We start from the raw sequence: 126,042 nt of genomic DNA on the forward strand, positions 1-126,042 counted from the left end.
AGTTAATCTACCTAATTGTACCCTAGCTGATGATTTAATATAATTTAGAATAGGTTATTCACCTGCCACCAAAATAAATAAAAAATGAAGAGGACTCTGTGGCTCAAGGTGTGAGCTGAAACATGCATTTGGAGAATTGTTAATCGAGATGATTGTCGACACACAACTGGATGTAGTATGTGATTTTATCTCTCTCATTAAGCCTGTTGCAATGTATTTAACTTCATCTGGCCCCGAGGCTAATCTGTAAGTTTATGTCTTTGGTGCAATTAAGGGGTTAAGCTTCAAAGCATTGTATAAGTCATTACGAATGCAGCGCATGTCTTCTTTTTGCTGCTTGTCGTGTATCGTAAATAGGCTTTTAATCTCTGATCCAAACATGGAAGACACACAAATGTTCTTACATCACTGTATATCTAACACAGTGTATCTATGTGTCCTTTAATTTGCCTGGCTAATGCAGCACTCTAGCATAGTGATAAGAGAGTGTAATCTTCTTAGGTGTGGCGAAAGCTTAATCAATATTAACATATTCCTCAGCTCCCTCTCCATTGAATAATTGATATCCCCACACAGTCTTGCTGAGAATGAAATAAGATGTAGGAGTATTAAAATAACTTCCCCGAGATAAAAGAAAATTGATTAAAAAAAGATGGCTGAAAATTAAAGAGAAGGAAAGGGAGCCTGAGGGATTGGACTTTGCATACAAATGAAGAAAAGGGGTTGGGAGGGTGGAGAAAAAGGGAACTTTAGGGAAGTTATGAGCCCATTTATCTAACTCTAGTCATTGCACACTCGGCCGGCTGGGTTTTTACCGAACCAATCAAAGCAGTTAATCTGAGGGATCCACTGTAGCCTCACCAATCTCTGACCTCCTTGTAAAACATGTAGTTATTAATCAGTGATTACTCATCTGTAATTTCCGCATGATTACCTCTTCATTAAAACTTGCAGTGGTGACATCTCAGAGTTCACCTGACAGGCTACCTCTCCGTTCCCAACTGTAACATCCTCAGCATTCTTCAGGCCTAACAGACCGTGCCTGCAGGCTCCGGCCAACCTGGGCAATAATGTCCCAGAAAGAATAATAATTAGAATTAATTGAAGTTTTTGAAACTTATTCCAACAAGGTCTTCCAGTTCAACCGCTGTATTTAAAGTTTGAAGTTATGCCAGCTAGCCACAAACTGCCAAATTACTTAAAAAGTGAGCAAAAAAACGAGCCTTAATTCATTTAAGTCTGCGGACCGGAGACTATACGCTGATCCTCCACAGCTACAGGGACAACACAGGGAGGGATTTTCAAGTTGGATGCAGTGAGAGGATCAGGCTTAAGAGGAATCACGCATTTGGACCACCTCAGCGCTATCAGATCACTGCTGACACCTCACCTACCACCCCAAGGGTTTCAGCACAGATCACAAAGTTTAGAGGGGAAGAAGGCAGACACATGAGTTGTGTTTATGTGTCTGTGCAGTTCACTTGCATGCTTTTCTGCAAGAGTGAGAAGGAAGGACAGAAAGTTCTTCGGCTGTCAGTGGACAGGGACAAATTCAGCCCATCTCAAGGACTGCTGCGCTCACACAGGCGACACATGAAGGACGAACGTTTGTGTGAAGCGTTGAGCGGCACATCTGACAGCTGTGTTCAATCAGCGGGAGGAAAACTGATGGGTGAAAATGAGATGTCAACAAGATGAGGATGAGGCCAATATGGAACAAAGATAAAGACGGCAACCGCACACACATGCAGTGTTATATGATATGAATACACAGGAGGTAAACAGCACTGCTCTATGGGTACTCTGTAGAAAATAACTACATGTGAGAGACTTGAAATGAGACAAGTGGGTGCAAGAAGTGATTGAAGAAGTGTGTCCTTCTGGCTCTTGATCGTGTGTGTCTGTGTGTGTTAAACTGGTCTCTCATTCATCCAGCACTGTATCAGATACCCTCCATCTCCATTTGACAGGCAGCTGACGTGCAGCGAGGTGAGATAGCCGCTCCGATCAATGTCTTCGATCTACACACACTGACAGTTACTAACACACTCTCAGGCCTATCCTTCATGATTAACTGCTGGGGTTTTTTACATTAAAGGAAAAAAATACAATTAAGCTCATACTGTCTATCCTCCTCTCTATCCTAAACTGAATCAACCATCTGTCACAATTAATGGTTGGAAGAGTCACTCTAAACACATCCCTTAATTCTTCCAAAGCTATGGTAGGTAGCCATAATGATAACTTATGACAATGCAATTAAAAAGGACTCAAATCTTTTTCATAGCCATGTTTTAGTGTTATTCTTTTAATAGCAGACATTAAGATGTTGAATTCATGGGGAGAAAATGGGAAATTGCAGCCATTTGTGCCTCCATCTCATGCTTCTGACTAATCAAACTCTCGCCCGTTAACTGTCTGTTCTAATTACGCTGCATCGATACACAGACTGACTTTACTATCTGCCTGTCTGAGGGTCTGCTTGTGCTCTGTTATCAGGAAAGAGCTACGACAGAGGGTGGAATTAACAATGCACTATTTTGCTTTCATATTTTGGTCAACCTCCCTTTGCATGATTTTTTTGGACAAATATGTGAATTTTGTGTCTGTTGTGAGTGAAATCTCCCTGTCCTTTCCTCACCCCCTGTCTGTCCTCTGTCTTTTCACTTTCTGTTCTATTTCCTTTCTGCTTTTTTTTTTCATTCTGTCTCTGCTGCCCTCGGCTCCTCCTGTCAGCTGAAACAAATAGCTGTGTCTCAAACAGCCAGAGTACTGGGCAGGTGTCAGTCACGGCGCAGATATTGATCATGGTTGGGTACAAAGTCAGTGCAAACTAAAATCTCTCCTTTTACCTGCAATATACACACATGTGATACTCATGCAGTACATGGGTTTTACAGAAATCTATCTAAACTGTTTGAAAGTTACATTAGTTTCTGCAATATTAGGCATATATTGGGTTGTAGTAATTTTGGGTGGAAGGATACATCTTATAAAACATTTATTGCATTCTTCATCCCAATTCAGTGAATTCATAATTTATTGCAGTCTTTACATCTAATGTTGGCACATACTAAGCTACACAGAGTGTCCCCCTTTTTTAATATACTAATTAAAGAGCGAGAAACAGAAAACTTGCCCTTGTGAGGTTCCTATGGCTACAGTCGACAAGAATGGTGTCGGCTAATGTTGTTCCTGTCAATGTGTGAATCAGACCCCGTTCAGCCGTACAGCCAAACCACGGTCTGCCTTCTGGCCTCACTAGTGGAGCAGCATTCAGTCAGCCATCTTTGCTCACAGTTTCAGTTTCTCACTATCGAATAGATCTCTGTGGTTTCTGCTGCATGACTGATGATGGAAGACTTTTGTCTACTTGATCTACGGCTGGAACTTATGATGATTTTCATGATTTATTGATGTCTAAATTACTTTTTTAATTGATCGATGAACTGTTCTATTTATAAAAATGATCCTGATTAGGAAACATGAATTCCTAATGAAGACCAAAAACATAAATGTACACCAAACAATTTGAATAATTTACTTCAAGTTTAATCTTAATGCTGGTTTAATTCATTTCTCAAATAATATTTTCACCACTAATGTCACCATAATGTTAAGCAACTAATCTGACAGCTCAAATGAAATTAAAACTAAATGGAAAAAAAATTGAAAAATGAGCTTCATCTTCAAATTCACAAATATATAAAAGATAATAAATATATTCCCTATTCAGCATGGAAAGCTGGAACTTCCTTTTTTAATTTTTTTTTACAATTTTGCATGTTAAATGACTTCAGTATTAAAATTCTATAAATTTTTGATTAATCGATTAATATTATCACCACTAACTTGATCATAATAATTAAAGCAACTAATGTGACATTTTGTGCAAATGAAATTATAACTAAATGAAATTCCAAATACAAAGAAAAAGGACAGTTTTTAGTCTGTTAAGCTCATTATTTAGATTTAGAGTTTCTTACTGGGAATCTTTGGATAGTCTTTAACTGCAAAGTGTTACTTAATTCATATCATGATGTACAGTATATTTATATCAACTGTAATGAAAAAGTATTGTGATAATATTTTTGCCATATGTCCCAAGCCTCATGTATATATATAACCCCAGTATAGATCTCCCCTTCCTCACAGCAATTCTGTTGTCAACCAGCATTCATTAAATAAGACCAACTAGTTTCACACTAACAGCTGTTTCCACATTCACACAAGTCAAAGGTGCTTCTGAAGGTATGTGGAAGTGTAAAGAAACAGCACCGGGTGTCTTGCAGGGCCATTCTTGTCTGACAGATGTCCAGCCCACGTTGTAGCTATTTTCAACCGGCTGTTTTCTGCTCTTTCTAGTTGACATGCATTTGAGCTGACTTCTTCCATTTATATTCAGAAAAAACATGGAAAGAGAACCTCATCTACCTCATCGAGTCCATCAGAGAGAGAGAGAGGACGACAGGCAGTGAAGGAAATGTTTAAAAGCACAGGAAACACAGCTAAAAACTATTTCCATCGTTAGACACCACACTATCATCTCCAACGTCACTCACTGCCCTCCCCACGCACACACTAAAACATTTATACTGCCATGCCTGTCTGCTGATGGTTCTGCCTGTGAATTATTTACCAGTGGAAATGCAGGAACAATCTAATTGAAGAGCAGGGAACTCCATTGGAGATGAAACTCTGCCTTTTTTTCCCCTTTATAAGATAAATGCTTTTCAGTTGCTGTGGTCAGACTGTTGCTGTTGTCTGTGTGGTTTTGTATTCACAAAGCTCACCGTCTGCAGCTGTCCGCAATTACCACAACGCTAATGACTTCTCCTCTGTGAGTAACATATCGGAATGCTACTCTTAAATTTGTAGTTTCAGTAAGTGTGTGTCTGCTTCATAGGCTGTTTGTATCACTAACGCAGTCTGAAGCAGTGCGACGCAAATGTTGTCGAACTCACAGTTAACATCTGGCCAATTAACACCACTGCACATTAAAGGATAACGTGGGAGATGTATTGATTTCAATTTTCACACCTCTCTGGATGGCTTCTAAGTCTTGTTATTTGAAGTTTAGTGTGAGAGCTTTCAGAAAGATTTCAAACAAACCCTGCCCTTGTTGTTATGGAAGATAGGTATGAAGCCAAAATAGACTGTTCTTGAAGGAAAGAAGATTCATACTCGTACTCTTTCGCTAATGAGAGAACCTGAGTAGAAATTGCAGAAATATGAAAAAGAAACAAAAACAAAAAAAAACTGGACATACCCAGAGTCATCATCTAGTGAAGACTGTGGGTGGCAGTTTAAGTCTGCCATTGGCCATGTTTCTCAAGCAGCATTCTCCTCCTCTTCTGCTATCCCTGTGATCGATTTTGCACGCAAGCAAAGTCGGTGCATTTTTCCCCTATAGCCGAATGATAAAGTGTGCAACTAGACTATCAGACTATTCTCCTGCACTGACACAACGCTGTGCTGATAGGTGTGGCTATGCAAGACTTAGACTCCGTGATTGTACCCACACTACAACCCCATTCTCAGAAAAGTTGGGATGCTGTGTAAAACATAAATAAGTAAATAATACAGTAAATATACTGTAACAAACCCACTAGCACTAGATATCTTGCTTATCTTTGCACTGTATTGTTCTGTATTTTAGGTGACCACATTTTTTTAACTTACATGAACTGTAAATACTGTGAAAGGGTCAAAGATGGAAACACACTTGATAATCAGAGGGTAGCTGTGAGGACTCGGTTCGGTTTAATAACTATGGTGAAAATGATTCAGGCAGAAAATCGATTCATAGAAGATTCTCTAACTACGATAGTGAATGTGTGGTTCTGAAATCACATTCTTCCAAACATATATACATTTATATAAACTTCATTTATATAAACAATCTGGTGATACAGGTTTTCATTAATAAGAAATGTGACACTTGATTTCATAGTACTAAAGTTATTAGGTAAACTGCACTAGGTATGATCACAACTTAAGCACATCTCGTGACACAGTATGAATATTACAAACACAAACTGGAAACTACAGAAAGATATGCATGTAAATGGAAAAAATAAACGTTCTCTTCAACCGGAGAAACATCCACTTACGCACACAATCACATAGTGGAAAAGAAAAATTAATTGTCTCTACTAATTCTTGCGGGACTGTCTGACAATGTTCTGTAGAAGGTATGGGTTGAAGTTGGATGGATCTTTGGCGGATCCTCTCTCCCAAGCCACACCCATAGCGGCTCACTAGAGGGAAAAGTGCCTCATGGAAACGCGCTAAGTGACATAGTGGAAATTGGTCAACTCGTACCTTTAATTCACCTCCACCACGCTGCTGCCAGATGACATTCATCCCCTATCTAAGAGCCCAAATAATAAAAACAGCGGTAGTACAGACAATTGGTTATCTATGGTAATGTGACTGGTAATTTACATAAAATTTGCATTTGGTCAAATATTTAGATACACATACACCTGCATATACATGCTGCTAACAAACAAACATCCTTGCAGGACATCACACTTTTGAACAAAACCCAAGATGCTTACAGCACATTCCAGATTAAGAAAAAAAGGAAAACAGTTTGCACACACTGCAGGATAAATATTGGCTGGGGACATCACTGTTGTGTGCCTGATGATGAGATTCCCTGCACATAGCAAAAAAATCTCTCACTTACACTGTATTGTACACACACATGCAGCTCTCCCTCCTTTGAAGTGCTGCATCACTAGACTGTAATGGAATTCTATAGCTGACTGCTGACTGGAGGCTTTGGAGGGGGATGGATGGAGAAATGGATGGATGGAGGGAGAAATGAAAGGAGAGGTAGGTGGAAAGGTGGGAAAAATTGATTGAAGGAAAAATGGTGGACTGTTTTTGTGTTCATGCATTTGAAGAATTGCGCCCCTCTGCTTCCACATGGTTTTGCATGCCAGTGTGTGTTTGTGTGTGTGTGTGTGTGTGTGTGTGTGTGTGTGTGAGTGTGTGTGTGTGTGTGTGTGTGTGTGTCTATACTGCTAAGGTGATGCCATCGATATTAAATGTGACACGCCAAGGTACAAAGGTTCATTTTCTTCTAATGCCTGTTTTAAAAACCCCACCTTGCTCACAACTTCAAAAAGGCTCCCCGGGGTGAGGACGTAAGTGTATGCAACACCTCCCACCCTCCTTCCTTTCCTCCTTTCAGCCTACGCTTTAGCAGGGAACAAGAGGGTACTGTAAATCACCTTTTGATTCATCCCCCTTAATTATGCAAATAGACTTCATTATCTGCAGTGACTCTAAAGTGTTGTGGAATGTATTCATTAGTCTGCGTGTTGAGCTCCGAGTGTTCATTGAGGGGTACTCAAGTGTGTAAAATTTTGAATGCTCCCTTTTTTTATAGGTACAGAATATTCAACAAGGTGTGTGTGAATGTGTTTATGTACACCTGTTTGTATAATATGTACCTTTTTGTTCACAGTTAACTAATTATAGTCAAAAGTAGGATTGTTTTAGGCTTCTAAGTATTTACAATTGAAATTAATTATGTGGGTGGGGTATAATAACGAGGAGGAATTAAATTCAGTTCTTCAGATGTAGTTAGATTACACCAAAGTGGGTGTGGCTCACGGTGTCTGGGAAAAATTCACCAAAGTTGAACTCCGTGTAATATGAAGATTGACCTATGTGAAGATTCACCTATATGCTTACATACGCGTGTGATCGTGCCCCAGTTCAGAGCTGCAGAGAGATATTTAGCTGTATAGAGGTGTTGTTACCTAAACCATATTTTACAGAAATGCAACGTTTTAACTGAGATCCAAACTCAAACCTCTGACCTATGATATCACTTTGCTAGCTGCTATGACAACAGATGTTGTGCCCTCCACATGGTATCTCAGTCGCCGCTGTAACATTTTTGGGTAGTTGCATGTTAGCTCATAGCACAAAGTAAGCCAGCCATTTGTGTAGGGATGCATTCCCCTTCCTTTTCACATTTCCAACTGGACTTGAAGGTATTGTCAATAATTTCACAGCAGTTAGACAAGAAAAGACAAAGGGACTGTGACGGTGACTTGTGCTGAAGCTTGTTGCAGGAAACACAGAATTGCATCATGGGCAACCATGTAGTCAGATGTTGAACAAACTCCTGTTCAGTGGGGGGTAAGTGCTGCTTAGTTTTTGTTTTTTATCCTCAAAATCTTTTAAACGTTCCTATGTCAAAGCTGTTTTTGCCTCCAGTCTCATAGCATCGATAGAGGCAGCAATTTTTGGGCACCGCAGTATGACATCGAGTTGTGTTTCTCCTTTCTCTGCTGCCTAAACACACCCCCTCCAGTCAAATGAATGAGAGGACGTGCAATTTTGTCACAGCACCTGATGTGGTGTGAAGCAGCCGTGCAATGCCGTAACCTAATGCACATGTATAGATGTGTACATCTGTCTGTGGCCTTACTTATTTCACATCATAAAACTTGTGCATTCTCTGAGTGATAAACACAGACGTGTTCTGTGGCTGAGCCTATGTTTAGAACAGAAACTCTCCTGAGTTTTGGATTCAGCACAAGCTGTATGTGACTGTAATTATGCAAAAGAGGTCATTAACTTAATAAACAGTGTCTGTAAACAACAGCACAAAGACAGTTTCCTTGCATCCTCCCTTTCTTTTCTCTCTCTCTCTCTCTCTCTTTCTCTGTCTCTCTGTGTTTCTTTGTCTATTACCTCTCTACCTTTATCTCTCTCCAAATTTAACACAGGGGTCTTTCAGTCTCGGTGATGAGCGTCTGAATTTGAGAGAAGCGTCTGAAGTCGAGAGAAGAAAACATCCGCACTATCTCAATAGCTGAATAAACAGCTGATGGCGCAGCGAGGGGGCTGAATGGGTTTAATGAGTAGACTATGGCAGTGTGACCCAGATCTAGTTTGGAGACTGTCACTAAGCTGTCTACACAAACCAAACTGACAATAACAATCATCAACAACAATTCTCATTAATTACAGTGGCGACACTCGTGGTCTCCATTCTCAAAATCAAACTCCCCTGTGTCCTTTAGTGTGTGTGTGTGTGTGTGTGTGTGTGTGTGTATGATATCCCTCCCAATTGTTGTCTCTGTCTCCCCCTAATCTCCTCTACTTGTCCTCATCTCCCTATCTCTTCCATGTTCTGTAATGCTCTTATTTAACTTGGCATCATCCCACCCTCACATCCTCAGTGCTCCACACTAAATGTCAACAACTGAATATTCATCACAACACTGACACCCCTCCCCTCTGTCTTTCTAAATCTCAACCCAGACAGGGGATTTCTCTCTCTCTCTCTCCCCCTCTCTCCCTCTCCCTCTCTCTCTCTCTCTCTCTCTCTCTCTCTCTCTCTCTCCCTCTCTCTCCCTCCCTCTACAGACTGATTAGCAGCAGATTTGAATATTACCAATTACCAATAGTAGAATAGTAATTTCCTGCAATATTCTACTTCTCCACCCTCCTTGTGAATCAAAGAGCTCAGAGCTTTTTCTACTTGTTTACCTAATTTCAGGGCGTGCAGCATATTTTCTGTGGCAGAGTGTTTACAATTCCTTCATCTCAACTGTTTCTGAGTTTCAAAGTGTAAAACTAGAGTTTTACATTCTCACTGTACATTCAAACACATGCAAAGTGCAGAGCTCTGAATTGCAAATTTACAAAGCGGATGGGAGAAAGGGAGTTGTAGGAAATGAATAATAGCACAGATATTGCACATGTTAATACTGAAAAGGGAACAAAGAACAGAAAGCTATTTTTCCTGTCTAGGATTCACAGCATGACCAGTAGCCGTTCTTTATTAAGTCCACCACAGTGGTAACATCATAATTTATCACTTAAGCTGACACAGCAAACCAACGCCCAGCAGGGAATCCAGTGGTGTGCTGCTGAGCTATCCTAAGGCATTTAGCACAAGGGTCAGACTCAATCTGAATGTGACAGAAATATGGGGGGACGAAGAACCAGCAGGCCCTCACTGGGCTTCTCTGATGAAACTCATTTTTCTGTTCAGGAATGCAAGTAAATAACTATAATTTGACATCTTAATCAAGAAATAATAATGTGCTGTAATATTTTTTACAGTTTTTTTGTAAAACAGTACATTTGAGAATTCATGGATATGACATGGAACAATAATTAAAATAAATTTTAGCATTAAAATATCATTTTGGTTAAAGAGCTTCTACATGCTGGTCTATTAACCATTACAGAAACATAAAAAAAATATTTTGGTAATTACAAATGCTGTTTATTAACTGTGGCATAAACCAGTGGTCTAATAATGTATGGTAAGCACTGTATATTTTTCTTTGACGATTAAACTCATATATTCCAAATGCATTCAAGACTCATTTTCATGACCATTACAATTGTGCATATAACCCCTGGATGCATTAGGAAGTCAAATATTGTAATAGGCACAACAGTAATATTTAAATATGGTAGTAAAGAAATAAAGTGCAATAACATTTAATGAAAAAGGAAAAAGAAAGAAAACAAGTTAAATAAACTGATAACCCCTTTTTATTATAATTAGCCCTAAGTTGTTTTCATGTTGTTTTTTCAATTGAAACACACACAGTTAATTGGTTCACTGTGTAAGTTTCATAAGTTTGGGTCAGTGGTGGACAAAGTATTCAGGTCACTTACTTAAGTAAAAGTACTAATACCACACTGCAGAAATACTCCACTACAAGTAAAAGTACAAAAGTATCAGCATTAAAATGTTTGTATCAAAAGTAAAATAACTCATTATGCAGAATGTCCCCAATTGTTTTATATACTCCAAATATAATATTGGATTATTATTACTGATGAATTTTTGTAAGCTGTATTTAAATTTTTTCAAGATGGGGCTCATTTTAACTACTTATTATACTGTTATGAGTTATATGTAATAAGTCCAATCACTTTAAATTGCTCATGTTTTTTTTATGTTAAATCCTGATATGAAAAGAAACAAACTGGCAGCTAAATGTAGTCATATGAATAATGAGTAAAAAGTACAATATTTAGCTCTTAAATGTCGTCAAGTAGAAGTATAAAGTTACATAAAATGGAAGTATTCAAGTAAGCGACAAGAACATCACAATTGTACTTAAGAACAGTACTTGAGTAAATGTACTTAGCTATATTCCACCACTGGTTTGGGTTTTGGTACATGATATATAATGTGTGCACTGAGAATTGCATCACATTGAAGAATTACAGTGAACTTTGAGAGCAACTAGTGTGTTTTTTTAACGGTGGAGCAGCTGATTCACCAGCTGCATGGCCTACTTCTCATCAACATTATTCAAAAACGATTTTGGTGGATAATTTGGAAGAAATTTTCGGGCGACAGACACCCTGTTGACTAATGACGTCCCGGTCCGAGGTGCATTCTGCAGGTGTGGGTATGTCTCGGGGAAGCAGAGCACTTTCTCGTCATCTATTTTACAGCACAGGTGACAGTTGCCTGTCCCTCGGAAATGCCTTTTGAGCCTTTCCTGACCACAATAAACACAACACGTGGGTTGTTTGTGTCTCTGTGGACAGAATGTGTCATCAGCCTGCTAGTGAGTATACATGTCATGGAGATGAATACCACAAGAGCACACATTCAGAGAAGCACAAACACACATTATGCAGCAGGATGAGAGGTCATTTTATCTGTTCGAGTCATCAGCGCAACCTTAAACACTGTGACTCTTATTTAACGCTCATTCAGGAGCGACTCATAGGGAATAAAAGGGAAGCATATTCCTCCTTTCATGCTTCCCTTGACAAGAATGACACAGTCAGGGTTGGGGTTATCAGCCTGTGTGTGTATGTGTGTGTGGATATCAGGAAGTGTGTTTGAGGAAAGTGACAGGTTGAGACTGCCATGTAAAGAACCCTTTGGGCCTGGGCTGCTTATCAGTCCCACACACATTCCTTCTTTCTTTCCTTCTCGCATGCTATCCACCTTGCACACACAAAGACACACACACACTTGGGTGAATAATATGTCACACTGATCCGTTGAGTTCATTTGTAACCTGCTCGGATCTGCTCCGTTCTCTACGTCTCACGACAGAAGCCATATTATTTTTAGGCCATCACTTCGCACTAGCATCACAGGACTCCCCCTCCATTACATCTGTCTTTCCACTTCCACTTTCCACTTCCTCGCCATCCTCTCATGTCTTTATCTAACTGTCAGAATCAGAGAAATCACACAAGAGAAGGGTAAGCCTGCGTATCACACAAGCTGAAAAGCGCCTTGAATTAGAATAAACATTGAAAATGTTTCAGGAATTATATATTTGTTTTTAGGATATAAGGCTTGTGAAAACACCTTCACTTTCTGGTTCTGTTTATATGTGACATTGCTGTTGCTCCTCCTGCTCCATGGTAGCCATCAGTGTGTGATTTTTAAAGGCGCCATATAACACCTTGACCGTAGAGCATTGTATGGATGCTTTTTGTCCAAACAGAATCCATTAAATATGCATTTCTACCCTCATGTAAAAAAAAAAAAGAAAAAAAAGAACATGCACCCATCAGCCGTGGGCTCGATATCAGACTGGAGACACAAGAAAACACACATTTTATATTGTGATATTCACTAAATGATAATATAGCCAAGAGCAAGTAGATTGTTACTAGTGATTGCGATTTACCTTGATTATAATAATAACTTAAATATAAATAGCACCTGTCAAGAAACCCAAGGATGCTTGATAAGGCTCCCTGGTGGTCACCACCCGGCCAGTTGCCACCTTATTAAGGTTTTTGTAGTGAATGAGGAGGTATTTTGCACATAACTGCTATTTTTAACCTCATGATGAACTTCATCCATTGTGGTGGTTTCAAATCGAGTGACAGGAATAAATAGAAACGGGGCATCGGACAAAAAGTTAAGCTGTAAACGACACACAGTTAAGACATTCTTAAAGAAAACAATGCAGTCACAGGGTCGTCAGGGACTTGGTGTTAATTCCAATTGCATTGCCAGCTGTAGGTGCAGTACAATGTGGTCAAACTGTAAATAGAATACAGTAATACCAACATTGGTATAAGCCTCAATCTATCAATCAAAAACTTTTAAGACTTTAATTACAGGTTTTTGGATAACCAAAGTTTCATTCTGTCCCAGTTGTGCTGTTTGTTTGGATTGTCTGATTGCCTGTTTTAAATCTAGAAAATGAGTAAACTAACCACCGTCACCAAATTTGTTTTTATTTTATTTGGAGAGTAGCTTTTGATACCTCTAGGTCTCCTTGCCAACAACGTGTTGCCAAGTTCAAGTATGATAACAAGCACTGAGCTAAGCAAGCAACGGCTAAATATCAACTGCAGTCCTGGAGATAACAAGAAAAAAAAAGCAGAGGGGAGCATCATTATAGCTTGATTCATGTTGGACAAGGTAACCGTTACAGCTGTTCATTTTCTCATCTGTGTCAACTGGCACTGTGCTGTAAACTGTGAATGGCAACACTGTTGGCACATGATGCATCACACTTGAAATAAATCATTGGGCTTAGTATTCATGCCTGTCAAGTTATCGGCATATTTTTATGTACTAAATGACATGCCTGTCTTTCTAATTTTCTCATAATTATGCAGATCTAAGTAATTAACCTATAATTAGTTTAACTATAATTAACTTTATATTAAATAACAGAAATATTGTTCATTTTGACATAAATTGAAAGTGTAGTGCACCTAATTGAAATGTGGCCCCTGTTAATGAATCAGAGTCATTTCACCCGTTTTTTTAAATGTCTTCAGTGAGAAAGATCTATGAATAGATATACAGGATATCAACAATAGGATTATAGGATTATATTTTGGGATTAGTGTGTCCAATATAATAAAGTACATTATATAAGTCCAGTGAATAGAAGTCAAAGAAAAAAAGAGACTTCTAATAGTGGGAAGACCTACTACTAGTACTTGATGCTGTGTCCAGTTAGTAAATACATTTAACCAACAGCCAGACAGGCATAAAGAAAGTGAAATAATTTGTGTATCTGCCCGCCCGGTGATTCAGATCTACTCCGACATTTAATGGGTCATTCCCTGACCCATGACACCCACCAGGTTCATGTAAATAAACTTCTGTAATCCTTGTCACAAACAGACAAATAATCAAACTGAGCCATAAATATAGCTTTCATGGCAAAGGTAACGACTCTGAACTGAGAAAAAGTGTGGTCATATCCTAATTTATAACATTAGAGATTAGTTTAAACAAGGTTAAGAACATTTATTGTTCCTCCTTTGGTGATTCATTTCTTGCAGCTGTCTTGGTAATCACTGGTTTTGTTGTTTCCTGCATGGCTCATTTATAAGTGTACCCACTGTGTGGAAATACTATCACTTTAATGTTGGTAAAGTGTCTTATAGTCTACTGATGTCTTAACTGGTTGTTTTGGCAGTTATTAAGAGCCAAAGTCATGATGTCACTTCTGGAACTCAGTTAAATCTCTCATCAGCAATTATTCCATTTGTCTTTATGAGAAAATGAAGCATGTTCCATGGGGTTTACTTTCCATATTCTAAGACAAATCAGCATCCATTACAGTACTTTGTATTAGAAATGGAAACTTATGATTTTTAAAAGTTTGACAAAGATTACTTCATGAGCATGGATAGAAAAACACAGCTCCCATTAAAAATGAAAGCATGGCAGCACAAGGTCGGTTTTGTCCATATCCTTAAATGAAATTTCTAAATTTTATATTTATAAAACATTGAAGCTTAATCAGCATTTCCTCCCTTTATCCTTCTGTTATGATAGACATGTCACCCCTAAAGCTGTAGGGCATATGGGAAATGGTGTTAAAGACTGCTATGAAACAGAATTATTAAATAAACAACAATATTGGATGTCATTATTAGACATATGGAGCTAGCAATGTAACATATTGTTAAGAACCCGATAGCTACGGTTTCACTTCCACTCCCTGCAAACACACAGACACGGTTAAGCATGTTTGTGCATGACATTAAACCCTCGATGCGTCACCTTCGTTATAATCATCGTCCTAGTAGTCATTTGTCAGCATAGATGGATAGCCTATCTCCTCGTTTGGCCGGATGTGGCATCTGCTACGGCATCTGTTGTTAGCACTGCTAACCAGAGTGCATACTGACTAATCTCTGCATCGTCTGGATATTCAGAGTAAAGCCACAAATAACTAAATTAATTCTCAGCAGCACTGTTGATGATCCGAACTGCCAGACAGATACGGGTGAGACTGTTGGAGCTACACCTGATACCTCGTCTCGGCACCTGTGTTAAGTATTTTGTGTAAGCACGTGAGAGTGGGTTGGTATTAAGGCTGCTGAGGAAGAATTTCAACAAGCCTCACATGGTTGACTCATGATTGGATTCACGCGCAGCTTGAGAAACACCTTGCAGGCAGTTAACAAGAATACTCAAAATTTGAGGCTGTCATATTCCGATGTCAAAACCCTTTCACACATTTTTCTCTGTGTAATTATAGCCGTCTGTTCCATGCTCAGTTCCTGTTTCTCGCCTCTTGTGCGTGTATGTGTGAGAATCTGTATGTGGGTTTATTCTCTGTAATCTTTTAATGACATGCACTAACGATGCGTTGAAGCTCAGAAAGAGCCCAGGCCATGAAACACACACACACGCACACGCACACACACACACACACACACACACACACACACAAGCAGAATGACTGAGGCTCAGTGGAAGGCCGCAGCCCCTGAGAGGATCCACTGGGAGATTAGCCAAATCAGAAAAGCGTTTTAGAGAAAGGCAGCTTTAATGCAACACAACACAGATAGAGGATGTGTGTCATGGAGAAAGGAGATAGATGTCCACAGCTTCAAACCCAACATTTTGTTTGCAACTTTCTCATCCTCAGCCCATCTCCTTCATCATCAGGTTTACAACAAAGGCATCCTGCCACTCAGCATCTCTCACTGGAAGCTACATGTGTACAGTACAGTACATCCTGCTGTTTCCATTCGATGTTTCCACATCATACTGTTCTGTCTTTGAATGGTTCTATATTTAGACCCACCATCAACCGTATCTTACTGTAATACTTACTGACAGTACTTGTCTCTCCTGGGTTGTGACTGAGTAAAATTTCTCATCTTCTTGTCAAATTTGATGACTTGCACAGAGAGAAGGAATGGGAAATTGAGAAATAAGGGCAGAATATATATACAGTACACATAACCTGACTGGAAGTTCAGTGCACAGTGTTTCTGACTTCACACAAGGCACTCAAGCCATGTTCCAGCGATCATTCAATGTCGACCCATCATACTGTTTGCAGTGACTGAGAGCTGTGGTAGAGTCTTAGCATTTGCATCAGGTTTTAGTGCATCACTGCTTCGTCCACTTGAACTGTATGCGAGGAAATTTGTACTGGCAAGGAAATATATTTATACCATCTTCATCTGATCTTCTTTTCCCGATTTTATACCTCAGTATTATATACCTGGCTCATGATGGCTGATACACAACTACGCAAAACATAGTATAACCATTAAAAAAATTGTAAGACATAATCTTATTTTTTGGAACCAGAAGTCACTGTATTTGGACGAGAGGGTAAAGCTGGGGAGGAGTGAGGTAGCTTGGTTAGCAAGGTGCATTGTTAATTCGCTTTCACTGTTAATTGGGATGCTAATTTTGACTCATAAAAAACTGGCTTCAAATAATATGCATGCACCAGAAAATATACACAGCCAACTCTTTAGAGTATGATGAAGTACAATCGAATGCTGAACAAGAAATGTTTGGCTCTTAAATGCATTTGCTCTGTTGCGTTGGCTGTGCAGGGTAATTAAACGTTTAACCAAGCGGGCACAGTCGCGATAGTGTTATCATTGTTTTCATTTTATTTTCACGGTATAGGTGCTAATGTAATGTAGGCCAAGGAAAAATAGTTTTACTTATGTACCATCTTCAGCCATGGCTTTACTGCAAAATCGAAAGTTAAGCAGAATCCAAATCATAGCGCCATTAATGCATATAACAACACTGCCACCTACTGGTTGAGGAGGGCGGGCCATTTGTGAATCACGAGCTGTTTGTGGATTCTCTCGACAAGAACGTCTCAAAAATGCATCTTTGAGGAAAGAGATGCGTGTGTGTGAGTGATGATTCACAAATGCAGAGTCACACTTCACAAACAGAATTTTCAGTTTTACAAATGGCTTTTTTGTTTTTACAAATAAAAATTGAGTATTTACAAATACATAATATATTTACAAATACACACTTATTTGTAAAAAACAAAATATAAGTTACAAATTAAAATTTTGTATTTGTGGATAGCAAAACACATGTGCAAATCAAGGACTATCCGTAGATCACCCTCTGTGCTTTTACAGGTATTAATGAGACAAATTTAAGCCAATATGGTTGCATCGTATCTAAAAAACAAAGTCAGGCCACCACAGAACAACAAACACAGGTGGCATCTGTTTAATATTAACTCATTAGCCCAAAGCTTCGGCTGTACATTGTGTGTTGGTAATAATATTATCACTGCCAAAAAACTCACCTGTTGATCGAGCTACTTAAGATGCCAAAAATAGAATCTCAGCATCCTGCACTAAATGTTGTTTACCAGCTGAGTCTGTTTTCTGAGTCTTGGCTGCATACATCCTTTTTACTTTCTCACCTGCTTGGGATTTCGGCTGAGAAAACTCCTGCCAAATGTCCAGGTTTTTCCCGTAATAGTCCTTCCATCATTGACTTCACATATTTCAGCAAACGGCCAAGTAAGAACTGGTCTCTTTGGAGCTTTGGAGCTTAGGAGCGGTGCTCAGAGCTGTTTTTTTGAAGCAGGAAATAAAGATGATTAAATTGGATTTAAAAAATAACAGGAAAGCAATTACCAGTTATTGATGACATTTCTTGGAGCCAACATAATAACACCAGTAGTTACAAATTCATGATTCTGAGTTTCCTGTCACTTCAACGTTTCTTGGAAATTAATTCACGCTGATGTTGTCAATAATGCTTACAGCTCCAAGCATCCACTGTGAAACAATGCAGCTCTATGGACCTTTAAAATTCAGCTGAATCTTCATAAAGGGTTGAAAACAAAATGCAGAAATGTATCTTTTCTTTTGAAAGGTTTTATTCATTTCATATAATACTGACACATGTACTCAATAGCGGTTAACAGGCGTTTAAAAACACAGATATTAAAACCATTAGAGCGTCAATTTATTTTTAGCCCCGTTGATTCCATGGACCATTTTTTACACGTTTACATGTTTCAATATACCATAACATCTACTTGGTATTAGTCTAACCTCAGTCACCCCGAAAGGATTTTGTCCTTTGTCAAAAAACAAAAGAAAAAAGAAGACTGACAAACTGTCTCCCCATTTTAAAAAATGGCATGTGGTAAGCCACAAACTATTCAAGGTAAAATATTCTTAGGAGGTGAAATCTGAAAAAAAAAAAAGGTTCCGTTTAATTTCTGAGAAACATTTTGACAGCATCAAGTGTGTCATACAGTATGTGGCACAGTTAAATTTAAATGTGTCAACCCGACTACATGAGACAGCCATTCTGTATCCCCACCCCTCTTTTTGTTGTGACATTTGTAATGCAGGTAGCTGTCTAAAATCCAGATCCCCGTTAATCCCAGTATGGAACACAACTAAGCCATAAAGAGAGATGAAGAATACAGATTGTTGTAAAGAAAGTTGTTTTTTTGTCATCTAATTAAGTGCTGTTTAGATCATAGTTCACTTTTTGAAGTTGTTGTTTGTAGTAGCAGTAAAGGATTGTGGGAGATGCAGTCCTCTGCGGTTGAGGACCAAGGACACTCAGTTGTGTTTAAGGTGATGGAAGACGGTGTTAGAGTCCTGTCTCTTCAGCCTTCACATCTTTGATATCCTCAGAAAAATGAAACAATTACTGGTCCCTCATAGAAGTCCGTCCAAGCGCATTTCCTCACCACTGATAGGTCCATTGTGCTGTGTAAGTAACTCCACCGTGATTTCTGCTCTTCTTGAGATGGGCAGGACTATCGGGTCACCTGAAACAGGGAGAAAAGAAAGTGGGTCACTGAAAGCAGTCTCTAAAAAAAGTTATGAGGAAGTCTGAAACAGAAAAGGTCACAGAATACAGTACAAAGCCAATTCTGGAAGAACATGTCAGCTGAAGGTTTGAAATGATGCAGTGCTGTGCTGCACGGCCCGCTAGTTGGAAATAATGGGAAGTGATTCTTGTTGGTGGAGCACGGACAACGTGGCGAGCATGGTCTCCGTCTCTCCTGGCAAGAGACTAAACAAGACACGGCTTGAATTATGGCAGTTGGCCCACAATGCCTCACTCTCAGCGCCTGGCCCACTGCCATGTCATTTCGTCTGTTTGTCGAGACGGCTGCTCTAATCACATGGTCTCTTTATCTCGACTATCCATCTTTCCATTTTCTTTGCTCATGCACTCACTTTTGGTTTATTTCAAGCTATTAGGAGACATTTTCAACCAGCCAACAACCAAACAGACACAAATTGCTGTATAACTGCCAGTGCTCGGGCATGTAATAGACCAGAAGTCTATTCTTCTGTTTTCCTGCGTGCCTTTCTTTCTCATTGTGTTTCCCAGTGGCATCCCCTCTTTGCTCCAACACAGACCATCCCCTCTGTATTTTCTCTCGAGGTACTATGTCTTTTGTCAGACGCAGGTGCCAGCTAACAAAGTGTGAAGGCCAGCCATCACTGAGAGAGCTCAGAGGAGCGTTTCCTCCAGGCTGGCAGCTGAAACTGTTCTACTGTATCTGCTCTCAATGGCTCCAGGCCACCCTTCCTGGGCCTGATCCCATTGCCTTTAGGCATCTACTCCTGTGCCTGATCAAAGAGTCTGCAGGCGTTTGTTGTCACGCCAGTTCACTATACACACACGCCGCTGCATCTCTGTGGCTGCTCTGCTTTAAGGTGCTTCAAAGTCCCTTTAGGTGTTCATCCCCTTGCCTGTTTAAATATGCCTGTAGGTAGCAGTTTCTGTGCCCAATTAGAAAGTGGATTTAGGTAGTTAAGATCTCAATTTACAAAGAACAAAAACAGTGCTTAAGGGTCATCTCTCTGGGCCATTTTAGGCCCATGAGGGCCATATTTTCTATTGCTTATTCCACAAGCTTTAACTGCCCTCACCAGTGGCTGCTCAGATGGCCACAAAGCAAATTTCTCCCTCACTCCTACAGTATACACATTCTTTACCAATCACTTAGTCACAGATTATGAAAAGCCATTATTTAAATTGTTTGATCTGATTTATTTTTCTTTGATAATGAAGAAACTGCTTGAAATTACAGCAACACACCACGGTTATAATATTACTTTTCCCAGAAAATCATGTAACTAAATACAAATAAGGCAGCATTAGTATTAAATGGTAAATGGACTGCACTTATATAGCTCTTTTATCCAAAGTGCTTTACACTACAGACTGCGCTCATTCACACATTCATACTGGTGGCCGAGGCTATCCTACAATGGTGCCACCTGCCACTATTGGGAATTCATTCACACACCGAACGCAGCATCGGGAGCCATTTGGGGTTCAGCATCTTGCCCAAGGATGCTTCGACATGTAGGCTGCCATGGTCAGGGATCGAACCAATGACCTTCCGATCAATCTACCAACTGAGCCACAGCCGCCCCATTAAGTATTAAAGTTGTCCCCCAAAAAAGAAAGAAAAAATCATTACAACCATACTTTTGATGTCAACCCTCTACTGATTTGAAATCCAAGAATTCAACTACATCCCCAGATTCAACACTTTCATTCAGACTCTTTCCACTGTGTCAAACATGACCTAAAATATTCTGAAACACCTACTACGACAGCACAAGGACATGAAGCTCATGGAAATAAAGTTACAACCCACCTGTGAATGTAGCTCTAAAATGACTAAACAACCAAAACTGGATTTTAATCATAGGCAGAAAACTAAGAAACGAGGAATTAATGAAGCGTGTGGCTGAAATGAATTTCGAGGAAAAAGGGTGCCATTTACCACATGTGGAGTATAATGGCGAAGTAATAGAACAAGATATGTAGCGAAATACTGGTGGCAGGGAGTAATAAGTAAGGCTATATTGCCTTTGAGAATAATAATGAGAAATTAGTAATAAATAAAAAAATTTGGTCTTGCAGTTTTCTGATATGCAGTGATTTGAAAACCTTTTTTTTTCAGGTGATTTAGAAATGGTGTAATACATTTCTATTTTATTTTATCTATTCTTTTTTTAAATGGTCAGTAATTGATTGATGCTGAACATTCAGATCTGATGTTTATTTCATTATTTATTCTATTTTTGATTTATGTATTCTTTATTTAGTGGTCGGCAATTGATTGATGCTGTCCATTCAGTTCTGATGTTTATTAAACTATTTATTTTATTTTGTATTTATTCTCTTTTTAAATGGTCAGCAATTTATTGATGCTGAACATTCAGTTCAGATGTTTATTTAGCTATTTATTCTATTTTTTTCTTTATTCCTTATTTCCTCACTGTTCATTTTAACAATTGGTTGACAATGCAATACATTACAGTGCACAGTCCACATAGAAAAAGTCTGTTTTCATTGCAGCTCAAAAATTCACAATTACTGGCTGCCATATCGGTGGATTTTTCCCTTCTAAAATAGGTGTTGGTATCGGCCTCAAGAATCCCATTTCAGCCTGGCTCGAGTTTGTTTCTATCAAAGAGAAAGTTGTTCCAGAATATTTTGTCTAAAGAGGTTGATGGTGCATGTAGCCTGCCACATCGGTTTAGTGTTGATGTAAGCTTTCTGTATAGGAAGTGAAATATAGACCTTGTCATTTGTTTGTTAATGTGTGTATATGACTGTGTGTGCATTTACGCAACGCAACTTGCCTTGCCTCGCCGTATATGACAGCTGAGTGGTTTGGCAACCCAGCCGTGTCTGTCTGCTCATCCATATGATATTATTTGGCATTGATCGAGCTGTCTTCCATCCCCTCCCTCTCTCCTCCCTCTGCCCTCCTCCTCTCCTCCTCTCCTCTGCTCCTAGCCAGGGATGGATGGAGAGTGCCAAACCCTCTTTTGTGTTCTTGCCTGCTCTGTGTACCCAGACACAAGCATTAGCTCCCCGTCAGCTGACCACTTCCAACAGTCATGTGTTTTCTTTATTCTTTAATCTACCTATCACCTCTGCCTTCAGCTTGTACTTTTCACGTTCCGCATGTTATTTTTTCTTCCTCACCCATCTCACCCCGCCTCTTTCTTCCCTTTTGCTTCTCTCTCGCTCTCTTTCTCATCCTCTCTCACTCCATCGTCAATTTCAATTTACGAGCTGGTGTTAATGGGACTATAAGAGAACGTTCGATGCCATTGATCTGGAAGCCTGCGCGTCTTGACCCCATCGCACCACACCAGAGGAGGGGGGGAAAATCACTCTTTTCATCATCAGGCAAACACATCAGCTCACACAGTGTACACACACACACACACACACTCAAACTCACACAGATCATTGATCAAAGACCTGAATGCAAGAGACAGCAAATATTTGTGCTCCTTTAAACTACGACAGAGTCAAGGATAAAGCGATGCGTGGCAGAAACTAGTTTGCTTTGATCTTGTTCAGGAAATTATAAATGCGCTCTTTCGGGTTGATAAAACTAAATGCATGAGATCAGATATATGAATCAACTTTTGAACAGCACTCACATATTCAGAAATTACATCATCTTATCTGATCAACCCTTGTGTGTCTCTCTTTTCAATTATGCCATTTACATACTCCAAGACCTCTCTATCATTTTCTGTCCCCATCTCCTTGTCTCTATCTTGCTGTGATGTGAGCAGGGAATTTGGAAAGTTCAGTAACACTTATGAGCAGCCGAACACAAATTTAAGCCTAAGCCAGCGCAGCAGAAAACTATTTCAGGGTGAAAATAAGAGGAGAGGCTGTTGAGAAGGGAAGAGTGTAACTTGAGGGTGTGAGATCCACTTTGCTAGGTGAGAGGTGAGAGCCGAAAAAAAAGTAGCGAAGGAATTCTTAATCAGCCAGGTGTATAGGAGACTGTCTCCGAGTGTTTTAAAGAAAGAGAGAGTGGGAAGGAGAGAGGAGCACACATGTGTCTTAAGCTTTACTTATCCATCTCTTTTTCCCAAGGAGATGCACTCTCCCTCTTCTGGCCACGCCTTCAATCAATTATTTAGGCAGAAAACAAAGGTCTGCACCCAGCCATGAATAATGGAAGATGAGAAGGCAGAGAGAAGGATGGAGGTTAGAAACAGAAGCGTATAGTGACAAGAGGTGAGTCTCGCACAAATTCCCTCCTATGACAGACAGCTAAGAGTCTGCTCAGGTCGAGGCACGGAAGAGAAGCCAACAGGTGCCGGGGCTGCGGGCTCAGCAGAAAAAGATATAGAATGTGCATCAACGCACACACATAGACAGCACGTGAAAACTGAGGAAATACAAGAAGGGCAAACACATTCACAAACTGCACATACTGTATTATGGGCGAACCGGAGCGTAAAAACTATCCGAGGACAATTACCACTCTAGTGTATCCGCTGTGGTGAGTTGTTTTTGTATCGAGTCAGATGGCATGCCAGTCAGACGCAGGGAAGCAGGGCAAGTGGGAGTGAAGGGAATTGTGATGTTCTCTCTCCCTGAGTGTGTGTATGTGTTTGTGTGTGTTATTTGCCTTGTTCCTGTTGGCCTTGTTTTTCTTCAGAGAGTGTTTGATGTTAGGTCCAAGATGGGCGGGATGAGAAAGTAAAGAGAGAGAAATTGGGTGAGAAAAAAGAACGATATGGAGGGAAAAGAGAAAAAAAGGAATAGGGGATGGAGATAAGACAGAGAGAAGACAGAGATGTAACACAACGGAGGTAGAAGTGGGTCACTCGGTGGTGGGTCTGAGCGTGTGTGTGCATGCATGTATGTGGAAGAGGGATGAGAGGAGTGTTTGTGTGTGACAGAGAGGGGAATAGAGATATTACAGAGAGATTGTGTGAACACCAACCTTTGTGGTCTTGACTTTGTTGCCTGTGCTGCAGCTCCATCCTGTGAGGTCTGGGAGAACCTTACACTCCTCACCATCCATACACGGCTGCATCTGACACCACCACTTCTGGGCTACAATGGAGGCTGAGGGGGGGGAGAAAGCGTCAAATATTTAGTTTGGTAAAGACGTGACTCAGCGACTGAGGGTGTGTTTTTATTCAGTGCTTTCATGTGTTTCCAGACCGGGTATTTGAGAGTTTAATTCTAAGCTTTCCTTGGCCAAGTTTACATCCAAATGTCTCAGTGTTTTCCATCCACTGCCTGTGTTGGGTGCATCAAAACAGTTGGTAGCACTAATTCTCAAGCTGAATGCCATAAAACCATTGCAGGAGAAGAAGGTGCAATGATGAAGTCAGAGCTAATAAGTAGAGGCCAAGCGATATGGGATTTTTGAGACAGTACTGATTATAGAGGGGGGAAATTGATCAATAATTAATATCTGACCGGCATATTAATTTTTTGATCTTGACCTTTTTTATGTGGATTGTGCACTGATTTTTCACCACTCTGCAAATGTACCCAGAGAGCTACTTTCTCAAACATAAAACCCTATTAAATAATATATAACATTGGTATACATTATTACATTTAGAAAAAGAAATAGAATAAATAGCTAAATAAATATCATTGTCGTCAGTCGCTGACTGTTTAAATGTAAAAAAAAAAAGGAATTTTACTATTTCTAAATCATGCCAAGTAAGATTTTCTGCATTATATATTGTGTAAAAACGTTTTCATAATCGCACATATCGGACAACAAATACAGCGATACCAAAAGGCCAATATCGGCCGATAATATCCGTCAGCCGATATATCTGTCAGGCTCTAGAAATAAGTTGATTCTGTTTACATCGTTACACTTTGCATTTCTTCCGTGAAGAAGAAGCTTTAGTTGTTTAAGTCACAAGCCTCATATATGTTGCGATTTATCACACAGGTCTGGTGCTGACTCACATTTTTACCTCAGCCAAGTAAATATGAATATTTATTTTTCCATGTTTCAGGTTTTTGAAATGTGCATATTGAAATGTATTTTATAACCATCTTTTTGAAATATTTTATAATATTTTATAAAAAAATTTTAAATATATGACAGTTTATCATATTTTTTCTTAATGAATAATTCATCTTGTTTCATATCAAAACTCTAATTAACTATGAGAGGAATATAAAATAGAATTTATTTCTTTAGGTAATAAAAAGATGTTCTCCTTGGAGAAAAAAATGCAGATTATTACTGAATGCATGGGCACTAGAGTCATGTGAATTTAATCAGCACATAAGGGATCATTTATATATTTCCAATTCATGTAGGGGAAAACAAAAAGGACAAGACAGGAGACAAGAAATGCATGATACAGCTGGGATATGTTGTGATCTTTAAGGGTTTAGAGTAGATTTGTTCACAACACGTCAAATCAGATAAAAATGAATTGATAAAGTGCCTTCAGCAAACACAAAAGATAAAAAGGCTTAGAAAGACCAGACACGCCAAGAACAAGAAGATGATTAAATATCATCACAAAGAAGAAAGCAACAAAAGAACACTCCCCACAGTAACAGCTGAAAAAATGAAGAGTGCTCTTATGAATAACCTTTCTTCATCTGTCACTCTGAATGTGTGTCACAGTCAACAATAATCACATGTTTAACATTAAGTAATTGTCACTCTAACTCAGTTACTAATTATTTCCATACTATCCAGTGACACAACTCAGAGGTGATAAGTGACACTTCTGAGAGAGATTTTTTTTAACAGCCCAGCTTTGCAATAGCTCCAGAAAACCAGAGAATTTTTTTTCATAATCACATATTTCAGATGGTAGTCACTTTGAGTAGAGAAATCCCAGTACACAAAGCTCAGACGGACTTTCATCACGTTGTCATTAAGTGGTCTGTCAGAATATGTGTCAGCTTAATATTGATGTTATACCCACAAGCAATTTAAAAGTTTTATGGTTAATAAACCCTTTTTAAGTGGAGAGAGCCTTGAGCACCTACAGTACACTCTATTAGAATTCAATTGTATAAAAAAATGAATACCTAATACTAATAATCAGTGGTAGGATGTCGCTTATTTCCTCTAAGTTCTGTACTTAATGTAAGTAACTTTTCAAGGTGCATTTTGAGGTTCTTGTCATTATTTTATGCTATTATACTATATAACATTTATCTGATAGGTAGCTACTATATTAAATATTAATCAGTCAATAAGTATGTGACCAATGCATATAAATATGATGCTTTGTTACCTAAACCAGCTATAACATTTAAGTAGTGTTTACTCATTGATGCATCAGACTGAAATAACACAAACTTTTCCTTTTGATACTTGTAGTATATTTTTGTACTTAAAGGAGCAGTGTGTAGGATTTTGTGGCATCTAGAAGTGCAACAACATCTGCAACGTAAACGACATAATAGACCGTTTGTCAATACCACTAACAACGACACATTTGAGTGTTTGTCAAAAGCGGCTCGCAGTACAGCTGAGCGTTCTAACAAATAGCACACACATTATTATACATACACCTATGGTTTGTAAAACAAAAAAAAAAATGTAGGCCATAAAACCACTGTCCCAGGTTTAGGGTAAAAAACTTCCTGGTTAGGCGTTATAAAAGACAGTTTAAACAGTAGATAAATGTACGTAAATGCTGGAAGTGAAGTAGTTACGAGGGTGGCGTGACTACCGCAAGAGGCGTAAAAAACGTAAGTTACATTAAAAATCGTGTACTTTTTTTTTCATATGGGACACAAACCCTGTTCTCCTGGGTGATAGGCCTCTGTTTGTGAGATCTGCAAATATGTTTAATGGTAAAGTTATGTTGAGTACCTAACCCCAACTGCTCCCCAGGTGCAGTAATGTGCTGCCCACTGGTGTAAAGTGTAAAGTATGGGTTAAATGCAGAGGTTGAAAATGTCCCTGTTGTGGGACTCACAAGGAAATATCTTCATCGTAATCTTAATATCTTGATCGGAAAACATTTATAGTATCTTTTGAAGGTTATGGTCACACATGCGTTAGTGCAGGTGAGTTACTATTACATCATTGCTGGTCAGAGTTCATCAAACTTGAACTGCATTTAATGCAAATATGCCTTGCAGCCCGAAGTGAATGTCTTATTTCCCTCTTAGCTTTCATAGAATGGAAGTGAACGGGGGGCGAATATTCATTAATTTAGGACTAAAGAAGTGTAAAAAAAAAAATAGGCTACGCAAATTTTCTACAAGGGCCATACATGAGCGGTTCCCTGTAATATACAGTATCTTGTATTGGGTCCTCTGGCTGAAAAAAGATTAAGAAGTTCTGCTGTAGGGGCGTAGCGGTGGCTCACCGCCGAATCCGGCCTGAGGTCCCTTTGCTGCATGTCTTCCCCTTTGTCTCCCCCTTTCTATCTGTCTCTATCAAATAAAGCAGTAAAATGCCCAAAAAATAATATTTTAAAAAAAGAAGTTCTGCTGTAGAAACATAGTGGGGGACATGGAGAACTCTGGGGAGAGGGCCTGCTCTGTATGTAGATTTGAAGTAAACATAACCATTATTCTTTCAGGTGTTTGTACATTGGAAAACAACTTTAAATATTAACGTTCTGCCAATTGATCCCCCTAAATCCCACACACTGCTCCTTTAAGTGGATGCAGGACATTTACTTTTATGACACTATTTCCATACTTTTACTTAAGACAATGCTTTATAATACAGCACTGATAATAAAATATGCTAATTAAAGACATGAAAAAAACTAAATATAAGATATTTGTTGTTAATTTTTGACAACCAATGCTGCCTAAACAAACTCTGACCTGGTGAGTTACCTGTGTCGTGGTTTAAGTCAGTGGTTCCCAACCTTTTTCTTGAGGGACCCACATTTTTACCATTGTAAACTTTGGCGACCCCCCCATTGTCCACTCAATGTAACTTTCATGGTTTTCTTTTTGAGATTATTCAGCATTTTCGTCTCCCTGACGCTTCGCCATTTTTCCATTAGTTGTTGCTGTTGCTAGGTGAGGTTACCGCTAGGTGAGGTTACTGATAGGTGAGGTTACCTGTGTATACTGCAGGAGGGATGTTACACATGTCCTTATTCTTGCGATATAGCCTTTATTTTTAAACTTTTCTATAGTGATCTTTCTATTTAAATAAATGAAACATTTAATGTAGCCCTTATTTAGTTGTTTTTGTCCCACTAATGAATTAAATGCTGACTCATCTATATTTAACACATTAGATTTATAACATCCCATAAAATCAAGAGGGCTTCGCAACCCCCCATGGATCTTTGGCGCCCCCCTTGGGGGGTCGGGCCCCCCCTGTTGGGAATCACTGGTTTAAGTAATTCAACCGTGAATTTTTAAGATCTATGTAATTAAAGGTGTGCTTTCGCGTTTTTTCATTTTATATAGTCTGCAGTCTATGGTTCCATCAAGTGCCACTCATCATAGCTGCAGGAGGTGTATGCTCTGATATTGTAGACACAGGAACAGTAGCCAGGGGGATTTTCCAGGTATATGGGTACATCTTCCAGGCTAGAAATGTCTGCACTACTGCAAAACAAAGCCCATTTATGTGTAAAAGTCGAGATAAACATGTGGGTCTGCAGAATCAACCTTTCATTCACTGTTAACAAAGCAGCTCTAGAAAGATAACACTTTCTGCAGATTATAATATTTGCTATAAGGATTCATGATGGGAGTCCTTTTATGTTCACATAACATTGACTGAAGTGCTCAATATAATAGCAGAATCACCTGAATTCCTCCTCATGGAGCATTATTTCTCTTCTGCCTCTCAGTTAAGAAGCCATATGTTATATATATTCATTTTTTTATGTATTATTGGAGTTGTTTGCCGGTTGTGAAGCACAGAATACTTTAACTGTTCAGAATAGTTCACATTTTTGCTCCTTTTACCTTTTACCGTTTATCTGTAAAAGCTGAAGTAGGCATTTCATTATTTTTGAATTGCTTGTGTGCACAATGTAACCTTATGCCATCCATCATCTTTGTTATTCCTCTGAATTCATCACAAAAGCATAATTGACAAAGCAGGAAACAATGTTGGACAGGAAAGAGGGGACAGTGGGAGTAAGGTTTCAATTTGTCTGAGTCTGTTCAGAGGCTACTGTACAAGAACACCTCCAGTATTTTGGCTACCAGTACACACAAATACTGCCAAGAGAGTATTGACATCAGTGTCTTCACTGTCAAATCAAGGTCTACTTCAGTCATATATCAGTTTTTTTAATATTGGTTTTCAGGAGGGAATAGCACACACCAGAACAAATGTTTAAAATGGACAGATATATGCAGCATATTATAATGAAATATTAACACTTGGCTATACTTTTGAGTGCCACTATTGTGACAATTACTGCATCAGGACCGGCCAGAAAGGAGAAATGATGTTTCGGTCTGAGATACTTGTGTGAGGGAATTGGCCATTAATAGCAAATGGTTGTAATGTTAGATTTGGCAGAAAATGTCCTGCTCTGTGAGTGAGCTCTAATAGAACTAAGGCTGCAACAAGGCTTGTGCAAGGAAAACTGATCCCTCTGTTTTCTAACAGAGATATATATTGTCATGGAAAAAAATGATTAGAACACCCTTGTTTTCTTCATTGCATTTGTCCATGCAATGTCTGCTACAACTAAAAGTACATTTGTTTGGACAAATAAAATGATAAAATGAATAATGATTTTGGTTATTATCAAGAAAACAATGGAAAAATGGCTAGATATCAGCTCTTAAATTTAACACTTATGAGCTTTTTTTGTTGTTATTATTTTTGTCCCTAAAAATGTACCTTTAGTTGTACTAGGCATTACAATGAACAAGAAATTGAAGAAAACAATGGTCTAATATTTTTTTCCATGACTGTATGTACATTAGGTCTTAGTTAAATCTGGAATACCCACAAATAAAGAGATTGGGGTGGTGGAGAAGGTAATACAATAGTCTTCTATGAAAATAGGAAATCATGTTAAGTTGCATATTAATACATCTGCACTGAACATCATGGTACAATTTATGCTTACCTCGTATACTCTTTTATAATCATGTAACTCTTTTTATAATCATGTCTTGTACTACTTAATATATATTATAATCATGTTAGGATGAATGACGTTATGTTATTATCTGTGTAAATGCTGTCATTGTGTAATAATTGTTTGATTTAATGTGGACCCCAGGAAGAATAGTCTTCATCTCTATGAAGACTAATGGGGATCCAAAGGATACAATAATATTGATAATAATGGGGTTTAAGACTGAATCATGAATGAAGCTGTGGATATAAGGTTGTGTATCTCTTCCTTATCAAACAATCTGATGCTCGGCGGGGTCGGGGGCCAGTGTCAGACTATTCCTTCAATGGTAAAGAACAGATCTGACAATCTGGCATTCACACCCACGCTCTGCACCGTGATCTGCCTGTTGTGTGGACATGAGAGAAAGGGACAGGGTTTGAGCTTCTCTTTCTTATTGTCCATCCGTCTGTCCAATTCTTGTGAATGCGATATTTCAGGAGGGTCACTGTGACATCACCTCCATCCCATTCTCATGAACGTGATATAAAAGGAACATCTGGAGAAAATGTCATTACAGTGCATCTGGCACGACTGTTCACTTGGACTCACTGTGACCTCACAAAACAGCCTTTACTCAAGAATTGATGCGCTATGGTGAAGTAATGACATTTTACACCCAAAAGGTTAAAGGTCAGCTTCACTGTGACATCATAATGGTCTGCAAAAACACTTTTCCATAACTCAGAAACAGAAGGATGATTCCTAATCCTGGGCCTTTAGAATTTCTAGCTTCTTTGCATCAACATCCATATCTGAAGCATTGCCTTCTGTTATGGCAACATTTGAATCTGGAAAAACACAGATGTAAATTGCAACTTGACTGGTTGGCAAAAGAATACAACTTTGAGATGGTGATTCTTGCTAATTTTTGACGTAACTATTGAAGTTACTAAGATGAACACAATTAAAGTCATTTAGGAGACACTGTCTGAAAATCTATGCTGGCCGCTGTCACCATATGATACACACTAAAACAGTCACACTCAGAGTAACCCATTATGTATCCAAGCCTCTGACTTTTGAACTGGTTTGACCACATATAAGAGTTTATCTTTACACCTATCGGTAATGAAAGCAAAACTTTAGTTATTTTCCTAAACTAATGCTTTACTCCATTGTCATACACATAAAATATACTCAACAATAAACATAAAGACATAAAAACATAACTGTTTGAACGTTAAAACGTATGTTTTCTTTGAAAGATCGCCAAGTACAAATACACAGTTTATCATAGACAGAAACTGTCAAAACAGGCATTACTGTAGGAACTTTCAGACCGTCCTTAAATGGAGCATGGGTTACCCAAAAAGAAGCTTAAAATTGTGATATTTCTGTCAAAATCATAAGTGTGGTGATGATCATTTCTGCTAAGAAGAACGGTGACATGACACATATTCACAAAAAATCATACATAACGGCAGGCTGTTACACAGAGCAGAGAGGAGAGGACAGGAGAGGAGAGGTTGTATTAATGCAAGTATTCCATCTTTTAAAAAATAACTAAGAGAAATTCAACTTGCATTTTTTCTTTTTTTATTATTTATGTCATTATAACTGCGTTATTCTGCACAAAATACATTTTGGAGTTGCTCGTTCTTCCATTATTGTGCTGATTCCATAGAGGTTCAACATTTATATACTGCCGTGAAATACAAGGCCATCAGTAGTACATACCATCAACACAGGAGGGCATAGCATGGGTGGTGCCAGCGACCTGTCCAGGAAAGCAGGAACATTTGACTGTCTGAGATCTCTCCTCGATCTTGTTCTTGTTGCAGCAGCGATGGGCAGCGATCACCTCACACGTCCCTGCCTTCACATGCACTGAGAAAAACAAAGAGACACACTGGGTTCAGTATACCAGGCTTATTTACACTGGCGTTTAATCCAAAATGTGATATAACGTTGAACATGTTGAACACGTAGAGAGAAAGACTACCAGTCTTACATTTACGTCTGCACTTTCAAAAGGCCTGGTGATGTGCTTAGTGAATGCTGTTTACTTTTTTTTTAAATAACCAAGACAATCTGTACTTTGTCGGTGTGATTAGGAATGAGGATGTTGCCTGATCCAGAAACAGCAACGGCAACAATGCCGAAAAAAATGCCACAAAAATGGCAACAAGCCTAGATCAGGTCACTTAAATGAACCTTGACAGAAGAGATGTGCCAGTCACTGCCGGAGGGCTCGGACAAAATAAGCACCTTTGCCAAGCGAGAAATGGCAACATGAACATGATGTCAGCCTGAATAATGAAGTGAAATGAAAGGGCAATTCAATGTAATTATGAGGCTATTATCAGATAGCCATGAGCCACAAAAGACCAGTTTATAATCAGAATTATCAAATTAACATTCTTTATTTATACACGGATGTGTGCACAAACAAAACCATGCACCAATGTCATAAAAAAACTAGCTTACAGACACTCACACACAGCAATGCCATACTGCATGGAGCCACAGCTGCTGCTTCACTAAAAGGGATCCGTATAGAAAATGCATGTTAAGTCTCTTGTAACCCTTTTGCACAACAAGGGAAAGAAAATGGTAACTCAGTAATTGGAAGAGAGAACTATATACAGTATATACTGATTTGATTGTATGGTCTGGCAAATCCAAGTGAGAATTAGCTTTAATACTAATGAAGGGTAGATGTAGGAAGCTCCTTCACTTCTTCTATAGCTACCACTTTGTGTGCACATTTATATACTGGCACTTTAATCAGACAGCTGTGTGGTTAATTAACAAGTCCACCCCGAGCACAGAAGTCCCTTGAGTCAGCTAAGACAGAGGGAACAAAGAAATCCCTCTACATTTGAAGATTTGTGATGTCAACACATGGTCCTTTCATACCAGCCTTTCATCAAACACATGAAAATGTCAAGGACAAACAATAAGCCTTGTCAAGAGCACTGTGTGCATGAATACAGAGTGTATACGTGTGTGTGTGTGTGTGTGTGTGCGCGCACGCTCGTTTGTGACTATGTACCTACAACGTATACTTTGCATGTCTTCTATGCTTGACTTTCCTTGCGTTTTTGTGGGCGAGCATGTTTGTATAGTGTTATGGATGCAAAAGTCAAAGCCTGGTGTGTGCGTTTCGACTTTTCACACAGTTGTTGGAAGTTACTGCGATTTCCATTACAAAAGAGTCCGCCCACAATACAACAAAGGGTGCACTCTGCGTGGCAATGAAAACTAAAGCAGCAAACAATGACTCTGCTCTGTCCAAAGAGTATTTAAAAGTGAGGCAAGCTCAACTGAAAGTATGAATATGTTAAACAGGCTAACAGAGATTTGAAAAGTTCTTAATTTGCTCCGTTAATGAGAAAAAGACAAAGCAGCAATCCTGCAAAGCCCAGTCCAATTAATATCTCAGTGAAAGCAAAGTCTAATATCTCACCCACTGAGTGCCTGTCTCTCATTGTTCTTTCATGTCCTCTGATTTCCCTTTTTGATTCACTAGCAGTGGAAAGTGATGTTGGTTGATTGAACTAGCCATCTGTCAGTCCACCGATCCAACACTTCAGTCCACTGATATTTGCCACAAAATTTAGTGTCAGTATTAACGGCTGCTAGAGAATGATTCACAGTGTTTTTAGTGATCGTCTCACTTTTGCTTTATCATCCTCACCATCAGGAGTAATATCCACATGTGACCGCAGCTATGAACTAGCCATACTGTATTTCCTGACCCTCTAACCTTTTCTCCATTCTCACACATTAGGGCCAAACTTTTATGATTCCCACAAGATCTCGGTCCATTTTCGGTATTACATGACCTTTACTTTCACCGACTTCAGGGCAATTTGTCAAGTTTGTACTAACGACAAATTAATAGCCAGTTTGCCATGAAATGTCTTGTCTCCAAGTGGAGAAGAATCATATTGACTTTGCTGATTCTGTGGTTTCCTTTGTACCTCTCGCAGAACATGTGAGAGTAGAGGTGGGGTAAGAATTCCCACGTGTCGCACACCGAGCTATTTGTTCCCTCTGCTCAAAGCTGCTCTACGCTGCTCCGCTCAATATTGCCTGCTCCCCGGTAAAATGGTTGTCCACTGATAGGAAGGTCAGTGGTTCGATTCCTGGCCCCGGCAGTCTATATGTTGATGTGTCCTTGGATGAAATTGCTTCAGATGGCTTTGCCAGTCTGTTTACCTCACTGATGAGCAGGTGGCACCTTGCATTCAGCCTCCAGTGAATGAATGAATGTGTGTGTGCACGAATGATTGCCAGCTTGCAGTTAAAGACACTCAATCTTTTTTCTTTTTTTTTTTTAAATCTGCTCTGTGTTCAATCCAAAATCCTCATGTCCTCACATCCACACATGCTCTGGTCACTCTTAAACCAAAATTATGTTTAGCACTATTAACCTATAATAACTGCTTGTACACTAGATATTGATTATTATAGTAAGGTGGGTACATTTTTTGCTTCCCCAGATGAAAAACCTTTTTGAATTTGGTGATTTCTCGAGGTCACTTTTCATCTCTTCTCGTTTCAAGACTGGAAGAATATCCAAGTCGGCAGTAAGTCATTTATTCCGTCCAACACTTTCATGCCCTGGGCTGAAATGAGCATTGCAGCCTCTGGAGATTGCTGGTGGGCTTTAGAGATCTATTTTTGTTTGATACTAATACCTCTCATTTTGCCTCTTGCTCTCTCTCCCCCTATGCACCACACTAATTGACTTGCCTTTGTTTTGTTTTTTCTTATGGGCTTGACAGCTTTGTTGGCTGATACTCAGCTCAGGAAAATCAACACACGCAGAGTAAACACCTTAACCCAACCCCCACCAGCACACACACCCCCTGGCCCATTTTTGGACTCAGCACCTGCAGTAGTAATTGTCACAGCGTCAGTAACAGCGGCCACGCACTAGTTCTGAGCGCAGGGGAGTAATGAGGAGGTGGGGGTGTGAGGATTTTACTGGAGGAATGTAAAAGTTCATTGAGGCTTGATTACACAAAGTAATATTAATAGATGGCAGTACATTTCTACAATATGGGCCACATGGTGAAATAAATATGGGCTGCTTGAGCCGTATGACAGAGAGTGATTATACTGGCACTGCTTGATATGTATATGTTTGCTACAGACTGTATTTTATTTACTTGGCAGCTAAATCGTTGCCTGTTTAAGGTACTGTGTAAAGTTAATTTGACAGCTTTTAAACCATTACTGCTGCTCATGGCAGTAATGGTTTTAAAATCACAGTATGTGCTGAAAACTAAAGACAGGAAACGGAGGGCTGGAGCCCCCACTGACCAAAGCTGCTTGATTATTATAAACTGTTTTGATTGCTGCTATTCATGTTTTTTTAAGAGTTTTTTTTGTTTGTTTGGTTGTTGTTGTTTTTTTTTTTTACAAATTGCAGACATAGTAGTCATTCTTGCTGAGGTCTAGTTGTGATTTTATGCTTCAAATCAACCGCTGAAAGTATGAAAATTCTGGGAGTGAAAAATTATTGTCAGATAGCTTTTCACAAAGAATTTGCTTCGGTGTTTGCACAAGAAATATAGATATAGAATAGACAATAAAAAATATATCATTAATTGTATTTCAATTATGTACAAAGGAAATGTTTCAAATGAAAGAGTTCAGCAGTAATAAAAATAAAAATAAAAATAAAAATGTATTCTAGAAGATGCACAAAACTTGCAACATACCGAAATAATAGTCCAGGAAGATGTGGGTTAATGGTTAATGATTGATGTGACCAGCTGCAGATGGGAAAAATGTTTTTGTGGTGAAACTATTTTTGTGCAATATATCAAAACAGTAAACATTTCAAATTTCCCAACTAAAACAACACTGTTTACGGTGGATTTGTGCTGAATTTGTTGATTATTTTAAGTATTTTGGAGGTTTTTGTTTCAGACTTTTCTGATTTGCAGTAAAACAAATTTTATGGAGCGCATAATGGAGACACACGATTTGACATGTTCCCACAACAGGAGTTAGGAGAGGCACTTACTTTAACATCAGGTATGAAATAGTTAGCAGTACAATGGCAGAAAACATTCAGCCTGATGTTTTCTTTTGACTCTTTTGTTGATGATCGCTCACCACCTTGGTCATTCTCACTAACAGAGAAAGTGGGAGAATAGGAAGGTCATGTTTTTACAGGAGTCACACCATAGTCAGGGTGTGATAACCTGTATGTGAGTTCTTGCAGCACAGAGAGTTGCTGCTGCTTTTAGCAATGTTGGAGTGAATTTACACCTACGTAAATATCAATCTGCTACACACATTACTGATGCTACGGATTGATTTTTATTGAGTGTATAAACATAAAAAGAGCATCCACTGGTAAAAATATAAATCTATGCCTATGATCCTTTATATGTGGACTTTGTTGCTCTTTATACTACATTGGGATACTATGAAAAAGTTAGTAAAAACCGAATTTAAAGATTTGCAAAGCCGAGACAAGATATCGAATATATACACTGATTCTGAATTTTATGCATTCTGTTAACACAGCATCCCAACTTATTTTGGGAATCTGGCTTGTAATGTTGCCACTTTTAAAGAGTAAATATGGGACAAAATAAGATGCTTGCACAGATGACCTGTACGTAAGTTTTTGTGGTGAGGATGGTCTGGGGAAATAGGGATTTTGGTGTAAATAAAAAATACATAAAAGATATATTGATGGGTCTGTAATACAGGTAATACAGGCGAAGATGGCAACAGTTTGAGGCTTTGTTGTGCTTTTTTTTTTTAATTACCAAAATTCAGGGGTCACTGATTTCTAAAATAAATACTAAGCTAGATTAGTTATTACTCACCAAATGATACACACACACACACAGAACACTCATTAAAAACTTATTTTTTAACAGCAGATGTAAACACAGAGGTGGTACAGTTTCTGGCTTTCCGGACAGCCTCAGTGTGTGTGTGAGTGTGTGTGTGCGTTTTTACCAGACTGATGATGTTAAACTACACTAAAAAAGCATTCAGTTCAGTCTTACTACTGTAGGTGAGGCTGCCACCGTTTTTCTATTTCACAAATTGCGCCTATCTTCTTTTGAAATCTCTCTTTCACACTTCATCTATCCATTTCTGCTCTCCTCCCTTCTCCTCCTCCTTCTCATCCTCTTCATCTGTCTCACCTCATCCTGCTGCTATTTCATAAATGACCCCTCCTTTTCTCAATCTCTCTGAGCCACTCCAGCACCCCATTTTTCCTCCACTCTCTCCTGCTCTTAGCTGTGCACAGCCAACTCAGCAGGGTGGCAAACCATTATCCTCAATCGCAGGCCCTAAATCAGAGAGTTTTTACACTTTCTATAATTTGTCCTCCCTCTCTCACCATGTCCTTTTCTCATCCTGTCAATGTCTCTCTCCCTGTCTTAGCCCCCTCCCATTTCTCTCCATGGCACAAGGACTTGTTATCCCTGCCTCTCTTAACACAGCAGTGGCTGTTAACCCCATTTACTAAGGATGACGTGCTACTGACAGACTAACAGATGGACAGATTGGCCTAACTCTGAACAACCAGGAGCTCTGTGTGTGTGTGTGTGTGGGTGTGAGTGTGTGTGTGTGTGTGTGTGTGTGCGTGTGTGTGTGTGCGTGTGTGTGTGTGTGTGTGTGTGTGTGTGCGCAAAGCACTGCAATAGCTCTCTTGGTCCCAGCGGGATACTTCTTTCAAATGTCATTCCCACCATTGGGGGCCTCTCTCTATGTCTCTCTCTCTCTCTCTCTCTCTCTCTCTCTCTCTCTCTCTCTCTGTCTTTCTCACACACACACACACACACGCGCGCGCACACACGCACATGTTGCGCTATCCTCCACCTTTACAGTATCTAACCCTCCTCTGCCAAATGAGCATCACCAGTAAAGCTTTACCCTCCATTTTTATAAGAAGCCACATAGTATGGACAATGTGGCTCCACTTCCTCCCACTGTACTAAACTGAAGCCAAAATATCCCAGATACGGGACCTGCTGTATCAAGGTCCCGTCCACACACCCGAGCGATCAAACAGGAGTGAATTACAGCGATCAAACATGACGTTGCACCCCAGTTTTATGGCATCAAATTACTATATTAAACCAAACTAATCAGAAAATGAACACTTGGACGTACATCAGACAGAAACCATCTTTGGAGGGGGAAAAAAAGCAATCTTCTCTGTATGTCAAGCCCTCAGGAAGTGTTCGCAGCTAAAATGTCAGCTAATATGCACCCAGAAAGAGTTTTTGCCACACACAACATCTTTAAAACTAGAAAGAAACTTTCCTGAGCATCACGCACACTTTTACAAATTACTTTGAATTATCTCTTTTCATCGATCTATTTGATCCAGTACATATTTAATAAGGTCACATTAAGATATCTTAATGTTTTTGTGTGATTCATGTCTATGGGCAGTTAGCCAGGTGGAGCCAGAGACAGATGTGAATGTTTTGTGGGTGCACGCTGCAGGATCTTTTCATTGTATGTTCTGTGTGAGCAGCTTTCATGTGAATAAATGAGCCACCATGTTTGGATCCCTTCCTTTATTTTTTATGTGGAGTGCATCAAACAGCAGGTACCTTAAAATTAGTGCCATGGAAACAAAAGCAGCTATGGTGGAGGTGACAGTTTCATCGTTTTGTCGACAATAAATGAATTCTGTGCTGATTATATGCACGGTTTAAATTGGCTCCTTTTTAAAACACATGCAGTCTCTGTAGGTGCACGTTGAATGCCAAGAGAGCATGTTGGCAAAGCAGCTACAGGAGCTGACAATCCCTCATCAGGTCTGATTAAAGCACTGGCATGATGTATAAATGGACCAAGCAGTGATATAAACATGCCCTCCGGTCTCTGTTAATTTGTGTAGGTGCTGGTTTTACAATGCTCTGATTACAGGAAAAGCCCCTTTCATACATTGGAAATTGAGAAATGTTCAGGCATTTCTTGATTGTGTATATATATATATATATATATATATATATATATGTATATATGTATACCATCCATACCGACACATATGAGCATTTTGCTGCTCACGGTACCGCAGAGTGTTCTAAAAATAGCACACACTTCATTATACATACACATACAGTTCACGGTTGTATAAAAGGCTGAAGTTTCTGTGAATTTAGGCTACAAAACCACTGACCTGGGTTAAGGGCAAAAAACTTCCTGGTTAGGCACTATAAAAGACAGATTAAACAATAAAAAAACGTACGTAAATGCCAGCCAGGAAGTAGTTACGAGGGTGACGTTAGCCACGGAAGTTACGTAAATAACTGAAGTTATGTTAAAGGTCATTTACTTTTGTTTTCACATGGGACACAAACCCGTTCTCCTGGGTGAAATATCCCGCTTCACCGCCAATCATTAATGCTACGTCAGCAAAAACGTAGAAAACGTAAATATCTTTTTTGCTGCCTGTACAAATGCCTTAGGGGGGACCAGTCTCTAAAAATGACCTGACCCTGTGGCCCAACACTAAATAACTGACACAGTGAAAATGATGCTTTAATTGACTAAATTTATCCATGATGCATATAGATGCACTATATTAATCACATATTTAGTATGTATAAATATTTAAGTAATTCCCCAAGGCCCATCATGTTCTTTTCACAAAGAGCATATTTTGAAATGGAAATTCAGTTCAGACTGCTTGCCAAGTTAATTAGATTACAATGTAAGTTTCTCAGTGCATGTGTGTGTGCCCATCAGTGCATGTACGTCCATGCATTTGTGTTAATAATTAGATTACATTGGCCTCTGAGATGGCACCATTCGTTATGAATCGTAAACACAGAGCAAATTAAAATTCTGTTTAAGAGCCTGCCAAGAAAATTAGCATTGAGAGAAAGGAAGGCACGCACACTCGACCACTTCTGTCTTCTCTTTCTTCAACACTGTTTTCTATCCTCTCTGAAAGCTTTCTGCATGTCTACAGCTCCATCGCATCTCACTTCTCATCCAGCACTCGTCCAGGTCCACATGTGCATATTTAAGGCCATGATTAATTCTGAGTTTGATATAGCGAAGAAAGTTCTGAGCAATGTGCCAAAAAAGTATTTACTCTTGGCTTTAGAAAATGAGCTTTAATTGGAACAATGTGTTTTAACTATTATGCGTTTTGTAAATATGTTGCAGGCAAAACAGAGACAAAATGACCAAGGGTTGAAATCATCAAAGCAAGTTGTCAGTAAAACAGAGAGCAGGAGTTTATCTATTTCTCTCAGACGTGTAGAGTTGTTCTAATGTGCCCCTGGTCCCAAAGCACAACAAAACACAATGACATTAACTACCACGGCTGGTGTGTCAGACAACAGCACAATAAACTGAACACAGCTTGTCCCCCACAGCAAAGCAGCTAAGTTGCATCACGTGGCTGATTTTTCCATATTTAGTCCAGTGAAATAAACATGAAAACACAACATTAGCCTGAAACTTAAAAATAGTATCGTCAGTTAGTGGGTCTCATTTGTTCTAACGTCATACTCGAACTAAGGTCTTGGTGGTCAGCAGTTCTATACTGGCTTCATTTCACAAATGGCATAAATACCAAGTCATCTGGAAAAAAAAACGTACAGCTGAAGAATGAGCTGAAAGTCACTCCAGAGCAACCAGAGGAGCTGCAGTTTCATGTGATAATTCTCTGTAGATTATTTAACACAAGCAACCCCATTCACATTGTCATCTGATACAAAAGTATCATAGAAATATTGATGATGGATAAATTAATAGCTACTTGGTCGAGGTTTGGAATGATTATGAGACAATGTCCCTTTTTTGTTGTTTTGTATCTCTTTGTTGTTGTTTTGAGTCTCTTCCTGGTAGGTGTATGTCTCTTGAGTGATATTTATTTTGTGGATGAAGGTCAGGCAGCCCCTGCTACTTCATTCTACAATCTACACATGGCAGTGCTTAAAAAGGGGAAACTGGAACTTAATAAGTAAATAAATTACCACAAAAAGAATTAAAACAATTATTATTGACCTATATGATTGTTTTGCGTATCAGAAAATGATCTGATGATGACAACTGAAGTAGCTGAAAAATATAATATTGAGTGTTTGCGAGATGAAAAAATTGAGGAAGTCAATCAGAACGATAACACAGAACATCCCATATTTCAGCTCAGTGACCCTGAATGAGTGAATGACCGCAATTGGAAACTGTTGCTCACAGAGTGGATGCGCCCTGTCAGAGAAAAAGCCTTTGCCAAAACTCACCCAACCCCTTTAGATACACTCACTAGCCTGCACAGAAAACACAGCCTCAGATACTCATAACATCTCTTTCTAATTGCACTTACTCCTCTGTCACTGTTACTTTCTCCCTTTCACCTTAACAAAGTGACAGTTGTTTCATGAAGGATGTGACGAGCCGCCTGCTGAACCACTCCATCTGTAACACGCTCCATCCACCACCGCCCACCCATCCCTGCACTAATCATCCTCACTGATATGAGACCAGCTTGTGCCAGATTGTCTCCTACTCCCCAAAACCACGCCTCTGGTTCTCCGTCACTGATCTCCATGCAGTTTTAATGCAGCACTGGCAAGAGAATTATCTCCCCCACACCACCACCACCTCCACCACCGTCCTGCTACATCATACAAGATATTAGCTCATGCGACAGAGCGGGCCTGCTGACACATGGCGTGTCCTGACACACCAGTAAACCCGCCGCCACCATAACAGCCACCCCACAGCAGACGATTTGTACTAATTTGTGCTTCAGGCGAGATATTAGGGCGGTGAATTGGGTATAAATTGTTAATATGCTCAGATGTATTAACACAGCATTACCACTCAGCCATTAACCTGTGGCGGCATGTGTGTGTGTGTGTGTGTGTGTGTGTGTGTGTGTGTGTGTTTGAGGCCCTAACGTTTGAGCCGTGTGTTAATTGTTAACTGCTGACTGGAGGTGACTTTTCACAAGCCCTTGGGGGATGTCCAGGTCTCTTTACTCATCCGTATTTCTGTCTTCCTTCTTCCCCTCCCACTCTCTCTCTGAATTTAGAAACCCATCCAGCGCACGAGAGTATTTGCATCTTCTTTGCCCTCCTACAGTTTCTAATGTGCATAGTTGTGGGGGAGCTCAGAGCCGTGCCAGCCTCTTTTTATTTATCTGACTAAAGCTGGTGTCTCTCTCTTTCTTTCTCTGCCTCTCTGTCTCTCTTTTCTCCTTCTCTGTGTCATTCTGGCAAACCAGTATAGACACAGAAGCACAATGATTGAGTTCAGTCCAAACACCCCCGTCCTCCGGTTTTCTCTTTGTCAGTCAGTGAACAGAGAGAGGAGGAGAGATCTATAGCACAGCAGCCATGTTGATGATGATTTCATTCTGTCTGAATTCTCTGCCCCGTCAGAGGAATAAGGACGGACACTCGTAAACGTCAAGCTGTGCGTATTTCACTTTGTCACCGTGTGGTTGTGTGTGTGAGTGCACGTGTGTGTGAGTTATGGTTGTTGTTTATGTCACTCTGTTGTAGAGGTGTCGTTTCGCAGATCTAGATAAATAGCTTCGTACCACCCTGTTTACTCTGTGTGAAAGACCGGACAGTCCCATATGTTACACCAAACAACACCAGTCAACTCAGAGCACACAATGCTGAAAACCTTTAAAGTTAATTTTAACCTCTTTGTACATTTTCTGAATGTTTTATACCCTATTTAATATGTGAAACAATGTATAAAGTGTGCAGCTAAAAAAATAGATACATTAATGTCTTAAATATTAGTGTGGGCATTCAGAACGAACGGAGATAATACAGTGATGCACTGATGAGGATTTTAAAAGTTTGAAGAAAAGTCACGTTTTGTGTCAATCCAACAACATGCAGGCACATTTTGTTCAACTTATGTTGGTACAGTAGGCCTTCATATGAATAATAATAAACGATGAATAATGAAATGTGCTGCCTCAGTCTCTGGACAGATTAAATTCTTACTGGTTACAGCTTCTCATATGAACAGAGAGATGAGTGCTCCAGCTTTTATAACTGTGACATTTCAGACCAAAAATAAACTCATTTCAATTCTATCACTGCGATCAATGGATCTGCTTGTTGAGGTGAAATAAATTTGTGAGCTGCAATTCAACTATGGTGAACTTTTGTCTCATTTCCACTGCATGTTTCAGTTCCACTCAACACACTTTTGGTACCAATTGAACCCTCTCACTGCAGATAGGATTCTGAGCTGACCACCACCGCCATGCAGCATGAAAGTGCTGTGACATCATCTTCAACACAACACAGCACGTTTCTCCATCCCGCTGTCGCTGTATCCTTTCATCCACTACCAAGCAGAGGAGCGTCTGCACTTCCGCTAACTGATCAAGGCCTGATTTGCATGATGTGGGTCAAGCAAAAAGAAACTATTGAGGCAATTAAAAAGTGGTACGGATCTGTAAGGGTGGTCGCACTGGTGCCTGTTCTCTTTGACTAATCAATGATATACAGGGTTTTAACTCCACCTTTTAGTATCTGCTCAGCTCACTTTAAACTTTGACTGAGGTGGTACTAAGTACTATCCCAAACTTTTGCAAATGGAAGACCAAGAAAAAGAGAACCAAGAGAGCTAAGTTAAGCCGTGCCAGTATCATTAAACAAGATCTCTAACCTAAACGACAGAATAGAGCATTTGTCAATACCGGCCATAATGACACATATGAGTATTTGTCAAAATCAGCTCCTGGTACAGAGCAAAGTGGTCTAAAAATAGCACACACATCATTAGCATAAACATACGATTTGTGGTTGTTAAAAAAAAGGCTGCTATTGAGTCATTTACTTTTGATTTCACACGGGACACGAACCCCGTTCTCCTGGGGGAAAGTCCACCATTTGTTGACCCAATTTTATACTACCCTGCACTGTCAAATGAAAATAGAGCTTTCCTCTTTGTATACATTGTATTCAGAACAAAACACGACCAATGGTAGCTCCTGCATGCCCCATAGTCACCTGATCACAAAGCTTGCAACATTTCATGAAGTTGCATTACTTTCTGTGACTGAGCGCTTACTGTGTGTTACAGTTAATATACTTTCATCCTCTTATGTTATTGACTCTGTTAAACTCATCATCGATTACTGACTAATACATTGTTTTGTTTTTATTTTGTTTGGAACTTATTTTAGCAAAACTTGTATAACAACTTCAATAAGTATGTGACTCAAAAGAACACATCTGTCTCCACTGGCTGCTTACAGGAGAAACACTAGTGTCCCTAAAGTAAAGATATATTGTTCCTGATTAGAGTTAAAATTGCAGTATTAAATAAATTGTGGAGGATATCGACTCTGCACTTTAATAATCAATAAAGAGTAGTATTGTATAATGAGGGAGAGACAATGTATTTCCCTAATGACATAAACATTTAGCACATCTGTAGTTCTTTGTAGATACACAGGCAGTGTATTATCTTCTTCAGTTTAATACCTGACAGGAGCAACAAACAACCGAATGCTCATCTTTAATTATGTTGGATTATAATTACTCAATGAATTGCTTTGATAAAGATGCATAGTTCATATTTCAAACACTTTCACTGGCCATTGAACATTGACAGGTGATCTGATGAGCTCTGTGATTGGTGCATTAAGCCCATCTCTCCTTAAGGCCTCTCTTCCATTGCGTCAGCACTTTCTCTCTAACTGCATTCATCAGGACAGATCATTACATCCTTCCACTCCTCTCCTCTCTCGCCTCTCATCGCATCCCTCACTACCAAATGAAAGGGAAGCCCCGGTGTGTCTGAGGCTGGCTGGCAGCAGAGCCAGAGGTGGAAAGATGAGAAGAGAGAGGGAGTGGAGATGAAGGCAAAGAAAAGGAATGAGAAAAGAGACATAGAAGAGAAAAAGCACAGCCTGCTCTGACTGTAAATGGTGTGAGAGAAGAGGAGAGCTTGTGTTGGGGGGTGGTTAGTCTCTGTTAGGAAACTGAAGAACCACCATAGTTGGTCTATTAGTACACAGCAGGATAAAACTTAGTCTGTCTGCTGCAACTTTCAAAATCACACCAAAAAATCAGTCTAGAGTACTGAGCATCTGTGCCAATTTGTACAATTCAGTTGGGCATCAGTGTTCTGAATATTGCATGTTAAGCTTTTGATTGAAAAATAAAGTATTTCTGTGAAACCCGTTTTTTGACATTCACATTTTTTCATTCATCTGGCCTGGTTACAATGACAATATGTTGTATTGACTTTATTCAGGGGTCATTATCAATTACACAAAATGTGGAAATAATTTCCCACATTCACTTTTTTTTTATGTTGACATTGTCATCAGCAGTTTTGTTGTAATTAGTTTCCAAAAGCAAGTGCCTTGCATTACACCCACACAGTTTTTTCAATAATTTTAATGACAAAGATTTTTTTTGCAGCACATTCAATTTGAGTTCAAGCTGCCAGTTTGAGAGAATGGGACTGACCGATCATTCGAGAAGTATTTTTTTGTCTATATTCTTGTTAATATAATAGCACATTAAAACATTTCAAGCAGCAGATGGGATGCTGGTGGGTGCAGTGAGTGCAAGGACCATAGTAGAGGCTAAAGACACACAAAAATGTGAACACAATGCGAAGATGCAAGTTTACTTTGCCACCAGAAGCAAATACTTTCTCCACCTCTTCACTCTTATAAAAGGGAAGCGAACAGGAGACGAATATTTACCAATGTTACTTTAGCTGATGTGTGACCGCCACCTAAACTGGACATAAAAAAGTTTTTTCTACATCAGTGGTCATATTATAAACACTTTCAGACCTCTTCCTCACACTCCCAGCCCAACAACACTGGTGTTTTCATTTATGTTCCCTAATTTGCTGTGCAGATGTGTACACATTGGGCTTGACTGACATCTCCCTCATTCTGCAGTTGTTTCTGATGCCTTTTTCACAGCAGACATTTCTGACAGCCATAGCAGGAAAAAGACAGGAGATGACATTAAAATAACTGTCTTTAGGTGAGCTGGTGTTGTGTATCCTAGCTCACTGGCAGGACTTACTAGGACACTAATTGGAATGGAGCCATTGTTAACAAAACTAGTTTCACCCGCTTTTCCTGTTATAACAAGTCAAAATGTCTTCCTTGCAAGATGGTTGACTTGGGATGGACACCTCACACCTTTATCATTATCACTATGTAGTTTTCAGTGACATACTTGTCCAATTAGAGATCTAATTAGCCGATGTAATTGAAAAAAAATCTGTGTAGGTGTGCAGCTCCTTTAAAGGCCCCACATTCCCATTTTACACCCACACTTTTTCACTCACCTGTGCCTGATTAGATCTCTGCTCAGGACTGTGTGGGCAGTGGTTGACTGACATCTCCCTGTCTCTTCTGCTGCACAACTTTTTAATTTGTGCATCGCTCCTCCCAACATCAACCTGAGCACAAGGTTAATCAGCCATCTAACTGAAAACACCTGTGTGGCTGTGCAGGGCATTGCCCTAATGACGTGCCTTTTTGCATATCCCTTTGGCTCTCACAGCCTCACAACATCGGAGGATGGAAACATTTTGTTTTTTGTTAAAGGAAATCACACCAAAGCAAATATCCTGTATTTGCTCCAGGCAGCTTGTATAATTCACTTCAGACCCACAAGGGGAGATATTAAAGAACTCAGTGGCAGGAGTTTCATTTTGTAGGGGAAAAATACAAAAGCACTTATTTATTTATTTAATAAACATTTCACTGTTTCTTCACTTTTCCTAACAACAGCATTTGTATTATTTTTCTGTAAGGTGCAATATTGCTTCAGGGGATCCAAGAAAGCTGTGTGCTGCCTTGCGTACATATTTTTTTTTCTGTATGCTAGCACCTGCATGTTTATCCTTACCTCTCCTTTTGCCATGTCTTAGTCACACATACAAGAAGGTCAGTGTGTAGTGGGACTCGAGATTTTGTTTATTTGTGAGGACACAATTAAAAGCAAAAACACCAAATCACTGGCTTTTTCTAATCATTTGAAGTTGCGTTTGTAATTTAAATTCCAGAAGAGCAATTAGTTGATTAAAATACTCAAAAGACAACTTTTTTCTTAATTATCAAGGAGGCCTTCCCAGATATAGGTTACCTTGCACCTCACATGTCCTTGTAATTACATTTTTGTACACAGCTGGCATACAACCCAACTTATCGCTGACTCAAGGAGGAAATCATCCTGTTTTTTTCCTGCATGTCAGGACAGTATTTGCTTGGCTACTAGGATAATGTGGAGAACACGGTACATCTGGCAGAAGAGAAATTATAGGCGTTAATTGAGGCTCATTAGACACAAACTAGGCAGAATAAAATGTGTGAATGATAGGTATTTGTAAAATCAAATGAGGATCTGAAGAGCAGAACACGACTGCTTCGAGAGACGTGCGAAACATGAGTCATGATCATATTCCTTTGTGATACCTTGTACAGTTTAAAGCAGCCCACACAATCCTCTGATGAATGTCTTCTATGTACCCTGACCCCAGTGTCAAGAGGTAACTGTGCAGGTCATCTCAAATCCATTTCTGTCGCTGTCGGTCTATCTCAAGCATGCAGTCTTGTATTTGTTCTCACTCCACACGCTGGATAAAGCACACTCGAAAGATACTTGAAAAATACACAAACATGATGCATAGAAAATATCAGTCCAAGAGGAAGTCCAGTTATTTCCGGTTACATCTCTGTCGTAGATGAAAAATAGAAGAATTTCTATTAATCTGAACCAAAATAAGCATAAAACGCTCAGTGAGGGATTGAGTGATTTGTGCTTTAATGCAGCCCACAGAGTATTTACAGTGGTGTTCTGCTAGGATTAGTTGTGTGAGAGGATTAGTGAAGCTGCATTACTGCTGTTTTATTTAACTCACAACAGCAAAAGACAAAAAATAAAAGCCTCTTAACCACATTTAGGCAACATGAGAGGCCAGGCCGGACAGTTAGACAAACATGTTTGTGTACCCTTTTAAAAACCTGTGCTGGGCATGCATAACACACACACACACACACAACTTTCTGTGCTTAATCTTTAATCTAGTAATCTGCTGAAAGTTGCCCTGTGCAGCATATGCTTCGCAAGGAAACACTGTGTCATATCAGTTAAGGCGATGATGCTGGTGAGAGTGCAGCATATGCAGATACTGGCAGGATCAACAGAGTGGGAAACTCACCGAGAGAGAGGATTAATGCAAAAAGACTGGCAGAGAGAGGGAGACGGTGAGAGAGGGAGATGTGCAGAGGCAGCACATTACCTCTCTCTTCCTCCCTTTCTCTGCCTCTCTCGCTCTCCCACACTCTCTTCCCTTGCATCAGCATTGATCACAGTACATCAGTAAAGTAAAGAGCAGCCCATCCATCAGTGCATGGCTCTGGAGCTGCTGTAAAGAATACTAAGCTGCTCTCCACAGTGCACGCACACAGAATCATATGCATACTGTTTACTATATCAACATTAGCATTAAACCCGACAAAAGAGCGACAGCTAATCCACTAAAATTCGACTACATTTGAGACCACACTCCGGGACTGTTCACAATGCTTAACCAAATAGCAACATTTCCCCCAATCATATTTTTATTGATGCAATAACGACTGGTGCCAATTTTACACTGAGCTGTTTATTCAGCCCTCTTCTGGTCCACATTTGGCAACTTTATTGTGTTTTCAGCATATGTTCAAACACCTTTTCTATTCTACAAATGTTTCCTGCATTGTTTGCTAACAGTGATGGTCCATTATCTCCTCATAAGCCTAATGGAAGCACTCCTGAAGGTTTGCTTTTTATGGCTTGTTTTTTTAAAAGGAAGTATGAAGTTATATGACTACATTTCTCCTGCCGACATACTGTATATATGAAGCTCCTATATGGGATAAGTATGTTCCATTCATTATTCACATAGCTTCAAGCATGCCAGCTCTACTGGGAAAACTGGGAAAGAGGCTATTCTTCTTTAGATCCATCCAGCAGAAGACAGGAACACTTGGGAACCACAAACATGTAACACAAGAGGCTAAAGGTAAAGAGCGCTGCTGCTGTTGGGTTATGATACACAATGTATCGTCCAATTTATTCTTCAGTACAAATACACACGGCTGTGAAAACAAAAGCTTTGGATGGATTCCTGCTTCTCCTCAAAGCCTCAAATATCTTAAAGGGTTCAAAAGGTAACATCCAGTCATTTGTTTTCTCGCCAAACATCTGGTCATTTGCAGAATCTCCTGAGACGGTGAATTAGAAACTGTGTACATGGGGAATGAAAGAGGAGAGAAACGGGGTCAAATGGCCCCCAAGGAGGCAGAGCAAAAGGCTTTGATGTGCTTGTAGCTTTACTGTGTGCAAATTATACAATAACGTGCAGGGAGTCGTGTTTTTCAGTGGTAATTTGAACTATGCAAATAATAAACAATAACTCTCTCAATTATAAATATATACCTCTACAAATTGCCTTTGTACTGTTCTCTTTGGTGCTCTGTTTTCTTCTCACGGTCCTAATTCATAGGTGGGTTTGAATATAAAATTAAATGTGAGCATAACACTGCATATGTGTGAGTTTTATAATGTTATGTATTCTGCCTGTACAGGTTCTAAAGCCCCTCAAGGCAAACATGAAATGATTTTCAGTTCATTTAGATAACACTGATAACTTTCATATCCGGCTGTATGAGACTGTGAATAGGAAACAAAATATCAGTCACTAATCTTTACATTACAGTGAGCTGGCCTACTGTAGAGAACATTTACAATTAAGCAACACGTTTTCAAGTCACAATAGTGGGAAAAGCGTAAATAATCTCAATAGTAAGGAGATGCTACTGTATATATAGCTCAAAGAAACACATTCTATACACATTTAATGTTAAAATGACTTATTTTTAAAAATATATGTAGTATGATCCTTTTAATTTGCATTTTTTCTTTTCACATTTTTCTTGTAGTTTTAGCCAAAGATGGTATAAATATGTATAAATATAAATATGAAAATATGTCTTCAGGAATTAGATTCAATTGGGCAACTTATAATTGTTCTTTTGGGTTTTCGCTACGTCACAACTTATTTAAAAAAATCCTTTTCCATCTCCTGTTTAGCGCATTAGCTATATTTCAAAAAAGACAAAAAACACCTCAAACAAGCTTAGAATATTTTTGCGCATTAAAAAAAAAAAAATGAAATTATTTTAATGTTTCCATCAAGCTTTTCTCATGCAAATCTTCATCATGAGCATATAAATTTGTTGATGGAAATACGACTATAAAGAACCACTGCTGCTTGTACTATCACTTTAATATTCCTATAATATTTCTGTGATTATTCTTTAGAATGATTCTCATGGTGTCCTGCAACAATGTCCTTGGGCGGTGTACATGTGTGTTCGATTGTTCCATCCAACCTGTTAAAATTAACAAATCACCAACCGGTTGAAACCGACTGTCATTTATAACATGCAGGTATGAAGATACTTGTAATCCCTGGTAGATTGAGGACAACACGATAGTTTTCTTTCTGAGGGGTGCGATGAACCAACAACCTTCAAGTCCCAAAGTAAGCTCCTCTGGTCCTCCTTGACTCTAATGAAAGGAAATGGTATGTATTGGATATACATATTTCAGAGCATCTCCCCTTTTTTGCCAAGAGCTTACTTGAAAGTGTGATTCCCATCTCAGTGTGACTTTCATGTAAAATAAAGTCAAAAGAATTGCAGACACAGAATTGAAAATTCAAATGCATGTATCCGTAAGACTGTGTTCCTATGAATACCAAAGGCGAGTATTGTACAAACACATAAGAACAAAACTGCTGCGCCACCCACCAGGCAAATACCTCTGGAGGACAAATTGGAAATTGAATCATAAACTATAAAGAGCCAAGGTTGAGTTCAGCTGCAGAAGAAAAGAAAGTCGAGATGGAGGTGGAGAGGAGAAAAGAAAGAACGGCTGCATTAAATAAAAGTTCACTCTTTCTCTCCTGCCCCTGCAGAAATTCACGCTGTGCTACCTGATTGAAATTTCCTGGTTTAATAGCTGTGAAATAAAGTAAGAGTTGGGAAGAGGAGGAAAGAGAGAATATGAAACAGAGGGCAAAAGAGAGGAATGGAGTGGTAGCGGAACGAGGACGGAGAAACACTTTGAATCTTAAAGACCAAAAGATACATGGATTCAATGGAAAGGGAATTACTATGGCATGTAAAAACTGCATTTAGGTCTAATTACTCATTACTGTTTTAAATATCTCCCTGTAGTTCTATTGCCAAAATGTTAATCCACACTACAGTTGTAACCATCCTAGTTCCACTTAGTGGCTTAACCAAAGGCAGAGATTCAATACAGGCTTAAGTTTTGCTAAAGAAACTACACAGATGTACCAGACTGGGTCTATGCCGGGTTGGCTGGTGAGCTAACAGGTAACGATTAGCACTAATGAATGCAATGAGAGAGCCCCAATGAGGTAATCTCACTGTGCAGCCAGAGGAAACTCTCTATTTACACCAATTAATGCAAACACATAATCAGACAGTAGCCATAGCACCTAGACACATACTGTAAATGCTTTTACCGTTAACTCTTGACTCTTCAGCTGTTTGTGTAACGCAAATCCCTTCCTCTGCACTTTGCTCAGGATGTTTTTCAGATTGTTTGTTGTTGTGTTTGTCTGTTCTTATGGTAGCTTTACCATAATGCCTGTTCCTCAGGGCTTCTTTTAGTTAACCTTGATCGATGAGTTGCAGTGCAGTTCGGTACAGACATTCACATTCCCCACAGGATGAACTGTAGTAACTTGATCCCTTTACTTTTCGTCTAACACCACCAGAAAGCCAAACTTTTTTCCCTTTTCCTGTGAAATATCTCAATGTCTAGTCGATGGATCAGCATGGAAGCCAGACAATGACTGCTATCTTTGGTGCTCCACTGACTTGATTTTGAGTGAAATGTCTCGACAACTATTGAATGCATCTGAATATGTAATTATGGTTATTTTGACTGATCACTGCAATGACAATATGGCTCAGAATATGATTTCACTGAGAAATATACTGAAATGATAATGGTGTGATTTTTTTCCAAAGAAAGAATTTTAAAAGATTGTAGAACACACTTTGTAGCGCCATTAATCCTTAACTCAGAATGATATTTTGACACTTATTTTGCCTTTTACAAATATTTCACCTTCTGCGACTGCCATTGCGTTAGATTTTCAATTAACTGCCCTGCCTCTTAGGATGAATTGTAATAACTTTGGTGATCCCCTGACTTTTTTCTAAGCTCAAAATTTTAATTTGGAACATGGACTGCAAAACTTATGACATTCCCAACAGCCTTAGTTGTTTGTGTGTGTTAAGTAGTAAAAGTTATATCTGCTGAACTTCTGATATGGTTGATTTTTATATTTTATGTGATAACCGAGAAGAAATTGCACATTTCCATGACATTATACACTCTTAGATTCTTTGACTTTGAGGTATTGGAGATCTAAATCAACACTTTTCTACCTTTTTTTTCTCTCACGAACCTTTAGAATTTCTGCTCTAAAAACAGAGAAGCATACACACACAGAGGACACATACAAATATTCACAGGACATGGCCAGTCCTTAGTAACCCAATCACACCCTCGCGTCCGCTTTTGTTTATCTGTCGACCTGGTTCTTCAGGCACAGGCCATGAATCATACTGACTCCTAGCAGAGTGCATCTCGCTGTCTGGCATCACCTTTCTCCTTTCATAGATATTCATTTTCTGCACTTGGTGGAAAATAACGGCTATAAACACACTCCCCCCTGGTAGAAAAGACATTTTTGCTGCTTTGTGATCCTCGGGTTCAATATTTCAGCAAACAGGCAATCTGTTTGACAGACATTAGAGCATATATTTCTCACCTCCACATCCCTTGAATATGCGATGGAAACATGTCTGAGTAGCAGTAAACACAGAAGATTATACTGTGATAGACTACAAGAGGCCAGAGTTCTTGTAACCAGTTATCAAATACACTCCTGGCACCTTAATAACTGAATACATCATGGTTAAAACAACACATGCATTACCAAGGACACACTGATTGGCGAAGGTGAGTTTATGCAAATATAGTTCCTTGGAATTTGTCAACACCAACTGAAGTGGAGCGAGGGAGAAAAAAGAGAGAGAGCCAGAGGCTGTATAACACCCATAATGATGAACAAATGGGCGGATCATAATTAACAGATATCTTGGTTGCTGTAAGGGAGTGGGCCAAAGATCATGACGACTTCTGTGGAAATCAGTGTGACAAAATGTAATTTCATTGTAATTTGATGATGTGCGACGTTTTGCTCTGAGCAAAATGGTCATTTTTAAACATGCCATGACCTGTGGCCTACAAGAGGTGTTGAAACTACCTTCAGCCTCCATCAAGTCAGGTCAAGTCAGTTTCATTTAAATAGCCCGTATCACAGGATGGCCTCAAGGAGCTGTATAATCTCAACAATTTACAGCACCTTCTGTTCTTAGACACTCCCATCTTCCTGTCTGTTACATTTTTCCTCTCCTGAACCATGTTCAGAATTACTTTGAAAATGTCCCTTTAAGGCTACAGCATATCATAGCTTCCAAACAAACATAGTTGCTTTAATTACTTGCAAAAAAAGGTCACAGTTGAAAGGACATCAGACATCCTTTTATTCATAATGGTGGATGTTGCTCCTGTAGTGTTTTTATTTTCTTTATTTTTTACATTATTTTTTGATAAGTTTGGATAACTGACACAGGCAATATCATTGTCCATTGTGATGTGAACATCATATGAAGAACCGGTAGACATCACCCAGTCCTAGGACCTCAAAAATTGTAGTTAACTATCTGAACCCCTCCCGCCAGCAGGATTGAAACTGAAGTGTTTTCTTTAAGATATCACCAAAAAGACACCATTTATCGGACAAAGAAACTTTAAAAACATATATTATCATCGAAATGTAAACTTTCCCACAGTCCTTGAATGGATCATAGGTTACGAAAGCTTCCGTTAAAAAGAGTAACCAAAACTGAGCTTAAAATTGTGATATTTCTGTCAAAATCACTTTGTTTTACATATCACATTTAAAACGTTGCTAAAAAATAAACCGATTGGAATAACTGGATCCTGTTAAAAAACAATAATTTCTGCTCCTCAGCAACACTATGAAGCCATGATTGATTCTGCTGAGACGAACAGTCACCTGACAAATATTTACTGAAAATCTGTTTACACAGAGCAGAGAGGAGAGGACCGGAGAGGCTGTGAGTAGAGGTTACTAAGAATTCAAATAGTTCAATATCTATCAGAGAAATTCAACTAAAAAATGTTTTGTCCATTCTTTATGATTTATGCCATTATGACTGTGTTAGTGTAACATTTTTGAGTTGTTCACCTTTCTAGCCATGGTTATACAACAGTGAGTAAAATGTAAAAAGCGCAAAAAGAGAAATGGCCTGAAACAGCTGAGTAAATGGACTACATGGCAGAAGAGGTGCCGTGTTTTGTGTATTGGGCAAGTTTTTAAAATGGCAAGTTTGTTATTTCTGCCATTTGTTCTTGTTCTTTAATGTTACATGAACTGTAGTTAATATTAATGTTTTCTAATATGATAAGAGCACACAATAATTGATAATTAAAATAAACAAATCTTGCCCTGGGGTGCCTCGAGGACCAGCCAAGGGTGCCACAGTAAGAACATGGAATCAGCAGCAATACATTTTAAATACACAGTGAAATTAAGCATTTTTCCAAATTTTTAATCCTCTATCACTGGATAATTTCTGCATCTAGTATATGTGAAGTACTGTATAGGTCTTTTTTTTTAATTTCGGGTACAAGATTAACAGCAGTGTGGTTATTTTTAAATTGCTCTCTTGTTCCCTGTCATCTGATCTAGCAGCGCAGGTGAGGGAGGTGTTGATGGAGGCCTCTGTGGTGATACAGCAGGTGGTGTCCCATGACAAATTCAATTCCCACGAGACTCCGTGCTGTTAAAGTCACACTCACGTTTGAGTGATCAAATCCAATCCCCTTCTACATTGTACCGCACTCATATGCTCTAACTGCCATTTTACTGGGACTTTAACAGCCTGGCTGTAATTCTCCTCTCCTGTCATGCTCTTCATATTGTATGGAGGTTTGTCACACTCAGTGAAGGCAATTCCTATTCTGTTTGTTTATATGGACTGCTTTATTGTGTGAATAGCAAATCTTCATATTACCACAAGCTAAAAAAAGTTTATATTTTAAATAAGCAGGAATCAATGATTTACCATTTGCATTCACTGCTTTATGAAGAGCTTCTTTATGCACACACAAACACACAGCGATGAGGAGATGTGTGTCATCACTTAAATATCACAGCCATGAAGTGGCAAAAAGCTGAATTGCAAAAAAGTCGAACAATAAAAATGTCTACAGTAAAAGAAGGAAACCTGTTCTTTGCAGTATTTTCCACAGCTTAATGGAATATTTTGCCCTTAAAATGTAAAATTTGTATATTCATTACTAAACCAGAAGAAAACTGTTTTCTCACAAGTCTCAAAGGAGAATCTGAAAGTGTTTTAAATAGTAAGACTTCAGCGAAAAATACATGTGTTTGGGAAGCACTTAGCATAGGACTGGATAAATAAGAGTTGGACTGTACTACATGAGTTTGTGAGAAACAGATGTTTTGTAATAGTGTTGCTGTTGTTAAACCTGGGCTCTATTTACTCCAGTAAGAAAAATAAAGTTTTATTCAAGAATTCAAGGTAATATGCAGTGAGTAATTGATATACAGATGAGCACTGAGTCAACATAAATCATGAGGTGCAATATAAACAGAACTCCTCAGGATACTGAGTTGGTATTGCAGAACACTGTATGGCAATAATTTGCTATTTGATTATCCACCCCACTCCTTATAATCAATGGGTTTCAAATATTTGACCTCTCTGTCTCTCTCCCTCATACATAAACATAAAAACAAGCTCTCCATCTCTTGACCAGTGAATTAAAAGTGGTAGGGAATGCTGGGATGTTTGTCAGCATGAAAAATTTCACATTTGCAATTTTCAGCTTGAATTTTTCACAAGCCATATGGAGCCATGTTGTAGACCAGGCATGGAGTGCAGCTTAACTGCGGAGAAACCTTTAAGGAGGGCAGACAGCCTGTCTCCGCACATCACATTAGAGAGCTTCTTTGAGTGTGCATGCATGTAAGTGTGTGTCTATGTGTTAGTGTGTGTGTGTGTCTTTCCATGTGCATTTACCGCAGGCCCGTGTGGGTGCTGGACTGAATGCACACGACAATCTGAGCTTGTGTGAGAGCTGTTTACCACATTCATCTTATCATACCTATACATCATTGTCCTTACATCTCTATTTCCACCTCTTGGCAGACAGAATGCCTTTCAGATTTAGTTAAATTCTTAGTAGCCTCTAATCAGTGGCGATGTATGGAGATTGCAGCCTATAGACTGAGAATCAATGAGTCGACAGTGTGTGGTGAAGTGATCAGCATAAATGCCGTTCTGCTTTACTTCAAAATCCAAGCCAAGCTGTTTCTCCAAGACTATTGGCAAAGCCACTGAGACGTTTAACCAAGGCCTTGACTTTATCTACAAATAAGATCTCTTCATTGCAGAAGATCTGGAGTCCACTAAGAGCGTTAGAGCTCTGTGGTCTGGCTATAAAGCCTGTAATTTTCACACAGTTCTGTAGCGGTCTGTATGATAAAGCATGCGAATAAGAGGAAAAGACAGGAGGATGGATGGTTTAACAGATGGAGAGGCACCGATGGCAAAGGAGAGGCATCTTTTTCTGTTCTGGCCTGAGAGATAAAAATCTGGAGAATAAAAGGTGAGCAGAAGCTAGGCAGGCACGCACACACATTCACACACACACATGCTGACCTACATACACACGTGCTGAGACCTTTTTGCTACTTCTCAGCCTCCTCGACTTTCCTCCTGAGGTCGCCACAGCTGTCTTGTCAGCACATGTCTCTTGAGCTGGTGGTTAGAATACACATACACAAAAAAAAAAAACGTAGGAGAACTAAAACGTGATTGAAACATCATATTTTTTTAGTACAGTCTAGCAAGAATGATAAAAGACCGGTATGCATATTGTAATACACACACACACACACACATATTCATATATATATATATATATATATATATATATATATATATATTATCAGCGAGGCACTGTCAGTTTGACAAGCATGTACATTCACTTTAATTATGCGTTTCAGCACAGACAGAGCACACTAATTAATTTGCTCTTGCTGTTGTGTTTTTGACAAGACGTCATGCTGATATCTGCAGACAGCTGTTCAGCTACCGTTAGCTAAAGCAGAACTAGACTGCCATGGCTTCACGTAACACCTGGTCACCAAACACTTTTTTCAGTCTATTCCTTCCATGTAGACACCTGGACCTTTTACGCCGACTCATGACAGCTATTGTTGCCAGATGTCCTCTACCTTACTTTTTGACTTAAGGTAACATCTTTGTGCACGTTGTAATAACTTTTTTTTAAGATGTAGAAATTTTACACATTGTGCAAAAGCTAATGTTACATTTGATCAAATTAATTCAATATATATTGCCGAGCCCTAATGCACATATTCGCGATTTTAAGCAAATGTCATTTGAGTGCCTGTTCCTTTAAGCCACCCTTCCAAAAAAAGCCCAGTTTGCTTTGATTGGTCAGTGTTTCCAGGTCTTCAGATCTGGGTTGCTACAGTCTCTTCGCTTCTAAACCAAAGACTACACAATCGAAAATGTGGAATGTGATCTGAAATACGGGAGGAATTAGTGGTACAACACCTGCTTTCACTGATGTTAGCATGTAGCTACATGTAGCATCTGCACTTTCTGTCATGAAAAATCATCCATAAAACCTTCTAAACCAAAAACTACACAATTCAACATCTTTCAGTGGAGAGTTATCAGAAAGTGGGGTAAATCACTATTACAACATTACAGCTCTCCCTGACATTAACATGTAGCTACATGTTACAGTGTATTTAATGTAAACACTGCAGTAGCTTGCCTGTAGCCAATAACTATATATAGAAACCAACATGGAGGGGCGTCAGTTTGAGAGTTGAGGAAAACTGTTGGAAACAGACCAGTCAGAAACCTGAGGGTTTTGCTCACAGGGTTTATCTTTGTATATGTTTACTGCACTTTTTCACACTTTGGCTACATTAAATGTGAACATCTGACACTGTCACATTATTTATATGGCAGCAAATAGGTCCCTTTTAAGTTATATGAAGAAAAGAGCAGGATGTAATCGCAGAAACCATCATGTAATAAGCTGCCTTTTCATTAGAGCTGAATTGAATGACTTAAGTCAGTCCTTTTGTGCAACTATATTACAATCAGATTTTAATAACATGTCTTAATTTATGTTTGTGTGTGTAAGAGACGGATACACTGTGTGTGTACTGTATTTGTGAGAGCGTCAACCTTGGAGTGACCTAAGGGATTGTATTTAGTAATTATCTGATTACTCGTCTGTTTTTCCCCACTCAGACAACCTGCAACTGGATAACGCTGTAACTCCCTGATTACAACTTACTCTACAATCAATCACCCATTAACAGGAGCACACAGGCGGTACACATGCCCAATAACCACACACACACACACACACACACACACACACACACACAGACATACAACTGTGTCAGACTAAACTACTGATACCAGCATTTCTGCCAGTATTTCAGAGGATAGTATGATAAAATAAGCATCTTCAATGACATGAACGGCTTCAACGGCTCAACTTTTTCTTATCTTGTGACTTTGCCATTCATCCCTCTCACCCGGTGTTTTCGTTGCTTTGTGCAGACCTCAGCACTTCACTGAAAGCCCAGTGATGCACCACAATAAGAGAGCATCTCCGTCCGCTCTCTATGTCTTTTCAACATCCTTCCATTTATGAAAATGTTTGCCCTTGCCTTGTCAAAAATCTTTCTTTGAGAGGAGGAGATAATGCCTGGCAGCCAGAGAACAGCAGAGTCAATCTTACACACAAACGTAAACAACACACACACACAAAGCCAATGGTTATAGGTACTCACATTCCAAAACAGGAATGTTAAGGACACACACACCTACTGTACACACACATAAACTCACACAAAAAACCTTGTAGTCTTTGAGATGTGATAACATTATGAGAAATTTTCAATTTCCACACAGAAGGCCAAAGGACTCACTCACGATCTGTCTGAAAGGCTGCATTCTTTTTCAAGAATTATAGAAGAGACTCAGACTCATCAATCATTTCCCCTTTCAGTCATCCACTAATGGAACATCCGTACAAGTCAGACGTTGAGACACACAATACACTGACTGCTTTATAAATATCTTTAACATCAGGGACAGTAGACACAGCAACAATGACAAAGACAACCGGTTCAGATGAAGGGCAGCTGGTGCACGCAACTGTATCACGACACGAAAGCCTAAAGGCAGAGCTTAACATTTTCAAGCCATCACTGCCTTTCATATATGGTCAAACCAAAGACAAGAACCACTATTATCACATCTTGGTTCTATCCGTGGGTCATTGTCCATTCTTAATTTTGGCCAGATATGTTTTTTAACATGTTAGTCATGTAACTGGGCCTTTCTTCTCTTCACTCCAAGTCCGGAGGAGCAGGGTTGAAATAAAATGTGTCTGTCACAAAGGCATCAACCTTTCAAACTTGCAGACATGTTGCAACCTCTGGTTCACCAAAGATCTGCATCTTTGTTGACATCACCACAGTGTAGAGCAGATGGCTCCAGGTGAGGGCAAAATACAGCAAGCAGACAGACAGAGTGATTTTATCCTCCACTATTGACATACTATGGCTGGAAGAAATATCAGAAACATCTTTCAGCTTAATATAATCACACTGTACAGATGCAATTCTCTCTATTTACAACTACAGTAAATGAAAGGTGGTCCATGTTACACGCTTCCACCAAGTGTAGTTAAAATCAGGTCTGTTGTTTTTCCCATTATCCTGCTGAGCGATAGACAAACAAACAAACCGTATCTCTGTACGCCTAGCTACATCCAATACTATCTAGTACAGCAAACGCTGTATGTTTGAGTGTCCTTCAGCATATTGAGCCAAGCCGGTGTGAGTTTTAAAGACACTGGACAACAATGGTGTGGGTATATGGAAAATCTCCATACAAATTTTCCACATGACAACTATACACATGGGGTCTGGTGCGTATAATCCGCATTGTTGCGTTGCATTTTTTCCACTCCACATGACAGAAACCTACCCAGCCAGCCAACAGCTAGCATTAGCATGAAATTTGAGGTCTGGTGGTTTCTGTTTTGTTAAATAAATGTCCACTCACCACTGTCATTATTATCTTCATTGTTTCCCAGCTGCTGGGCGATCTCATGCCATATATTGTCCTTTATTTGTTTCTTCAGGTAGTTGCAGTGTTTTATTGTCACTGCAACACTTATACAGGCAGAAAATCAATTAAATCAAGTCCATTTGGATATTTTTTTCCCCACATAATGTTCCTCCGTGTTAAAACATTCATAAGAAGCCACAAAATAAACTTTTGTACATTTCCTTGTAAATCCATGCCAAAAATTTGTATTAAATTTTAGAATAAATGCTGTCTTTATGTAACTTACAGTTCATATTTATATACAGTATACAAACAGCATCGGGACAATATTCTTCATAACACCTCATATCATAATGAAATTCAGGACATAACTACAGCCAATAAAATGAGCACTGAGTTTCATTTCTCTGACACATTCTCAACAAATTCTAAACTTTAGAGAAACACACAAAGGAGTTCATATTCATATTTCTACCCCTCCATTATTCGTAAGTGAACAGCACGACCTCAGGCACATAAAAAGCTCTTATTCATATCCAGGTAGCAGGTACGTTGTGCTCTCTATTAAAGCTTTTCTCCTGGAGGAAGGTAATTTTCAGTGTCACACACAGGTGATCACTGTAAAGCGGAGAGGCGAAGACACCAAGCCTTCACATGAGAAATGAACTGGAAAGCAGTAAGAGGCCTCTGGGCTCAATCATGCTAGTGACTCAGCCACTTGGCTCACATGGGAGGGGTTTCACGCAGCCAGGGATTTCTAATCCATAAGGTTCACTGCTCGCTATGTGTGCTGTAGCCTACGGGCATTTTGGAAAGACGCTCTGATGGGGACCGCGAAGACGTGAAAGCCCCTGAACTGAGAAGACCTTTCTTGTTGGATTACTTGTATTCCCCTTCCTTTTATTAAAGAACTTTTTGTGTGTTCTTCCTGGCAACCGGCCTCTGTGGTCTCGTATTTCATTGTGAATCCGACCTCTGCATTCCCTCGGGTGGCACGTGGCCTATTCACTCCAACTTTACAACACGTGAAAAGAAATTGGCTGCAGAGGCTGCCTGCAGTGATAATCTATGAAAGGTCCAATACCATGAACTCTGTACACAAAAGAAATATGTACCGTACACACGCACACACACAATTGGACATACATTTACCTACCTGTGTGGCTCCTGTGTGCCTGTGTGAGGGAGGCCAGACAGAGGGACAGCAGTAGACTCCACACACCTACTCCACAAATGCAAGGACCCCGTTCCCGCATTCTGCCAGAGAGAAGCAAAAACACACATAATACGTTAGAAAACACACATATACTGACATTGCATGGCTTTTTTCCAGCTATTGGTGCTGTATAGATACAGATATATTCCAGATATATGCCTTTATTTAGCCTTGCTGTTAAGTAAATCTACTTCATGGATTTAGAAAGAACTTCAGTCATGATTCCTGGACGATGAATTCTAATAATTTAAGTGATTATCTGACTTTTTCTCTGGCAGCACAATGACCTTGACATGTGTGGCTTTGAGGTAAATATCTCTGCAACTATTGGATGAATTCATTAATGTTATTCAGTTTGAATGGCCATCATTTTGGTGATCCCGAAAATTTTAATATAGCACCCACATGAAGTCAAAATTTAAATTTTTTCACTTCTTTGGTTCGTAACTAAATACCTAAAAAAAATACTGACATCCTCACCATCTTCAGTATTTTGTGTTTAGTGTTAATTAGCCAATGTTAGCTTGGTGACATGCTAAACTAAGACCGTCAACATGATAGACCTCCGGGCTGAAAAGTGAAGCCAACGCAAAGTGCCAAAAACTGCAGTTCCTGAGTCAAACACCATAGAGTCCCTTGTTAAAATGCCCAACTTTTCATCAGAAATAAAAATGTTTACAGCCTGGTACAAAAAACTGTTTTGGTCTCTAGCTGTCTTCCCACTTCTTGACAACTACAGGAGGGTGTACATTTTTATATAACTCATCTGTTTTCTATCTGTCTATCTATCTATCTATCTATCTATCTATCTATCTATCTATCTATCTATCTATCTCTCTCTCTCTCTCTCTCTCTGACTCTCTATGGGTGACATATTGTATACTACACCCAGGTTTTAAACAATCTATGGGTGAACATTATATTTGCATTCTCATTGTACATAGCTAACACTGCCTCACAGAGTTGCTAGCATGGCTGAAGACTCCTAGTCTTGTTGAAGTGCAAATGCTTCGATAACTTTAAATGTAGCAGTAAATTGTAAAATTAAATGTAACTTTAAAATATATAGAGATAACCAACATTCACACACACACCCTACAGTAGAGGGGAAAAAACTACAAAGTGATTATTTACTGCAAATGCATTCAAACATAAGGAGATATGGATATGGAGAGAGAGAGAGAGAGAGAGAGACAAAGGGATGAAAGGATGAAAGTCATTAGTTAGGAGACTATCATTTCTTGTAGGCTTGGAAAGTCTGTTTATTCTCTATCTTGTCAGCCAACAGGAAAACAGAGATGAGCCAAGTTATGTTAATACAGTTTACATCTTCGCTGTCCAGTGATTAACTACTTTGTATGTGTTTGTATATTTGCAAATAGATGGCATCTGTTAAGTGAGGAGTACTGTAATCCAAACCAAAGCAGTACAAGCTTTTACAGCCTCCTCAGGTCTGACAAATGCCTATCTGATGTATAAAAAAACGTGAAAACTAGGTGATAAACCTGGTCATAAAAGCAATAATGAAAGCTGTCTTATAAAAAACTAAACTAATAAAAAAAAGTCTAATAAAATCAACAAAACCACCTAAGAATTATGTTTTATTATAAGTCCGCAATAAACTTTTAATAATGCACTTTATTTTTTCTATTACAATACTCTCGTGGGATGCAAATAGTGATGACAAAACACTCAAAAACACACACGAAAAAAATCTCGTTTTGTATTTCTCTGTGCAAATGCTGGCAGGTGTTTGCATCGAAGTGGTGAGCAAGGATGCATATGATTAAAGCACTTTGTATTCTGAGCACTGAGTAGGACGGAAACTTTCACAACAGACAAACAAACTCTCTTTCTCCACCAGGGAAACTGTGTTTTGTAAGTATAAGCTTGTATATGTGTTTGTAAATGTGTGAATAAATAACTGCAGGAGGCTAGCGAAGCAAAAGCAAATGCATGAGACCAAAATTCAACATGAAGAGACACATAACAACCCATTTTAGCTTGAACAGGCCGAGTTGACATAAAAAAATAAACAGGAAGTTGGTGTGTATGAGTGGCTTGGAGGGTGTGGATTTTCCCAGAACACTTCGTTCAACTCTGTAAACTAGGTACGGCTCCTTCCTGTCTCTTTGCATCTCCAAGAGTTGATCTTTTTGTCTTGATGAGGAGTGTTTGCCCAGATTGGAGTGAATGTGATGTTGCATTGTGATTTTGGTTTTGGTCTGAAGTACAGCATTACTTTTTTTTTTCATTACAATGCACACTATAGACTTAATACCATAATATGACAGTATAATAAAATAACTTACAGGAGGCAATCTCGTGCAGTCATGTCACTGCTTATACAACATCATGTCCTACTTCGCTTTTGTATTAATAACAACACCCATTAGAGGTCGAGTCTAACTATAAACATTAATATTAATATAATATTCAATGGGCTGAGAACGACCTTCCCAACCTTTGAGTTGGAGCAGGCCCTTACTTTCCCATACCGATGGGGATGATAACCACTGATAAACGCCAATTCAGTTGTGTGATGATGTCCAAAATGGGTGTTGTCGGCCTGATAGTATGCATTTTTGTAGAGGTTTGATGAATGAGGAGAACAAGCGACAGGTGGTTGTTCAATGCACATTTAATACAGACGACATTGGATTCAGTTCTGTCATGCTTCAGAATGAATGAAAAGGTATAGGAGACTTAAATATTTTACATTGCAGGTTGCTTAACTTTGTGCTTATAAAGTCAAGTTGTCAACACAAATATATTTATAATATATTTGATATATAATATATATCAAATCTGATATATAATATATATCAAATCAAATATATTATACAAAATATATTTACAATGTGGTCAGTTTATATGGTCAGCCTGTCAACATAGCTGACATCAAGTGGTCAGAGCCGATACAAGTCTAGTTCCTCAAATACATGAATACCTAAGTATGCGTTTATTTTGAATCAATGGATACATGCTGGGCACAATTGCAAAGAATGCATCCTAACTTTGCGTATCTGCAAGTTTTCATGAATGGACATTTTATTCAGTTGTAAGCCACATTTTTACCTTACACTTTTTTATCTTGGTTTTTATTTTTTGGGTCTTAAGTTATTGGAGAAACAAGCTAAGCAAAAGTTAGCATCCTCTCTGCCAGTAGCATCGGAAAAAAAAAAAGTTTTAAAAAAGATTTTTAAAGTGTAACTGTTATACATAGTTTTATACATATTTACCTGTTTCAATAAGATGGTCCGTTTGCATGAAGAGGAGGAGAAATCAGTGGATAATTTGGCTCCCATTAAAACAACTTCTGACTGATGAACACTGAAGGAGTTCTAGCCGGAACAAGCTGACTATGATGATGGCAATGCTCCATCTTTTGTTCGTTTGATTAAGAGCCCCATAGTGGCAGAAAATTACACACTGAATGTTAAAGTCACTCTTAAAAAGAGTTGGTTCATGGTGGTTGATTTTCTTTTCTCGTAAGCCAGCAAGAAAAAGATTCTCATGAAATAGTTTGTGATGATGTAAGTAAAACAAACCAAACTGAAACAAACCAAACTTTCCAGGTTTGTGAGAGTCTGTGCAGATTAGCTCAGTGCAGATGAGATTATACACATGCCTGGTTGGGCCTCAGTATGTGCTGATGTGTTGACTTGTGCACATGTATTTGGGCATACATGCATGTGTGCATGTGTCTGTAAGCCACTTTGCCATGAGTTAATGTGTGTGTGTGTGTGTGTGTGTGTGTGTGTGTGTGTTAAGCCCTGGCTTGAGTTCTGAGCTGGGTGTGTGAGTCATCTGACTATGCAGCCATGCATTTCTAGAGCTGGAGAAGCTGCAAAGCCAGACAGGCTGAGAGGCTGAGCCAAGGCTTTCTCTGGTTAGAGGGCATCACACGCACGCACACACACACACACATACACACACACACACACAGAATCACACACATATAGGATTTATTGTCACTTTTTGTCTATTTGTCACCAGTTTTGTTCCTATACCCCCAGACCCCTACCCCTCCTGTGTCCACACCTAGTGCATAATTAGGAGCCAAAGCAGAGACACTGCCTGCTTCCTCTCCAGCTCATTTAGACACACAGCAGTGTTTGTGATGATGCAGTGCCACTTCATTTTGGCTGGTTGTTTGGTCTGTCTGCCGCAGAAATGAGTGGGTGTGCGATATAGAAATGGATTCAGAAAGGAGCAGGAAAAGAGAGAGAGAACGAGAGAAAGGGGGAGGGGGGAGGAAGTCCACCAGTATGTGTGCCTGATTGCTCAGGAACATTGGGTTCTGATCAATAGCATCTAAACAGCTTGACTCTCCATCAGTATCAAACTCAGCAGCCGATGGTGACTCATGTGCACTCACACGCACATGCACACACATCTGCACAAACTCACACATATAAACTCACAAACACCAGCCACTTTTATGCACTGATAAACCAAAAGACAATAAAACAAATAAGATGTTGTTCCCATGCGTATATCTTGCAAAAAAAAGTCTCCAGCAGCGCCTCCAGGTATTGTAGACGTCAGGTAGAACTCCTCTGATCATTTCTGCAGGTATGAATAGCAGCTAGAAAGCAGCATCGGATCATATAACCCTGGATGATGTAGCTTTCATTAACCGTACACATAGAGAGAAAAGGAAGAGCGAGAGGAGAAAGATACAGAGTTGGAGAACGAGTGGTGGTCTCCGATGAGTTCTCCAGTCTGTTCCATCCCTTTAATTAGTCCCATTGGAATGCCCTCCCGCTCCATGTGGCTGATCAGCTTCCCCTCTATATCTCCAGTCTGTATTTGTGTGCGTGTGCATGTGGGCGTGTGTGTGTGTGTGTTTGTATGCATCTTACTGTAGCTAAAGCCGGACAGACATCTCACGGGCATATGAGCGCTGGTTGATCTCCCAAAGGTAGATGAGAAAAATGTAGTGGAAATACATTAATATTCAAGGAGTTTCCATTCCCTGAGATATGCACCATTTGGAAAATGGGATGCCTGTATTCTCTACATCACTTAGTATGCCAATTAACATGAAGTGATTTGCTGTCAGAAGATTTAGTGTTTCACCATATTATTTGTTGTCCAGAAAAAACAAATTTGTCCTTTTTAATTTTAAGAAATTGTTTAAATTTGTTTCAGTGAAATTCTTTGTGAGCAAGAGTGAATTGTTTTGAGGTAGCAGGTTGTGCCACCAGAGTATGAACTGCTTTTTTGTGTGCCTTCACATTAGCATAGTAACAGCTAACGCTAACCACTGTGAAAGCATAAAAGTTTTGAGACAAAATCACAGACCACTCTAAAAAAACAAGTCCATGGCTATCTAGATGCACACAGTGCAGACCAAAAAAACTGCACCGTAGTGGTGACTTGTCATTCACAAAGCAGCCAAAAAGTAAAAACCATAATAAACATCATGTTGAATGGAAGAAGACCTGAAACTAAGGAAAAGAACTATGAACTCATTAAGAAAATGGTTAATGAAGTAATAAATCAAGTGAGAAGTAGGGTCATTTTCTCATTGACTTTCATATAATCTGATAGCCTGGCTAACACCAGACTATTCTCAAATGAGGTCTAGTCTGGCAACGAGCAATAGATTTCTCCGTAGAGGAGGTGTGGTTTACGATCCTCCAGAGCCGTTTATTGGGCGCTTAGAATGTCTATCAAAAGCGTCTGTAGGTAGCTCTTAGCCAATCAGATCAGTTATACCAGATGACGTAGTAGAGCAACAGAGATGGATGTTTGTTGTGTATGTGTCTGTGAGAGAGTGTTGTTTGCTGCTTTGCTTCTCCAGTTCTCGCTTTCTGCAAGATTATTTATTTTCACGCTTTATTCCCCCTCATGTCATTCTGCCACACACATCCACTGATTTTATGGGCAACAAACAAGCTGCTGCGCGCTCTCTCGGCGGCTCCGCTGTCCCCCAATTCGGAGCGAGATCACCGCCGAGACCGCCGGTGCGGCGCTAATAGCCCCGCTACCAGTGATCTCGCTACCAGCCGGGGGACAGCGGAGCCGCCGAGAGACCTTTCGCCTTTCAACTTTCGCTCTAAACTATTTAAAACACCGTCTACAGCAAAAGAGAGTTTCGCGTCTGCAGCAGCCATGTTGGATCCGGAAAGCTTCCAAGTGCCGAGTAGTACGCGTCATCGTCTCACCGTCCCTCCCCGCTCTGTGATTGGATCCCTAAAACAGGGCTAAGAAACTCCCGTGGTTGCCAGACTGCCTGGAGGTTCGAAATTAAATTCGAGCACGCAAGGCAGCCTGGGTATACCCAGGCTAATAATCTGACTTATTTTCACAACCAGTGGAGTCGCCCTCTGCTGGCTGATTGTAGGTATAAGGCCACTTTGGCTTCCCTTCTGAGGCATGGAGGTTTCATCTTTGTTAAAACAAATGTAGCCAAAAAATTAGATGCAAGCCACTTAGAAAGTGGACTCGGATGCTCTGAATTTGTCGTAAATGGACCAGTAGATATGAGATTTTGGCATGATTTAGAAAAACTAAGCTACTTTTAGATCCATCTGTTGAATGCAGTCTGTAAGCAATGTACTGTATATTTATACAGTTGGTAACACATATGCATCTGGGCATGTGACTGCAAGGATTTCCCCTGATCAGTGAAAACCTGTTAAAACAGTGTGCGTGGAGTTTGTATCTCCTTCCACACATACTTTGATTCTTCGTGTTGATTAAATATTTGTTTAATTTATTATGTGTAATTTATTATTTTTTGTACAACAACAAAAAACACATAAGCCACATGGTGTCAGACAGCATAGTTCCCCCATGTACTACAAGACACCTGTTTTATCTTGTCTCTACCTGTGAGTCATTAGTCATAACATGTGGTCGATTTGCAGTGTTATAATAATAATAATGCTGATAATTAAATTAGATTTTTCCATATGGCGCCCTGATGATACATGATTGTCTAATCAACGAGTTACCTGTCAGTCTGTTTATAATGTTGCTTTTTTGGTTTGGTTGTAATAAGACAGTGTGAACAGTGTGAAACGCCCTTTTTGGCATTACTACGTACTGAGGGCGTTTTCATCACTATAGGTTGTTTGCTCTGGTCTGAATCAGATCATGAGTTTTTAAACTTGAGGATCACATTCGCACCACAAATTAATCGCTCCAGAATTTGTTTGGGACCGGACAAAGACCACCTCCTCTCAAGGGTCCTTGTGCGGTGATTACTGTGTTCACACCTGCCCAAAGGGGAAAAACAAACCAGACCTTTGCCGCTGAACTTCGCCGAATCTGAACTACTACAGTTACTAAAGGTCTGTGTTCTTTACGCTCTTGCTTTCGCTTTATTTTGTTTGCAACGGATATGATGTCACATACTCATAGACTACCAAACAAAAAGCTGAGACCTCCTTCCACCTCCACATTGACTAAAACAAGCAAGTGAATTTGAATTATATTATATCTTTTACTTTGGTCGAGTCTAAATGTACTAAACTACAGGTGTCAAAGCATCCTAAAATTTTCTCAGTGCTGTATTGTGTCATATTGTGTAATTTTATCAAAGACTTCTGCACTCTGATGATGAGTGATTAAACTGATGATCGCTCTAAGTTGTTGTCATGTATGTTTACATTGCTCTGTCTTTTTGTCCCATCCCTCACACAAACATAACCAGCAGTTGTATTATTATGAATTAGGAGCGATAGACATGGATCTTATTCATCCTGAGGATTCAACAGGGAGATGACTATCTGACAGACTGGCACTATGACTTCGGTCGTCATCAGACTCAGTAGACAACAGTAGCTGGCTATGATATTCAAAGACACAGTATCAAAAGAAAATGGAAGATATTATCTGATATTGTCAAGAGGCAGCAGAGAAGAACGGAAAGGACACACAGATGATATCAAGGAAATATGAAAGGTACGGAGACAAGTGCATTGGAGGGAAGTAAAGAGAATTGTACAGGAAAGAAGGAGAAACAAAAGTTCCCAATAAAGCCATGAAGGGAGCATTTGTGTCAGTTAGTGTCATGAGTTAAGACTTATTTGGCTGGTAGTTGTAAACATTTGACGTTTTGTCATTTGTGTGTTAAATGCATTGATGTAAATGTACTGGAGCTGGAGAAAACCCAACTAGCTGGTTAGTCTGAACCAAGGAAACATGCTCTGCTGACTAATGCTGATGTGTTTTTAGCTGCACTGTAGCAGCATGGCTCCAGGGATAGGAATGTCAGTCTGTCAGTGGTCGGTCAGTCACACTACCACTTTGGCCCGACTGCACATTTTCACATTTCTCCCCGGAAAGCATTCATAGCATTGCACTCACTTGTTCTCATGCAAAGGGAAAAAGTCGTGTCAAGGATGGTAAAAAAAAGAAAGGTGACCAATAACAGCATGAGTTGGATGTGAATGTGGAAAATTATGGAAGTGGACTCACAGAGCCCCCCTCTAAATGCAATGTAGGAAAAATGTAGTGGTGGGGAGAAGCCATTCGAATACTTCTGAAGAAGCATTACTGGCAGCTTGGCTCTTATTAAAAAGCTGATGCATCTTTCTCTTAACTCCATTTCTAAGTGTTTTTTAAGCAAAGTAACACTTATCCTTTGCAAGGTCGCAGATGCCTGGAGCTTATCCCAGCTCAAACTGGGTGAGACAAACACACACACATAAATAACTAGTTTAGAAAATATTTTAAGGTCAAAACCTTGAGTAACATAAAACAAATAGATCTGTCTACAAACAGCTCACTATACTGTCACCTATACATCATTTCTGCAGTGGTACACTACTGTAAATATGAAGCAGCTGCATTAGCACACAGTGGTGGATGAATGTGAATGGATGAAAAACAACAGAATGATGATGTGTGTTGTTAGAGGAAATCTATGTATTCTTGTGATTTAATGGAAGGATTTGTTTTGTAGCCAGAGTTAGAGCAGTGCCTCTCCAAACCTAATTACAACCTCGGGAGGTTTGGGCTTGATTAGGCCTCCCTGATCCTGCAGGGAGTGTGTGTGTGTGTGTGTGTGTGTGTGTGTGTGTGTGTGTGTGTGTGTGTGTGTGTGTGTGTGTGTGTGTGTGTGTGTGTGTGTTTCATTAATGAAATCCACAGTTTGGCCTATGTGGATAAATTCACTCCATGTGACCTGTGGAGAAAGCCAAAGGCTCCAAATTAAGCCTCCAATTTAACAAGCATTGTGGAAACTCAACTCTGTGTGTGTGTGTGTGTGTGTGTGTGTGTGTGTGTGTGAAGGAAAGGGCCAGAAAATGAGGAGTGGGAAGCTTTTGGCCCTCTTCTCCTCCAATCTTCAGCCTCTTATCGCTCTCTCACTAGTTAACTGTATTCTATGACTTCAGCAGAGTGCACATCACAGGCTTGACATTCCCATCTTTCAAATCAGCTTTTGCCTGCTGCTACATGTGTGTCCCCAACACATCCCTAAAGCTCGATTCGACCCAAGGGTGTCACACTCCATCTATCTCCCTCCTCTCTCTCCTCTTTGCTCTGTCTCTGTCTGCTGCTCGCTGTGCTAACCTGGAGAACTCGCTGCACCGCAAGGTAAAAATCCTGATGTCACTACAAATCCATCGTCCACACACGACACAGCCACCCCTAAAACATCCTCAGGTCAAACACGCACAAAGATGCGCACGCACCCACACACACGTACGGAAACAACACACAGCTGTAGAGTGTGTCTGCTGACAGTGCAGATCCAGGTGGTAAACGCAGTTATGTTGTCTGAGCCTTTCTATCACCCACAAGTCCAACAGCATCAGACAATAAAAGAAAGGGAATTGCCAGCCCTCACCTACAGGCGCAAGCTACACCATAGCTATAAGCTGGCTTAACACTGCAAAAATAACATCAAAGTCCCTCTCTCCATAGAATACACAGCGCACTACTTTCATATTTATCTATCACATTTTGACTACACTTCAATTTTCTGCAAGGTTCTTGGGCATAACAGAAAAAACACTTTGAACTAAATAAACAAATGCAAAATAGGGATCTCTTGAAGCTTTGGAATTTAGAAAAATATATGAAAGCAAAATGCAAATGGCTTGCACTGTGAGGTCCCTGACGCAGGGAGAGAGCGTCAGGCATGGGAGAGCACGGACGCAAAAATAATCCAGGGGGAGGGAGTGCCTTCTTTAATTCAATTTCAATCCTGTTTATATATATATATATATATATATATGTGTGTGTGTGTGTGTGTGTGAGTGTATATATTTGCAACCTCTTGGCTGGGATTATCTTAACTGCTAGAAAAGTGGAAGTCCATCCAATGCTATAAGCCTTTGTTGACAAATGTAATGTTTCTTCTGCAGAGTAAGAACAACCGTTAAAAGTAAAAGCACTTTTTCCGATGATGCTGCTGAACAAGCAACATTAGGAATTGAGGCGGTTCAGTAAGAGTCTCATCAAAGAGTATAAAACAATACCGAGCCTCAGATGCTTTAGGATAACTACCTGGACTGTGAATGGAAAAAGGGTGCAGCTATTCCCTTGTTCCTGAACTCACTGACAGAGGAAGAATGCAGGTTCTACTTTTCCAGCGCACTTTAATAGGAGTCTGATTTCATCCGTCCATCTCCCAGACAGACAGGTGAAAGTGACCGGCGGTAAAAGCACTTTCTCTCTCTCTTTTCCACTCTTCTCTCTTGCTCTCTCTGCTCTCCTCTCCTCCTGCGCCTCCCAACTTAATTTTTCATCACACTGTGGTTTTCAAAAGGCCGTTGCTTTTTCTCCTCTCCACCGCCCTCAGCTGGTATATTTAGATTATTTCTCTCCTCCCCTTCCATTTCGGTCTCGTTCTCCTTAACTTTCACTTATTAATTTCTTCATCATTGACGTGAATGCTTTGCGGTTCACTTTCCCAACATGTGTATTTATATTAGAGTCATAGAGTGTAAGAATAGAGTTATACTATTAAACCAAATTTAAGAATGAATCGCCAAAAACAATTTTTAAATATTAACACCAATAAAAGTTCTGGTTACACCTTCTCAGATGTAAGGATTTGCAGTTTTTCTCTTTTTAACTCTTTTATTTTAAGATTTTGAATTCATGGACTTTAGCTTGGGCTTTAGGAAACTGTTTTTCACTCACTGAATGATTTCATTATATGAAAAATAACCTGGACTGGTCAAGATGTGTCTGCACCGTCTCGATCACAGGCACAGGCTCCTATGGTTCACAGTCTGATGTGAGATATCAGAGAACAGACCTGGTGATGGATTTAATGTGCGATTGGAAGGAGATTGTGGTGTCGAGAATAACACACAGGTTGGAGACTTCAGGGGATGTGGAGATGGAACAGCTGTCCACAGTGAGGAGGAGATCTTCAACCTTCTGGAGCAGTGCCTTGGGGGCCACAACCAACAGCTCTGGCTAATTGCTGTTGAATCTTAGAAGGTTGGATGACATCCAGGTTTTTATGTTGTGCAGGCAGTTGACAACAGTAACTGGTGTGGGAAGCTGAGAGGATGGAACTGTGCTAAGGTTGAGTTGGGTTTCATTGGCCTAGGAATGGAAATTTAGACCATGTTGGCGCATTATCTGACCAAGGGGAAGCATGTAGATGGTGAAAAGAAGGGGGGCAAACACAGAGCCTTGTGGCACACCTTGGTTGACCGGGGACTGGGGTGGAGCTGGAGTCTGATGTGGCAAACTGTTTCCTGTTGGAGAGGTACGAAAGGAACCAGCTGTAGAGGTGAGGCCTCGGTGTCTGAATCCAGAGGAAAGGAAGGTTGGAAATCGGCCGGTATAGTTGTAAGAATCCTCCGAGTCCAGACCTGGCTTTCTAGCAGCGGAGCTCCTCACTGGTGACTGAGAGTGCCATTGTCAACTCAACTGTGATACACAGTACATAACCTTCTTGTTGAAAGCATATTAAAAGACTATGAAAGCCATTAAAAAAACATGATATGTTAACTCAGTCATGAAATAAAAAGGCTTTTTAACTATTAACCGTGTAAAGTTGGTGCAGTCTAGTTGTACTGAACTCAACATGAACTCATCTTGGACTGAATGTGCTACTGAGCTGAAGACAGTCAGGATCTCCATTGAACATCACAGTGCTGTGAACAATGAAGCATTCACTTGCTATGAGATGCACTGAAGTGCTTCTGAAAAGTGATGCAGCTTCTACAATCTTTAATTAAGACTGAATTTAATTATTCACATCAGCAAAGTGATTGTCATGATTTCCATCTCTGTGGTGGTTATTTTTTACATAAATATAATCAAGACAATAATCCACAGGTGAATCAATAAGTGACCCTTGTGCATCACTAGGGAAGTTTTTGGCTTTTTTAATGTTACATTTTCAATTTGTTCAGCTGTGTTAATACATAAAGTATAATTTTTGGCAAAATTATTAAATTTTTGTGCATTTTTTGTTCAAACAACAACAGTTGAATTATGTAACCAAGGTCTTAAGGGTAACAATTCTAAGAGCATTAGATATATTGTGTTTGTACTGTATTACATTGAATGTAGGTCACAAAGGATTTGCAGATTATTGCATTTGTTGTTGTATTTTGTGTTTTTCACAGCACCCCAAATTGTTTGAAATCCGGGATGCTGTTATGTAGTTAAAGGATTGATGTTGGTTAAAAAAAATTAACTCAGTGATATATTTTTATAGCAGTTGTTGGCAGGGGGCATTTTTGTTCTCTGAAATAGTACATAAGTAGGAGTTTTTTCAAATCTGACATTGCACAAAAAATAAAAATGCATTGAAATTATTGTTGCCAATCATTGACCTATCCCAACATAGCATTTAGTATACAAAAAAATATATTTATTTTTTCTGTTAAAAAACAGTAGCATTATGTAAACTGACAAATAACAAATAAATTAATATTTGGCACTTATGATCAGGACCAAAGTAGGTTAAAAGATTTAAGTGGAATATTAATATTTTATGTTATGATGGGGTTTTTTTATGTTTAAATTCATCAGAGCAACTTATTTAAAGGGATGCACTGGGGTTAAAATAATCGTTAGTTGTTGTCTTTTTTATAAACAGGCAGAGGGGTGTTACATCAACGTGGATTAAGGAAAAGCCTGGCTTAATATGATAACTCTCGGTAATTTAAGTGAGAGATGCGTTCCATCAAAGTGGTTTGTGTGACTCCCCGCTCAGTAACCATGGTAACTTGAACTAACCACTGAACTAACCTGCCCCGGGGCAGGCTAACTCTCGAGCTTACTTTAGCTTTGTGTCAAATAATTCCCAACGGGCGGAAACAAAATCCCAAAAGTCAGTTCTGCCACGTTTCTGCTCGCGTGCACTTTTGTCATGTTCGTGTGGAAAGTTTACACACACCTGTTTCAGTCAATCTGTTGTTTAATTCTTGCAACTTTTGTTTTGGAGTGAACCCTTTATTTGAAAGCTAAACATGTATAATTTAAGAAAAGTGTGTAAAAGTTTTTAGCAGTCCTTTATTTATTCATTTTGTGCTAGCTGTTAAGAAAAAAAAAACACATTAAATGCAGTCTAAACCAGGACCTTCTGCTGTGGTAAAATGTATACTTACTATACATGATCTACTTACTTTATCTCCACTTTAATTATTCCATTTTTAGCTTTTTGTCTCCATATCAAGTTTTTGGTTTTCAGTTCCTATAAACATATGACGCTTGCAGATCGTGCCGACATCCTGTAAAAGAAAACGCTGATTATGTAGTTGCCAATTATTTAATGTCTCAGCTTCATCATTCCCTGCTGCTGTAATTGTTCCAGCTGTGTCCTGCAGCAAGGTGTATGGTTATACACAGTCTGTAAAATGAAGATACAGCCCAAACATTATTACGTTTTCACTTGTCCAAGTCCTTTTTTGGCTGTTCAGATTTCTCCTGTTGAGATGTAACAGAATAATTAATATAGGACAGGGTTACGCCCAGTTGGGCCAATTTACAGTAAATTAATTTAAGTTGTGAGTTCTCCCAACGTAGCCTACACCTAACTGTGAACATACAGCTGTTATTATCCAGCCTACTGATAATATAACCACGCTTATTGTATCTAGTGATCTAATTGTTAAATTATTAACAACTACAAATAAAACAATGAGTAGGCTTTAATTACTTGTGCATTTTATCAGTCTGCTTTTTTTTGTGCCATGCCATCTCCCTGGCTCTGTTAATGGTAGTAGTATTGTCTGTTATTGTGACCGTCACTTTATATTCTTCATAAAGCTCCAACAGCATCGTTTGCTCGGTTGCCGAGGAAAAATCAGCGCTGCTTTCACCTCGATCCACGATCCATTAATATGGGCTGCTTATACACTCCATGCTGGCGCACAATGCCGGCTTGTCTAGCCTGGGTTGAGTTAGCGCTGACTAGACTGGGCTGAGCTACGTTAGTGCAACGGCTTTAGCCTCAAGTGAAAGTTGGTGTTCATTCTAACCAGGCTTTTACAATGAAGCCGCGGTTTGTTTAGCCACATTGATGGAACACCCCTCAGGTTGTGGAAAACACAAACACAATTTCATGCATTTAACCCTCTGAACCCGGGGTTGTTTTTCTCAGCAGTTTTAATTCAATATGGCATGCCATATGTTGTTATTTTGAGTTCAAACCTAAATCAGGCTATTAAAAATTATAATCATTTGGCATGTGAGTGCTGGGACACTTTTTTATGGAAAAGAACCACACAATATTAAATGAGAAGGGTTATTTGCTTTTGTTTTTATCTGTTTTCCATTAGTTTGTGTCTTTGATCATTCTTGTCAAGGGATGCTCTCACTGAAGTATGATGTTGCCACGAGGTCAGCAAGTTATTCCCATTTGCATTTCTATTTTAGTGCGTTGACTCTGAAAAGAAGCAGTGTGATTTTTGATGAAAATGCTTCAATCGGGTGCCAAATGTCAACACACACACACACACACACACAAAAGCACGTCCTGCTTAGAGGAAACCTCTCATGTTACTCACTGGAGATCACGAATTGAAGTAGCCTAGACGAATCACACACACACACACACACACACACACACACTAAGAGGTCGTCCCGACAGAACAACACTCTCAGACACTCTGAAACCAACACCTGCCACTGGAGAAAACACACACACACACACACACGCACACTTAAAAGCACATAGTGACCACTCAGTGTGGAAAACTGGCATGCAATATGTTGTTTGCAATCAGTCATGTTGGTTCAGAAGACAAGCTGTTGCCATTTGGGAACCTGGAGAACTGTCTAAAAACTTCCTAAAACTTGATTCCTCCATGTGTGCCAACACTGTTAGTTATTGTTAATGTAGAAAAAAGTATATTTGGGGAGCCAACAATCCACTTTTCCTGTTGTTGTTTTTTCCATGTTAGAGAGAAAAAGATGATGACGAGTGATGTGACATAAGAGGCAGGAGGTAATGATGAGAGTCCAAGATGCCCTTAGAAGCTTCTGCCTCAGTTTAATGAATACTTAAAGAGGGGAAAGAGCTTGGGAGTTGGTGAAAGGGCATCGGTGCATCTTCTCTTCCTTTCTTTCTTTCTTTCCTTTCTTTTTCTCTCCTTCTGTGACAGATTAACATACAGGGCAGAAGAACAGTGTGGAGATCACAACGGGGCGTCCCGCTGATGGCTTCGGTCCTCTCTGGTCTCATTCTGTAACTCTCCTAAACTCCCCGGGTTCAGACCTATTTCTCTGCCCTAAATGCATAATTTTGTAAATGAAGCATCTGCTTGGGTGGTCCCAGTAGGCCCATGTGTATCAGGCTGACACACACACACACACACACATACACTCAAAGCCACACACAGCATCACTTGAAAATAGTTTTGCTAACAGTCCCCCAAAAAAGTAGCACCTAGGAATTATCTTGAAGGCAAATGGCAGCTATATCTTCATTTGTTAATGTTTCAGCATGTGCCAGTTTGTGAAATGTTACTGAAGCAGTGGGATGTGTGCAAATACAATATTCTAACAGAAAATGTGAGAACAGATGCTGATTACTGCAGCGGCGATGAATCATGAGTCATGACACTCAAAAGTGGTTGCTGTGTCAAAGTCTGTATTTAGGTTTTCCCAAATTAGGATGTGCCTTTATCATGAGCACGTCACTGTGTCTGATGCTACAGATGAAACAACACAGACTGGAAGCTCTTAGACAAATAAAACACTGGAAATACTGCAGAGAAAAGTCAAGACGGAGTTGTCAATATTCACAAGATCACATGACGTCAGTGTTTCTATAGTAACATAACTAACTCTTGGTGTATTGGCAGAGCAACAGAATTACAGAGAAAACATTTGAATAAAACAGTCTCTGGTGATGATCAAAGCATTATTGTTTGTTTTTTGTAAAAACTTAGTGATGGTCTCAGTAATTCAGGCTGTTAGATGCCTCTGTGTGTGTGTGTGTGTGTGTGTGTGTGTGTGTGTGTGTGTGTGTGTGTGTGTGTGTGTGTGTGTGTGTGTGAGTGTGTCGTTCAATTCACGCAGATGGAAATTCTAGTTCTAAGTAACTAGTTATATGGGATTTGTGAGACAGAATTTTGTAATAGTAATTTTGTGAGCTGGAATGAAAATTAATATTTTTTATGAAGATTGTGCTCCGATTTTTTTTTTTCCAACTCTGTATACCTTGAGACCTACTTTCTCAAACTTTATTAAATAATATTATAAGCTATACAAACAATGTATAACATTATCAGCCAATTCTATAAATGACTACTGAGAAAATAAAGAATAAATAGGAATAAAATAAATAGCTAAATAAACATGATTCAGTTTCAGTCAGTTGCTGACTATTTAAAAAAATGTTTTAAAATGTAATAAAAATTAATAGCGTATACCATTTATGAATCACACCGAGCTACATTTTCTGCATTATATATTATGTAAAAAAGTTTTCATAACGGCACATATTAGACAGCATATACACAGATACTGGTACCTTTGAAAGGTAAATATCATATATATCAACCGCTATATCTGTCTGGCTCTAAAATTGTTTTTTTTATTATTCACTCTCAAATATTTCCTAAGACTGTTTGGATGCTTCAATTCAATGTTTGATGCTTAAAATTTGTTGCAGATCCAATCCAGAAGCATGAGCTCTTTTAGCACATTTATACACACGGCTGATTATCTGACAGGGATGTTCATTACATTTCTCGATAACAAAAAGCAACAGAGTAAAACAGAGTCTTGTGCATTACATGGAATTTCCCCCCTTTCTTTCTGTGTGTATCTCCTCCAGATACCTCAGCATTGCTTTTCTATTTCACCTCACAGCCTGGTGCACATAACTTATGCATGCTGTTTTCATACAGGTTGCCATGATTTGGTATGGGCCTGTTGCAATGTTTGTGTGTGTGTGTGTGTGTGTGTGTGTGTGTGTGTGTGTGTTTGCAACCGGCAGCCATAGATAGCAGCAGAGCAATGATGGTGTATAACTCATCCTAATGATGCAACAGTGAAGCAGCAGGTAAGGTCAACACAAGAGACAATGGTGGAAGGTGAACTGCTTGGACACACACACACACACACACGGACTCATGAATGAATCAGTCCCGAACAAACACACCTCCAGGCCCATAAACATGTACCCTGCCAATCTTAATATCACTCCCCATCCACTTTCTTCCATATTTGCCTGCAACCCATTATTTTATTCGCCTGTCTTTTTTCTTCTCTCCATTCCTGCTACTCTCCTCCTCCCCCCCCCCCCCCCCCCCCCCCCCCATTCTCCCGTCTCATGGTGATATTGTTGGAGGTCAGTTGACGCCCTGAGGAAGAGGCTTGATGAATAGATCCATGATCACTGTCTGTAATTACAGTGTCAAATGAACTGTTAGCTGTCCAGTATGTGCAGGTTCAGTTTGTGTGTGTGTGTGTGTGTGTGTGTGTGTGTGTGTGTGTGTTCCTTCCTAATGTGCTAGTCAGCTCCCCACAGATGCAGTTGCCATTTCAGCATACACAACAACAGATGGGCTCCAGTTACACACACGCTCACACACATGCAAGTGCACACACGGGCATGCAAGTCCACAGTCTCACGTATCATTTATCATAGTCCGAAGTAACAAAAAATAAAACTAGCATGTCCAATTATAATATTTATTACCGAATGTGTATTTGTGTGCGTGAACGGGGAGCATTGCACTTTTTCTTCATCCCAATTACGCCATTTCTGCACAGGCTCATATGGGAACAGACAGGTTAGTATCTAAACACTTAACCACAATACTTCCTGTCATAGCAGATTCCACTCAGCAGGACCCTGGTTACACTGCCAGTAAGTCTGGCAGATGTGCAGTTTTGGCACACAAACACGTATAACACGCACACACACCAAAACTCCCATCAGAAGTTATTGCCAACAGATCAGGGTGAGCTATTGACTTCTACACACATCCCTCCAGCAGACATGATAATGGAGAGCTGAAGCCACTGGGGCAGGCAGATCAGCAGCTGGGCTGGCAAGAATCAGAGGCAGACAGACGGACAAACAGACAGTCTAGTTTTTCTGGTGGGTAAAATTATGTCTGTTTTTGTTTCTATCTCACTTGTGGAGAGGAAAGAGACAGACAATGAGCTCTTGAAACTGGTCCAATCTACTCTTGAGTATTGACAAATTAGAATGTATTTACATAAGTCAAAGCATAGGTCTCAGAGTAATGGAAGGCTTTTATCCAATAATAGAGAGTGTTTCTTAAACCTACGATAATTGATTTTGGGGGGGCAATTTGGGGCAATGGAAACAATTTGACACGTTTATATATCAGATAATTTCAAGTTGATTTAGTGAAAATAACAAACAGCTGCTTATTCACACATTAAGCAGTTATGGAACAACATTATCAATAATTTGGAACTGTATTTCGGTCCACCTGATGGATTTAAGTCCAACATTCCCTTTGTTTTAGCTCTGTTTTTGGTCTCTACCCACCTTTGGCAGAGATATCAGGCTCTTCAGCTACTGCTGTAAATGTTTTTTACTGTTTTCTGAAGCTTCATTTATAATGTTGTCATTTGAACTCGAATGTTGATTTTTTTTTTTTTGTCCATGTCTATTCATACTGTATAAACCCAGTATTTCTGCACAGTTGGAGTTAGAGGTTAGGCAACTTATTGTACTAGTATTGAACTATTTTCATAGATTGTTTCCACCATGTGCAATCCAGACATTTCCAGAGCATTCTAAATGTATTGTAAAAAATAATAATAATCATAATCATAATAATAATTGTATGTTTTCATAGCATGTTTTACATAGCATGTTACAAAATATTCTGCTTCAATCCATATGTATTGGCTCTGAGTCTTAAACAACATTATCACTGCGTCCAGAAAATTGTTTGCTCTCCTGGTTGTTGCACACAAAGGAAGGCTCACAACTGTATAAGTATTTTTTTGGGGGGGTTAACATTATAAAATATGGCAACAAAGATTTGTCGCTTAATTCAGAGAGCTCAACAGAAGCTTCAGATGTTAAAAAGACTAGGTCAAAACCAAGGAATAGTTAATGGTAGTGTCTGTGATGTGAATATTTTGGATATCAAAAGTTAGTATGTTTTAGTCCCAGTAATTAAAAAAAATTAAAATTCACTTAATGATATAATAAACCTTAGAGGAACAATAGCGCTTTTGCACCACTTTTCATTTGTGTCTTAATAATTACCTTTGAAATGACATGAGTGAAGTAAAAGCGGACAGCCAAAAAAAAAAAAAAAGACATTTGTTGCAGCCCTAGTCTGTTGTTTGCTGTTAAGCATGTAGATCACAGTCTTCTGTTTTGTTTTGTTTTTAGCTTTTTCAGTAAAAACAGCTGCCTGCTGTGGCTGAAAACAACATAATGAGAGTGTTGAACCAAAACAATAAAGTCACAGACCAACAATGAGCTGAAACTCGAACATAAAGATCAGTTTCATCAATGAGCAACCCCTTTCATATTGTCACTGATACATTGTTATTATACAAATAGTGATTAAAGCCACTTTAAACTCTGCTTTCTGCCAATTTATGTGCATTAAAAGTCAGGATAGAGAGAGTAAGACTGTTTCTGCATCTAAATTTGAGAGTGATTTGGTTTTCCACATCCTGTTGATCTGGGCAGACATTTTCCTGCACTGTCACTGTAAGTTGTGTAAATCATTTATACTGCTTGGCCTCATGCACCCATGTGCCTGCAAAACACACACAGTCAAACACCCACATGCACGCCTCTGTTTCCATGGAGGCGTTCAATGCACAACACGAAAATATCTAAAATATTTACATTGCAGAGGCGAGACACCTAATCAAATTCAGAGCTGCAGCGAGAGGAAGAGAAAACATGGAGACACATTTTCTGCCACGTGTGTGTGTGATGCGCTTGAGTAAGTGTCTAATTGTGTATGCATCAGTGTGTGTGTGTATGTGTGTATGTGTGTGTGTGTGTGTGTGTGTGTGTGTATGTGTGTGTGTGTGTGTCAGAAAGAAAGACAGACAGGCAGAGACAGAGTGTGTGTGTGTGTGTGTCTAGTTGGTATTCCAGGGTGGCTTGTTGTGAGTGTGGTTTCCCACAATTCTTATCAGAGTTGTGATCACAGAAAACTGGTCTCCTCAAATGGAACACATCCCTCTCTCACACTATCAGGGTTACACGCACACACACACACATACACACACTCGGATACACAGTCATCCCTATGTTTCTCTGTTCGTGATTCCTTTCCTTGAGTCTGATTCAATCTTCAACTTATAACCTGTCGCGAAAACACGCAGAGCCAAGAACATGAATGCAATTTGGAACAATCTGAGGTGAGTATGTCCGACTTATGAATATATAAGAGTTTTTTCCCTTGGAGGTCCTGCACAGAACCGGCAGAGGCATTCAGCCTGGGGATGGATAAAACAATTGCTGGCTTAGAAAAATTGAAAACAAAGGGGGAAAAAATGCCTCGCCAAATACAAAGTACCAGGGAGAAGAAGACATGTAATATTCAGTGGGAGAAGTAAAGAGGTCGGCATTTTGAGGACTGGTGGGGGGGTGGGGGGTTGGAAGAGGGGGGGAGTTATAAAAAGCAAATGGCTGCCAGGTTGTACTTGAGTTGGCCTCTTTCACCCCGCACTTTAAATCCTGAGATTGAAACACTCGCTTTTATCAAGAAAATGGTCTAATTGGCAAGCCAGTGATGTAGTGGAGTAACTCAAAGTGCATAAGCTGTGTACTCACTTTAAAGCAACGCAGCTCTTCAGTAGCGGTGAGGTAGATCTGCATGCTGATACGCTGAGGAATGCATCACACACCGCAGTTCACGCAGAGGTAAAAAAGTGACAAGGAAAATACTGAGATAAGAAGGAGCTTGTTCAAAATCTGGCTTTGCTTCATTCGGGGAAATGTGTCCTAGTTAGCATCCTGCTGCTCAGTGCACACACACACACACACACACACACACACACATACACACACACACCACACTCACACACACACACACACACACACACACACGCATTGCTACGCTACTAATGAACAGGCTGCTTTCTCACTTGGGATTTCTCTCCCTATATGTTTCTTTTCCTCTCCCTTCACTGCATCCCTCCATCCCTCCTCCCCTCCCTGCTGCATTCCCATGACAGCTTCTCCGCCTCCCTGGGGTTTAGATGTTTGACATGTGTCACTCATACACACTCACACTGGCAAGCTGTGAGACACACACACACACACACACACACACACACACACACACTTTTATGCAAATACTAATAACACAAAATGACAAAGCACTTTCCCCCAAAAAAACATCCAAAATGTAATGAAATAGTAATGAGACACACACTGTGCTTTCTCACACACACCTATGATCTGAGGTAATCTTCAGTCACTGAATACATTAGCATGAGCCAGTATGACACCTCTTGTAAGTGACTGAGCTGTCACCTCTGCATCTGCAAATTGGATGAACAAATAAATCTATAATTCTCAGACATCACAGGCTATTTGAAACGCACTAATCCCCAGATCCGTAATGTATTCATGTTATTCATCTTCACGCTTGACATACACAAGCCCTCTTATTCAAATATTTGTTTTCACATCCTTTTAATCAAATTTGCATGGATTGATTTGCAGCATGTTTAAAGCACTGAGTCTCCCGCCTATAGTTAGCTCGGCGATCCGTTTGAAGACGGAGAGATACACTTGCGTCATAGTTTAACATTGTATTGTTGTGATATGTGTGGTAATTCAAGTAACTAGTTATTTCCCAGCTTTTGTTGAGGGTCACAGTTGTGTTTCATCAAAGACTTACAGCTGTGAGCTGCAGTGTCAAACAGCCCTACATTTTGAGGCAGACTTCAAACAGTTCATTTTTAGTCAATCATATAAGCTGTTTCACTCGGAGGCGGAAGACGATGGATTGTTCAAGCCAGGTTAAAAAAACCTTTGAAAATTATCTGGTGCATGCAGATGTGTGTTACAGAAATAGAGAGAAGAGAGAGAGGGAAATGGAAAGAGAGAATGGATCATCATCATTGATGTCAGCTAACACAAAACACAAAGTAAAATCTGGTGCCAACATGTTTGAAACCTCATCTTCAGTTCAGTGAATCCATAATACGGGGAATCCTGGGATGCATAAAAGAGAGTAGGCATTTAACCTTTAACCACCTGCTGTTCTGCCTGCAGGACGAGGAGCACTCTGCAGAACTTTGACTGACTAGAAGAACAATGAAATGTTACACAAATATGTCAGAGCTCACAGCACAAACATGAAAAATATGGTGTCTCCCAAACATTTAAAGCAGTCTGGCAGTCCAATAATGTTACAAATCCTTCAAGACAATATCATTGCACAGTGTTGCCAGTAGTAGAAGCAGGGCTGTACCAAATGTCTTTTTTTTTTGCATTTGAAGCTTCTATTGAGGTTTCTTGAATTAAGCTTTGCAACATATTTTATGACATCATCACCCTCAAAAAATAATTTTAATCCTTGAGATTTTTTTTTTACTATGAGATAACAGATCTTGTTTTATTGTACAAAACATTTTGCCCAAAACCTCGTACTATATTATGCTTATTATCATATGCAATATATCTGTATATTACATCCTGCCGTATCATCTGCACTCTACTCACTTTACTCCTTAGACACTTTTTTTTAATATATATTGTTAAATTAATATTTATATTATATATTGTTATTGTTCGCTATTTCATTCATTGTTTTCTTATATTATCCTATATTGTGATTGTTTTTGTAATTGTTTTGTAACTTTGGAGCACCAGAATTTCCTTCGGGATAAATAAAGTTCTATCTTATCTTATCTTATCTTATCTTATCTTATCTTATCTTATCTTATCTTATCTTATCTCAGCCCTTTCCTGCCCTGCTGTCACTCTATGACCCATCTTTCAACTCACCGGGGTTCACAGTGGACTGGTGGCCAAAGTTTTCTGATCTGGTCTGGAGCTGGGGTGGTAGCTTTATTGTTAGCTATTATTATTTTTCAAGTTGGCACCATCTCATTAATATGCAGTGCTTTCCCTATATTCATTCTACAGTGGCACACCACCGCTGCTGAATTAAAAGCGCTGCTTAAGTTTAACTCGCTCTCTGCTCTTGTGGTTTACCAAGTGCTGGGCTGTAATGGCTGAAATACACAGGGTGTGGTGCCTCAACACGCCCGCAGCACTGACCTGTGTGTGCGCATGACGCAGCAGAGCAGAAGAGACAGGTGACGTGATGATAACATTGTCCGTAGCAGAATCTCTCAGAGGTGCCACAGAGATTAACTGCCTTGTATAGGCGTGTGGACTCTCCAACATCAGGAGAGATTTACTACAACTTTCTGGTGGAAAAACAAACCCCCAGAAAACTTCTCTTGAGCTGGTCAGACTTTAAGGGAAAAATAGTTCATTCTCAAACAAGAATACACCTGAGTGGATCTCTGGAACAAACTATATAACTCTAATATCCTACTATTTGGTGAATCATACATGACCTAATGGGGGTCCCTAAAATTCCACCTAGGAACTTTCCAGAGTATATTAACCTCTTAGTCACCTTCGGTTTTTATGCTATTTACACTCTTTGCATGTGATAATTATGTAATTTGTATATAAATTAGATTAGTGATTAATACTCATGTTTGTGATACAGAATCATACTATATTGAAAGTTTACTGTATTATTACAACGACACCAGGTAGTGAACAACATGCTAACACATTGACGGATTCTGTGTTTTTGTGGTTTTTGACGAAGCGAGGCTGAAAGTGATGTAATGTAGCCCAGATGCATTTTATGTGGAGTGAGCACTGTGCTGGTCTCTTTTAAATGCTACATTGCTTTTCAGCAACCGGTCATATGGCAACTTAAGAGGCAATTTGGCTTTGTGTGCTCTGATTAATTTGGCATGCAGTCAACACACCAGTCATAATTTAATTTTAATGAAAACTCAACTCCTGGCAGAAGGGAATAACAGGCAGGAACCAGACAGCATTATTGCAGTTTGACAATCAAAAGAAGTCCATTTACTTTAAAATGGTAAAAGTAAGAGGGTTGGCTGTTAAAGGGTTAAAGAGAGAACTCTTGTTTTTGTTTTTTTCTACAGCACCATATGTTTTGTGTTTGTGCCTAAGGACCAAAGTTAGACACCTAAAGGAATTCCCTGTGGTGCCAATAAATGATCGTGTTGCATTTGCCCCCTCACTGGTTTTACTATCTAGCAGCTGTACTTAGCTGTAGGGTGCTATCTCACAGACAAGGCTACATCAAAAACAACAGCGGACAAACAATTAAGTGGTCACAGAGGTATAAGAATTATATGAGCTGTCTGTTAAAAAATGTTTAAATGCAGATTTTTATGCAGCAAAAGAGAGTTTGTGTATTGTTTGCATGTGTGTGTGTGTGTGCATGAATGGGTCCATAATTAAACCTCATTCCTGTTGAGCTCCTCTAGAATAACACATATACAAATACAGTACATGCATGCACGCCCATCCACACCACCTGATTATGCCTGATTACAGACTGCTATCTTCTGGGTGTGACAGCAATTCAGATGTACAGCTCGGCACACACGCAGCACAACCCTTCTGCACACACACACACACACACATATGCACACACACACTCACACTTATATACACAGCCAGTGTCCCACCGCCCCTGACAGCATATTGCCAAAATAAACAGCATCAGCCCTGTCAACACAGAGATCTCTCACAGCGAGTGAGAGACTCAGACATACACCTGGTCGTAACACACACACTGACACAAATCTAAATCTGTGAACACACACACACACACACACACACACACGCACACACTGTATAAACACATCTGGCAATCAGAGATGTGCAGAAACATACACAGCAGTGAGAAGAGGATCAGTGGGATATTGATATTACAAACACACATGCATACACCTGCGCTCTCTCTCCCTTTTTCCCTCTCACACATGCACACACACACACACACACACACACACACACTGCACGCCTGACAGAGATACAGACTGTTACTGACAGGATGGAGGACAAGTGATTTCCTGGCAACCATCTTCTCCTTGCCTCTTAATCCAAGCTGTGGGCGGCGGGCAGTGTTGACATCTGAGACCAGTGTGTGGGATCCTCTCATATCTGACCTTTAACACAGCCAGACCAGAGCAGGTAAAGGTCTACAGCTCCCCAGTGACTTGCATAGATTTGCACTCAAGAGCAAAAGATAGAGAGAGGGAGAGAGAGACAGAGAGAAGGAGAGAGAGAGGAAAGAGATGGAGCTCTGAGACAAATTGAGAGACCTTGAATAAAAACCTATTACTTACAAAGAAAAGTTCCTTCTTCTTTCTTTTCAAGATCACTCATTCAGATTCCTTTTTTTTTATTTTTTTCAACAGAGCTTTGTGCCCACAAGGCGATATTAGCAAAAGCTTGAAATGGTATGATGCTCTCTGCGTACCAGCATATTCACTGGCCCAGTCTTTGTATTTATGATTTGACTTTATATTCAGAATAGGTTCCATGGAAATGGCAATGGGTTGAATAGATGGCCTTACTAAAGGATCCATTCACAACATATTCACAACCCATCATGTAACTGCATCATTGAAAAGTCATCATAATCAAAATAAATAGCCCAGTATATTTATGAAATACATTCATTTGACAATTCTACAGTGTATCACATGCGATTTACGTCCAGTGTTGGCGAAGCTACAATATTTAACCTGTAGCTGATGAAGCTACAAGCTGGGAAATGTGGCCTACTGCCTACCAACTATCTCACAAGTAAAACATTTAGTGTTAAGTACTACTGCTGCCAACAGCAATGACAAAATGTGCTTCTTACTTTGTGCAACTATTACTGTAACACCAACATTAAAGGAATAGTTATCGTGGAAATACCACTCTGATATAAAACAAGAGAATGGCATCGATATCTTGATATAACTGTGCCAAAAAGTGGATCCCAAAAACTCTTCGATCGTTTTAACCCTATTGTAGTTGCCATGCATGTATTTGTAGAAATAAAATTAAAAAAAATGTAGGCATGTGACTGAATGTAATCCAGGATTGAGCCAAATTGTCCATTATCCTCATGTCTATAAATAGGATTGCAAAAAGGCTTTAGTCTGGGTAAATTGTTTTGACGTTGCATGGCATTATGGTAGGTGTTAACCATTTGACAGCATCACCAAATGACCTTCCACACCATCTGCACCCATCGTGTGGGTGCTCTGGTGCTCCAACACCCACTGAAATGTTTGAGCATCCACAGGGAAGGTTTTTTTTATTTTAAAAATGCATCTATTTATTCTACTATTACTGCTGAACATTTTACCTACAAATTGTATTTTTTTCTTTCTTTCAAACCCATAACATTAAGTCATGTAGGCTATCGTAGAGGAGTTATTTGGGTGTGGCGGAGAGTGTTCAACAGTTTGAAGCACTCACCGGCAGAAACATCAATCACTGCCTATGCCCCACACAGCTCTCCCCAGCCGGGAGAAGGGAGATAAGGGCAGGCTTTGACCTGCCACCCGTACCCACGACACCTGCCACACAGGTCAACCAGCCAGGGGTGCCACGTCTGTTCGGTCCAGGGTGAGCCGAGTAGCTGGTCACCAAGCAGTTTAATCTCCAACAGATTCCCACCACCTGGCACTACTGGCACTGCACCAAGCCCTCCAGCCCTCCGATCTGGCAACTCCTACTGTAATGATGCAGAGGGAAGTGAACTGGAAATGGATGGATGGATGGATGGACGGATGGATGGATGGATGGATGGATGGATGGATGGATGGATGGATGGATGGATGGATGGATGGATGGATGGATGGATGGATGGATGGATGGATGGATGGATGGATGGGTGGGTGGGTGGATGGGTGGGTGGGTGGAAGTCCAGCCAGGGCATGCAGCCTATATCTGAACCTCTATCTCTTAAAGAAAACAGTCTGAACATATCATGTACTGTATTCTCCTGATCAGCCCTGCTGGGTGCTGGGTGCAGTTGGAGCCACGGGTGGCCCGCAGGCTACACTGCTGCATAAGTGTATGTGAATACATGAATGTTTGCCTCGGGGGAGGATTTGCTCTTGGGTCTTTGATTACCAGTTTGCAGTGAGGCTTTTCAAAATGACACAATTCTTCGATTCCCCTTCGGCATTATAGCATGTGGCTTGTACTTAAATCTCCCATCTGTTGGATGAGGACTTAGCATTTTGGCTTGGCTGTCCATGTCTTTGTTGTAAATGTGTGCTGCAGAATTGTTTTATGCCTCTGAATGCATTGTGAGGTTAACCCTTTATGGCTTAGCTCCAAAAGGAGGCTGATGAAAATCAAAGAAATGTGTGTCTTAGTTTTTTTCTTCTTTGTCTTTTAAGAATCATACAGTATTTTGCATCAAAGGTATGACTAGCTGCACTGGATTGCATAACCAAAAAAATCTGTGACAACATTTTGGACACAGCTCTTCATTTCACTATCCTCCAAATCCTCTGCTCAGCACATTATCACACACACAATGAAACAAAAACATGCACACAGACCCACACGATGCCGCCCCCCCCAACACACACACACACGCGCACACACACACACACACACATACACAGACACACACCTATACACACAAAGCTATGCAAGAGGTTTACCATAAATATGCATCTTGTAAGTAATAAATGTGCCTGTCTATTGCATTGTAAGTTTGTTAGAATCAGAACTCCAGTCTACAGTAGAGCCGGTTTTATGAGATTTAGTTTCAGTTTTGTGCTTTGTGGTTAATATTAAGACAAAGTGTTTTTCCTCTTCCATTTCTCACTTTTCATCCATACTTCCTTTGTTTATTTCTGCATGTAAATGCTTGTGGTGGTGGTGCTGATATTTATAATCGCAAACCAGATATTATTGTGAATATTTCGTAACCTTGCACACATATCTCTGCCAATAATTTCTCTAGTTAATAATCCTCCTGGGGGCCAGTATGCTAGCGGTAAATTGGTTGTTGATACATTTTGATTTGTAATTACAGGGCTTATCTGCATATGAGTATGTACTTAATTGTATTGTTCTTCTATTATATTCATTTGATTTCTGTTGTTTGTATCATTTTTACAGACCACAGCATAAATATATCAACATAACTGGAAAAGTCTGTGTTCTTTAATCAGAACACATATCTGTACATTCAGCTAGTGTCTCCTGTATCTGTCTTCTGTTTTAACTTTCAGCTCTGCATATCTATATGTATATATGGCATGAAAATCGTAATGTAATAATTGATAACACACAGACACATGCACAAAAGCAGTTAACTTGTGGCTGCAACTAATGACTACTTTCATTATCTATGATTCATCTTTTCTTTTTATGAAACAAATATTATCACAGTAAAACACTTTAAAAAAACAAGTATTCCAAGTTATTAGAGCCAATAGTAATCTCTTAAAATATCTTCTGACCATTAAACACCATCCCAAATGTATTCAATTAACAATAATATGAAGCGTAGAAGAGCCATAACATGCAAATATTTGGTTTTTACTTGTAAACTGACTCAAAAGATTAATAGATTAGCAAAAATGGCTGTGGTTCAATGTTTTAAATGTAATATTTAATACATATCATCTATAATTGCGATCTTATTTTGAAGCCTGGGAAACACTCTTCATTAACATTCAAGCCAATAAATCCCACTGAACTGAATTTAAGTAAACTGTGTTGAATTAAATTAAGACACATGCTGTGCAGAAACAGGAGAGACAGACACGTCTTTCAACACCCAGACCTCGCAGGAATCACGTCTCATCCAGTCACACTTGTGTTTTCCCACTCTATTCTACTGCACTCATTTGGATGACTAATAATAGTCCACACAGTTCCATGAATCACGGTTATTAAGCACAGTAAGATAAAATATTTTCACCTGAGTCGCATGCATGGCTGCTTATTTTTCACAGTCTCATTGAGCAGAGGAAGCTAAGAGACGCAGACGCAGAGTACTCACTCACCATACCAACAAAACGGCATCTCCATGACTCAACATTATAACGCAGTTAAGCAAATGAAGAGCTTATATTTGTGCTGCACTCAGCGGCCACTTGAAAACAGAAAGGCAGAGTCTAAGAAATGGAGAATCCAGATTGAAATAGATGAGTGTAAGACGACAACAAAAAGAAGCCAAGAGGCACCGAGTCATGGAGAGGAAGACAGACAGAGAAAGAGAGAGGAATGGTTCGTAGGTGGGGACCTTGAAAAGCTTTTGTTCTCTGAACACGGAGGGTTAGTGAGGCAGCACTTGGCAGTTGGTTCAAAGCAACAAACTCTAAATCAATCTTTTACAGCTTGTCCAAACAGACTCACACAGACATGGACACAAAAAAGGACACATACACCCGCAACCACAAACAAGCAGACACTTTGTAGTAGACCTGTGTTGTGGGAAAAAAAAGGTTTTTACTTCCTATGCATGCATGGTATGCTTGATAGAGGAGAGAGTCTGGCCTGACACCGAGACAGTGTGTGTGTGTGTGTGTGTGTGTGTGTGTGTGTGTGTGTGTCTGTGTCTGTGTGTCTGTGTGTGTCTGTGTCTGTGTGTGGCCATGCTGTGTTTCTTTAATGAGCTCGGTTTACACACTTCGTTAATTGGCTGGCACAGAAAAGGACTGTCCAAGATCTACAGGCCAGTCTGCAAACACACACACACACATACGCACACACATACGCACACAAACAGATACACATCTCCATTTCGCTGTGCTTATTTATTCATGTATTAGTTAGTTTGTTCCACTAGGTTCACTTGCAGGCTGCTGTAGTAATTGCCACTATATTCTCTGCATTGATTTCCACTCTGACTGCAACGCTCTGTGCCATGCACGTGGGCACACACTCACACACTCACACACACACACACACACACACACACACACCAATGCATACACGGTCGCCAACTCCCCATGCAGATCTGCCTTCTCAAGAAACAAAGCAGTTGCAAATTGTATTCTCGCTCAATTTATCCATCCATTTATCCATTTACGTGTTTCTCCCAACATGTATTCATTTTGTGGTAACAAACAGGTGAGACAGCAAGAAACTGCAGCCATTCTAATTAAAGTATCTGGGAGGGGAAGAGAGCTGAGCTTTCTTTCAGCACACCCCTCATCACACTGGCTGTAAAAATAGCATCAACCCCACAATCCTGGGCAATGTTCTGTCTGCTTGCAGCTCAGGGCTTGTTTCTGGTGAGCAATAGGTGGTACAGTGGAGAGATTTTGCTGTTGCTGCACAACAAACACAGAGCAGCTAGACTCAGTCCGCATAGGCATTCTGTTCAAGCTGGATGTGATAGTGCATCCGGACTGGCCTGTGTATGTGTGTGAGAGTGCCATGCTAAACATGATTACAGATGGGAATGGTGTATGTGTGTGTGTGTGTGTGTGTCTGTGTGTGTCTGTGTGTGTCTGTGTTTGTGGATATGTGGGCAGGCAGGACAGGAGGCCTGCTGGGAGAGATAACTGCTCAAATCTGTCCTCTCCTTCTCACTCACACCCTTCTGCTCAGACCTCTAAAAGCTTACCCCTTAGGCTTACCCTGCGCGTACACACAAGCACACACCCACACACGTACACACGCACGGGATCCTCATATCAACCCTATCCCCAACTCCCATTTCAGCCTTCACGGTTCTCCCAAGTCCAGAGCAGCTGTGGTTGATTTGAGAGCGATGGACATGAAGAGACAAGAAAAAGAAGCATAGACAACAAGTGCATTAGCAGAACCCTGTCCAGCCAGGGTTATCATCTATTAATGAGGTGTAAGTTCACACATGCATGCGCATGTATACACATGTGCACTCACTTACACTAGCAAACATACATTCACACAGAGAGAGAGAGGGAAATGTTGTTTAATATTTAAACAGGATGCTTTAAAGAATTGAATTAGAGTGGCACAGGGAGACTCTGAGCTGCCCCCAAAAAGCAATTTAAATCTCATGCATTCTACAGGTAATTATACTGCATGAAACTCAAAGCCAAAGCACACAAAGCTTCCTCCACAAATCTCCAACTTTTGCTTATCCTCCATGTGCTCACTTCCAAGCATTGCTTTTTGTTTTTTCAGCAGCTGTTCTCCCATTGCAGCGACCCGCTGCCCTCCCCTCTCCTCTTTCTCCCCATGAACAAACAACTCCACGTCAGATAGATTTTCTCTCCACCGTGCTTCATTGCATTATCTCCTCTTTTCCAAACACTGTTGGGGGTGAGAAGGACCAGGCTATGTCAAGGAGATTTTTAAGATCACCATCTCCCCATGCTGGGAAGTCTCAACTGTGAACAAATCTGTCCTTAAAGCACCGGAGCACCCCCACCTCGGCCTCAAACAGCACAGGGCAGCTCTGTCATCATCATTTGGGGGGGCAGAATTTTGGGGAAAGACAACATTCACAGTGGGAAATGATTGTGATCTTATTTTCATCTTATTTATTTTAATTCATGTCAAGCATACCAAGTGGGTTAAATTGTAACATTGGCCATGTTTGTTTCCTGGTGTTTGTTCCTGCAGCACCATGGACAGCTCCCTGCTGCTTCAGATGCAGTCTCTGTGACACGAGGCAGCATTACTCTAAAAGGGGATCCAAGGGCCTTTAGGGGCTTTATTGGAATAGTCGAGGGAGTATTCCAATCTTTTGCAGTCTCCCTATCTTGCTGTATCTCTTTTATGCAAGATGCATATCACAATCATCCACATTTCGTGTCGCACAGTTAAAAAAAAAAAAGCAACAAAAACATGCCGAGTCAGAATCAAATCAGGGATCTGTAACATCAAAAGGACCATTGTTGATAAGGGCTCTTGGAAAAACAAGACTATGGCTGTATTCACACCAAATCAGGCGTTGAGGAGATTAGCGCAGGGTTGTGCGGCGATGTGGGATTGTAACTGAAATAGCTCATTTGTGTGACATCATGTTGTGAACTTAGCTGAACTGAGATACTGACTGTAGTACAAGTAGGAAGAATAACTAGAAATCCCAAGTTGAAGCGTGGTACAACGCCATGTACCATGCATGTACCAAGAGTCACTAGCATGGCTGTTGGCCCTGCTAGTGACTCTTTGCAGATGTACTTAGGTACAGCAGCACTTCAGACAAAATCCTAACTCTACCATGCTAACAATAACAATGCTAAATTTGCTGATGATTCATAGATATAATGTCTACCTTGTTTACCTTCTTACCTTAGGGATCATTTTAATGAACATGCCACATTTCATGGCAATCTGTCTAAAAAAAGGGATGAAATATTTCACTCAGAACCTAAAATGCCAGTCTTGTGTGGTGCTAGAGGGAAAGTTATCGGGGATCACAAATGTCATTAGGATTCATGCTTTCAGACTCATGAATGTCTGTCAGTGATTGAATGTCAAAATTTCAAGGCAATCCATCTAAAAAGTGCTGAGATATTCCAGTCCGGACCAAAGTGGTGGACCAACAGACCAACATTGCCATCTATAGAGCTATACAGCTCGCATGGTGACACATTTAACTTGCTGTTGTCTTGTCTTCACACATTAGTACCTACATGCTTTATAGGTTGAAGAAAAATAATTTCCATGCGAGATAAGAGCAACAAGACATGTAGACAACATATTGACAGAAAATAATTGACAATGTAATTCCTTGTGAGTGAAAGCCCTGAAGCCATCGGCATCACAAATTAAGCTCCTCTTTGTGCCCTTCTCTGCCACAGCTGCAGCCCGGGAGAGGACACAAGGCCGGCTCAGCCTCATCACATAAAGGCAGGCGGAATGCTAATAAAGTTGGATTCAATCAAATTGAAAGCAGTCTTTTGGTAATTCATGGCTTTAAAATTAGAATTCTTGTTCTGCATTCAGAGCCTCTCTCTGCCTCACCCACACAGCCTGAGTCTTATCCTGACTCGAACTGAGAGAATGTTGTTTTATTTGAGGACTTTGTTTCGATATTTGCACAAGAATGTAAACACTTATAAAAAACATTATGTTCTAAATTATCTTAAAGTGGTTGTGAGTGAAATCCTCTTTTCTTACTGCAACATGATCTTTGGTGCTAAACAGAAACAGTTGATGTTCCATTTCAACAGTACGTGACATCTTTCTGCTGTCACTGTTGCTTTTTCCTCATGCCATTTGATGATTAAGTCTTGTTTACTGTTGGCACTGACACATATCTTTGTCTCCTCGGCCTTGGGGGTTATAACTAAGTCCAGCTAAGCAACACATTCCTGTAATGAACAACTGTGGCTGCTGGCAGGAATATACTGGGCATCATTACCACCGAATGCTTTTCTCTAGATATAACCGGCAAGATGAGGAATGTAAAAGCAAGATACATGTTGTAGTCAGTCATAAAAAGAGCATTAAAACAGCTGTTTGTTCACTAAAAAAAAAAATGTTGCAGATTAATACTACCTAAACACAGCTGTAAGCTCATGTGCATGCATATGTGCATGGCTATAGTTTTCTCCCTGTGTGTGCCCTCAGAGTGCTCTGGCTAATGGCAGTGTCATAATATTAGTCATATTAAGAAGGGATTAGTAAGAGAAACCGTCTTAAGGATGTGATCCCTGGGAGGGGGTGCCAGATACTGCTTGTATTACTGTCAGCCCTGTCTCGCACACACACTGGGAGCCTAGCAGCCTCGCCTGCTTTCCTCAATAGGATCTGTAGAAAAACATGACACACTGAAGCGCACCACCTACTGTAGCTCATTCCCCTCTTCCACTGTGTTTTTTTATCTCATCTATGAGTGCTGGTGTGAAACGTGTCTTGTTGAAAAACAGAAATGCTCCGGCTGTGTTGAAAGGTTGAAATGTACGGATTAGGAGGACCAGACCTACGCTCCCGAGCTTCTTAACAAGGTGTTCCCTCTTACTGGGCAGACCGTTTTATTTGTGGTTGAAGCCAAAGAGACAAGGGACTTCTCTGTGATTTAAGCGCATGACTTACAGTATGTTTCTGAAAATGCTGTGTTGATACAGTGACAGTCTGACAGTGGAAAGCACACATCCTGATTAACTTATATTTAGTCTGGCAGATGTGTCTGTCCCCCTCCCATACAGATGGATTTCCAACAGACCAGGCCCTGGACAGGTTTAGCATAAGCGTTTATCTAATACGGGGCAGGTTTGAGGCAATGATTGACAGAGGTGCACCATTGTTTTTTACCCCAACATGTCAATGGCTGTGTTGATGAATTACTGTTTAATGGACTACAAATTAAACAAGAATTAGCAAGCTTTAGCAAGATGGACTATGACTCTCCTACCAAGTGATGCCACTGGCTACCAGCACACTGTCTAACATGAAAGTATAGTGGAATTAGCAAACTAGCTAGCAAACTAGCGAGCCATCAACTGGCGGATAATGTAAAACATTCTGTTGTCAAATGTTTCATTGCTCTGATTGGTTATAGATCTGTCCAGTTGTGTCCAAATCAAGGTAATTTGGTCTTCACTCACTGGTAACTTCTCCTGGAAATCAAAAATGAACTAAGACGTACCAGACTAATTCGCATTTGCATATTGTCTAACTAACATGTAACTGTTACCACAATGTCATCTATTTCCAGCTCCAGTGATCGGGTCAGATGGTGGTAATGCAACAAAAGCTGCCAATAGCAATATAGCACGGTAGGCTAAACCATCTGTTGTTTTAAGCTTTATTCCATATTGAAATAGCTGTCAAGTGTAAGACCTTTAAGCATTAAGTAGAAAATGACATGGATTAACACCTCAAGGAACTAAGCGTCCTTGCTTTGCATAGCTTGTCAAGTTGCCGGCGACTAAACCGTCAACCCCATCAGGTTTAACTTGATGAGGAGGGTGGGTGGACACCCAGCAGGACGATAAAATTAGACCTGTCAAAGTGCAGATGAGCCCATCAAGAGACAACAGCCATCCACATCTGGAGAGGAGATGGACACCACCAGATTATCTTCTCTTTTGAAACACTTATCATGATTACCCAGACAACCACATACCGGATCGGTCATTACCCAACAACCTCATCCTCTACTGCACCGCAGGATCAAAATATGACACTGTATACTGCAACAAGAACTGTGGAAGATCGATCAAAATGGAAAGAACTGGTGAAAAACATCATAGTGCACCTATGGCCACTTGGCTACTGATTATGATGATGATGAGAAGATGACAACCAAGTGAAGACAATGTTTTATTTTGTTTTTGAAGAACAGGATTGAAATGAATAAGCCTGTTGAAAGTCCAAGGTTTGTTTTGTTTTGTCTGCATTTTCTTAGTGAGAAAATAGGCTAGATTAAGTTAGTAGCAAAGATGAGCTGTTTGATGGAGTGTGTTTTCTTATCTGATTCAATTGTTGAGTAAATGGAACATTTTTCTGTTGTTGAAATCAAAGTCTGAGTGCACAAAGCAAAACAACAACAAGCTCTCAGTGCCTGTAGCCCAACCCAGGTGAATAATCACCATCCACTACTAAAAGTACTAAAATGTGTGTTTGAACACACTGTATATTTCTCCATCACCTCCTTTGTCCCTGCCATTAGTGGGCTTCAAGCTACTTATACACCCCACAAAACTGCAGTAATTACTGCTGTGTATGTGCTCCAGCTCAAACATACCAATCTGCAGTATATAAAGCTTCATACTGAATTCATAATTGCATAATTATATATAATTGCATGTGCTGTGGGCTTGTCTGACAACCTAATGAGGCAGCCATAAAATAGCTAGTGGTTCCACTTATAAGAACATAATGAAAGACTACAAGATAAAAGAGCATACACAGACAGCCAGTAGGATAGGCCCTGAGCTTCACACTGGCAAAAAAAGAGAGAAGGAATTATGAAAGGAAAGAAGTGACTCTCATTATACTCTGTCAACAGCAGCTCAGTTCATCAGAGGCTGTGAGTGTCTCTGTGGTTCCCATGTCACAGCTTTTGGGATGTCATTTGCGCCCAACCTTTCCTTCACCATCACTGTAAGAAAGACTTACACAAATACGCCTCAGGAGATAGGACACACACACACACACACACACACACATGCACAAGGCAAGGCCTAACTATGCTGTCCTAACGACCACAGTGATTGCTGTGTAGTTGTTAATGGAGAAAGCTGCCGGAGCCAGAGGTTGTATATGTGGTGTAGCTTTGACTTCTGGCTAACGGCTCATCGTTGCCGTCAGCCATAATGAGTCAGCCGTGACGCCGCCGAAGCTACAGTGTCTGTGTCAGCCCGTTTATTACCGCTGCTGAAAGTGATACCACATCCCCAGCCCACGCACTGGTGGAGACTCCTGTCACTGCAGACTCATTAGCAGAAGCTATAGCCGCGCCAAAACCAACAAATCAAATAGCTTTCTTAATGAGTTGAGCTGCTTCACCAGCAACCATAGCTGCAGTTTACCTGCACTCCATGATATTAGCTACCATGGCACTGAAGCATCCATCACAATCAAATATTTCAGATGTATTGACAATGATGCATGAATGAGCCTGCAGGTTAGACGATTCTGCAACACAACACTGATGTCAATCAAACAACTGCTTACAAAGCAATTCTTTGCTTTGTAAGCAAAGTAAAGCATGACTTTAACACAATGCAATTTATTGATATTTCAGAGTATTATTCTGAGCGTCATCAAGGTAGAAAAGCACCTGTATATAGGTAGTGTGTTGACAGAAGAGTAGAGAGCATTGCTAAAACATTCACTCATACAGTTCTCCATCTGTTTGTGTATCTTAAGTAAGGTTTCAACAGTATTAATATTTCTATTTTTTTCAATATAATCTTTTTAAAATGATGTGATCTCCATGACTCAACATAGCATAGTATTGAATCGAAAGTACTGATGCTATTAAAAAAGCAGATCTACAAACAGATTTACAACCCAAGGCTGTTTCATTTAAACAGTGGGGAAGAAAATAAACTGTGTGTATGATATGTTCAGTGGCTTTTTCTCTATTAGCACCATTGCAGGGTTGTTGATTTAAAAAGTAACCTATTTTGTAAGCCTAGGATTTTTTTTTACTAACAAGAGAGGTATCGAGTACTTTTGCCGTTTGTTTGTGTGTATTTTGATTCATGTGCATGTCTTGCATGCTTTAGCAGCTGGTGGAACAGATTAATGACATGTTCAGTGATTCTCTAACTCAGTGCAGTGTGCAGGAGATCTGCTCTCAGAGAATGAGATAAATACTGACACACACGGAACAACGAACACACACACACACACCTCAGGGTCAAAGAGCGATTTCAGTGGGGTTGTTTCCATTTAACTCACCATTACATTGCATTCAATAAAGAAATTATACATTATCTTCGTTTCTTTTTAATGAACATTTTTCAGTGATTTATTTTATTGAAGTGGACTTTGTAGTAATGTGCAAAATTCGTATGATATCCTACAAAAGAATAGTTTTAACATGTTTGTACACTTTGCAAACACATGACAAGTGCATCAGGATTTTAACATGTTTTAAACACTTTCAATGTAAGGCTAGTCACCAAAAACACTTTTAAGGTTAAGGTTGGTAAAAAGAACAGATTTAGGATTAAAAAACACATTTTACTGACATTACTAGTCTAGAGGTGGAAAGTCATGAGTTGGTTGCACCATCCACCACCCCTCCAGCCCACCCAATAGGTGACCTATATGTGGATAAAACCATTACATCGCTTCTCCACCAGACAAAATTTTGTAGAATAGCAGAACATATACTTCATTCATTCATTGGTTGGCTTAAACGCTTATTTAAACTCGGACTTATTAAACCTTGACAGGTCACCATACTAGAGATATAGACAACCATTCACGCTCTCATTGACACCTACGGGCAATTTAGAGTCAACCGGAGGATCCGGAGAGATCCCACGCTGACACAGAGAGAGTTGCAAGCTGGATTCAAACCTTCAACCCTCTTGCTGTGACGCAAAAATGCCAACCACTACACCACAGTGTAGCCCAGAGCATCACATTTTCTTTGGAAAAACTATGAACTGTTCATGAGATAAGTCTACTTGATTATTGTCTTTCCAATAAAACAGACATGACAACCAAGGTGTTCAGTGCATGTACGAACAACACTTTAATATCAGATCTTTAAAATTAACTTCTGTCACTGATAGAATCAGTAGCTTTCAGCAGTGGAGCGCCCCTCACTGGTGACTGAGACGCAAGGGTCATCTCAGATGCATTACATTACTTCTTGGTGAAAATCTTGTGTGTTCACTAACTGATGTATATAATGAGGTATAGCTTAGCTTAGGGGGAAAAAAGTGACTTAAAACTTTTTCAATGAACTGAACTAATCAATCAAAATGTCCACCTCTATTTTACAAATGAAAAGTTGAGTTTGAGAGAGCGACAGTGAGACGGCGTGGCAGGGAGTTTGGTCAAGAGAGATGGTCATTAACAGTGTAAATGAAGGGAAACATGTAATGACAGGACCCCAGAGTCACTGATGAGGGTGATAGATGGCTTTCAACTCAAATACATGGCAGGTCATCACTCACCCCAGACGTAAACACACACACATACACACACGTACAGCACGCTGCCACACTCAGAACCACACACTCACTCATGCTCTCTCTCATTCTCTCTTATTAACCTTCTGCACAGTCACTTGCACTATACAGCATTGTATTGTTGGCACTGCAATCACACAGAGCCTTGGAAAACACTCATGTTGACACAGACACACACAACTGGAGCATCACTCACCGTTGCCCTAGCACACACCCTCATTAGTCAAAGAAGAAGAGCACTGCCACACAGTTTTCCCTTGACTCCCTCTGTCTCTTTGCCACTAATAATGATAATTATCTTTAGACAATCACTTATTATTCTGTTATTGTAGTCATGTTTTAGCATAGAGATGTCAAAAATAGGAGTGCAACATAATATAATGTTAAAATTGCTCATTTTGTCCGACCAGTAAGATAAACTACACTGTAAAAAAAAATTCTGTTGCTTTTACAGAAAAAAAAAGGCAGCTGTGGTTACCAGAATAATTCTGCAAAAAATACAGTACAAATGTAAACAACTTTACAGAACAACTTGTAAATTTTACTGGTATTCAATGTACAATAAATAATAACTGAATGTTAATTTACTGGTATTCAATGCACAATAAGCAAAATCTGCATGTAAATTTTGCATAAATAATAAGTATAAAAGCAGCATTATCCTGTTAAAGGACGCTATAATCTACAACTTAAAAAAAAAAAAATGAATTACTACAGTTTTAGGATTTAAAATGTACAAGTTTTTCTGTAAAGATGTTGACATATGTATTGTATTTTTTACGGAAATATTCTGGTAACCACAGCTGCGAGTTTTTTTCTGTAAAAACAACAGGACATTTTTACAGTGTATCAAAAAAATATGTCTGTAACGGGCAAATGTTATGTCAGCAACTGGTTATTTTTTATTATTTTAATATTAATCTTTTATTTTTTCGTTTGAGTTTGTTTTTAGATTAATTAGTGAATCATTTAGTCTTGAAAATGTCTGAAAATATCTTGTTTTGGCCAACAAATTGGCCAAAACCCAAATAACTCTCAATTTATAATTTTATAAAAACGGCCTGGTCCGAAACACAAAGGGTTACAACCCCAGTATCAAAAAAAGTTAGGACGTTGTCTAAAACATAAATTAATCAGAATAGTTTGAACAGTTTTCACTTTATTACATGTCACAAAGGCAGTATACTTTATGTTCAAACTTATAAACTGTTTTTGTAAATATACAATGAATTCTGAATTTGATGCATTCTGTTTTACACAGCATGCCAACCTTTTGGTAATTGTTTATTTAATACAGAAAAGAAAGAAAATATTTTGAGGAAGCAGGAAATTCCAGCACCCGAATCTAAACACCATATTGATACTACATTTTTTTTTGTTTTTTGCTCTTTTTTTGTTTTGTCTTGTTGTCCATTTGCAGCTCATGTTGACTGCAGATTAAGTGAAGATTTTAAATGTACCACTGTCAGCCCCAGAGGAGCAACATTTCCTCCCTACTGGGAACTTGTATATGAAGAGGTTGACAGTAAAGTTGTCTTGAGTCTCAATAATTATTCAGTTGCCTGACTATCAACTAACTAATTGGTTAATACCTATTTTTAATGCTTTTTTCACTTCTTAAAAAAACAACCAAGTGTTTCCACTCTCCATCCTGCCCTGGCTGTGACAAAGACAGTCAGTAAAGTTTAATGTTTTCCCCACCATGCAACTTCTCTTGTCTCTCCTCTCCCTCTGGTCTTCACCCCTTCCTTGCTCTGTAGTCAAGGGAAACAGTGTGTGGGGCACAGAGGTGCTGGGTAAACAGTGGTTCTGCAAAGTGCTTTTTCCCGGGCTGTGTATACCTGGGTAATAGAGGCAGTAATGGAGTTTGTTCAGGCTAAGGTAATCCTGCAGCTGTGAGCGCAGCATCTGCTGCTGTTTCCCTCTGACGCTGTTCTGTTCCACAGCAGGTACTGATGCTGTTGTAGCTGTCACCGTTACTGTCCCACACAAGCCATTTGGGAGCAAAGCAATGTGTGTATGTGTATTTTCTGTGCATCATTCACAAAATATGTGTGTATATGCCTGTGCATCCTGAGCAAAAAATTGCATGGAGATAAAAATGCTGAAAGATGTGTGTTTGTGGGGGAGGGAAGGTGTCTGGATGTGTGCAAGTTTGGTGGAAAAGTCTGTGTGTGTGTGTGTGTGTGTGTGTGTGTGTGTGTGTGTGTGTGTGTGTGTGTGTGTTGGGGGGAGAGAGAGAGAAAGAATCTAAAAAATATATGTGTTTGGATGTTATAGCTCACCTTTGGGAGGTGGGATAAGAACAGGGCTGGCGGCTAGGAATGAATTTACGGGGCCCGATCTCCCAGAAACAATTTCTTTATGTGGGTTACACACATTTAGAGTGGCTACTCGTCCCCCCTGGGCCTCGGCACACCACACACAGCTACTGGAGATAGCCAATGAAATACAGAACACCTTTTATAGGACACCTGCTTTTTATTTATTTTTATTTATCCCCTGTAGCTTTCTTTTGTTTTTTCCTTCTCTCTTTCTCCCTTTCTCTCTATGTTTAGGTAGCCGTCTCTCTTTCTCTTTCCTTTTTTCATTCTCTCGTTTCATGTCTCATCATGCACAGCTACAGGAGGTGGCAAATGAAAACAAGATTCTCCTCGTACAATACTTTTTATTTCTTCCTGGCTGCTCTCCCTGTCCTTATCTGTGTCTTTCTCTCTTTTTCTGACTCTCTGGACTGCAGTTTTGACATTATTCTAATGGCACCAGAGGGCTTATTGGAGTAAGAGACGGATGAAAGAAGTGAGATAGAGAAATGCAGGAAGAGTGTGTGTTAAAAGTGCACATGGAGACATAAAGAAGTTGTGGGATATGGAAACATGAAAGCTTGCTGTATTTTTGAGTATGGTCGTGTGTGTGTGTGTGTGTGTGTGTGTGTGTGTGTGTTTGTGTGTGTGCTTTTGGTCATGCTGCCATAGGGAGGCAGAGTTAAATTGTCCAATTTGGACAGGTCCTGTGGCCTGCAGTATCCTCCAGTTTGCCCAAGATGAAGAGAAAACACTGTGTGTGTGATAACAACAATCAAATGTTTCCATCCAGCCATTCTCTGTAACTGCTTATGCTATTCAGTGTGTGTGTGTGTGTGTGTGTGTGTGTGTGTGTGTGTACTAAACACCTAATCCAAAGAACATTGAATTTACTGCCATTTAGTTAAAACAAGTAATATTAAAAAGTAAAATACTTACCTTGAAAACACAAAGTAAAATATATTTATCAAGAAAACAGAACAAAAGGGCCAAAATTAATTGCTACATCTCCATTATTCTAAAGTTAGAGTCAACTATTAACCTGCATGTCTTTGGATCGGAGATCAAGCTGCAAAGATTAGTTAACTAATCATTTAGTTAATCAACAGAAAAGTAATTGCTAACTATTTTGTTAACCGATCATAATCATTAAAGTCATTTTTCATGCAGAAATGGCTGAAATTGCTGTTTTCAGCCTTGGAAATATGGAGGGTCCCCACTTTTCCTGCGTGTTTTATCCTAATTAATAGAAATTGTTTTTGTTTAAGACTGACAAAACAACACATTTGAAGACATCACTGGGGGGACATTTATCACTATTTCCTGACTTTTTATAGACCAAAAAATTATACAAGAAAATGATCAGCAGATAAATTGATAACAAAAAACAATCACAAGTTGAGAATCTGGAAAAAAAACCCACTCAAATATGGGGAGAACATACAAACAAGCTGGCCAGAAAGTTTGACCACAGACCCGTCTTGCTGTGAGGTAACAGTGTGAACCACTGCACCACTGTGCTGCCCCACAATCACATTTCAAGATGTAATAACATTACAGTTGGAAAACAATTGTAAAAAAGGTTATTTGAGTACTTCTCTGGTTTTCAAATCAGTGTATCATGCTCCACACTGCTCTTCACATACACTCATTCATTTCCCAAAAGCAAACACCGACCGGGGCGTCCCTGTGGCACAGGGATTAATACGCCCACTGTGACCTTTGCTGCATCAATCTCCCTCATTTCCTGTCACCTTTCCACTAATCACTAAGTAATACACAGTGGTGGATGAAGAACTCAGACCACTTACTTAAGTAAAGGTACTAATACCACACTGTAAAGATTCTCCACTACAAGTAAAGGTCCTGCATTTAAAACCTTACTGAAGTAAAAATTGTGTGAGTATTATCAGCAAAATGTAAAATATGAAAAGTAAAAGTATTCATTGTGCATTGAAATGTTCCCTACTGCTGCATTAATATGTATGTTGTATTTTTCTGCTGTAGATGTTGAAGGTTTTGCTCATTTTAACTCCTTTATATGCTGTTGGTGAGTTTAATAGACACAGCAACGTGTCATAATCTATAAATCATCATATGCTTGTAGTCTGAGAACCACATATCTCTAAAATGTACACATTTCATGGGGTAAGAAAACAGCCCTGTTTTCAGAGTTTTAAAGTGTTTTAGCTTAAGAATTAGGAGGATTTTCTTCACAGTTCATCCTTCAGTTTATGAACATATCTGGAGACACATTTTTTTACTTAACAGGACAGGGATGAAAACATTGTAATCTGAAAAGTAACTAAAGCTGCCAGATAAATGTAGTGGAGTAAAAAGTACCATATTTCCCTGTGATATGTAGGGGCTTAGAAGTATAGAGTTGCATAACATGTAAATACTTAAGTAAAGTACGAATAATGTTGAGTTAAAGTATAGTACTTCGGTATGACTTAATGACTGAGTTGCATTCCCCCACTTTTAATGTCGGCATAAAGTACCAAAAAATTAAAAAAACGAGATACACATTTACACACACACACACACACACACACACACACACACACACACACACAAACACACACACACACACACACACACACACAGTATATTTGGCCTAAATGCAGTCTTGACCTTAATTAAAGTGTTGCTGTTGACCAGACTAGGTTTGAGTCCCCACAATGTGACTGTGAACACGTCATTCTTAACCTAAACTCAATCAAACATAAAACCCACTGTCCTATCAATCTCACTTTCCAAAAATATACCAAATCTAAAAGTCTCACATCTGCTCTCCTGTTATTTCAGTTAAATAGCTTGCTGTGTCTTGAAGAAGATATAATGTGATTCAGCCAACACGGCAATTCATATTTAAGTAATAACACATGAGAAGCACTGTTGTGTTTTATTTATTACGCCGTGTGTGTGCAGCCTGTCGCAGGAAGGAGGCTGCCATTACTAAATGTTTCCTAAATGACAAGGCAAAACAGTAGATTTGATACTTAAATACATAAAATATGAAAATGTAGACACAGTTATCTCCTGCTCACTTTAAGTTGATTCATATTATTCTGTCCTCGCACCTAATTTCCTTTTGTTGTCAATTTTCAACTCTCCATCTTCTCTTTGTCACCTCTATGTAGCTGTGATTAGTCATGTGAGCAGAAAAACTCAAAGTGTTGATTGAATGAACTGGTAACAGTTCATGATGGTATTCATCAGCCTGTGGTCATATTAAAAATACATCTGAGAACATTCTGGAAGCAACTCACCAGTGGCCGCATATTTATTTGTTTTCTTTTCATGAATTCACGTATTTTCCCCCATAAACCCCAACAGCCATCTCCCCTCTGCCACTGTCCTGCATTTTTACTCTCCTCCTGTCAATCATGCCTCACTGTCATTTCTCTTCCTCCTTATTTTGTAACTCCCTCACTCCGCTCTTCTCTGCCTCATCTCTTCCATGTTCCTTGCCGAAGCTTGTGAAAACACAGGGAGACAAAGACAGATGGAGCAGGAGCATGTCAAAAATACATTCACAGTTGGGATGACCATCTTTGTTTGAATCGAACCAACTTGTGTACTCACAAACATTTTATAAACAAGTCAAGGTCATGAAAAGGCCACAAGATAACATGATCGGGAGACACAAATGGTATCTTGTTATCTCCATCAGTGTATGTTTACATATCTGGAGGGAAAAGTAGACACTGCAACAACTTCAACACCCCCCAGGGTCTACCCTGCTACCCAATTGATGCACTATATGGCCACTGTCACCAATAAAGGTCATCTTATGAATCACCATCTACAGTGCATCAGGTGATCCATGGTGCTGCGCAGAAGACGCCCACCACAGGTCTCAGGGTGATGAGTTTCCCTACATGCTCCACACACATCTACACGTTTTTAATGTGTAAAATGATGCTCCTGCCATGTAGAAACTATACCACTGTGATATGGCCATTCTTCGTGAAATAAGGCAACAACATACTTAATCATTTAGCACCTCTGGACACAACACGGCTCATAGAATCAATCAACAAGAAGTAAGCAGCTGTTTGGCCCCGCTAAACACCAGCTCTGCATGAAATAGCGCACTGAACCCGGCGCCATATGCGCACAGCTAAGACCTGCGCGCCCCCGTGTGTATGTGTGCGTGTGTGCATGCTTTTGTATGTGCGTGTGTGTGTGTCAGAGAAAAAAGAGAGAGAGAGAGAGGGAGGGAAGGAGAGAGGGGCAAATCTATATAGCCTGTGCAACACCTGAAACAACCGCAATCATTTGTCTCTGCTATAAAATCAGCACCATGATAATAAAAGTGATAGCACACCAGAGCAGGCTGATGGGAAATTACCACGAGCAATCTTTTTGCATAACTCTCGTGCCTTCATAAAATCAAATCATTGTCTATTCTCTAAAATGGAGCAGATGAAGTGTAATCCATTTTGTGCGTAAATGGTTTTCAAAGGTGAGATAACCAGCACAGTGTTACACAAGCGTATCCATGCGTGGCAGGTGTGCCACTAATTGACTTTTTATCACGCACACTTTTCACACAGTTAACATTAAAGCCGTGGGCTGGTCTGTGCAGGTGTAAAGGCGGTGATCCATACCTGTTGGTGCGGTGTGCTCTTGTTCCTTTAGCCCAGCAGGTGATCCTCTCTCCTCATAGCCGCTCTGCTATCCGAGACGGAGGAGAGGCTCGCATCCCCTCTCCGGTACCATAAAACTGCTCCTCTCTTACACCGGGGTTCGACTGGAGCGGAAAAGTTATACCGTACCATCCACCTCCGCAGCAGCGCTGAAGAGAAACGGTGCCGGTGGCAGGTGTGACCTCCTGGGGGTTAAAACCAGCCGTTACTCCGGTGTAAGAAAAGGTCCCCTGAAAGTTCCGCTCCTCTCCTCCTCTTGTGCAGAACGGCTGAGAGAGGAAACTTAGTTATTAAGCCATGCCAACATGGAGGAATTAGCAACTTAAATCTTCCCAGTCAGCCTTTTGTTTTGTTCCAAGGATCCCCCTTTTATCCTCTACAGAGGGGAGCGACTAGAAAGTAGTCGAGCGTGGCGGGACAGAGGTGCGATGTGGTCGGAGAGTCAGGCAGACTGTTGGTGCGCTCCCGTCTGTCCGCCTGGAAGATGGAGAGCGCTGCTTCACCGTCAGCTGGGAAGTGGAGCAGCGCTCCCTAGCGGCCGGAGCAGGGAACAGCTGGCTACAGAGGCGCATGCAATAACGTAAATGATACTGTACAGTAATGGGGAGAAGACCATATGGGCTGCGCCAAGACCTGTTGGATATATGATATTTGTCCTCTCTTGTCAGCATAGACAGGCAGACAAACAGAACGAGGCATGTGTCAGCACAAACACACACATACACAAGCACACACAGAGTCACACAACTCAGAATGCGTCAGCAATAGCTCCCAGGGGGTGGATGCTGGACGTTGGCAAAGTCTGAAATGTTTGTGTCACTTCAAGAAGAACAAAACAATCTTAGATCTCCCCCCACCCCCACACCCCAACCACCCCCCACCCCTCTCCATTTCTATCTCTCTCAGCTGTGTGAAGTTCAAATTAAATTGAACTCACTTTAGCTGAGCCATGGACATTTCCCAAAAGGCTGGACCAACAGGAGCAGAGGGGTGATCGACACCATGCCCGACCAAACTGACCTGTGTGTGTGTCTGTGCGTGTGTCTCTGTGCGTGTGTCTCTGTGCGTGTGTGTGTGTGCGTGTGTGTGTGTGCGTGTGTCTCTGTGCGTGTGTGTGTGTCTGTGTGTGTGGTCTGAGTCTTCCACTGCCTGAAATGACCTGAGCTGCCCAAAGAAGTTTACTCACAACAAATGACTTTGTCCGAACTCTGTCACTCTGCAGTTCATTTGAGGAAGCAGCCCCACTGGCTCTGGGGTGTAACTGCGTGTGCTTGTGTGTGTGTGTGTGTGTGTGTGTGTGTGTGTGTGCATCCACTTGTATCCATGTTTCTCCTCTTACTGCAATAGAAACAGTTAATAGTAATAAGTCTTAAGGTCACTGAAGTCAGGCAGTGGAGACACTAACTTGGTCGTAAAACATTATACCCACCCACACACACACACACACACGCACACACACACACACACACACACACACATAGGCTGCTCAATGAAACAAAGTACAGTTGAAGTTCTAGCGGTGTGTGTGAGTGTATATATATAGAAGTCAGCATGCAAGAACCAGAGTTTGTGTGTATGTGTGTGAGAGATGTAATCGAGGTGATGATGTATGGTTGCACACATGGGTGACAGGGTAATTGATCCATAGTGGGGGTGTGATTGTGCGCGTGTGCATGTGAGGAGGCCCAGTGCCAGTCATATATCATTTCACCCAGTGAGCTAATCTGTTACTCTGACAAAGAGTTCAGATTACTGAGCTCTCCTCTCCTTTTCCGTCCCCCTTCTGGAGCCTTCAACACTCTCCTCTTTCACACTTTTCCTCTTTTTTTTTTACACCTTCTGTGTTTCATTTCTCATCCTTTGATCCCTCCATATTATCTTCTTAATATACCAAAGCATTCTCCTTCTCTCTCTTTCTCTACATTGCCTTTTCTCTCACTCGTCAAGAAACACGGGTGAATCACGGATAACCTCGCCATGGGATTTGTCTTCTGCACCGTTCTTTGGCAGCACAGTTAAACTCAGCATGTGGAATGCAAGATAACAAATAGAGACACACATGCATGCAAGATCCCAAGGCTGCTGAGAAGCCCTCAAAAATCAGCCTAATTCCTTGGAGATCTGTGGCATTTGCACACATACGTACATCCTCACCCACACACATGCACACACTCCAGTTGGTGGCCTCCCAGTAAAACAAAGAGGGACTTAACATGTGCCAATCAGAGACCTTGGTGCATTTCTGTCACAGAATAGATAGTCAATTCCCACAGAGAGAAGCTTTACAGATCACATGACAGTCATGTTGTCAGTACGTGGAGCAGCACATGCTCGCATGCATGCAAACGCAGCCACGTGCACATATTAATAGTGCAGCTGAAAATAATCTAATCATTCTTTCTTTGCACATTTCCCTCAATCACTGGAGTGAAATCAGCTCCATGAAACAACTGAAATGGAGACAATGCTGCCGGACTATGAGATAATCCTCACAGGCATAAGGAGTTTGCCACGTGGCATATACGCGTAATAATCAGAGCTGTTATTGAGTGTAGGCAGCTTATAATGGGGCAGCTGTCTCATGCAAAACCTCATACAGAAAAAGCAACTTTTATAAGTTTCAAAGGATGCGAAATATCGTTGTTATTGTCAACAAATCGTACCATAATAAGGCATAAAAAGATCAAAATTGAAAAAAAAAAGTGATGTGTGTTTGTTTCTCAATAATTTCCATCTTCCCTGTGGTTGGCCACTTAGCCCATTGGTTCCTACAGTAGAAGTAAATGTTTAAAGCAACTATAATCAATATTTTTATATTATATTTTTTTATTCGTATCCAAAGGACAGATTTGTTTGCCTGAAATTGTCTGACATTGCTTCTGCTGTAACAGATTTCCTTGAGGAAGAGGGATTCAATTTTCGGTAACCAATCACAAGAGTCCAATGTTTCCACCTTAAACATAATTTTAAGCCGACCCTGATGCATAGCCATGTTAGGGTTTTAATAGTGGAGCAAAGTAAAACCAGACTATGATATTGGACATGACAGCCTCGATAGCATGGTCTCTCTTGGCTATACAGGTCACCTTTGTTGTTATTACTCCTCCTTGGTTCTGGTGCACAGCTTGACACTTAACAGGAGCATTAGTCCTACATGTGGCACACCTTTGATACTTATTAGATCAATTGGTTTTCAATCGCAAAAACATTTCTGTTTCCTGTCATGGTTCCAGACAAATCAGTCAGCTCGGTGGAGTTTCTGGATCTAAAGGTCTGGATCCAGACATGGGAGATGCTAAAAATAAACTACAGTGACCATCATCATCGCAATCAAGAAACGTCCAGTGAAATTTTGGCTCACTCAAGTCTTTATAAATATTTTTGGACAACAATGAAGGTCTAAGATACAAAGGAATAAGCGACAGTACACCAGGCTTTGGATCCACAGCCAATACTTGCTGTATGTATGATCAGTTAATTGTTGTTTTTGGGGGTTTTTTTGTAAAAATTTGTTGCCAGTAAGAAAAGTATTAAATAAATCAAACTTTTCCTTTAAGAAAAATTTCTCTCGTCCACCATGTGTTACAATATATGCTTACTGGCATCACGAAATGGATCCAGTACAATACTGCTTAAAATTAGATTTTCATATAAAAACATCAAAGTAAAGATGAAAGCTTTTTACACAGTAGTATGTGTGCACATGTGCATGTGTTTCAAAGCCTTGCCAGATGACTCTTATTACCAATACCATGTGGCACAGAGCGCTGAGTGCATCGCTTCATTTGGAATAAACACACACAAACACACCAAAACACACACTTTGTGTTCTGTGTTGCATTGGCAGGCAGTAATACTGGCATTAGCATATGAAAGACAGCAGCTGGAAGGTGTAGCTGTCACTGTTGTTGCTGCTTGTTGCTTGTTGTGTTATCCATTTGGATGGCAGCTCCTCTGTTCGTGCTAACCCTCGCCTCGCTAACGTTCGCTGTTGCACTCCTTCCTGTCTTTCTCTGTGTCTCCTTCTGTCTGTCAGTCATGCTCTGTTTTATTTTCTTCTCCATGTATGACTAATCACATCCCTCAGGGAATAGAAGGGACACAAAGTACATGCATGTATAAAACACGGACAGTCATTACAAACAGCTCGGTTGAAAATGGTGCAAACATGCTTTTTTTTTCTGTCATTTTTCTTGGCCGCTGATTCTGTAGAAATTGTAAAACGTACTTCCTAAGAGTTCGCCTTAATCTTGAAATCTCTGCCTTCACTAATAAAAATGAAATAGCTGAAAAATACTTTTTTTTCTTTTACTTGAGCGGTGCTTCTTAGAAGAATGCAAGTTACGGTGTTAAAAAAAAAAGTTACAGTAGATCACTTATCACAGGCTGTAAGTTGAGTTGAAAGATGGAGCTGCCCTCGGCAAAGAACACTTTATCTCAGATAGCAGCAGGGTGCAACCTACCAACTGCACTCTCTCTTCTTGTCTGTTTTTTTTCCTTCTCTCACTCAAAGATGTAAATGTTCAAACGGACTAATTCCTTCAAAGCTCCGATGAGCATGAAAGACCAGTCTCCGCCCTCATTCCTAATTGATGGCCTTGCATCGCAGCATGAAAGCTACATGAGCCTTGCTTGAGACTCTCATTAGCGGTAACTACACTACAGTTAGCTGCATTAAAATTACATTACAGACATCCTAGACACACCTTATACTGATCCCCTTTCAGTCTAATTCTTTCACGTTAAATGTCATTTACAGTACATGGAAGTGAGCTGAAATGATCTGGTTGCACAAAAGGAGGAAGGATCGCCCTGCTGTTATTGATATGGTCAGACAATAGCAACACACAGGCCTGAAAAGTGAAGCTGGTGCAGAAGTGCCTTAAACCTGCATTCTGTCCAACAGCCAACAGGGAGCAACTTCAGCGCCTACAAAAATGAACCTGATTGTATGAAAGTTAATGAGAAAATCACTCTTAATGTAAACCTTTTTTTAATGAGTTTATGGTTTCAGTCCTTAGTTTCAAGTCTTCTTCACTACAGCCTGATTAATTTTGTAAATGATGGTTACATTTAGAGCAAAATAGAAAATATAGCAGGGTATGCTTTAGGGCAGGGCTACCTTGTGATTAACAAGTTGCTACCATGGTGTTCACTGTGTTTTTTCAGTTCATGTAAGTCATTGAAACATTTTTGGTCAACTAAAAAAGAGGTTTTTCAACTAAAAAAGAGGTTTTTCAGCGCCGGCACGTGCATGAATAGGCATACTTTTAAGGGTTATGGTTAAGCGTTTAAAAAATATGGGCACCCTTGACTCTTGGTCAGGCTAATTTAGCTCTTTTTTCACCTCTCTTATAGATTCACACACATCAAGCCCCACCTAACTTGTGACTGGTCAAACCACAAGAAAATGCTTTTTTTTTTTCAACTAGAGGCTTTCCTCTGGGAATGCCAGGCTGGCATGTAACCGCAGGCAGTTGTTGAACCTAAGACTCAAGAGCAACGTGACAGAGTGACTGACAGTTTTTCCCAGCTGGTATGGCAGCACCTGGAGATCCTCCAGGGAGCACTCGGAGGACGCTGCTTTTAGAAAAGAACATCTATGATGCCCTGTTGCCACTGCAGCTTTAATCCAGAGGCAGTTGGAGGTGCATTTAGTAAAAAATAAAAATAAAAACTATTAAAGCAGCATTGATTGATTTTTTTTTTGGCCACTTGTAATGGCAAACATAACAACTTAGGATAGTTTAGACATCCAGCAGACACTTACAATATGTAGGTCCAATATTCACTCTCCTTTAGCTCTCTTTCGGCCTCCGGCTCTGCTAAATGCTCCTCTGTGTTCACCAGCTAGTCATCGACTCTGTCTGCCATTTAGTGCTGGGCAGGTAGTGTACAGTGGGTTTTACAGCTTTTTCCACTGCAGACAGCTGCCTAATGTGGCTGGGAACAAGGTTGAATGCAGCAGGGAATGTGAGTTGCTGGCTGTAACAAAACAAAACAATGAGCTGAAAGACATTGATGGCACCTACACACTAGGTGATTTTCAACATCAGATTGCTCTACTGAACTCATTACACAACTGTCTGTCTTACAATGGGCTATCTTGAAGTTGTTGCGCTTTGCACATTACACAAGTGATCAGCAACAGGGGGTCAGCTATTACATGACATTTCATGAGGAGGAATCCCTAAGAAATCTGTCAGGTTTCCAAACTACATTTGAACACCCATACTAGATATCTCTCAAACTAAAATTCAAGACTGTCCTCCCTACATAAAACAGCCCCATATGTCGTTTATACAACAGCTTATTATGATACATAGTTACACTTATTGTTGGGCGCTGCCCTCCCATAGCCATAGCAAATATGGTGAAAGCCAAGGTGAACTTTGACCGGGCAGATTGGTGTTTGTGTCCCTAGTTAAACCAAAAATCAGTGTTGTTATAAGTTCCTTATGTAATTTAATTTCTGTGCATAGCTGCATCACTTTTTACGTACATTTTACTTTACTGGTGTAACTACCATAACTATGTTAAGTCCAGCAGTAGTTATTTTATGACAAACTGTCTTTCCCTCAGCCAAGAAGTTTTGTTGCCTAAACCTAATCACCTACTTGATCACCAGCTACTAGTAGGAGTGGTCATTTAGGGAACACTACTGTGGATCATGTTTGAGGGGAGGAACTAACAAGCTCATGTGGTCCTATGGTTTGGAGGAATTGTTGAAAAATTCAAACGTAGCAATCGTAGCTCATGAGAGCGACTCAGATTTGCCTCTGATCTTTAGCTTTTATTGGCAGCCTGTAAAAGCTGTCTTCGAGTGGAAAATCAGGTCTGAAGTCAAGTAGTGTAAACTCAGTTTAAACAAGTTGAGGGGAACTGGCTGATAATTCTCTGTTGTTTGGTCATGAAGAGTGACCCTTCTCTCACATTTGATCCATTACAGTAAAAAGTTAATAAGTGCATCATGAATCTCTATTGTTTCATGCTGTGGTTCCCTTATCTTCCCAACTGTCCACACTAGTGGTGTTAGAGGACGAAGTCGCACACCTCCACAAATCTCCTTCAAATATAAACTCAGTGCTCCAGTGCTCACACTTTTGAGGACATGAGAGGACATTTCTCATATCCAGTTGACTTTGACAAACACAGCAAGGAGGAAATGAAGAGAATCGTGTCACTACTTGATGTTCTGCTCTGCTGCGTTCTCAAAATGTCACTCTTTTACGCTTCGTCAGGTTTTACACAAACGTAGACCCAACAGGAGTGCAGCAGGGACACCTCTAAATGAATCGACCGCCTCAGCAGGCTTAAACCAACATTGTTTTTCATGTACTTATACGTTTTTTGAGCATTTTGTTAATCCTGGAACTAGTGTGACATTTTGTCATACATGGGCTGCTCTGGAACAAGGAGAAGACCCGGAGTGATGATCCTTTAACTTATCAGATATCCATGTGTTATGGGAGTCAGTTATCCCATACATGGAGGATGATATGCACACCAGCTGGAGAGCTCTCTCAGTGCAACGAGAGAGGCATGTTTCCATGGCTTTTTAAAATATTCAGTGGTGAAGTGGTGAAGATGATGGCACAGGTTCACGAGGCAGTGCAAGTAAAAGCTTTAGTTTTTACAGTTACTGGGGAACAATTGAGAGTAACAGAAAATGTATGTAAAAGAATAAAACAGGCAGATTTAAAGGGAACATATATCTCCCATTTTCATGTTCATACTGGTGTTTTGGGTTAGAACATGTTTACATGCTTTATTTTTCGCATGCTGCCCTTTGCTGCATCACCTCTGTTTACTGCTCATCTTTTGAAGGCCCACTCCTGAAAAAAAAATCCAGTGTGATCTGATTCCTCAGCCTTTCTGGGTCTTCCGCAATGCTAATAAATAGAAGCTGAGGTGTTTGACGTAATAGGAGCTACAGTGTATGAGGTATGACATGTTCGGTGTAACTGGAGCTGCAATGTTGGAGAGTTGCAGCAGACGGCATTCACAGGTTCTTTGGGTGAGCGCACAAAAGCAGTTGATGCTGCAACACAGCAGCAACTATATGTATAGCCTACTTATATCTTTATTTTTCATATTTAATCTGACCCAAGATCAACTACAGACTCTGCAGTAAAACAAATCAATCATCTCCATCTCTGATTATGCTCCAAATATTGATTTTTTCAACAGGTGTAGACTAGGTATTACTTCACATATGCCGTACCCCAATATGATGCAATATGGTGCTATGACCTCTGTCCTTAACAAAGCTCCTAAACCAAAAGCAACACAACCTAACATGTGCCAGCAGGAATGTGATGTGAAACTGCTGAGAATAAACAACATCCCAGCATGGGTACCCACGGTGTCTGAAACATAGAGGTCCAAAAACTTCCCTTAAAGAAAAAGAAAAAAGTCAGAATATGTGCATTAATTGAATAACAAAAAGAAAGAATGAAGTTGACTACTGAATGAATGATTTGTCCAGCAGTAATACATGAGCATCAGGTTAAAGGTTGCAATGACTGATCCACACTACACTCTGGAAATAGAGTAGAAGAAGATGTAAATTGATCACAAAACATCTGAAAATGAATGTTGGCTTTGTTTGAACTTGCACATTTAGTAAAAACATCCACATTTTTTTACATTATAAACTCATAAGTCTTAGTCCCATCTGCTTTCCTTCCTTGTGTCTTGACCTCTCAGCTCCACTCATCTGAGCAGCAGGGCCACAGGGCCCGTTTTATAATCTCCTGAGAAACATTCAGATACAGACCTTATAATGCAACAGCCACTCATAATCCAAAACCTATTCAGGAAAAACAACAGCCACAAAAAATCTGGGATTATGTTGTTCCACTCTACCGGTTCAGGGACAGGAATATCTGTCCCTCCTTCTGTCTTTCTTTTTTTAATCCTCTCACTCTCAGTCTTTCCGTTTTTCTCTCTTCCAGCCTATTTCTCACTCTTTCTCTCCTTCTCTAAATCTCGTAAACTGCTTTAGTTCTTATCAGGATGGAATCAGACAGAAAAGGCATGCACAAATGCATTTGTGCATGCTATAGTACAGTTAGGAGAAAAGGAGGCAGAGGGCTTATAGTTTCTTGAATGCATTGAAAAGTATAAGTAGATATTGCGCCTTAACCCATCCCTGCATCCACCACCCTGCTACACTGTGGCTCAGTTTACAGAAACTGGATTAGAGGCTCTGACACAAACACAACCACGGATGCACGCCTTTAGCTTTACATATTTGAACAGCACAGCTGGATATTTAGCCCAACTGAAATGGGATTAAACTTTTACTGTCTCCTCAATTTCTGTTTTTTCTGTTTGCATGGCTTGCTCATCCCTCTAAAGCCTTACAAGAAGGAGGCAATTGTTTTTAAACTCCTTGTAAACACGGTCTGCTGAACAAAAGTCCGTCCAGCCCAGATTCACATTCATACAAGTTTAAATTGCCTGATAGTCAGACAACATCCCATCCATACAGATGTGTGTCTGTAACCCCAAAGAGACATCGCTGTGCAAAGCACGGCCACTGAAAGCAATTCAGTCCGTTTGTATACGCTGCCAGTGGGACTACACTGCACTCATTCATCCGTCTCACCCCTCCCTCACCCCTGCTTTCCCACCTGCTTCCCCCTTTTCCTCCGACCTCCTCATTTCCCCCTGATGACAACACCTACACATGATTAATGATAATCCAGGCTGGCCATTGGCTGCGATTCGGGAGTATTTTATATGAGAGGCAGCAGGGAGAATTTTCACTCACTCTTTCTCTGTTCCCAGTTGTGTCTTTTACTCAACTGACTCCAGCTTACTGAGGAAAAAGACACCAGAGGGAGCCAAGATGAAAGACACTTTGGAGAGGAGAGAACCAGTGAGCCCACATTCCCTGCTACTAATAGCACTATTTTGAAGAAAAATCAGCTCCGAGCATGAGTAGGAGGAGGCAGACGAGGTCGGTGGTTATAAATGTCATCTTGTGGAGAAATATGATTCCTTTTTATTTGGTTTTTGGCCTAGTTCGAAAATCCTATCTGAAGGGTGAATGAGCATAAACAGGAGGCAGTGGTGGTTCATGGGATGTCTCTGTTGGTAAAATTAGTCTCTTAAAACACCTTATGTAAAGAAAATGAATTATTATGCAACCATAAAGAAAGAAAAGCATACAGAGGAGTTAAGTGTCACTATTTGGTTATTTGTGTGATTTTAGGGCCCTCTAGTGGTCAGAGCTGCTTTATTTTATTATTTTTTTTACCAAATTTGATGGAACAGTAATGAAAAATGTAATTTAAATTCACAGGTTAATATAATGATCATTTTAAAGATATTTGTGATGATGAGGGGCAGCTGTGGCTCGGTTGGTAGAGCGTTCGTCCAGTGATCGGAGGGTCGGTGGTTTGATCCCTGACCATGGTAGCCTACATGTCGAAGTATCCTTGAGCAAAATACTAAACCCCAAATTGCTCCCGATGCTGTGTTCATCGGTGTGTGAATGAATTCCCAATGGTGGCAGGTGGCACCGTTTAGGGTAGCCTCTGCCACCAGTATGAATGTGTGTGTGAACGGGTGAATGAGCGCTGTAGTTTAGAGTGGTCGCAAAGTGACTAGAAAAGCGCTATATAAGTGCAGGTCTATTTACCATTCCATGATGTTATCTCAAAAACCCCAGGTAGTCAAGTGTGTAGAAAAATAAAAATGTCATGTATCACATTCCCAATGTGAAACAATGCATCTTTATAGCCAAAGACTGTAACAAGCAATAAAATATGACCCCCCCAGGCCGTTCTCATTTACTGTTTGTGGCTATAACTGCAAAAAATATTGCACTGAAATTCTTAGAAAACCAACAAAATTGTAAGTAAGGGGGCAAGGTGCTCATTTGGCGGCAACCCCTAGTGGCCATACTAGTTATGGCAGGCAGGAGGGGCGAAAAAGGAGGAAGTGAGGCGACGCAGTGTAAGTACAAAGAAAGTCCGTACAGGGGGCAGCAAACATAGATGACGTATACAGTAATGGAAAACAAAATGTGTGCACAAACTGCCTCCGGTATTCACACACTCCACTAGTCGAGGGTGGACACCCATGCACACTCTGGCACTAAGGTCTTTATCAGCATTAATTTCCGTATGAACTGAATCATGGCATCAACAGAATGTGGCTTGCGTGCAAAAAAAACAGATCCAGCAATACTAGAATGATCCTTACTGTATACCTACTTTTGCAGCCCCATGTATATGGCTGATTGGAGGAGGATCTATACTTTAATACAACATAGTCTATTTTACTTGTATGATGTATGCATCCATGTCCAGTAGTAACGTACGGAAGTAGTTATTTAAAACAAAACGCTGTTCTTTTGTATAAACATAAAGCAAGTAGTTTTGAGTGCCGAAACCTTAACCAAATAGTTCTGTCTCACAATTTTAACAATATTTAAAACAGCGATCGTGCAACCGTTTCACAATGTTAGAACAGAACGTTCATTTTTGGACAGGAAATCATACTAAACATTGTGCATAGGTTTTTGTAAGATATCTTAGACAATTAACTCATCAATAACTGGTGTTTTTCTTGTTCATACTTTGATCATTTCTTGGCCTCCATTAATTGTTGGGCTCTTCTTTTGATATTTTCCAGAAACAACAGTTTTCACTTCAGACACACATCACTTCTGTCACGTTAAAATATTAATTTTTTTTTCACTTGAATTATTGACGGATATTTTGTGGAATATTACTTAATCTTTTCTTCATATCACAAGCATGTGTACGTTTTTTTCTTTAAAGTTATGTTATGTTCTACCCATGTAAGATATTTTGAAAACACAGTTTAAATATGACTTATTATTGTCCAATCTGCCTCTGACATCCACTTTTAGGACTTTTGTTGTTGATTAGGGCTAATCACAACTACAAACAATAAGTTTCATTACTGAGTCATCTATTGGTTGTTCTCTTGATATAAAAGACAGAAACAGCCAAAACAACATTGTTAGAATCTGTTAAAAGATCACTGGAGTGAAACAAAGAGTATTCTCTCTGCAAGCAACAAATCCTTCAGAAGCATTTCAGCTTCTTCGGGTCATGTTCTTGCAAGTGAATTCTCTCTGTTTTCATCAGGATGTTGTTGTGTTTTACCTGCTTGTTAAACTAACCACCGTTTGAAATTGTTAATCCCCTCTGCAATTCAACTTCTGTTCTATAATTATTTATAGATTAATTCCTCATTTTATCTACTTGGTGTGTTTGTTAGTCTGTGTGAGTGTGTATGTGACTGTGTTTGTACAAGCTACTGGTAACTAATTGCCCCAAGTGGGATTAGTATTAGAGTTGTTTTGAATTTTTTAATCGTTTGGTCTGGAAATTGTCAGAAAATTGTCAATCCCAATCCAGTATTTGTTTTGTCTGATCAACAATCCAAAACCCAAAGATATTCACTTTACTACCATAAAAGAGTAAAATAAACATCATAATAATAGTAATAATAATATTTATTTATTTATTTATTCATTCATTTATTTATTAATTTATTTATTCATTATATTTTATATGACATGCTGAAATAAGCAAGTCTCCCATTTTTGCTTGGGAACTGCTTCTTCTTCCTCCTCTTCTTCTTCTTCTTCTTCTTCTTCTTCTTCTTCTTCTTCTTCTTCTTCTTTTTCTTCTTCTTCTTCTTCTTCTTCTTTTTCTTCTTCTTTTTCTTCTTCTTCTTCTTCCTGTTGTTGTTTTAATAGCAGTTTGTTTTCTATTATAATTGCTGAAAGTATGATTTGTGCATATATTTTCTCATTTTAAGGATTTTGTGTGTGTTAATTCAGGTGTCAGATATTACATCCTGTGGCTTTAATATAAAGATGTTCTGGTTTACGTTGTGAATTTGGTGAAAACGAGTCCAGATTCTGTCTCCATGTTTTTAAACAAACAAGGTTAACAAGGCTGATTCCCCTCTGTTCCTTGTCATCTTTCCATAATTCAGCAGTATTTGTAGAGACATTCATATGCATGCAGGGTACACTATGTGTGTCACACCACTAGGTGACGCTGTGTCCTCACATTACAACTGTGTTTGTGTGGTGAGGGTGAAGTGAGGACATCCAGTCCACCTCCACTCTCATGAGTAAACTTCCTCGGGGAGATGATGAGTGACTCAGTAGTTCACCGCAGCCTCGAGCTTGTTCTCTTGTTTTCTTTGTTCGCTGATCCATAATGACCGTTGTGAGAAAAAGATGAAAAATGCTAGAAATGGCTGTGACAGAGATATTATTGATGTTTTGGCGTTGTATCCTGAGGCCAAAGGATACTGCGTAACCCCAATACTGAATTATATAAGCTTTGATAAATCAATGAAAGGTTTAGGTCATTGTATGTGCGGCCTTCTCATACTTTTTTTGGTGCTTCTGAAACTTTGTATTTTATAAACCACATTGGACACTGTGATGCAACAATCAGCAAAGTCTGTGATACGGTTTGTCCTGTAATTACAGCAATTGTATAAATAATGTCCTGTTCTCTATCCTACTGTCTAAACCAGTAGTTCCCCATCTTTGTCCTTCGGTGACCCCTTTGAGTAAACGGACAACCCCTGAGTGACAGATTGTATGGATATTATGTGTATTATGATATTATATTCAATGAATAACAACAACACTAAACAAATAAACTGTATGTTTGAAGCCTAATAGTGAAAGATAGAGCTGCAGAAAGATTGTGTAAAATTAGCAGTTTTATACATTTTGAGCAGATTATTTCCTGTAAATATTGGATGAGAGATTAGTTATTTTCAGGAACTTTTATACTGTCTCTGTTATGTCCATTTTTTTAAATAATTATACTTACTTATTTGGCTTCTTTCTGAAAGATTTTTTACTTTTCTTGGGGCTTGGCCATTGTTCTTTTATCTTTTTTTAACTTTTCCTAAAGAAGATTTAGGCTGTTTAACATAGAGGGTTGTGTGTATTGACATTTTTTAGTTTATAAATAATAACCCAAACTTAATAAAATGCTGAGCTATAGGTCAATATTATTATTATTTTTTAATTTTGTTATTTTAGTTTAGTTGACCTCACAAAGTCCTCACAGTCTGTGAAGCTTTGGCGACCACTAGTGGGGAGTCAGGTTGAGAACTAGTGATAAACTGCAGTGGTGTCAGAATAAAAAGCCTTTAAACCAGCAGTAGACTGTATATTAGTGGCATGTTGAAACAAGAGTTTTCTATACAACTCTATAATTCATTTTTTGGTGTGATAATGCCAAAACTCTGTATAAGACACATTGCCCCAGGTCTGTATGTATACTTTTGCAATCCATTTTTTGTATTTTATAATACTGTCTAGCAATATGTGCATGGATTTTCCACTTTTTTTTTTTCCACAGGCAGTCAGTCTACTTACTGATACTGTATCTCATCAACCCAGTAAAGAAACACTCTTTATACGTCTGAATTACTGTGACAAAGTCTAGTTCACTTGTAGCAGTGTGGGTGTTGACAAGTTTCCCCCTGAAGGCTGTACAAACTCATTGTCCCGTGTATTACTGAGCCCACACTGGAAACTCAATTCAGCTTGCATGCTGGTGATACTGGATACAGTAGATGAAGCTCATTTCAAGGCTTGTTTTTGTTTTGCTAAATGATTCAGGATATCAGTCTCTTGACAGCCTATTGGTATTATAAATATAATTTAGCAAGAGCATCTCTGTGTAGTTTATCCAGCAGTTGTACTTTGACTTCTCTTACATTCAGAGCTCCTGACAGCGCTCAATATTAGCACTTGACTTTTGTACTGAAATTCAGTCAGGGCTCAGCTGTAATGCTAAGGCTGGAAATAAAACTAATCTTAGGCCATGCTGCAGTTAAGTGATAATGCAACCCACAGTTTAGTGAAGCAGGTTTTTACAGTAGCAGCTGCAACATGTAGCTGATATTGTTTTCACCTTGTGAGTCTGTAAGTGTGTCATTGAGGCACCTGCTGCAGTGGGAACGACCACAAACAAGGTTTTGTGTACTTTGCCAGGTTTTTATATGTCTGTCTGTGATTTTGGCAACACAATAGTGTCACAACTGTACAAGATTCTGTCACTAAACATTACACATGTTTTGCTGGGATCTATATTAGGGATTTTTGACCAGAGCCGGTTAGGGTTAGATTTAGGGTGATTGCTAGCGTGCTAGCGTGCCAACGTTAGCAGACTAGTGTTAGCTTACAACAAAGTTCAACATTAAGATCTTACTTTCAGTGTTAATGATGTATTCGGCGTTCATAGTTATCAAGATGAGCAGCACAGATGTGTTGTAGAGTCTGCCGTTGTTATTTTACTTACCTAGGGGGCGGGTTCGCTGGTTCGCTGTTGAACCAACGGCGAACCAGCACTAGCACCGGCCCTTTGGTCGAAAAAAGGTATATATGAGGGCCGAGTTTGAAGATGGGTGTGGTCTGAGCCAGGGCAATGGAAGTAAGGGGGCAAGTAGTAAGGAAGGGGTTCCTCTGGCTTTAGTTTGTGTATATTGTGGCTGGTGTGATCTCATTGTACGATGGCTTATCTTTTTAGCCTTGTTGTTCGTGTTAGCCTGTTATCTATATTGGTGAAAACAGTGATTTAATTGTCATAATCTTTTTGCTTCTGTTTTCTGCAACTGTAATGTTAAAAAACAGAGAAGTTTTAATTCAAAGTGTTGTATTTGGGCCAGCTACCCCTGTCTTACAGTTGACTACAAACCATGGCACATCTCCTTTGTAGTGCAGTTTTACCCTTTTTTGTTTGAGTTTTGGGCTATTTTGTCTGTTTTTTAATCCTTTTCATCCTGCTTGTGTATAGCTCTTAAAAAATGTTACCATGCCATGTCTTTTTTTATTTTTATGAACACAGCATTGGGAGCCATTTGGGGTTCAGTATCTTGCCCAAGGTTACTTCAACATGTAGGCTGCCATGGTCAGAGATCGAACCTATGACCTTCTGACCAGTGGGCGACTGATGTACCAACTGAGCCACAGCCACCCATCAACAACAAACAAACAAAAACTGGTATGGAGTTTCAAAAGAGTACTTAAGAGGAAGCTGACGTTGTGACATCAAGAAGAAGTTATGTGATTTGAATGCGCCGGCTTGATCGGTGACTCCAGAGGGTTAAATTGGATGGTGTGACACAGTTAATGTGATCATCGTGATCAGGATGAATTAGCATTGGTCAACAGCCTGCATTTGCATGGGGGAGTTTAAAATCTATACAAGAAAGGACACATTTATTTCACCTCCAAATGCAGCAGTTCCATTGAAATGAACTGATTTCAGCCTGAAATGTTACTGCCATAAAGGCTGGTGATCTGAGAAACTTAAGTTTGAACTGACATTGTGTGCACTGGTCCAAGTGAAAATTAAATCTCCCAACACTATGGATGTCTCCAAACAATCCAACCATCTATAAACCTACAAAATCAGCTGGTGCACCACGTAGCGTAACGATACCAGAGCACAGGGGTGTTGTTAATCCATATGCAGGGTTATGTTCTCTCTGAACTGTAGCTTCATCTTTCTCCAGTCGACACACATCAGCCAGCAGCTCCCTCTCTCACACGGCTTACAGAAATAGCATCAGTATTCTATGGGACTGGGAGGTGCCACTGTGCACCGATTTATCTGAAACTACAGTATGTGGGTATTACCATGGAAACTGCAGAGAACTGTCCAAATTACTGTCAAAGAGCCAGGATATGGAGCAGTATCTTAGACAGTTTGTTGAGGAGGCTTGTGGTTCAGATCTGTCAACAATTAAGTCTTTGTTTTGAGTTTTTTTCTTCACATGAGAAGCAAAAGCATTAATAATTTGCCGATAGGTGTTTTTCTTTGGCTACAGTAAAACTTCCTGATTGACTTTAAAAGAATCTTGTAATGTCGTGTAAGTGTTCATAATAGGCTACTGTGTGCTAATAATATGCCTACTGTACGCTGTGAAATGCTCTTCTTGCCCTCGAGCTGCTGTGTTTTTAACAGTGAACACTGTACTCAAAGGCGAATGAACTTACGACCTCGTTGAGAGAATGTTAAAAAGCTCAAATCCCTGTTGTGTGATTTCCTGTTGCACTGTGGGAGAAAAGCACTCAGGTCAAAGTCCATCTCCTTGCACAAGAAATATTATATCATGCAGTTTTTCCTCGATTGCTGAGACGTGCCTAATGTAACGGGGATCTGCTTCATCATCACCTTCTAACCACTTTCATTGGTTTCACATATTTGTAACACCCTTTTTTTAAATTGTTATCATAGATGTTGTGGAAAAAACCCCAAAAACTATTAAGTGACTGTTAAAATAAAAGGAAAATATCTATTTACAGCTGATAGAAATGACTTGCATTATTATGGATCTCTAGTGCACTTTTGTGAATTCCTGCACTGTGTCTGTGAAAACCAGAGTTGCCTTAATTTTACATTATATATATATATATATATATATATATATATATATATATATATATAGATAGATAGATAGATAGATAGATAGATAGATAGATAGACATGGTTTATGGTTAATATTTCTAATGAAGTAATAATTAACTTGTTAATGGCATTTTGCAATTAATGTAGATAAACAAGGAAAATCATGTAACATAATACAGTAAATATCTGGGAAATTACTTCTATTTATTTATTTATTTTTATTTATTTGTTTACAGTGTAGACTGTAGGTTTAAACCAAGTAAATTGCTGTTGCAATCCTGCCAAAAGAATGACATGGAAAAATCTGATTTAGTACAATATGTATATATATTTGTTTCTGAGTATTTCTGAGTTTGGGTGAAATTATTGGTTCGTTGGTGAAGAAATAATACCGTACACAAGCTGCAGGATAATGAATGGCTGGAGTTGTATGGTCTAAATGTTTATTGCAGGCCTTGCATGTCAACAACAGTTTATGTAAGACCTTCGTGGAAATCCCTGCACACAAGAATAATAAATGAAGAAAAACACTCTTAGAAACTGTCTCTTTTACATGATTTTATCTGTAAAATATATTAAAATTCCCTTTGAAAAAAAGAGTGTACAATTCAAGCTGAGATATGGCTGCTTGCCTTATTTGGCACATACTATAATTATGTAAAGTGCCAACAAATTTGACCACAAGCTGTGTTGTTTGTTGGAAATATTGCTTCTTTTTGCATGCTTTTTAAGTTTTTTTTGACTGCAGCATTTTGCAAAAAAAATGTCTCATTTTGCCCAACAACTTTCAGTTTAGGCCTGTGCCTGCCTTGTTTTGAAAATGTAACTTGTGAATGGGCAAATGATTTCAAATAAATTAAAACTATAGGCCTAATAGACTAATGATAACACTAATAAGAAGAGGAGGGGGCCTATTCATGTCGGATTTCACAAACCACACTGAATAATAACATTG

General features: G+C 39.7%; 1 protein-coding gene across 1 annotated transcript; it reads right to left on the minus strand.

The window, feature by feature from the left end:
- Positions 1-18,113: 18,113 nt before the first annotated feature.
- Positions 18,114-108,128, minus strand: LOC131972196 (chemokine-like protein TAFA-2). The gene is made up of 5 exons (XM_059333982.1): positions 107,605-108,128; positions 61,620-61,720; positions 31,819-31,968; positions 24,009-24,133; positions 18,114-19,037 (listed from the first exon to the last, which is right to left on the minus strand). Exons 2-5 carry the CDS (start codon positions 61,717-61,719, stop codon positions 19,026-19,028), a joined length of 387 nt encoding a protein of 128 aa, XP_059189965.1. The 5' UTR covers position 61,720; positions 107,605-108,128; the 3' UTR covers positions 18,114-19,025.
- Between the last annotated feature and the right edge of the window lie 17,914 nt (positions 108,129-126,042).

This window comes from Centropristis striata, chromosome 5 (genome assembly GCF_030273125.1).
Source record: "Centropristis striata isolate RG_2023a ecotype Rhode Island chromosome 5, C.striata_1.0, whole genome shotgun sequence".
In the NCBI taxonomy this organism is placed as follows: Eukaryota; Metazoa; Chordata; class Actinopteri; order Perciformes; family Serranidae; genus Centropristis; species Centropristis striata.

Excerpts from the sequence above, each read along its gene's own strand:
- LOC131972196 (XM_059333982.1), bottom strand. The coding sequence starts at position 61,719 with ATGCGGGAACGGGGTCCTTGCATTTGTGGAGTAGGTGTGTGGAGTCTA. Across the intron at positions 31,969-61,619 it reads GGCACACAGGAGCCACACAG|TGCATGTGAAGGCAGGGACG; the intron begins GTAGGTAAATGT and ends TGTTTTTCTCAG. Across the intron at positions 24,134-31,818 it reads TATGCCCTCCTGTGTTGATG|CCTCCATTGTAGCCCAGAAG; the intron begins GTATGTACTACT and ends CCCCCCCCTCAG.